At 38.5% G+C, this 144,179-nt stretch overlaps 1 protein-coding gene across 4 annotated transcripts; it reads left to right on the top strand.

The window, feature by feature from the left end:
* Positions 1–36,740: 36,740 nt before the first annotated feature.
* LOC308656632 (tryptophan--tRNA ligase, mitochondrial) lies at positions 36,741–119,248 on the top strand (the record flags this gene model as incomplete). Of its 4 annotated transcripts, none has more annotated exons than XM_081307904.1 (6): positions 36,741–36,839; positions 87,916–88,173; positions 104,447–104,527; positions 106,907–106,992; positions 116,497–116,615; positions 118,161–119,244. In XM_081307904.1, 6 exons carry the CDS (start codon positions 36,750–36,752, stop codon positions 118,607–118,609), a joined length of 1,083 nt encoding a protein of 360 aa, XP_081164030.1. In that variant the 3' UTR covers positions 118,610–119,244. The 4 variants fall into 4 exon arrangements, with proteins under 4 accessions (XP_081164030.1, XP_081164031.1, XP_081164029.1 ...); XM_081307902.1 differs by lacking the exon at positions 36,741–36,839 and adding an exon at positions 82,536–82,640 and having other exon boundaries at positions 118,161–119,246; XM_081307905.1 differs by lacking the exon at positions 106,907–106,992 and having other exon boundaries at positions 36,743–36,839; positions 118,161–118,339.
* Between the last annotated feature and the right edge of the window lie 24,931 nt (positions 119,249–144,179).

Here is a 144,179-nt window from a genome sequence, read left to right as displayed (position 1 = left end):
ACAAGACTAAAAGAAACATACACAAATGGCCGGCTTCCCAGCCCCCACCGGATCATCAAAGTTTTGTGTATGTGCGGATGTGGGGAAACAGGTATTCTCATATATTGGTGATGGGTGTATCTGTTAATACAATCAGTCAGTAGTTATCGCATTATTAATGCACATATCTTTTAACCCAGAAATTTTATCCCAAATGTCTACTTACACTTGTGTAAAAATGTATAAAGTTATTGAGTGAGGCATTGTCAGTAATTTTGTAAAAATGGGTGAGTTCCCTAAATAATCATTGATAGTAACTCTGAAAAGTTGGAAAGATTTTAAATATCTATTAATTGCAGAGTATAAAATTATAGCACATTCATAATTACAGATATTACATAGCCATAAAAAGTACTATGAGAGCTAGTTATGTGTGGATATATATTGGTCTCCAAATCTCCAAAATATATTAAGAGAGAAAACAGAAGGAAAGCAGTGTGTGTGTTTGTGTGTGTGTGTGTGTGTGTGTGTGTGTGTGTGTGTTTTATACCACTAGTATATAAATAGAGGTGGGGAGATACACATGTACACGCAAATATAAATACATATTGGTTGCATATGCATAAGATCTGTCTGGAATGATATATGCAGAGAGATAATAACGTTACTTCTTCAGTGTGGGATGAGCTAAATAACAGGAATAGAAGCAATAGTTTCTGCTCAATGTATATGCTTTTGTGGACACATTATTTTTTCTTATTTTTTGTATGGTATTTTAAAGTAAGTATTTTAAACTCGGACTACGGCAATGAAGTTTTGATTGTATTAGTAACATTGTATATTCCCTATTATTCAATGTTATTGCTTATCTTTATAAAAATTAAATGGGCAATTAGCAACAAACTTCTAATAGTGTTGAGGTCTGGTGCTCAGGGAGTGAAGAATTTTTGTTTTCAATGTTTTTATTAGTGCATCATAGTTATACATAACAGTGAGGCTCATTTTGACTTATTCATAAATGCAGATGATATAATTTGCTTCATTATCAATCCCTACTACTTCCACTTTTCCCTTTCCCTTTCCTCCTCCTTCTCCCTAATCCCTATCCTCTATCTTACTGGTCTTCCTTCTATTTATTGTTTTTGTTTTTAATTAGTGCATTACACTTACACATAAAAGTAGAATTCAATCTGACACATTCATACGCGACCATAATTTGTTCAGTTCCATTATGCAGTTTCTCTCCTTTCCCATCCTCAATACTCTTCTTCAATTCCACTGTTCTTCCTTCTATTTTAATGAGATACTCCCTTTTTAAGTTCCTTATTTCTCTCTAACTTCCACACATGAAAGAGAACATTTGATTCTTGACTTTCTGAGTCTGGCTTATTTCACTTAGTATGATGTTGTCTATCCATTTTTTATCAAGTGACATTTTTTCATTCTTCTTTATAGCTTAATAAAACTCCATCATGTTTATATATCATATTTTTTCCTTATCCATTGTTCTGTTGGTGGACACCTAGGCTAATTCCATAACTTGGATATTGTGAACTGTGCTGCTATAAACATGGGTAGGCATATATCACTAGAGTATGCTGTTTTAGTTCTTTCAGATAAAGGAATGGAATAGCTGGGTTATTTCTAGTCTTTTGAGGGATCTCCATACTGCTTTCCAAAGTGGTTGTACTTGTTTGCAATCCTACCAGCCTTGCATGAGTGTAACTTTATCTCACTTCCTTGCCAGCAGTTATTGTTATTTGTATTCTTGATGGCTGCCATTTTACCTGAAGTGAGATGGAATCTTAGTTTTTTTGCATCTCCCTGGTTGCTAAGAATGTTCAACATTTTTTATATATTTTTTGGCCATTTTTAGTTCTTCTTTTGAGAAATGTCCATTTCGTTCATTTGTCCATTTAATGATTGAGTTATTTTTTTTTAATTATATATTCTGGATATTAGTGCCCTGCCTGAAGAGCAGCTGGCAAAGATTTTTCTCCCATTCTGTAGGTTTATCTCTTTGCACTCTTGTTTCCTTTGTTGTACAGAAAGTTTTTAATTTGAAGCCCATTTATTTATTATTGATCTTATTTCTTTTTAAATTTTTTGATTTGTTTTTTAAATTTTTTTATTTGTTCTTTTTAGTTATACATTATAGTAGATATATTTTAACATATTATACAGACATGGAGTATAACTTTCCATTCATATGGTTGTACATGATGTGAAGTTACATAGTTCATGTATTGATTTTATTTCTTGAGCTTTAGGAGTCTTATTAAGGAAGTCAGTGACTATGCCAATATGTTGGAATGTTCTGGTACTATTTTTAAAACTTATATTTTAACATATTAGAAAATCTAAACAATATTGTGTATGCTTTTATATTTTTTGAATTTTGAACCACATATGGCTATAGCCTATATCAGTCATTAATAAAATTTTTAAACAAACCTCATAATCACTATGGCCTTCATCTCTGGCAGCCAAGTACTTTTCTTTCCTTTCTTCCCACCTTCCCTGGCCTTTACAGTCCACGTTGCTTAGGAAAACTGAGAATAGAGAGTTTAAAACATGGGGATATCTTGCGTCTAAATGCTGGGTCTCTGTACAGGTTTGCAATGGTCTGATTTTAAATCCACAGGGGTAGAGAATTTAGCTTATTTTAAAATGGGGTGGAATTCAGAAAAGAACTGCCAAAATGATTAAATAGACTAGAGAGACTGGTTTATATAGAAAGATGAAAAGCCCTAAATGTGTGTCATTTGGCTAACTGACAGCAGGGCCTGGCTGCGGTTAGCACATACAAGTATTTGACAAGTTCAAAGACTAGGAAAGGAGAGGAGCAGTTGAGGAAAAAAGAAAATATGGAAAAAGAAAAACAAAATTAGAGATGTCCAAACAGAAGTCTTGGTCAGTCTGTCTGTCTGTCTCTAGAACAGCCTCTCTGGGAAAGCAGTGGATGTCTTGTTCCATGGAGCCCATCCTAGATCACCTTTACCTTCTTAGAACTATGAGCCCAGACTAGCTGCTGGGCTAGGGGGTGAGATGTCATCACTCAGGCCTTTTATCTCTCTTTCCCTCTGCCTACCTCCCTGAGTTGATGCTCCCCTGAATCCAAGTAGACATTGATTTGCTTTTTCTCTTGCATGTCCATTGAGGATCAGACAGCCTTTCAGGGGAGTACGTGCAAAGAATATTACTCATTCAGTCATTTTTCAAAATCTGACTGGATGCCTGTGATGAGCTGGGAAACAAGACTGCAGTTCTCTGCTACCATGAAGGAGTTCAAGATAACTCACAATAGTTCTGTCATCAGTCACATAACTAGGTTAAAAAGTCCAGCTTAGCAGTAGCACTGGTCTGTGCACCAAGGTTACTTGCCTAATTAGGCCCCATTGAGTCTATCCTTGGAGAATACAAAAAAATCACATTGTTGCAATACCATTAAAATTAAATACTATGCTTGTTTGTAATCTATGTGCTTAATCTCTTTAGCTGCTGTATGGGTTGCATTTCTTGTATATCCTATTCACTAATCCTAAATTCATATTCCTTTGAGCTTGCATATCAATGTGCCAGACTATATGCTTGAGGATGTGCATATTGATATGTGAGTATATATAAAAATCAGCATGTAGGTGAACTCATGCATGAGTCTATGTGAAATCACATAGGAATCTGTATGGGCATTTCTGGGTTTGGGTTTGTGTGTTGCTGTGTATCTAAGAAGACACATAAGTGGGTAAAATTAGCCAAAAATAAAATTTAAGAAGTGTTCTGGTAGGGATTCCAAAACTAATACCTGAAGTATATTTTAAAATCCTTTGTGGTTTATGTTTATTTTTTAAAAAAAATATTTATTTTTAGTTGTAATTGGATACAATACCTTTATTTTACTTATTTATTTTTATGTGGTACTGAGGACCGAACCCAGGGCCTCACACGTGCTAGGCAAACCATCTATTGCTGAGCCACAACCCCAGCCCATTTTATGTTTATTTTAAAATTCCCCCATTTTTCAAATGAAGGAACTGAAGTGTGGCTGAAACTTGATGCTGATGTGCTTCTTTTTTGGCAGCATCAGGTGAGGCCACACCCTTGTGGGCAAAGGGTAGGTAGGGTCTGAATGAATAATCATGATAACTCTCAATTATCCTGGAGAAGAGGCAGCTTCTGGGTCAAGAGATGAAAAATTGGCAGTTAAGCCTTAGGCTGGGGGTGAGGAAAGAATTACTTCTCTCTGGGCTCTGGTTGTCTTGGGATGAATCTCTATGAAGTCTAGACATGCTACAGGGCTTTTCCACATGGCTGAAGAGAAGCTGGACTCTGCCACATGGAACAAGGTCAGTGCATAGCCAAAGTTACTGTGCCATGATTAGGTTTGCATATAGACTGCAGAGAACCCCAAATAAGGGTTACCTAAACATACAAAGAAGTCCAGAAGCAACTGGTTCAAAGATGCTGTGGTGGTTTCACCAGGTAATCGGGTACTGCGTATCCTGCTTTCTCCTCTACCATCCTTAGAATCTACTCCAGCCTCCAAACCACCTCATGGTTAAAGGTGCCTATTGTAACCCTTGTCATTGCATCCTTATCTTGGCCAGCAGGAAAATTGAAAAGGAGGCACCTTCTAGTTACATCAGCTGCCACAAGGAGGCTTCCCTGAAGTTCATTTCTGCTGCATTGGCCAGAACTTAGTCTTCTGAACATAATGTACTTGGTCCATCACCATCCCAAATAAAATTTCATTTTTGTAATGAAAGGAGAAGAGAATGATTATTGGATGGAAAGGTTTTCTGCAGCAGCTAAACAAAAAACATAGTCTAGAGCACACTGGTTGCCAGATGATTTGGGGTATACTTCCATTTGTTTATACCTGAGGTTGTACCAGCAAAGCAATAGTAACTGTTAAAATCTGTACTTGACTGTGCTGTAGGCTATTAAAGAATTAAATTCACTCTTTTACAAAGGAAGAGCAGCACCTAGAGGCAGTATAATGGTGTCACCAGTGGCCTCTGAGAGTACCATCCTGCAAGAACTACAGAGAACCTTCCAGAGCAGCAGAGCTACTTCATGCTCACAGGCAATGTGTCTACTGACAGAGGGGGCATAAATAAGACGTCTCCTATAGAATCCTTAGGAGACACCAGAAAATAAGAATACCTCCAAAGTAGGGCTGGGGTTTGCTGTCCCACAGGTCATTATTATAACCCTCACAACAAAAGACACAATGCCATTCTACAAAGCAGGCTGCAAAGTATATTAAGCCTATTATTTCAAGTGGACAGACAGGTTGAAGATACAAATTTGGTGCAGAAAAGATTTAGACATTGATGAATGGAATCTCATAATAGGAAATGGAGATAAAATAAAAATATCTTGGGACCCATCCTAACCTTATTAGACCAGTATTTTTAGGGTAATCCTTTCTGTGCATAATCCCATAATTCCACTTTCTGACTCAAATATTGATCTGGGTAGACCATGAGCTAACATGGATTTTTTTGAGTACTAACATAATGCCTGTAGTTGACTTTTCCTCTACAACCAAGTTATCTCAAAGCAGTGGGATATACCAACAATCAAAAGTAGTTTATTGTAAAAAAAAAATGGGGAATTCCTTTACACTGTTGGTGAAAATGGAAATTAGAATAGCTATTATGGAAAATAGTATGAAGCTTCCTCAAAAAAGGTAAAAATAGAACTACCCATATCCCAGCTACTCCACTACTGGGACAATGTCCAGTGAAAATGAAATCAGTACATCAGAGATACCTAAACTCCCAAGTTTACTGCAGCACTACTCACAGTAGCTGAGGTATGCGCTCCACCATGTTGTCCATCAGCAGATGAGTGAATGAAGATAAGGAAATATAAATATGCACAACAAAATATTATTCGGTCATAAAGAATGGAATCCTGTTCTTTATGGCAACGTGGATGGAACTGAGGGACAAAATGTCAAGTGAAATAAGCCAAACACAGAAAAGACATATACCACACGTTCTCTCTCAGATGCGGAAGCTAAAAAGTTCAATCAGAAAGTAGAACAGCAATTACTGGAGGCTAGGAAGAAAGAAGGTAAGGATAGAGGGAGGTTTGGTAGCAGGTAAGAAAATATAGTTTTCAGCAATTGATTATTTATTTTATAAATAACTACGAGAGGTGTTTCTAACACCATGAAATGATAGATGTTTAAGGAGACTGAAATGCTAATTTCCCTAATTTGATCAGTACACATTGTATACATGTATTGAATTATCATACTTTACCACATAAATATATATAATAACATTATTATGTATCAAACTAAAAAACAGAATTTATAAGACATATAATACTGTTCCTGGAAGTATATGAATACTTGCTTGCTTTGCTTGATTGGCGTCATGCTTTGTTTATCATAACATGGATGATAATTCTAACAAAGAAGTATTTGTTACACTATGCTAATAAGAGTACTTTTGGTGATCACAGTTCGTCACTCCTGACTGAAAATGAAGTATCACTCAATGCTGGCTTTGCATTATACTTAATTAAGGTGTTATAATTCTATATTTACAGATTTTTTTATTAAGGCTACATGGATTGCTGATGTTCCAGACAGAAAAAATAATTTTTGTTACTGCTAATCCAAGCCTTTATCTTTTAGCATGTTATTTACTTCCAAAACAATGATATTTGTTGGGGAGAGGGATGGATCACAGGATGTTTCTTCAGAGAATAATTATTGCACTATAATAGAACTGGCTGCAGTTAGGCGCTCTGAGTAGGCAGTGTGTCATAATCAGAGGCAGACGACATGATTCATTACTGGGAACAGCAGGATGTGATCAGGCTACTTCTAGAAAGATGTGAGATATTCCCTTAAGACAGTCTGCTCTAACACCAAGGAGTGTGGCCCTTCTCAGAAAAGGAGACTGCTGCTGAATTGAAAGCTGCAAGTGACCTTCCAAGGTCACTTAGTTCACTCCCTTCAGGCAGAAACCCTCAGAACCTGTGTAATTAGATGATGAGGCAGCCGGTCTTAGCGACTCTGGGACAGAGTGCAGACATTCCAGAATCAGAACCTTGACTGTCAAGAAGTTCTTCTTGAGTTTACATGTAATTCCTCCTGCCCTCGCTAATCTGCTTTTGCTTTTGTTTTTCTATTTTCTTCTCCTGGGAAACAAATAAGCTGCTCAGGAAATACAAAGAACCCAAGGAGCACAACTTGCTCAGGTGAACTCATTCTGTCTCCATTCTTTTCTGCAGCTCTCAAGAAGAGCAATTGCCTTTCTTGGCAGGAAGAGGGCACTGGCAAGAGGCAGTTGGTCTACCTGTTTGTGCATAACTAAAATTTTTTAAATCTCAAGGTAAAGCTCACCAGGGGATATCCACCAGTGCCAACCAAAAAAAAAAAAAAAGTAGGAAATAATGTGAAGGAGAGCAGCAACTCAAAAATGTATAAAAATGCAGAGCTGCACAGGGCTAAGTTGGCGCTTAAGCATAAGGTTGAGCAGGAGGTCTCTTTCACCCAGGTAATGATTGTATGAGCCCCATAAGGAGATGGTTAAATCAAACACTGAGATGACTGCTCTTAAGAGGGGAAAAATATGTCAATCACACTTTGCCTTTGACACAAGGAAATTCCTTGAAACTGAGAATGGAGAGTGGAAGGGAGGGAGAATGTCTCCTGATGTGGGTGGCCAGGAAACCAGGGGCCAGGAAAGCATGAGAGGAGAGAGGGAGAAAGAGACAGAGAAGGGGAAAAAAACACAAGATTGAATTCTAATCAAAATGCTATGAGGCGTTCACACCAGACCTTGAGAGAATATTAACAAGGTTACCCGAGGGGGGGGGCCTTTAGCCCCAGGAATTATTAGTGAATATGGAATTATATTTGCACAAACACTACCAGATGCAGGGAACTAAATGTCCTGCAGATGTGGAAAGAGCCAGCGTATGTTCCAAATAGGCGGCAGCTTTATTTGTTTTACCCGTCCTCCAAGAGCCTGGGCAGCACGTTTCTAAGAGGTTACATTTCTGGAATGACCACCACAGCTTTAGCTGGTTCCCCAACTGCGGCTTCAACCAGCCTCCAAAGTGTCTGCCCAGGATGACGTGGAGTGTCCCTGAGGCAGCTTCGACAAACTTAATCAACTTAACTTCTACAATCTCTATTTTGTGGAGAAGGATCACAGTACTCCTAGAAGGATTTTTTTTTTTTTTTGAAAGATGAAAGAGTTCAGAGCTAGGTAAATCACATCAATTTCAAAGAGGAGTTTTGAACTCAAAAGTCGATGAAGAAATAGCAAAACACAAAAGAAAATAGCATAACACAAAAGGAACAAAAAGTTTCCTTTCCATATGAACCATCAGATCCTCACAACTCCACTTAATTTAGATTCCCCACTGCCAGAGGAGACACACCTCGTCTCTGTGAATGGACATGAGGTTACACTCAAGGAGTCTCCTGAATATAACACTTCAAACTCCCACTATCATCTTGCTTGCTTTAAGCAAGAACTGCCAGTATAGTGAGAAAGGATTGTTCACCGCACCAGCATGACCTGCAGAGATTGACATAAAGTCAATCACATGAGTCCCTTCTGCGCCTCTGGAAGGGGCTCTATCAATATGTGAATGTGGTGTTACGTTTTTGTACAATTTATAAATTTTTGAGGGGTAGGTGCTAAGTATTGAGCCCAAGGGTGCTTTACCATTAAACTACCTCTCCTGTACTTTTTTATTTTTGAGTGGGAGGGGGCAGGGTCTCACTAAGTTGCTGAGGCTGGCCTGATACTTTCAATATCCCTGCCTCAGCCCCCTGAATGGCTGGGATTACAGGTGTGGGCCATTAGACCCAGTCAGTTTATAAAATTGAAAGTATTTAACACCAATTAATTAATAGTGCTCTGAATTCCCCTGTGTCACATTTCCCTTTGTGTAGGGCGACATAAAGTCGTGTTGAAAATATATTTAGCTTAAGCAGAATGCAACGTATTTATGTGGTTCACAACACTTCTCTGTGGAGTTGATTGCTAACTGTGAACTTATGTGAATGTATTCCAGAAACACTCAGCATTTATATATCTACATGTGTGTGTGTGGGGGGGGAGGGTAAAATTAAAGATTTTTCAGGCAGTTAATATAAGGATTGTGCTATTTTCCTGGATTTTTTGAAATTTGTATTATTTTCCAACTTTTTTTTAATTGGTGATTTGTTGTGATTTTTATGCTTAAATATTTACTATCTAATTTTGCAACCTGAATCAGTATTCTATTTTCCTTAAAGAAGACTACCAGCCAGGCGTGGAGGCACAAGCATGTAATCCCAGCTCTTTGGGAGCCTGAGGCAAGAGAATGGAAAGTTCGAGGCCAGTCTCAGCAAGTTAGTGAGACCCTGTCTCAAAGATAAAAATTTTAAAAAAGGACTGGGAATGTACCTCAGCGGTAAAGTGCCCCTGGATTCAACCTCAATACAAAGAAGAAGAGGAGGAAGAGGAAAAGAAGGAGGAAAAGAAAGAAGAAGCAGCTTACACTACCATCTAACCTAGACTGTGCCAGGTACCATCTAAGTACTTCTCAGACTTTCTTTTATTTTGCTCATCAGCTTATGACATAGGCTTTTTTTTTTTTTTTTTTTTGCAGATTTTACAAATAAGGAATCTGAAACTTTTTAGTCACATAGATTCTAAATGGATTTGGTTCCAAGATCTTCCCAGGCCAAGGGAAAAGGAAATCAGTCAGTCCTCAGTCCTCACTCTTGTTGTATTACCTGCCCCCGGCTAAGGGCTTGCAGATTCCTGAGGTGCTCTTTCTGTGCCTTATCCAGTCTGGACGCCAAAGGCTTCCATTGATACCCTCCCCCTGCCACAGCACCCCCTAAACTACTTCATAGTTAATCGATCTTAAAGATCTCACTGTCGGAAAACTTTGCTTCATTTCCTCTCCATTACTCTGTGCCTTTATGGACCCTTCTGGTGGTTCCTTGTAATATTTACTGATTTTTTTTTTGTGGTGTTTGTACTTCATAGAGAGAAACACAAAAAGCATCTGGGCTGAAGGATCTTTGAAAGGATTTTTTATTGATTTTTTTAATAAATGACAGCAGAATGCATTACAATTCTCATTACACATATACAGAACAATTTTTCATATCTCTGTTTTTATATAAAGTATGTTGACACTAATTCGTGTTTTCATTCATGTACTTTGCATAATGATGTCTATTACATTCCATCATCTTTGCTAACCTCCTGCCCACTCTCTTTCCCTCCCACCCCTCTGCCCCATCTAGAGTTTGTCTATTCCTCCCATGCTCCCCCTCCCTATCCCACTATGAGTCAGCCTCCTTATATCAGAGAAAACATTTGGAATTTGGTTTTTTGGGATTGGCTAACTTCTCTTAGCATTGTCTTCTCCAATGCTATCCGTTTACCTGCAAGGGCCATGATTTTATTCTCTTTTATTGCTGAGAAAAATTCCATTGTGTGTATATGCCACATTTTATTTATTTGCATCTAGGTTGGCTCCAGAGTTTAGCTATTGTGAATTGTGCTGCTATAACCATTGATGTGGCTGTGTCCCTGTAGTATGCTGTTTTTAAGTCCTTTGGGTATAGACCCAGGGGAAGGATAGCTGGGTCAAATGGAGGTTCCATTCCCAGATTTCCAAGGAATCTCCACACTGCTTTCCATATTGGCCGTAACAATCTGCAGTCTCACGAGCAGTGTATGAGTGTACCTTTTTCCCTCACATCCTCACCAACAATTATTGTTTGTTTTCATAATAGCTGCCATTGTGACTGAAGTGAGATGAAATCTTAAGAGTAGTTTTGATTTGCATTTCTCTAATTGCTAGAGATGTTGAACATTTTTTCATATATTTATTGATTGATAGTATATCCTCTTCTGAGAAGTGTCTGTTCAGGTCCTTGGTCCATTTATTGATTAGGTAATTTGTTGTGTTTTTTTTGGTGTTTAGCTTTTTGAGTTCTTTATATACTCTAGGGATTAGTGCTCTTTCTGATGTGTGAGGGGTAAAAATTTGATCCAAGGATGTAGGCTCTCTATTCACCTCACAGATTGTTTCTTTTGCTGAGAAGAAACTTTTTAGCTTGAACCCATCCTATTTCATTTTGTCTTTACTTGAAATTCAAAACACTTCCACCCCCTCCTCCAGGAAGCCCACTGAGTTAACTCCAAGCAGCAAAATGTCTGTGTGATCCTGAGTCCCTCTGTACTGTACTATTGGCTACTCATGGCCACCCTGAATATGCTTCCTTATAGAAACATATTTTTTCTTATCAGAAAACAAAATCAACAATGCCTTCCAATTTATCTACTCCAATGAATATTTACGTTTCAGAAACATTGTGGGGACTCAGCAAAATTTTCAGGCTATATAATGTACAAAGATGAGGTCTATGTAATTCTGGAGTGCACTTCAGTATCTATCATGTTGCTTTCAAAATGAAAAATAAGCAAGTTCATTTTGTGTAAAAACAGAAAACCTCATTTCTGTGATGGAATAAAAACTCAAACTCCTGGCCTGGTTCCCTAAATTCAAATGTATGTTCTAGTTCTTTCAGGGTGTAACAGCAGCAAACAACATTGCTGCTGTGTCTTTCACTGTAAAATAAGGATTGTATTATTTCTTTCCCATCGACAAAAGTCTCCTGGGGCACAAGAGTTAAATGATTAATGACTGAAAGCTCTTGCACAAACACAAAATGCTTAATAAAAATAATCCCTCATTGCCACAGTGATAGGCACCAAGGACTTGATGCTAAACCTGGACTGAGATGGAAGGCAATTCAGGTAAACTCTGGGTCTTTCCATGAATCCAGGCTTCTATTCCCCTTGAGAGCCAATCTCAGCTCCTATTCCTGACTTCTTCCATTGATAGGTCCCCTGTTCTTAGCCAGAACCACCCATAGGAACTGTAGAATGGGCCATGGTTATGTCAATAGTTTTAGCTTCTCTTCAGGAAGCATGCCTGCTCAGTCTATATTGCAACATGATTGGTAAAGCTATGTTATGAGATTTTTCTTCTTGTTTAGACCCTTTTTAAGAGAAGCCCTTGCATTGCTCTATAAAGTATCTCTGGATCAAACATGATTTCTGTCATGACTGATAGAACTGGGGTATGCTGGAGGAGTAAATACATATACATACCAGTAGAAACTTGTAAAGATTATTTGTAAAGGAAACAAGTTCTAGCATAGTTTCAGGGTTTTGTGTTTGTTACTCAATACAATCTATTCCTCATCTTCGGGTATGATAAGGCCACAAGAAATAATGATTTAATCTGTATTTGGGGTAAAAATGGGAGTTCATAACCCACTAGATTCTAATGTATGAAATATGATTTGTCAAGAGCTTTGTAATGTTGTGAACATCCAATAAAAAAAAAATTTTTAAAAAAAAGAAATAATGATTTAAATCTGATCCCTGAGCAAATTCAGAAAACTCCACATGCAGTTTACTCAATCAACTTGGACATGTATCAGATTATCTTGCCCTAAAAGGTTTTCATTTTTTCTCTTTTCTAAGAGGATGAAGGGCTAATCGAGCAAGTTCCTGTTAAAGAAGAGAATCACTAAGACTCATTATGTTTCAACACAATACCTTTATTTTTATGTGGTGCCCAGGTCCTGCCCGTGCTAGGTGAGCGCTCTACTGCTGAGCCACAATCCCAGCCCTGAGATTCATTATGTTTCATAGCACAGGACAAAGTAAGACAAGAAATTTGGGTTTTGGAATCAAACAGACCTAGGTCCAGAATCCTAGTTACTAATATAGTTACTAAGTGTGGGATCTCGGCATGTATTTAATTTCCCTGAGTCTATTTCTTTGCTCATTAAGGTAGAAAAAGTGAAGCAATGTTGTTTGCTGCTATTATCCACTGAAAGAGCAAAAACCATACATTAATATTTGGGGAACCAGATCAAGAGTTTGATGAGTTTTGTTCCACCATAGAAGCAATAGCGAAGATTCACTTATACAAATGAATTCTACCTTCAAAGATCTGACCATTTAGTTTCACTTTCTAAAATGTTGGGAGAGGTCTGTCCTTATGTATTCTGCTTTTGTCTAAAGTATATGCCAATCATACTTCTATTTTACGTGTTCTTAGAGCTGGGAGTGTAGGTCAGTGGTAGAGCATATGCTTAGAATGAGCAAGTCCTTGGGTTTAATTCTTAGCACCAAGATAAAATAAAATAAAATATATAGGTTCTTTAATTGTAAGGCTGAAATTGCTATCACAATATATGCAATGCATCTAATAAAAAATGACCAGGCACACAAAAGAATCAGCTGAATAAAATCCATAAGTAAAAACTTAAAAATAAATTAATCAAAAAGCACTCAAAATGATCTATATGATAGTAAATAGGGAGAATAAAACAGTTATGTTAACTGTATTCCATGTTCAAAAAAATCTAGAGAAAAATCTAATGCATTAGGCAAAGATATGAAAGATGTTTTTTAAAAATGAACTTCTACAGATGAAAACTAAAATTTCTGAAATGAAAAATACACTGGATGAGATTAACATCAGATTAGACATCAAAAGGGAAATGTGAATTTGGAGATGTAGTAATACAAACTATCCAAAGTGAAGGACAGAAGATTAAAAGAAAAAAAATTTAAAGACTAAGAAAGAAGATTAACAAAGCATCATTGAACCATGGGACAACTTACAGCAGACAAATAAGTGTATAATTGGAGATGACAAAAAAAAAGAAATCAAGGGAGAAAAATACCAAAAAAAATTGGAGAAAAAATGGTGAAATATTTCCAAATTTAAAGAATATTGTAAACCCACAGATCCAAAAAACTCAACAGACTCTAAGAACAAGAATTATTAAGAACACATGAGAATACCAAGATATGATCAAATTGCTTAAAATAGTGACTAAAGGAAAACTTTTAGAATAAACCCAAGAGTTAGGCACGGTGGCATACACCTGTAATCCCAGCATCTCAGGAGGCTGAAGCAGGAGAATTTCAATTTCAAAGCCAGCTTCAGCAACTTAGCGAGACCCTCTCAAAATAATATATAAAAAGGAGTGGTAATGTGGCTCAGTGTTGTTAAGTACCCCTAATACCAAAACAAAGTAAAATAAAATAAGCATAAGAAAAAGTTCTACAAATAAACAGTAATGGAGATGACTTAGATTCCTTGTCCAAACTTATGCAAGTGAGATGATAATATAGCAATACCTTTAAAGTATTCAAGAAAGGTCACCATTACCCTGATGCCAAAGCCAGACAGGGCACTACAAGAAAAGAAAATCACAGGTCAGTATCCTTGGTGAACAGAGACACAAATACACTCAACAAAATACTAGCAAAACAAATTCAACAGCATATTAAAGGATCATTCATCAAAATCAAATGTGAGGGCTGGGATTGTGGCTCAGCAGTGGAGCGCTCACCTAGCACATGTGAGATGCTGAGTCTGATCCTCAGCATCACATAAAAATATAAAGGTATTGTGTCCAACTACAGCTAAAAAAAATTTTTTTAATGATCAAATGTGATTTACCCCTGAGATGCAAGTGTGTTTCAACATATGGAAATTAATACATGTGATACCCCATATTAACAGCATGAAGTACAGAAGTCATGATTATCCCAATTAATGTAGAAAAGGTATTTGACAAACAAATTCCAACATCCTTTTATCATAAAAACTCTAAACAAATTATGTATAAAGGGAGTTTTCTTTGTACCTCAGCACAATAAAGGCCATGAATGAGAAGTCCACATCACTCAATGGTGAAAAATTGAGAGCTTTTCCTCTAAGATCATAAGACAAGATGCCACTTTTGTTTGACCTAGTACTGGAACTCCTAAGCAATGAAGAGAAAGAAACAAAACGCATCCAAAAGCCAAAGGAGGGAATCGCATTTTCACCATTTGAACATGACTTGTGATCCTATGTATAGTAAACCTCAAAGACTCCTCCAAAACAGACAAAAACTCATTAGAGCTAATAAACAAATTCATCAAAATTGCAGAATAAAAAAATCCATGTACAAAAATCACTGTCACACACTAACAATGAACTGTCTCAAAAAGAAATCAACAATCTCATTTACAATAAATAGGTATAAAAAATTACTCTAAAATACATTTAACCAAGGAAGAACACTAAAAACTACAAGATGTTAATAAAAGGATTTGATAAAAACACAAATTAATATCCAATTTTCATTGATTAAAATAATTAATAATGCTAAAATGTCCATAGTACCGAAGGCAATCTACGGATTCAATGCAATCCCTATCAGAATTCCATGACTTTTATTATAGAAATTTTAAAAACCCTAAAATTCTTTTGGATACATATAAGACCCCAAAATAGTTAAACAAAATGAACAAAGTCTGATTTCAATATATACTAGAAATCTGTGGTATTCAAAACAGCATGGTACTGGCATAAAAACATACATATAGTAAAGGTAATAGACTATAGAGACCAGAAATAAATACACATATTTATATCAATTGTTTTGACAAAGATGCCAGGAATTAACTATAGGAAAAGGAAAAGGACAGTCTCTTCAATAAACAGTGTTGGAAAAACACTGGCTATACTTGATAAAGGGTTAATATGCAAATATTCATAAGGAACCCAAACAACTCTATAAAAAGGAAACAAATAACCTAATTTTAAAATGAGCAAGGACCTGAATAGATATTTCTCAAACGAAATACACAAATGGCCATCAGATAAATGAAAACTGTTCGATATCACAATCAGTACTTAAGTGCAAATTAAAACTACAATGAAATATCACCTCACACCTATTAGAATAGTTATCATCAAAACGGTAAAAGATTAAGTGTCAGTGAAAATGTGGAGAAAGGGAAACACTTGTGCACTGTTGGCAGGAATGTCTGTTAGTGCAGTCAGTATGGAAAACTATACAGATGTTTCTCAAAAGCTATAAATGGAATTACCATATAATGCAACAATCCCACTTCTGGGTATTTACCCAAAATATTTTAAGTCAGTGTTATCAAAGAGATGTCTGCACTCCCATGTTTAAGTTATGAAATCAACCAAAGCATCTATCAACAGATGAATGGATAAAAAAAAGTGGTATATGGACAAATGAAATAATATACAACCTTTCTAAAAAGGAAATTCCATAATTTACAACAACATGGGCAAATCTGGAGGACAGTATGCTAATTAAAATAAGACAGACAAATGAAAACAAATACTGTACCAATTCAGGAATCTAAAAGTCAAAGCCATAAAAAACAAAAGAGTATTATGGTAGCTATCACAATCTGTGGAGAAGGTTATGATGTAGGTCAAAGGATACAAAGTTTTGCTTAGCAGTAGGAATAAACTCAAGAGCTTTATTGTAAATCATAAATGACTAAGTAAACAAAATGTTGCATACTTGAAATTTTCTAAAAGAGTAGATTATACTTGCTCACCACAAGCACAGAAATGAGGTGATCTGTATGTCAATCCATATGTTAACTTCAATATGTTAACTTCATTTAACTATTCATAATGTATACGTATATAAAAAACATCTTACCATCTTGTATACCATATATACATGTATACAATTTTTACTTGTCAACTTAAAAAAAATCACTAAGCGAAAAAAAAACTGTTAAACTGGAATTCTTTGGTCAAAGAAATAAAAATAAAAATCAATCTTTCAAAATGAAAGTAAAATAGTTTTTCAGACTATCAGAAAAGAAAGGCAAAAAAAATCATCTATGGTCATCTCAATAGATTAAGAGGAAAAAATAACAAACAAAATCCAATACCTATCTCTGACCTTTTTTTAAATCATAACAAACTATGAATAGAAAAAAACTTCCTGAAAAACAGTGTCTACGAGAAACCTACAGCTAACATCAAATTTAATAGTGAAATACTAAGTGGTTTCCCTCTGGGATCAGAAACAAGTCAAGGATGTTGCTCCCCCATCTATTTAATATTATTCTTGAGGTAATAGGACAATAAGAAAAGAAAAAGAAATAGACGGCATCCATATCGGGAAGAAAGAAGTAAAGCTGTCTACTCATAAATAACATCATCATCTACACAGAAACTCCTAAACAAACACAAAAGGACAATAGAAGTAAGTGATAAGTTTAGCAACGTTAGAGGATTCAAGATCAATATTTAAAAAGTAATACTTCTGTGCAGTGGCTACAAATAGAAATTGAAATTTTAAAATACCATTTACTATGGCATCAAAACATATGAAATAGAAATTAACCTGACAAATGATGGTTAACATTAGCATACTGCAAACTACAAAATATTGCTGAAAAAAAGTAAAGAAGACCTAAAATAATAAATTCGTGGATACACCAAATACTCAATAGTTTAGGTACCAGTCTTCTGAAAATTATTCTGTGGATTTGATGCATCATCATTTCAAATCCCCATAGTCCTCTTTTTGACAAAATTGACAGTCTGATTCTAAAATGTCTATGAAACTGCAAAGGTCTTGAAATACTCAAACACACTCTGGAAAAGCAGAATGATGTTAGAAAACTCACACTACCTGACTCCAAGACATATTACAAAGTTATAGCAATCAAGATGGTGTTGTATTGGTGTCAGGAAAACAAACAAATCTTTGGAACAAAATAGAGTCCAGAAAAAAAACACACACAAATGGTCAACAGATTTTTGACAAAGGAGCAAAGACAATTAAGCAAAAATAGTCTTTGTATCAATGATCTAAAAACAAAAGAAAAGTCAACTTCAAAAGTCACACCATATACCAAAAATTATCTTAATATGGATTATACATATAAATGTAAAAACCTAAAATTACCAATCTCAGAGAAGTTTCTTTTCGCTGAGCCATTTGACATGAATTACAGATATGATATTTCAACCCTAAGTACTTCAACATGTCAGAAAGATTAAGTAATTATTCTGTATGTTAATGTTACTGTCATCACACCTGCTAAAGTTAAAATTGATACAATAATTTCACTGAATATACAGTCCATATTTAAATTTCCTCACTTGACCTAGAAATATCCTTTTCTTGCTGTTTATTTCAATTTAGGATCAAATTCAAGGTTATGAGCCACATCTAGTTTGCATTTTTTTTATCTCCTACAATGTGGAATAGTCCCCTCCTGTTTTAGTCATCTATTTTACTGCTGTAACTAAAGGATCTGACCAGAACAATTTTAAAGGTGGAAAAGTTTATTGGAGGGCTCACAGTTTCAGAGGTCTTAGTCTATAGAATGCCTCAGGGCTCCAGGTGAGGCAGAACATCATGGCAGAGAAGTGTGGTAAGGAGAAACAGTTCACACGTTGATCAGGAAGCAGAGAGACAGACTCTATTCCCAGATACAAATATATACCCCAAAGCCACCCCCCGAGTGCCCCACCTTCTTCAGCCACACCCCACCTGCCTCCAGTTACCACTCAGTTAATACCATCAGGGATTAATTCTCTAACTAGTGTAAGGCTCTCACAACCATTTCTTCTCTGCACCTTCTTGCATTGTCTCACATGAGAGCTTTTGGGGGATACCTCACATCCAAACCATAACACCTCTCCCACCTGAACTTTTCACTTTTTATGAAACTGGTCTCTTTCAAAAAGTCCATGCCAGTAGTCATGTTGGATGCTCAACAATCTGAGTTTGTCTGGTTTCTCATGCGTGGATGCAGGTTAAACATTTTAGCACCTATACTATGTAAGTGAAGTTAGACACTCCCATTGCATCCCCAAAGATATAACTAATGTCAGTTTGTTCCGTTGGTAATGATAGTTTACTCGCTTAGTGAAGTGGCATCTGGTGAATGTCTCTATTGTGAAGATCTTCTTTCCCTTTATAATTAATAATCCATCTGTGATATAACACTTTGGGATGCATGAGGATTCTGCTCTCTAACACAGTTTATCTTTGTTGTTCTTTAACTTAATCCGTTAGTTACTCCATTTGTGGTTACAAAATGGTAAATTTGTAATTTTATCATTCCTTCTATATATATATATATATTAGTTAGCATTCTTCTATAAAGGAAAGTTTGTCCTTCCTTTCAGTATTTTTGTTGTTGTGATGGTGATTATTTAGTATCACTATAAACACATTTTTTAATTTAGTGTGTTATATCTTAATGTTATTATACAATGTAGTTATGTATAATATAAGTAATGGGCAACTATTTTGGATTTCACACTGTCTCAAATGCAGTCATGAGGTAGGGGTGGGGTGTCAAGCCTGTCCCTGGGTCCTTCAGATGCGTTGTTGTGCATTTCCTTGATGTCTAGGTCCACCTCATTCTTTCCCTCCTCCAAACTTAGAATCAGTCCTCTGCCCAAGAAGTCTTCCTGTTCTTAATAATGATATTTAGAAACCAAGACCTATTTCTAGGTGTGCAGAGCACTCCTGACACAAAGTTCATAGTGATATTTCAGGGTTCTTGCTCACCTTTCCCCACTCAAGAGTTATATCTCTTGTGCTAAACACGGAGGACAGGAGTTTTCAATTCTCTAAACACATTTTCTTTTGCTTTATCCTTCAATGCAAATAATTCCAGTACTCCAATGCCACTCTTCACAACAAACCTACTTAGTTCTAGATTTTATTACAGGTCTCTTAGTTCTTAATGCCGTTCAAATCACTCTGTTCAAGTTACTCTTCTTCTTTTTTACCTCCAGGGTTATGTTATTAACTTGATAAGTGGTTAGGTTTATTATTTCTGATTATATTCAATGTTGAGATTTGTTTCTCTGGGTCTTTTCAATTTATTTTTGAACTCGTAAAACATTTATATAATTTGAAAATTCAAAAGATACAAAAAGATGTACTCAGGGATATCAAACTCCCATCCTTATTGTATCTAGCTCATTCCCATTCCCACCCATTCCCCCTCAGCTTTATAATCACTTTTATTTTTCCTTCCTGCATTTATTTTTTACAAAAACAAGCAAACACATACACATTCTTTTGCTTGTTTTTTTTTCCAAACATAAAATTAGCATACTACATATACTTTGTGGGACTTTGCTTATGTTTGTTCATTTCTCTGTTGCCTTTGTGAGTATATCCTGGGATGACTTCATAACAGGTCACAGAGACCTTCCTCGGGTTTTCATGTCCATATCTAGTCTCCTGTGGATGGATGTACCTTAGTTACCAGGGCCCTGTGAAAAGACAGGAAGTCATTTCCATTTCTTTTTTTCTATAATAAGTATTACAACAGTGAATAATTTTAAATATATGTTGTTTCACTTTTCTGCACGTGTATCTCCAGAGTTTTACATACTAGAGTGTATTAGTTTGCTAAGACTGCCATAACCAAAATACCATAGATTGAATGGCTTGAATGACAGAAATTTATTTTTTCTAAAGTTTTGGAGGCTGGACATCCAAGATGAAGGTGCCATCAGGGTTGGTTTCTTCTGAGGCCTCTCTCCTTGGCTAGCACATACCTGCCTTCTCCCTGCATTTTCACATGACCTCTGAATATTATCTGTATCTTAATCTCCTCTCTGTCTCCTTCTTTTGCTCCTTCTTCTCCTTCTCTCTCTTTTTATCCCTCTCCCTCTCCTTCTTTTTCTTCTTTTTTTTTTTGGTACTGAGGATGCAACCCAGAGGTTCTCTACTTCTCTACTACTGAGCTACATCTCCAGCCCTGGAACTTATGACCCTCTTGCCTCAGCCTCTGGATTTGCACCCAGCAAATCTCCTCCTTTAATAAGGACAGCAGTCTAGTTGGATTAAAGCCCAATTAAATGACCTCATTTCACCTTAATTGCCTCTTTAAAGGTTCTATCTCTAAATATCACCATATTCTGATTTATTGAGTATAATAAATACTTCAACATGTGAATTCGAAGTTGACCCAATTCGTTCCATAACAAAGAGTAAATGCTAGGTACTATCAAATTCTACTTCATGGGTTTTATACAATTTTACACTAAAACCGGCAACCAAGCACTTATTTTTAATTTTCTTAAAATACAGTGCTTCCAGGACTACTACTACTTAGCAGCAGCCACACTGAAAGCTTTTCCTTTCACACACACACACACAAAAAGAGTATAATTTTATTCCTGCTATTCCAGCTTTCCTTGATGAGAAAATCATGTTTGAGTTCCATGAATTCCATGTTAAACTTGCATAATTTTCCTTTTCACCAATTGCATATGAGATATTTAATGTTACAGAAACATTTTTGTAGCAGACCAGACTAGACTTTAAGTCACTGTAACTCAGATATTTTCTCTTGAATCTGGATATTGTTTTACCAAGAATTCTTTCCCTGAATATCTCCTTTATTAGAGTAATGATTCTCAGAGTGGGACATATGGGTTTTCTAAGCTAAAAAAAAGTGTGAATTTACAGATGGATCCTCAGGTAGCCAAGTTTTCAAGTCTATGGGAGAACAGAGGGAATGGAGCAAAAACTCCTTTGTCTAAGAACTTACCATGAGAAGCACAGATTTTATTTGTCTTTAGGGTATAAGAAATTACAACTAAGTACACTATAGAACATACTGATTATTGTCTTTTACATTATAGGTATATCCTGTAAAGATAGTTCTCATTCCAGGGACTATGACTCTCTTGATTCCTGCATTTTGGGGGGGGGGGGACAGGGGATTGAACTCAGGGGCACTTGACCACTAAGCCACATTCCCAGCCCTATTTTGTATTATATTTAGAGACAGGGTCTCCGCACCTTGCTTTTGCTGAGGCTGGCTTTGAACTGGCGATTCTCCAGCCATTGGGATTATAGGCATGCGCCACCCACCCAGCTTGGGCACCCCCATTCTAATAAATCTCCAATTCCTTCAGGTGAGTAGCCTGGAAGGCTTTTTCCTCCCCCACAGCCCCTCAGTTTGTCCTTATTACACAACTTTAAGGGCTCCCTCCCTTGGTCTTTTTATAATGAATGGTTTTATATTCTTGATTTCTATGTTACAATTGCAATTTTATTCCAAAAATTGTTATCAATGTTTTGAATCTCTAATCATTTTTAATCACAAAAGAAAACATTTTTACTGTATCAAGTTTACATGGTATAGATGTTGCTCTAGTTTGGACCTTAAATGGCCCCCAAAGGCCCACAAATTGAAGGCTTGGTCTCAGCTGATGGCATAGTGGGAAGTGACGGAACCTTTAGGATGTGGGGCCTATTGGAAGGAAGTTAGATCGATAGGCATACCACTGAAGAGGATATTGGGAGCCCAGCTCCTCCTTTTCCTCTCTTTACTTTTCTGTTCACCTCCATGAGGTGAACAGGTCTCTTCTACCATGCACTCTGTCGTGATATACTGTGTTATCACAAGCCCAGATCAACAAGGTCAAGGAGCCATGGATTGAAAACTTTGAAACTGTGAGCCAAAAAAATAAGCCTTTCTTCCTTCTAAGTGGATGACCTCAGGTATTTTGCCACATGGATGGAAAGCAAACACAAATGTCTATGAAAGTTAAAAATAAAAGTCCCTTCCTGAACTCCAATGGTAACCTATGTTTATATGATTTTAATAACAAACAAACCAACCAATTTTCAGTGGTGGGAGCCATTGAAAATACACTTTTATGCATTATTGCTGGGTGTATATTGGTTAACATTGTTGGAGATAAACTAGAAGATAATTATTAAGATATAAATGCTTTTAATGTCAGAATTTGTCATTCTACTTTTAGAAATTAACTCTGCTTTTTAGAAATTAACTCTTTTTTTCTTTCATTTTTCATTTTTTAAATTTTATTTTGCTATACTGGAAATTAAACCAAGGGGTACTCTACCACTGAGCTACATGCCCAGACCTTTTTTATATATTATTTTGAGACAGGGTCTCATTAAGATGCTGAGGCTGACCTTAAACTTGTGATCCTCCTGCCTTACTCTTTGGAGTCACTGGGATTACAAGTGTGCTCTACATGCCAGGAAGAATTATTTTCTTATGTGTACAAATATATATATATATATATACTGGCTGGGGATGTGGCTCAAGCGGTAGCGCGCTCGCCTGGCATGCGTGCAGCCAGGGTTCGATCCTCAGCACCACATACAAACAAAGATGTTGTGTCTGCCGAAAACTAAAAAAAAATATTAAAAATTCTCTCTCTCTCTCTCTCTCTCTCTCTCTCTCTCTCTCTCTCTCTCTTTAAAAAAACAAATATATAATATATATATATATATATATATATATATATATATTTACCTGTCACAGTAAGCACCTTAAAACAATCAAAATATCCACCAAAGAGATATTACATAAATACATAAAGATACTTTCACTGAACATAAAAACAAAACAAAAAAAAAAAGACTCTCCCTCTTTTTTTAAGACTGAGATATAACATGTTTAATATACGTAAAGATCCTCAAGTTATGATGAGGAAAAACTATCGTAAAGCTGTTAGGGAACAAAGTATGTGTTATTTGTGACATCTTTGTAAAATACATAGAATACTTCTAGAAGGATACTCCACAAATGGCTAGCACTGTTTTTCTTGGCAATGGGATTCAAGATCTAGGGGAAAGATATTAGAGAGGAGAATTTTTGCTTCTTGTTTTTCATTTTTCTTTATAGGTGAAATATTTGCCCTGAATGTATTGCTTTTAACATAAAAAATATTTTAAATAAGCAAATGTTCTTGAGCTTGACTCCTGATTATTGTGCCCTGGTAGACAGATTGGAATGTATTTGTCTCCCACTGTTCCCTGAATATTATTTTCTACATCCTTACTTTTCAATAGCCATTCTCCATGGGGGAAGAAAATGGCTGAGAAGTGTCTAAGTTATAGTTAGACTGCATGGAGGAAGAGAAGTACGTTGGGGTTTGTTTTACATAATTATTTGTTCTGTCATAATGACAGGTAAACTCCCAGGAGTCACACCAAGATATGCTTAAGTACCAGGAAAAATAGGAGGAAATTTCAAATGTAGACTTTGAAGTGGCAAACATCCAGAGTATCTGATTCCTCATGGTCCTAGATTCCTGATTGTTTGTTATGTGTTTATTTTCTAAATTCTGGAAACCAGGAAATAGTTTTCTTACATCAGAAATCACATTACATTTGTAAAATGCAGATGCTGAATTGCTTTGCTGTCGAGGAAGATCTGACCAGTATTTATTGAGAAATATCAAGAATTACTAGAGCTCTCTTGACTATGTTGGAACTACAATTTATTTATTTATTTATTTATTTTTTACAGCTACACTGAGAAGTATAGGTCAACTCTTATAGCTAACCAAGTTGACAATCAGACAGCATTGTTCTGCTGGGCCATCCGCATCTTTTTCTGAGAATTTACAGCTGGATCTCAGAGTTGCAACACATTATGCTTGGCCATGTCATTCCATAGTACTGACATCTTCTAAAAGTGCTGGATGGCACATGTAAATTAAAATAAAATGAATATTTAATTTTGTTTTTAGAATATTTAGCAGTATTTTGCAATTTCCCCAGAGAACAGGAGGGTCCTTGGACCATTACTAAGCTGAACTAGCTGTCCCTGCCAGAGAAGACAGTTGGCATCAACTGCTTCTGAGAGGTCAGAAATGGTATTAAATGTCACCAAGATTTGTCACTGTCACTTGTTTGATTTGAATTTTTTTTTTAAAATTAAGGATTGCCTCTCCAGGTAGGCATCTGAACAGTTCAAGGATTTCTTGAAAGCTTGCATTGCGGATTAAGTGAAAGCAAGGCATGGGCACCTCTCCCACTGTCCCTGAGCCGTTCCAACCCTGGAACACCATCTGTGTCCTGGCTAAGCACAGAACGACTGAATGCTCAGTGCAACAAGAAACAGTTCCTCCCGTCATTCCTCTGTCCCATCCAAACACAGATATTTGCTTCAGTCTGCAAGGGACCAAATGCATGATTGATTTTTGTGTTAGTTCTGTGCAAACTAACATCTGCCATCCACTTTAGAGCCTCCAAGCATTTTCTCCTCTTACATACCCTGTGCTCCTACCTCACAAGTTACAGGGTGATTACAACAGAATTTTTGATGTTCTCAGTTTACACTCCTTGTCAGGCCTATCAAATCAGGTTGAAAACGTCAGTGGTGAGTCTATGTTTGAGAATTGTTGTAGGCACATCTTAATGTTTTTTAAATAATCAATTACAATTTAAAACCATTTTCCAGCATCCTGAAATCTCATTTAGAAATGAAAGTTGGACTTCAAAGTTTACCCAAACTAGTACCTATGTGGTTTTATGCTACTCAATTCAGCAGCTGTTCACTGAGCATTTGCTGTGCACAGGACTGTTGATGCCACGCAGCCTCAAGCAAGCCGCAGAGGATGTTGGAGGTCTACAGAGAATGCAGACCGTCGGGAGATGGGACCGGATGTGAGAAAGACTGTGAAATCCAGGAGCACAGCACACTGTGGGAGCACCAGGAGGGGCACTAACTCCATCTTGGGAGAAAAACATCTCTCTTACAACTTCACATTTCCACAGGATGTTGAGGAAGAACATACTGTTTGGATTATAGAAAGTGGTGTGAAAGCATCCTGTTTGGGGAAAGCAAATGAAAACATGCATACTTTCCCCCTTGGCTTTGTCCATGTTCGTAATGTTTTCTTCCAAGTTCCTCCTCTTATCTCATCGTGGGCTTGTGACTCCTCATGAGCAGCACAGGATGCTGCCTCTAAATAGATTCCTGGGAAATGGATGGAAATGCCTGTGTCATGCCAGGGCGTGGGAGGCAGTGAGTGAAGGGGCCAGGCGAGAACACCAGGATCGGGAAAAGCACACCCACAGCACAGCTGGCTCTGGTTAGCAAAACAACCGAGGCCAGGAGCAGAGCAAGCCAAAGAGCCAGAACCTTACAACGATCAGACCACTCTATGGGATGTTACTTGGGGGATCCTTAACTTGACCCTCTCCATCTCAGTGCTGTCCTCCAGGCATGATTAGGTGACCCTGTGGGCCTCCACAGAAACCCTATCTCCCTCTCTGGTGACACTTGCTTTTGGTGGGGCAATTCTCTAATTACTCATCACCCCTCTTAAGCTATAAGTTATGTAGTTAAAGATTTCGCTCCCACCTTCAGGTCTACCATAGTATCTGCATCACAATAGTTCTCAGAAAAAAATATATATATATATATATATGTGTGTGTGTGTGTGTGTATCTACATATATATATTTTAATCTCACACACACACACACACACACACACACATATTATATTGCTGATTAAGTAAAAAGCATATTGTGGAAACCTCCAAATTAAAGAAACATAAAGTACTCTTAATCCTACTGCTTTAAAAATCATGTAAAATAAGATGTAAAAGTTCCTTTTTCATAGCCATCTTTTTTTCTTTACTAAAATAAATGTATCGATGTACACCATAAATGTTGGTTGAGTTGATGAATACATGAATGAATAAATAAACCTTATAGAGTTAGAGCCAAGGAAAAGAATATCAGAAGTTAGGCCAATCATCAAAAGGCAAGCAAAGAATCCAGAGATGATGTCCAAGAACTAACCCACAAGCCCAGGCTGAGGTGCCTTTTCAAATCTCTTCCTCTGCTGAGATACATTCTAGAGTCAGTGTTGCTTGGAGGCTTCTGAAAGTGTGTGACTGGCTGGGTAACAGATGCATGGTCAAAAAATACCCTTGTCCATTGGAAACCTCCCTGTGAGGCAGCTCTCAATTTCAGCATCTGGAGGCCAAAGCATCAGCCCCAAGTCAGGCACAAATCCCACCCACTGAATTCAGGGTTCACTGTCCACTCATTATAATCATCACTGCCAGCTTGCAAGCTCTTTGAGTGCAGGGATTATGTTCTTTTTATTATCTTAGTGCATCCAGTATCTGGATCAGTATTGCACCCAAATAGAGGGGAGGGATATTCAAGAGCTATATGCTAAATAATGAATTAGCAAATTATCCCTGCCTTACCTGCCCAGCATTTTCTTTTATAGTGCAATAATTAGAACTTGTGTTAGTTTTCAAATGCTGCTTTCACATTATCACAAACATGGTGGCTTAAAGCAACACAAGTTTATGACTTCGAAGTTCTTGAAGTAAGGAGTCTTAAACTCAAGGTGCAGGCAGCTCCATGTGCCTTGTGGAGGTTCCAGGGCAGAATCCATCTTTATCTTTTCCATCTGCATTTCTTGGCTCATGGCCCCTTTCCATTTTCTGACCTCTGTTTCCATCATCACTTTTCCTTCTCTGACTCTGACCCCCTGTCCCCTCTTAAAAGAATCTCCATGGGTCCACCAAAAATTATGAAAGGATAATCTCACCATCTCAAGATGATTAGCTTAATCACTTCCTTTTACTATAAGTTTCTGGAATGAGGATGTAAACATCTTTGGGGCCAGTTATTTTTGTCTACCACAGAGCCTTTGGAGTGAGGGAGAGAAAGAAAGAGAGAAATTTGTATTTAAAGTAGAAGTTTGGCCTCATTCACTTTCTTTCTTTGATCAGATTCCTTATCTGTAAACTGAAAACATTTATTCAATAAACATGTTATCATCCATGCATATTCTAAGCTTTGGAGATACAGAATAAGGTAAACAAAAGTCCCTGATCTTATGCTTATATTGTAGAGAATAAAAAATAAAATGTTAGGTGGTGACAAATGTTTTTGGAGTAGAACAAGGTAGAGAGAAGGCAATAGGGAATGAGACAGAGGGAGGCTGGGATGAAGAATGAAGATCATTTAGGTTGTGTGGATTGCTATGGTTTGGCTATATTTGAGAGTCTCCCAAGGCTTCATGTGTTGAAGTTTAATCCTCATTGTGAGATATTAAGAGGATGGAAACAATTTGTGGTGCTTAGAGGTGGGGCATATGGGAGGTGGCTAGTAATCAGATAAGGTCATTAGTGTAGAGCCCCCATGATTGAATCCTGCTAGTTTTGTAAGAGGAGAGAGACCAAACACAAACATGTGTGTGCTCCTCATCTCTTGCCATGTGATAGTTGTGCTACCTTGAGACTGCCAACAAGAAGGCAGTCACCAGATGAGGCTCTTAGACCTTGGTGCTTTCAGAACTGTGAGCTGAAATAAATCTCTTTTCTTTATAAAGTAGCCTGCCTCTGGTATTTTCAAATAGTAATGAAAAATGGATTAATACCTAGGTTTCAATAAAGACTTTGGATTTTTTCCAAGTGATATGGAAAGACACTGGAGGATTGAATATAGAGTGGCTGTAACCTGACTTGCATTTCAATGGTTCAAAGCTGATTGGGAGTATACTGGAGGGGACAAGGGTGGAAGCAGGAAGATGTGTTAATTCCTTACTCTCTTTACCATCATCTTTCTTTACACCATGTCCATATCCATGGCTGCTTCTCTTTCCAGTTCCAAATTCTATTTAGTACTTTAAGACCTAGTTCAGTTCTTGTCTTAGAGCTATAGTGTAAGTCGGGGAACTTGTTATTCTTTGCTTTCATTTTCAGATGAGGAAACTGGGGCCCTGAACCCTTAGAGGGCATATACAAGGTCACACACATTGTAACTGGTGAGTCCAGTATTGCACATAGAATTATCTAAGGAAGTTGAAAGATCATCATGACACAAAGACACGTCTCCTGAGATTGTCTGCTGTTTGTTTTCTTTTCCACTAAACTGAGATCTTGAAGAGTAAGGATAGTATTTTATCCAGCTTTGTGTGCATGAGAGACATCTAGTAAGCGTTCGCTAGGTGAGTAAATAATGGAACACCAAGCTCCTGAAGAATCTGTGATTGTTTATTATTAGCATTGCATCTTCCCACTCTCCCCTTTCACCATCTTGCAGTGTTGAATGTTCATATAATTGGAAGGGTCTAAGAATCTATGAGGGTTCTAAGAGAAGAAACCTTATTCTTTTTTAAACAAAAGGAGTGGCAACAACATTGGAGTCGGTTCTTCCTAGCATAGTGAAACAGAGTTTTGAGAAGCCCTTCTTTTCCTTCCTCCATTATCCCCAAGCAGTTCTGGGATAAAAGGGATAAAATACATAGACAGCAAACCACATCCAATCCATAGATTTCAAGTAGTATGTTCTCAAAGAACTACTATCCATCTGCAAAAACTAGAAATGTAACTGTAAAAAACATGAAGAAAATCTAAATCATCTTCGAATTAATTTTCTAATCAGGCATTAAACTGCTGGAAGGCATGACCTTCATCATCTTGGTCTTAGAGAGCATTTGACACATCAAAGTGACCTGTCAGCACATTTGTCAGTGACCTTGTGGGCTCAGACAGAGGTATCTAATGCTAATATTATTATATATGGGTACTCTCAAGTGGCCGCATCCCGACCTCAGAACACACGTGATAAGACTCATTATTTATTTTAAATGTATTATCATTAACACTCTTTTCTAGTCAGTCACAATTTTGTTCAATTCCTTTAACACTAGACTACGCAAGAAGCAGTTTCTGGTTTTTCTTCAGATTCACATTGTGGTAACTAAAGAATCACTCAGGTCCCAGTGGGACCATATATCAAAATGAGAGGGCAGTTTCAGTCTGTCAGTCTGTAGGAGAATATTTCTAAACTACTGGGGGATCATTGGATTCAAAAAGCTACACAATACATAAGCATAAGCTTGTATAGTGAAGGGTCAGAAGGAACTTTGAGAACCATCTGATTCAACCATTTCCATTTTTTTTTTCAGAGAACAAAACAGGCTGAGAAGTAAAGGCCATTCCAAGGTCACCTTGCTGGTTATGGCAAAGTAAGGACTGGGGACCAGGTCCAGTGTTCTTTTTAGTGCAACCACTACCTCCTGGAAAACTGTCTTTTCTCTCTTGCTTCTTACCAAAGGGAAGTTCACCCTTTTCCATGCACAACTGATAAGGACAGAGCCTTATAAAGAGATTCTGGCCACCAAGAACTTGACGGTAAATGAGGAGATGATGCAAGCACAAGGTCTGGATCCAGCAATGAATCATATCTTCAGTGTTTACATAAATTGTGTTTTGAATAATTTCCATAGAAATTATTTTACCCACCACAGGAATGCTATTCCCTCCCACAGGGATTTAACCAAACAGAAAGGGAAACAGAATGGAGGAAGAATAGTAATTTAGATTTATATATAAAACATTAGTGGGAATCTAAGTAATAACCCCCAAGTAATCAGAATATTTTATGCACTCTGATTTTTAGTGGAAAGAGCAAACCACAAGAAAGTAAGCATATATCAGGGAATTTTTTAAATGCTTCCAGGGTTTATCTTAGGCTCAAAAAACCCTTCCCCTCCCCCCCAATTCCCTGTACTATCTTTAATATATCCCTCTGCACATCCCCTTTTCCTCTGCACATGTGTTCATTTGTTCATTTAATCAATCTGCCAGTATTTACTGAGCAGGAGTTCAATAATGGCTTTGATGTGCCAAATACTCTGCTAAGTCCAAGATGATGAAGGTCATGCCTTCCAGCAGTTTAATGCCTGATTAGAAAATTATTTGAAGATGATTTAGATTTTTTTTTCATGTTTTTTACAGTTACATTTCTAGTTGTTGTAGATAGAACTTCTATACTGAGAATTTGCATTAGTCTTTCCAGATCTACTATCTACAATTTTTCATCCTAATTCTGTACTTCTGATGCAGGGGGAGGGACTGAACTTTATGGGCCTGATAAATCATGATCCTTTGCCTTGAGGTTCAATAAATGGGAAGAAATAAAAGAGAAGAGGATCAGACAGTGAGAGGAGGATTTATTCTCCCCTACCCTGACACACACCTTGTCCCCAGGCCTGCCATGCTGTGGGTGGACAGTGGCACTTCTCCTAAAGGCTTATTAAAGGTAGCCTTCTCCAAAGACTCTCATTAGGTTAGCAGCTGTCATACAAGTCCTTGTGATTGCCAATTATCAAATAATAACATCTGAGAATTGTTGAGGAAAAAAATTGCTGGGAGCTCAGGGAACATCTACCTAATGAAGCTACAGAGAATGAAGACAGGTCAAGATATTTTTCCTACTGAACCTTTGAAGAGAGATCTTTGGGTGACCATTCATGCTCACAGTTGGTTGAGAAATTTCATATTTTCTTTCATTAACCTAAACATTGCCAAAGCAGGATGAGAAGCAGGGAAAATTTATTTGATTGACTGTAGCTGCCTGAAATAGTCTTGACAAAAAAATTCAGGTCATTCTCAATATCCATATCTCAGTATCTTCCATAGACATGGAGTCAGCAGATATGTTCTGACACATGAATCCTAATTGTAACAGTATTTCTGCATCTCTAAACACTTTAAATTGGGACATATCAAAAACCCTTGTCAAGAACTGAAAGAGTTACAATGCATGTCATCCAGCCACCCTAGTTTTTCACTCATTCTACATAAAAGGATAAGGGGGCACATGAAGGTTAAATGGTTCACTGAGATCAATAATGGGGCTAGCATGAAAATTTTTTTCCAAGTTTATGTTCAGTTTTACTTCTTTTAAGGAGAAAAGGTGAAGATAAACATAGTTGATCATAATCATCAGTGTGTTTTGGAAAGTCCAGTGAAATCTGACTGGCTGAAAGGGAATTTGACTGCGACCGTGAGGTTACTGCTCTATTTTTAGAGGGATCAGAATATATTTTGCTCGTTTTTTACAAAGATCAAAATCTAAGCATTACGTATGACTTTCCATCGTCACAGCAAGTATCTTAGAATCACACCAGGTAGATAGGGTATGGAATGGGACTTAATGCAGTCTGATCGAACAGACAAGACAGAAAAGAGCCTCTTTAAAAGCCATTCTGGGAAGCTTTTTAAAGACCTTGCTGAAAAGATTTCTATGTATAAGACAAACTCGGTAGTTTGTTCCCTTGTTATGAAGTACCTGGGAGCTAAGGCTGATTAAAAAATACAATGTGAGAAGAGAGCATATAGATTTTTATCTTTAGGGCCATATCATCTAGAAAAGATATACCATGCACAGAGAGCCAATCAACTAAAATACTATTTCAAAGTTTAATTTTGCTCCATTTCCTCCTTGGAATATATGTCCTAATCCTGAAGATGAATGGTGGGGATGGGGAACATTGAAAGTACTCTTGTAATTCTCCAAAACTGTTATATTATAGATACACATTTAAGGGAGCAAGTCACTCACTGTCCCATTGAAAGACCAGTTCTCTAATGTTGAAATGGTTATTTCAAAAAGAGTATGAAGGAGAAAACATGAAGCATTAACAGGAACCCCAGCCCTACAACATTCCTATATAATTTGGTTTCCTCTGGGTGCTGCACACTGAAGAGTCTCCAATTAATAGAGTCCGTTTTCTGAAGATTAATGAATGCCAATTATTCACTTCAGTCTGCCCCATCTTCTACCCACCCTGACCACCTTCTGCTAAACCAAATCAAAATGTCTTCATTGTATTAAGAGTGGGAGTCAGACTTTTTAAGACAAAAAGTTGAATCTGATAACACAAAAACTATTCCCCCTTTATTCTAGGGGAAAAGGACTCTGAGGGGGAAAAAAACATTTTGCTATTCATAGCCTTTTGTCTCTTCTGATTCTGTCAGATGACATCTTCTGGAAAGAAATGAATAGTGATGCCTTTCTTAAAACTGCTAAGTAGTCTCTCCAGATGCAAGATAAGCCTTCTGTTACACTAATTTGCACTCTCTAGTAGGAAAAGAGCATCTTTTAACTATTAGGGATGGGGAGGTAAACATCAGCTTTTTTAAAAAATGAGACATTAACTTGTTCTAACTCTGAAGCCTGACTCAAGAATGTCACTTTCTATGAAACATTTTTCCACTTGGACCATCTCCTGCCACACATCTTCAGTTTTACAGTGCTGTCACTGAGAAGTACAGCACTCATCTGAGGACAGAGGCTTCTCCGATTTCTGCTTGTATTGTTCTTTGGTTTGAGTCAAAGTAATATCTGTGGACCAGGTTCATCAACTATAAAAGATTATTCTTAGCCAGGCATGGTGGCACACTCCTGTAATCCCAGAGGCTCAAGAAGCTGAGGCAGGAGGATCAAAAGTTCAAATCCAGCCTCAGCAACTCCCTGTCTCTAAATAAAATATAAAATGGGCTGGGGATGTGGCTTAGTGGTTATGTGCCCCAGGGTTCAATACCTGGTACCAAAAAAAATTTACTTTTAGTGCAACACTTATATTTCATTTAAGTTATTAATTTACCCAAACAGCAGCCATGGTAAAATAAGATCATTAAAATGACACAGTTTTAAATGACACAGTTGGAGAATGAGGTATTCCATAAGTGAATTTTCCACAGAACCAAAATTTATTATATGAAGTTTTTAAGTGTTAAATTAACCATAAAATGAGCGGTAGAATCAGAGTTAAGCCAAAGCTGAAAAAGAACCACCACCAAATCATTAGTTTCCCACACACTTTAATGACTCTCAGAAGTTATCTCCCCTAAGGGTAGAATCCCACTAACAACTGCCTCACTTTGACTTGGCTCCTTCAAATGGGTCCAGCATAAGATGGCATGACCAGAGCCTTGCGGCTGTACCCCCAGGATTATAAAAAGAAAGATTTCATCCATTCTGGAATCTCCTTCTCTGTTAGAAAAACACATCCAATCTAAATGAAAGGTCAGGGGTGAGTAGACTGTGCTTCAAGTAAGTTTTGAATACAATTGCCATCTAGATTTTGCAGTCTACAAAATTCTTCTTTAATAAATGTGTAGGGCAACTCTCCATTTACCTTGATCAGCATCTAACACCAACCTGACACTTAGAATTAAATTAGAGAAACAAAACTGGATACTTTGAGACTTGAGGGCTGATTATACTACTAGCTAAGAGTGGATTTAAACTCTTCTCTTATCCCACTTAAATCTAACTAGGTATAAACCCTCCATTACTGAGGAATAGAGGTGTGTCTGCAGAAGTGGAGGTTCCCCTTGATGTTCTCGGACAAGGAAACCTAATCCTTTTTTTTCTGACACACATGGTTGCAATAGAAACTGTTCCTCAATTGCTAGTCTGGTTTTAATCTGTTGCTTCTAGTGAGGGAGGATTTGCAGAGAACGTTAAGAAGAGAACAAAATTACCAGAACTTACTGTAAGTGTTGATGAGAAATCAAATTTTAAATAAGTGTTCAAAAGTATAAAGGTATGTAGACACATGTAATGTATGCTATAAGTATAGGACTGTACCATTTTGTAATCTTAGGTATATTTAAAGATTGCTTTTAGTACATTTATATTTCATTTTACTGAAGTTATTCAGTTTACTCAAGTGACAGCTGTGATAAAATATAATCATAAAACACAATAATGCATCATTTATACAACACTATTGGAGTATGAGGTATTCCATAAGTGAATTTTCCATGGAACTGAATTTACCACTCTTATTATATAAACTTTTAAAATGTAAACCATTTTGTATGGAAACATTCCCAAAGTGTATTATAGAATTTTTCTTTAAAGGTAAACTAACACATAACCTTTCTCTGAAGATTTATGGTTACCATTATTTTAATTTTATTTTATTTGAAGTACTGAGGGTCAAATTCAGGGCTTTGTGAGTGCTAGCAAAGTGCTGTACCACTGAGCTAATCTCCAGTCCTTTTTATTTTTTTTAAATTTTGAGACAGGGTCTCACTAGGTTGCCTAAACTGGCCTGCAACTTGTGATCTTCCTGCCTCATCCTCCCAAGTAATGTGCTACCACACCCAGTTCATGGTTATCTTTATTAGAAATGTTTAAGTAGGCTAAATACATGTATATGGCTCTTCTTAATAGATGGTTAACAATGGTGACTTTTGTTCACTCTTTCCCTAAAATGAAAATGCTACTGTGGAAAACTACAAACAGAACTGGTTCACTTTTGATAGGTCCCCTGTTTTTTCCTGCTGTCAACTGTTTCTTCTAGCTATTAAATGTACATCAATCTTACATAATAAGCTGTGTAATTTGTTAAAATCAAATTTAGATTTAAAAGATTTGCCTACTCTATGGAAGGTGCTGGGGAGGGGAAGAAATATAAAATTCTTAAACAATTATAAAAACTGTATGGTCCATCCCTAAGAAACAACCCAGCTGACTTGACATTCAAGACACTAGGTCATCACCTTAGTGTGAAATGCCATTTTTTTTTGTTTCTAATAATGTCTTAAATTTTGCAAAATTACTAATTTTTAAAGATCAGTATATTGAGATAATCAGATTTGTGTTCTGATAAACATTCTTTAGTGGGCCTAAGTCTTGGAAATAAATATCTCCTATGAAAATATTACCATGTTGAGTCTCAGTAGGTAATACTAAGAACTGCTTGAGGATATAAAGTGGATATGCATTTGACAGCTTTTGGTGAACTACAATCTCACTTCAAGTTTTTATCTTGCAATCTGAATGGTTGAGTATGTCAGAAATCTAGTTTTGCTAATTCCTAAGGTCATATAATCTAATAACTATTAAAACCGGGACTGTAATGTTTGCTCTATATATGAATATCAAACATTCAAGGACTAAGCTACATTTGACAAAGCTACATTTTACAATGGATATTCTATATCATTCCTCCTGGCAAGATCTCTATCTTGGCCTTCAGTAATGCCACATTCTTTTAAGTTCTCCAGTATTTCTTGACTACTTAATTTCCATCATCTGACAACTTCTATACCTCAAACTCTATCTGGTGGCTTCAAAGATTCCCTTGGCTTCAAATACCATGTTTTGTAGTTCAAACTTCTCTCTCAAATTCCAGACTCATGGTATCTATTTAAAGGGCATCACGTTTGAAAATAGAAGAATCTCAAATTCAACAAACAAAAAAATTGATCTGTTTTGTTGATTTTATTGTATGGCTTATCAAGTATTGTCTTGCCCTGCTAGATTTCAGCTCCTTAATACTATAGGCATTTCTTATATAATTTATTTCCCACATCTCCCCTTGGGAATCTCCAATATTTTATTGGATCAATTTATGAACAACAAAAAAAGGAATTCTGAAGAATCTCTTCCGATTATATTTTTACTGATTCTTACTGTAGACTTTTAGGTGCACTAACAGAAGCAGGACTGTATAAATGCTTCTTATAATTTAACCCCAATCTTTCACCAGGTATCACCTTCTTCCTGAAGGAACCTCTGGACTAGGATGGAGCACCACAGTCCTAATGACCCGTCCTGCTCAAACCTTGTATTTGCTCCTATAATACATCAGTGTACATCGTTTATTTGTTACCCATTAGGTTGTACATTTCTTTTTTTTTAATATTTATTTTTATTTATTTATTTATTTATTTTTAGCTTTTGGCAGATACAACATCTTTATATGTGGTGCTGAGGATCGAACCCCGGCCGCACTCATGCCAGGCGAGTGCGCTACCGCTTGAGCCACATCCCCAGCCCAGGTTGTACATTTCTTGATGGCAAAACACATGTTTTTTTTTTATACCTTCACTAAGCAAAGCTTGCAGACCCAATGAGTTAATAGGCCACATACGTCTCAAAAAGCCATTAAATTGTTCTATTAAAAAAAGAAAATGAAAAAGAAACACTAGGAGGCTTCATTTCTATGGCAACATTTAGAAAGTTGCCACTGGATGGCCAAGATTAAAAAAGCAATCTACCTTTCTTCCCAGTATACAGTGCTACTACTTATATAATCAGCCTACGATTTATATCCTTTAAGTTTCTCCCTCTAGGAAGTCTACATAAAAATGAGGAATCCGGGAAAAAGCCCAGCCCCGTCGCACCGTGTCCCAATCCCCCAAATAGTCCAACAGGCACCGCTCCTACAAGCGGCTAGAACCAACCCCAGGACATGCGCATGCGCAGCAAGCCAAAGCAAGCTGTAGGCTGAGACTGCTCTCTGAGCCTCCGCCCTTCTCAAGATGGCGCTGCTCTCAATGCGGAAGGCGCGTGGGTGCTGGAGCTTCATCCGGGCATTTCATAAAGGACCTGAACCGCCTCCCGCTCCACAGGTAACCGAAGTCGGTCCTTCTCTCACCAGCTTCCCATCCTGCGAGCTCCCTCTTATCCTCCTTCCTCTCCCTGTACTTATTTCTCTCTTCCCGCTGTCTCGGGTGAGTACTGGGCCGTTTCTCTTCTAAAACCCACTCGCCTATCACTGCCCGCCTACTTGGAGCGTGGAAACGTTGCAAAGATACGTGATGACGCAAGGTTCCCGGTGAAAGGAGCGCGCAGCCGCCTGACCATGTGACCTCATCTGGAATCCCGCGACCCTTGTGCGGCGGCTGTTACTAGGCAACGCGGGAAGCCAGTTCTTAGTGTGACATTGTTAGAGAATACACCTGGTCATTCTAAGACTTCTCTCTTGCTCGTGGTTCCATGCTTTTACCTTTCTTTCCCCATCTGCAAGGCAGGAGCCACGGGAGAACTTCGAGAAGGCGTCTTGTTAGAACTGGGTGGTTTAGATGGGTGCAGCCGCTTGTCCTTCTCTGGCAGTGTGGTATTTTTAAAAAACAGTGATCTTGCATTGTCATTCCTTCTTGGTGATCCTTAGGTCAGGCTTTGTGAAAGAATGTCCGGAAGTTGCCACAATGAGTCGTCTTATCCTTCGCCTGACAGCACTACTATTACTATCATTCTAGTTAAGAGCAGGGCACGACTTTCCGTCAATCCGTATTTGGAATTTTCTCCTGAGAAAAACAGAGTTTGGGGTTACCGTTTCATTCATTCAGACATTATTAAATGTCTTCTAAATGCAGGCTCAGTAGTAAACACTTTGACAATACGCTATCTATGGAGATATATTCTGAAATCTAGAGGGGAACATGGGATTCTGTGATTATTAGGTAATTTCCTGACACCTTGCATATCCATTGTCATTAATGTGTAGGTGTGCGGTGAGGATGTCACAGTGTAACCAGTGTGTTGGAAAGAGCACTAGATCAGAAGTTAGGAAACAACGGCTGAGGTCTCATCTGCCACATGCTAGCTGTGTGCATGACAAGTCACAATCCCCTGGGCTTATTTTCTTTAACAGATCAAGTGGAATAAGAGTTGGACTGATTGACATGTTAACGTACTTTGGAGCTTTGGAAAATCTATGACTACATGAAAAAGTCAAAACAAAGCCAGTGAGAGTAAATGAAAACAAAGATTTAAGTTCAATTTATTTTTCTAATCATCCCATAAATTGCTTAATTTACCAAACTTCTCATTTCTTCATTGATTTTGAACCTTAGAATTCTTGTAAGGATAAAGAACATAATATACTGAAAGCTCTTTGTTAGCAAACAACTCTTCAAATGTTATTTTAAATTTTAGGAAGCAATGTTAGGTAAGAATTGATTCTAATTTACTTCATCAAATACTCTCTTTGAAGTTTGGGAGTTCGATTGTTCAGAACCAGAACTAATTGACAATTTATAGATAATGTCATATTAAAATGACTAAACCTTAGACACCAACTTTCCTTCATTCCAAACTAAGAATTAATTGTGCCTTGAGAGTACAGAATCAAAGAAAGAAGAAAAACAAATTAGAGCCCACTAATGATTGCCCAAGGAAAATTAGGACACTAAATCATTATAAATGCTAATGAAAAAAAATCAGACCTCTACTATTGTTTCAGTAGCATTTATGAATAGGGTTATTCTTAAAGTTAATCTACTGTTAATCTAGATTGTTTCAAGATGTAGAATTTCAAGAACAATATTAGTGTTTCCAAATCTGTAATTTAGCTTTGAGTATAAATGAAATGTATTTTTTCTTTTTTTTTTTTTTGATATTAAGTATTCTTTCCTTTTTTTTTTCTTTTTCTTTTTTTTTTTTTATTGGATGTTCACAACATTACAAAACTCATGACAAATCATATTTCATAGATTAGAATCAATTGGGTTATGAACTCCCATTTTTACCCCAAATACAGATTGCAGAATCACATCGGCTACACATCACATTTTTACATACTGCCATATTAGTGACTGTTGTATTCCGCTACCTTTACTATCCTCTAAAATCCCCCCTCCCCTTCCCTCCCATCTTCTCTCTCTACCCCATCTACTGAAATTCATTTCCCTCCATGTTTGTTATCCCATTCCCCTCGTAAACTCTTATATATAATTTTGTATTACAATGAGGGTCTCCCTCCATTTCCATGTGATTTCCCTTTTTTTTTTTTCTCCCTTTCCCTCCCGCCTCATGTCTCTGTTTAATGCTAGTCTTTTCTTCCTGCTCAGCCTCACTGTTCTGCTCTTAGTTGCTCTCATTATATCAAAGAAGACATTTGGTATTTGTTTTTTAGGGATTGGCTAGCTTCACTAAGCATAATCTGCTCTAGTGCCATCCATTTCCCTGCAAATTCCGTGATTTTGTCATTTTTTAGTGCTGCGTAATATTCCATGGTATATAAATGCCACATTTTTTTATCCATTCATCTATTGAAGGGCATCTGGGTTGATTCCACAGTCTAGCAATTGTGAATTGTGCTGCTATGAACATCGATGTGGCAGTATCCCTGTAGTGTGCTCTTTTAAGGTCTTCAGGAAATAGTCCGAGTAGGGCAATAGCTGGGTCAAATGGTGGTTCCATTCCCAGCTTTCCCAGGAATCTCCATACTGCTTTCCAAATTGGCCGCACCCGTTTGCAGTCCCACCAGCAGTGTACAAGAGTACCCTTTTCCCCACATCCTCGCCAGCACTTGTTGTTGTTTGACTTCATCATGGCTGCCAATCTTACTGGGGTGAGGTGGTATCTTAGGGTGGTTTTGATTTGCATTTCCTTGACTGCTAGAGATGGTGAGCATTTTTTCATGTACTTATTGATTGATTGTATGTCCTCCTCTGAGAAGTGTCTGTTCAGGTCCTTGGCCCATTTGTTGATTGGGTTGTTTGTTATCTTATTGTCTAATTTTTTGAGTTCTTTGTATACTCTGGATATTAGGGCTCTATCTGAAGTGTGAGGAGTAAAAATTTGTTCCCAGGATGTAGGCTCCCTATTTACCTCTCTTATTGTTTCTCTTGCTGAGAAAAAACTTTTCAGTTTAAGAAAGTCCCATTTGTTGATTCTTGTTATTAACTCTTGTGCTATGGGTGTCCTATTAAGGAATTTGGAGCCTGTCCCCACAATCTGTAGATCGGAACCAACTTTTTCTTCTATCAGACGTAGAGTCTCTGATTTGATATCTAGCTCCTTTATCCACTTTGAGTTGACTTTTGTGCGTGGCGAGAGGAGGGGATTTAGTTTCATTTTGTTGCATATGGATTTCCAGTTTTCCCAACACCATTTGTTGAAGATACTATCCTTTCTCCATTGCATGTTTTTAGCTCCTTTATCAAATATAAGATAGTTGTAGCTTTGTGGATTAGTCTCTGTGTCCTCTATTCTGTACCATTGGTCCACCCGCCTGTTCTGGTACCAGTACCATGCTGTTTTTATTACTATTGCTCTGTAGTATAGTTTGAAGTCTGGTATCGCTATACCACCTGATTCACACTTCCTGCTTAGAATTGTTTTTGCTATTCTGGGTCTTTTGTTTTTCCATATGAATTTCATGATTGCTTTATCTATTTCTACAAGAAATGCCATTGGGATTTTGATTGGCATTGCATTGAACCTATAGAGAACTTTTGGTAATATCGCCATTTTGATGATGTTAGTTCTGCCTATCCATGAACAGGGTATATTTTTCCATCTTCTAAGATCCTCTTCTATTTCTTTCTTTAGGGTTCTGTAGTTTTCATTGTATAGATCCTTCACCTCTTTTGTTAGGTTGATTCCCAAGTACTTTATTTTTTTTGAGGATATTGTGAATGGAGTGTTTTTCCTCATTTCCGTTTCAGAAGTTTTGTCGCTGATATACAGAAATGCCTTTGATTTATGTGTGTTGATTTTATATCCTGCCACATTACTGAATTCATTTATTAGTTCTAGTAGTTTTTTTGTAGACCCTTTTGGGTCTTCTAGGTATAGAATCATGTCATCCGCAAATAGTGATAATTTAAGTTCTTCTTTTCCTATTTTTATGCCTTTAATTTCTTTCGTTTGTCTAATTGCTCTGGCCAGTGTTTCGAGAACTATATTGAATAGAAGTGGTGATAGGGGGCATCCCTGTCGTGTTCCAGATTTTAGAGGGAATGCCTTCAATTTTTCTCCATTCAGAATGATGCTAGCCTGAGGCTTGGCATAGATAGCTTTTACAATGTCGAGGTAAGTTCCTGTTATCCCTATTTTTTCTAACGTTTTGAACATAAAGGGATGCTGTACTTTGTCAAATGCTTTTTCTGCGTCTATTGAGATGATCATATGGTTCTTCTCTTTAAGCCTATTGATGTGGTGAATAACATTTATTGATTTCCGTATATTGAACCATCCTTGCATCCCAGGGATGAATCCTACTTGATCATGGTGCACAATTTTTTTGATATGCCTTTGTATCCGATTCGCCAGAATTTTATTGAGGATTTTTGCATCTAGGTTCATTAGGGATATTGGTCTGTAGTTTTCTTTCTTTGAGGCGTCTTTGTCTGGTTTCGGAATCAGGGTGATGTTGGCCTCATAGAATGAATTTGGAAGAGCTCCCTCCTTTTCTATTTCCTGAAATAACTTGAAAAGTACTGGTATTAATTCTTCTTTAAAGGTTTTGTAGAACTCCGCTGTATACCCATCCGGTCCTGGGCTTTTCTTGGTTGGAAGTTTTTTAATTGCTTCTTCTATTTCATCTATTGATATTGGTCTGTTTAGGTTGTGAGTTTCCTCCTGACTCAGTCTGGGCAAATCATATGACTTAAGGAATTTATCGATGTCTTCACTTTCTTCTATTTTATTGGAATATAGGTTTTCAAAGTAATTTCTAATTGTTTTCTGTATTTCTGAAGCGTCTGTTGTAACATTGCCTTTTTCATCCCGTATGTTAGTGATTTGAGTTCTCTCTCTTCTTCTCTTCGTTAGTATGGCTAGGGGTCTGTCGATCTTATTTATTTTTTCAAAGAACCAACTTTTTGTTTTGTTAATTTTTTCAATAGTTTCTTTTGTTTCAATTTCATTGATTTCTGCTCTGATTTTAATTAGTTCTTGCCTTCTGCTACATTTGCTATTGTTTTGCTCTTTCTTTTCTAGGGCTTTGAGATGAAGTGTGAGCTCATTTATTTGTTGGTTTTTCCTTTTTTTGAGGAATGACCTCCAGGCGATGAATTTCCCTCTTAAAACTGCTTTCATTGTGTCCCATAGATTCCGATATGTTGTGTCTGTATTTTCATTTATCTCTAAGAATTTTTTGATTTCCTCCTTTATGTCTTCTATAACCCATTGATCATTTAGTAACGTATTGTTCATTGTCCATGTGATGTAGGATTTTTCCTTCCTTCTCTTATCATTGATTTCCAGTTTCATTCCATTATGATCTGATAAAGTGCATGGTATTATCTCCACCCCTTTATATTTACTGAGGGTTGCCCTATGGCATAATATATGATCTATTTTTGAGAAGGTTCCATGTGCTGCTGAGAAAAAAGTATATCCACTTGATGATGGTTGATATATTCTATATATGTCAGTTAAGTCTAAGTTATTGATTGTGATATTGAGGTCAATAGTTTCTTTATTCAACTTTTGTTTGGAGGATCTGTCCAATGGTGAGAGAGGTGTGTTGAAGTCACCCGTGATTATTGTGTTGTGGTCTATTTGATTCTTGAACTTGAGGAGAGTTTGTTTTATGAACGTCGCAGCACCATTATTTGGTGCATAAATATTGATAATTGTTATGTCTTGTTGGTGAATGGTTCCTTTTAACAGTATATAATGTCCTTCCTTATCCCTTTTGATTAACTTAGTCTTGAAGTCGATTTTATTCGATATGAGAATGGCCACGCCTGCTTGCTTACGAGGACCGTGTGCTTGGTATATTTTTTCCCAACCTTTTACCTTGAGCCTGTGTATGTCTTTTCCAGTCAGATGTGTCTCCTGGAGGCAGCATATCGTTGGATTTGTTTTTTTAATCCATGTTACCAGCCTATGTCGCTTTATTGGAGAGTTTAAGCCATTAACATTTAGAGTTACTATTGATATATGGTTTGTACTTCCTGCCATGTTTGATTATTTATCTCTTTTTTTTTTTCCCTAATTTAGTTTGTTTCTCCATGATTAGCTTTCCTCCCATCCTCTGTCTTTACTGAGGCACTTCCCGCTGATGGTTTTGGTTATTGTTTTCCATTTCTTCCTCGTGTAGAGTTTTGCTCAAGACGCTTTGCAATGCTGGTTTTCTGGCTACAAATTCTTTTAGCTTTTGTTTATCATGGAAGATTTTTATTTCGTTGTCGTATCTGAAGCTTAATTTTGCTGGATACAGGATTCTTGGTTGGCATCCATTGTCTTTCAGTGTTTGAAATACATTGTTCCAGGATCTTCTCGCTTTCAGCGTCTGTGATGAAAAATCCGTTGTCAACCTTATTGGTTTACCCCTAAATGTAATCTGCCTCTTTTCTCTTGTAGCTTTTAATATTTTCTCTTTGTTCTGTATATTGGATAGCTTCATAACAATGTGTCTTGGCGTTGGTCTATTGTGATTTTGTGTGCTCGGTGTCCTGTATGCATCTACAATTTGTATATCTGTATCCTTTTTTATTTCTGGAAAGTTTTCTGTAATTATTTCCTTCAGTAAGTTACCCATTCCCTTGGCATGAATCTCTGTGCCCTCCTCTATCCCGATGACTCGTAAGTTTGGTTTTTTTATGTTATCCCAAATCTCTTGGATGTTTTTCTCGTGGTTTTTTACCAGCCTATCTGAGTTGGCTAGACTCTTTTCAAGGTGATATATTTTGTCTTCATTATCTGATGTTCTGGCTTCTACTTGCTCCACTCTGTTAGTGATACTCTCGATTGAGTTTTTAATTTGGTTTATCGTTTCCTTCATTTCTAGAATTATTGTTTGATTTTTTTTTATAATTTCTATCTCCTGATAAAGATGCTTAACTTCCTCTTTTATCTGTTTTTGTAATTCATTTTCAATGTGATCTTTAAGGTTCCTTTCCATCTGTCTAAGGTGTTCCTTGAGTTCTTTATATGGCCATTTTTCTGATGACTCCAGGTCCTCCTGAATATTTAGGCTGTCTTTCATTGTTTGTATTCCTTTTCTTCCTTGCTTTTTTATGCTCATGATACTTCTTGTTCTGTTTGACTGTTGAGTTACTGTTTACTCTTATAAGTTTATTTGATGCTTGGGAGGAGAGGTATTAGAAGGGAAGGGAAGAAGTCACTAAAGAGAGCAAGTGTAGGCAGGTGGAGTTCAAGAGAGGGGGAATAAGAAAGTTGAAAAGAAATGAAAAGACAAAAGAAAAAAAAAGTGAGAAGAAAGAGAGAAAAAATGAAAAAATAGAAATTTAAAACAAACGAAAAAAAAATTATAATGGTAATAAAAAATGGAACTTGAAGTTTAAAAAATAATAGTAATAATAATAGAATAAGAAAAATTAACAAAAAAATATTGAAACCATTAGTAAGAAAGTTAAAGAACACAACAACGTCAACTACAAAAAGTGAGAATAATAAAAAAAAATACTAATAATAATCTTTAAAAAAATAAAAAAATTACTAATAATAAATGCAGTCATAAAGCTCGATTGAGTTCTCTTCCAGTGGGTGGAGCTATGCCCACTGGGCCAGGCTTCTCCTCTTGATAGGTGGGAGCCAATCACTGTGCCTCAGCTCTTCTTCCCAGACTGTGCGGGTCTCCAGTCCTGAATGCCTGGGTCCTTTTCTTGTGGTTCCTCAATCCGGGCCCCACTCGCCTGTGATGCTTATCGCATTACTGTCTACATGTCGGGACTGCTGCTCCTGGGAGCCCTGTTTTCATGGATGTCTGGGCACACCCTTTCTGTTTGCCTCCCTCAGGCTCTAAGTTTGTAGGGTTTGGGGCTGAGGACCCCCAGCGAATTTGTTTGCCCTCAGGTAGCAACTCCCCTGGTAGGTGGTGCAAGGGACCTCTGTTGTCGGCCCTGGTGGGGGCGATAGCCGGGAATTCTGTGCCGCTAGTCCCACATCACTCCCGATTCCCTGGGTCTGGCTATGGTGCTCTGTTTTTTTTTTTTTTTTTTTTTTTTTTTACCTCTGTGAGATCATGTGGGCCGACTAGTTATTTCAGCTGGGTCGTTAGTGCTGAATCACGAGAAGCAGGCGATCCGGGGCTTAAACGCCGCAGATACGTGCTCAGTGTGCGTTTTCTGAGGGGCCCAAAGTGTACGCCCTAGATCCACGTCAGCTCAGCATTGCCTAGTGATCCTGAGCAAATAGGCTTTAGATAGCAGCGCCGCCGCAGCCTCCGCTGTTCCTCGGCCCGGTGCCTAGCTCCCGGGGCCCAAGCGGCTGCCGCCGCGGCTCTCCAACCGCCTCCTCCGGAGCACGGGTCCTCTCGCAGGGGGATGCCGAATGACCCAGCCTTCGGAGGACAGGGCTCGGCACGCAGCCCCATTTTAGTCTCTAGCTGCTGCAGCTAGACCGAGTAGACAGGGCCCTCAAGGCAGCATGCCGAAAGCAAATGGCGGCTCCCGCGGAGTGGATTTTCGGCCCCGAAACCCCAGCCCAGCCAACAATTTCAGTCCACTAATTCTCCCTGTATAGACAATATTAAAAAAAAAAAAAAAAAAAAGAAAAAAAAAAGGGCGGGGTGTACTGAGCTTTCTTAGCCTCAGGTACTTAGGATCCACTGCTGATTGCCCATTCAGCTTCTCTGCGGGGAGCGAAGTGGAAGAGGAAGCAGGTGGGTGCAAAGCGCCCGTGGCTCTGAGCAGAAAAGCGTCAGGGAGCCAAGCGTCTCTTTTTCAATCTTTTTGTTTTTTTTGCTGCTTGGCCGGGTGGTCCACTAAAGACTAATGGTGAAAGGAGCTCTAACAAGCTGCGCAAAGTCTCGATTAAAGCCTCTGCTCTGAGCTCCAGGCTCAGCACTTCAGCCACCCCCGTATGCAGCCCAGTTCGCTATTTCATAGAGGCTTGGTTAGATTCCCTTCACGTCGCCTCCTGCGCTGGGCGGGCTGGGGGCTGTTTGATGAGCGGGCGGAGACCCTTCTCGCCACGCCAGGTCCTGCAGCCAGGGGCCGTTTGCAGAACCGGGCAGGCAGCGGGGACCCTTCCTGCCGTGCCAGGTCCCGCCTCCGGGGACCGTTTGCAGAACCGGGCGGGCAGCGCCGGCTGCCGTTTGGCGGCGGCTGGCAGTGGGACTAGTCCTCTGCACCGCGTGGCCAAGATTCACTCCTCTGGGACAAACTGTCACCTCTAATCAACTTACTAATTTCCGGCAGGTCTCTTTTCAGTGGAGTTTTGCTCGAAGTTCATCAGTAGGTAGAATCTGGGTGTATTAATGGATCTTTTTGATCCCGTTACTGTAGAGATACTGAATGTGCTGTTTCCTCGCCGGCCGCCATCTTTCCTCCCTCTATTTTTTCTTAAGTGTATAACTCTATATCATTTCAGTTATTTAAAATGATGGTTTGAGAGATTAATGCAGTCTTTTGAAAAACTAATTGAAAAAAGATAACAATAGTATTCATAATATGATTACAATATTATGTTTACATATAAATACTTATTTAAATATATACACTGAAAAAAAAGTTGGAAGGAAACACCATTTTTAACTTTTTTGTTGTGTTTTGATCTTCCTAAATAGTGGATTAAAAGTAATTTCAGTTTTCTTTAAGCATTACTTTTCACATGTTCTATATTGAATATATATCACTTTTATAACCAGAAAAATTGAAATCATAAATCTCCTTGCAAACCTTTAGTCATTAATACTGTTTGTGGTATTTTAAGTTTCTAAGAGAGATACTTGTGCTATGGTGCTGTTATTAAATTGGCCTCAGAAAGGACTACTAAAAATTTATGGCCACTTTTTCTATGTGTATCTTCTTTTTCTCTCAAAAAGCCTTCTTTGAAGTCAAAGGGATTTTGTGAACAGATGCAGAAATATGTGAAGGAAGAATTGGATTCTTAAGCCATATGCATTAGACATTTTTATGATACCTCATAACCTTTGTAAAAAACAAAAAAATATTTTTCAAGTGTACATTACAATAGAAAGAAATGTGTATTTATCATATGGGTGATTTTATCAGTAACGAAGAGATAGATAAGTTACTTGTTATTGGGTTTGGGCTATGTACCTACCCCCTGAGGTAGAAAGCAAAAGTGGATGAATGATAGTGGTGCTCTATTAGAAGCTACCACTGATAGAGTATTGTGATTCTTAAGTTGTTTTAATGTTTTGGAGGATGTTTATTTTTTATTTATTTTGTGGGTATGGGGGACATAACCCAGGGGCACTTTACCACTGAACAACATCTCCCAGCCCTATTTAGTTTTTATTTTGAGAAAAGGTCTCACTAAATTGCTTAGGGCCTTGCTAAGTTGCTGAAGCTGGCCTTGGACTTGTTATTCTCCTATCTCAGCCTCCCAATTGTCTTTTGTATTAAAAAAAAAAAAAAAACAAAAACTTGGCATTGGGGATCTTTATGTTAAATGCAGGATTTTGTTCAGGTTAGGGAGAGAAGGGCTGGGATGTATCTCAGTGGTAGAGCAATACAAAAAGCCCTGAGTTTCATCTCCTGTACTGAAAAAAAAGAAAAGGTGTGTGTATGTGTGGGGGGGACGGGGGGGGGGGTGTCCAGGAATAACAGTGTATCACACCATACTCATTGTGGGATATCTGCAATTTATATGAAAATGGTTTATTTTGCCAGGTGTTGCTTGACAGAAAACTGTTGAAATCTGACAAGATGAGAGTAGTCACAGAGTCAGAGGAATGAAAACCTGACATGTTTTATTTAAATGCTGGTGGCATTAGGTAAATTTAAGCCTGTCATCGTTGGGCAAACACAAGATACATAATTCTTTAAGCATTAATTCATGATTGTATTGTGCAAAAAGTGAAATATTGTTGGTTAGTGAATTTTTGCAAGAATATTTATAATCATTCAGCTGAAGTATAAAATGTCCACATTGTAGTGCAGTTGAACAACATGCTTCAATATTAACCATCATTAGCCTAGGTTTGGTCAATAGTAACATACTATTTCTGCAATTAATGATCTGTAAGTATAGCCATTACATGAAGAAATCATGTCTAAAAATGGCATTATATTAAATATCTGATCTTGTGTTTAATTTCCACTACAATTCTTTTTAAATTTTTTTATTTTAACATAATTTCAGACTTATAAAGTTGCAAAATTAGCTCATAAAATTCCTGCACACCCTTCACCAAGTTTTGTCTTGCATAATCATAATATAATTAGCAAAACCAAAAAAATTAACATTGGTACAGTACTATTAATTCAGCTATAGATCTAATTTATATTTCACTGGTTTTTCCACTAGTTATTTTCCTGGTCCAGGATCAAATCCAGGATCCTATATTGCATTTAGTTGCCATGTCTCCTCCACTCTGTGACACTTCTTCAGTCTTTCATCACTTTTGAAGACTGTTGGCTAATTGTTTCATAGAATGTCTCTCAGTGGATTTTTCCATCGATTCCTCATGATTACATTGAGCTTATGGATTTTGGCAAGAATACACAAAAGAGATGTTGTTCATAAAAAGGCTTTACAGTAGGTATTAAACATGAGGAAACAGCCTTTGGTTAATTAACTCATTCAGTGTAACACAGTTAATGAGTGATGAATTGGGATGGTAAATTTTACTTTGGGGATTTAGTTCTATATTTTGCAATTTCTGTTTATTGTAGGTTTCTGTGATCCTACGGATATTTAATTGTGGTTGTGTTCTCAGTGATATTTCCCTTAGCTCTTTTCTGTCCAGGCAACACACAACATGAGCTAACCAGAAGGGAAACCTTTCAAGAGCTGCCGTAGCCATCCGAGAGTTGTGCTAGTTGAAAACTGCCAGTTTGATCAGGCTTATTTCATCTTTGTGTTTTTCTTAAATTTGTGTCGTATGAATCTACTCTATGACTCCTTTTAATCTCAGTCAGTGAATCCAATTGTTTAAAATGCTCTTTTGATTGGTTGTCCATGTAAACTTAGTTTATATAAGTACTTGTATTTCAGTTTTTTGAAAAATATCTCTGAGCAACAAATTGAAACTGATGGTGACTGCTGAAAATATAGAGGAGCAGTAGATAAATGCTGGGGATTTATGCTAGCATCTCTGATGGCATCCACAGCGAGGAAGTGCTGGAGAGAGTGGTGCTGCTGACCCCAGCTCTTTCTCTGTATGTCTTTTGCATAACTGCAGGTTACAGAAGAATTGTCTGTGGACGCTGAGACAAATACAGGTGTGAATCACACACACACAGACACACACTTACTGTGTGCACCTACCTACTGAGGTGCAAAGCAAAAGTGGAGGAATCACAGTGGTGCTCTGTTACAAACTGCCACTGATTGAGTATTCTTAAGTTGCTTTAATGTTTTGGAGAATTTTAAAAAACAATTCTCTTGCATAAAAATCTTATTTGTCTATATCTTTCAGAAAAGGAACACTTAGCTAGTGCCTTTTATATGCCAAAGCCTCATGACATGTGCTATGCATGATTTATCTTCTTCTTTCAATGATCTTATAAATAGTATTTTACAAAAAAAAAAGGGGGGGGGGAGCTAAAAGAGATTAGGGAACTTTTTCAAGGCACAGAGCTAGTAAAGAGCAGTGCCAGGATCCCAACCCAGTTTGCCTATCTTTTTCCTACTTGATCAGTAGTCATTGCTTTATCAAAGGAAATTTTACACGGACCCCCTGTTAGAATGTAAAAGCAGACCTCTTCAGCATAAGAAGTGAAAGAGTATCTACCATCTGCTTGTTTGATTTCTTTCTCTCCATTTCCCTGACACACAACCCAAGGTCCTCTGAGATTGTACTATACAGTCTTTGCTTGCTTGCTTGCTTGCTTGTTTTTTCTTGGGATTGAACCCAGGAGTGCTTTTTTGCTGACCCACATTCCCAGTTCTTTTTATTTTTTTTATTTTTGAGACAGGGTCTCACTAAGTTGTTAATGCTGGTCTCCAATTTGCCATCCTCCTGCTTCAGCCTCCCAAGTTGCTGGGATTACAGGTGTGCCCAGCCAGTCTTGGATTTCTTAAGATGTAGTTTGAAAAACACTGCAGTTGCCTTAAACATCTGAGTGAGTTTCTCATTCGGGACCACACATAATAGATGAATTATTTTTAAAGAGATGCCCTGTAAATGAATGGTTTTGGGTTATTTACTTTGATGTGCATGTGTTTTATGACTAAAATATAATCATCTTTAGCTACATGAGTACATGAAATAAAAGCAAATCAATTTTTTCTTCCCTCTTTTCTCCTTTCATTCCTTTCTTTTTTTCTTACAGCTTATTTTTACATAGCATGCTGATTTTTGTGCACAAAAGTGTTGGTACAGAAGTCACTCTCAACAGTGTAACTAGTCTGGCCTCCAGCCTCCTCCCAAATGGTACTGCTCTTCATTCTATTCTATCACCACCACTCCGGAGTTTTTCTTCTTCTAAAGACCTAAGGTGTATATCTTCCTCCTAAATTTCCATAGGAAAAATTTACTCATTTAGGATAGAAGCCACTCTGCCATAGTATGAGACACTAGCTGCAGAAAGACAATTTATAGGCACAGAGATGATACACGGACTCCAGCTGGACTTAATTTAATTCTGGCATTTACAGTTTTCTCTCTATATCATTTCTTAGTGATATCCTATCTTTTATTGCCAGTCAGGAGCATAATACTTTTTCTTAAATTCCCTGCTTCCTGAACAAAGCAAGGTCATATCTAGGTCCTTGCACTGTCCCGTCATTTGAGTTATACTGGTCCTCTAATCATTAACCAAAATTCATCTATTGCTCTTTTCTTTGCATACTTTTTTCTTGGCACAGATTTTTTCCTTTTCTTCCTCTTCCTCCTTCTCCTCCTCCTCCTCCTCTTCCTCCTCTTCCACCTTTTCCTTCTTCTCCTTTTCCTTCCTCCTCCTCCTCCTCCTTCTCCTTCCTCCTCCTCCTCCTCGTCCTCCTCTTTTTCTCCTTCTCCTCCTCCTTCTCCTTCTTCTTTTGAGCTACACTTCCATTTCCAATTGAACTTCCTTGGCTAACAATCTGCCTTTTTTACTGCCCCTTTTCTTCCCTGGAAGCTGAATTCAGCCAACCTGATTACTAACCCTGAAGATTCACAACTTGGTCTTTTAACATCCCTTGCTGTCTATGCCAGGACACTAATTTGCATTCAGGGATGTTGTCCTCTCCTTTTGATTGTAACTCATTACAGTGTCAGACAACTCCACTAAGGATAGAGCTCTGAATGACTTTGGTTATGTTATTTCTTACCCCCATTTCTTGGGATGATATTTGTAGATTTTTCTGCAGGATAGTTGGAATTACAAATAAAATAACAGACCTCACCTTGGTAAAGCATTTTTCCAGTGGAATTCTTGCTCTTCATTAATAATATCTTATTCTAATACAGTATGTCATACTTTCTTAAATGTTCTACATATTCTCATTTAATTCTGAGGCTAACATATGAAGTTTCACTATTTGGCCATCTAAAATTTTTACTTACTGATTAAATTTTCGTTGTGCCTTCTCCCTCTTTTTCTTTCTCTTGCCACCAGTTCTGTAATGTAATGATGACAAATCTGAATATGTAAACACCAGTGGTTTTTTTTAAGTTTTAATCCAGTGGGCATTATTCTGTTTGCATTTAAATTAGTTTAATTGTTAATTCAGTTTTGGACCCTCATCTGATAGAAATGTGATCATTTCAGTTGTTACTAAACATAATGATAATTGTAGAAAGGAACCAGTGTAATAATAGCAAATATTCATTGAATGCTTGCCTTGTGCCAAGCATAGTTTTAAGCACCTGATGTACATTCGCTCTTTCAATCCTCACAATTCAACCAGGTAGATGCTATTATTAACTGTTTTACAGATGAGGATGCTGGGAGGGTACGGAACCCACTCAAGGTCATGTAGCTAGCAAGTGTCAGAACCAAGATATAAACCTAGTTAGTCCAATTTCAAATCCTGTGCACTAACTATAATAAAATGATTGCAAATCCTGAAACAAATTACACATGTTAATTCGCTGATAATTGCCTTGCAACTTTCAAATCTGTTCTATGAAAACCACTCATATATCTTGCTATTGTGACATGCAGAGTTGAAATTATAAATCATCCTTTGTTGTTGCTGTTCTTATGGTCTTGTTTGGCTGGATGAATTATGAGAAAGGAGCAAAGCTGTCTTGTAAATTTATCTCTATGTCTCTATTTGGCTACTGCCACTAAGATTACCTTGGATAATATAAGGGCTTTTAACACATGAGTCCCTAGGTGCATGTAGGAAGTTCTACTTATACACAGTCCATAGCTGGAAGGTCAATCTGGGCAGAGCCCTGCAGGCACAAGGGAGGTGGTGAGTGCTAAGGCTGATGGATGATCAGGGGACCACTATCTAGGGTCTAGTTTCGATTTATGGCTAGAGTACTTTCTTCAAGAAGTAGCAGAAGTATGAAGTGGAAAGGTGGGAGATGCAAGTAATTAGTGCCGTGGTCCATTGCTGCACAGACTAAGGAATACTTTTATTTTAAAGTATTCTCATTTAAAAAAGTTATTAAAGAGGTCTCTAATTCACTAATTACCACTGAGTACATTAATTAGGATGCTGATGAACCTTTAAAGTTAGCACTATTGAACAGAGTTGATCTCATACACCAAAAAAAGGGCTCCTTGTGAGCTTTGACTTGTATTCCCCATGAACACAGACCATACCGGTGGACCATTCTACTTGTCATTCATTGAGCCCCACTGTTTACTCCTTGTGTTACTTTGGATGCCTTTTCAGAAGCAGAAAAATGTAATAGTGAAGGGAAATGGAGCTGTTTACCAAATCACTGATTTGGATTCTGTCACCCCCTGGAGAGAATGATCTAAGCAACCAGTTCTAAAAATTGCTACAAAAGAGAAGAGGACTCCTGGGCTGGGGGTGAGCTTCCAGTAGAAGGTAGAGCCACAAGGGAGATATTAAGGACCAGGTTATGTGATGTCCTTGCCAGTCTGGGAGAGAACACCAGGTTGTCCCCCCATGGATGCTAGTTCCCTTGCCACTTGTTATGAAGAAGAATTCCTCTTTACAGGTGACAGGCAACTTTAGCTTTTCCAGTGGCTGGCAGCTGTTCAGCCACCCCGTTGTCACCAAAATATAAAACATTCAGACTCAGCAACTTTGAGAAGCTAGTTTTGTTGAGGATAAATATGCACATCTTAAATTTGGCTATTAAAAGGAAGTGTGGCAAAGCAGAAGGTACTTGACTATTTGGATCAATCAAGCCTGGGTCTACCACATATTGTCTCTAGGCAAGTTATTTGACCTCACCAAACCTCAGTTTTCTTATCTGAGAGGTATTAATAATACTCACATTGTAGGAATTTTAAATGGATTTGATAGCCTGCTATATATATATCCCCCCCCCTTGGCCAGTTCATAGTGCCCAGTGATCTTCCCTTCTTGATGATGACTGTTTCTTCAAAAATATATAAGAAACTCAGCAGAATTTCTCTCTGTTCTTATCAATCTTAATAGTTTCTTAATAGAATCTATATAGAATTTCCTCTCCTCTAACACCCTGACCAGATTAATCTCCCCAAAACAGAATTGTAATTTTGTTGTTCCTTTGCTCAGAAACCTCTGGGAACTTCTCATAAAGACTACACTCCTGATAACCTAACATTTAAGACTTTCTGCAGTCCGGATCCCAAAATACTCCTCTAGGCCACTGCTATCATACATGGATCCTTTGCTTTGTGTTTTAAAAACAATTCCAAGTTTGCTCAGATTGTTCCCTTTTACTTCTCAGATTGTTCCCCTTTGCCTTCTTTCCTTCCTTATCTTTCTGTATTTTTACTGCACTTTGAAAACAAAAATAGCTTTGAATATGAATGACACCTCAATAAAGTGATTTAAAACAAACTGCAACAACAAAACTCATAGAAATGCTGCAGAAAATTTTGTTTTGAAATTACACAGGACTTTGTACCTTTCTTATAGAAAGTGTGATTCCCCAGGCAGTGTGTGCTTTGAGGCCACCACCACCAGTTGTGAAAAAAGGAAGTGTCTTCCTGTTGAGCTTTATCTATGATAGCTAATTGTGTAGGAAATGAGTTATTACTTAGGTCTTTGGTATGATGATTCCTGTCATTACTGAAGTATTTAATGAAAATCAAAATCAGTGAGGTAATACATGAGAAAATGCTTATTAGCATTGATATCAAGCATATTGTTGAGTATATAACTACACATTTTATGTATTTATTTACAAGAGATGTTTAGTGTTTGTTGCAGTTAATAAGTAGTTTTATTATTTCTCAAAGTATCTAGATATTTATAAGTTATTGAAAGATAATACCAATTTTATTTTGATGACTTTCCAGATTGACTAAGGATTTCTATCTTGTTGCCATAACTGACTTTTATTTCTATTCTAGTCCTAATTTTATTTTTCACAAGTCATGCTGATTATACTGGGGCTTTTATTATACTGACATTTGTTACCTTTGTATATAGAAAAATATAGGGATAATTTAGGGTTAAGATTTAAAGATTTTATTTTGATCATAGGTTTCCTTAAAAAGCTATCTAGTTCAACACATATGCTATGTTGTGATAATTGGTATCTTGTTTTTTGCTATTATAATCAAGGACCTACTTTCTTCACCTCAGGAAAGAGATTTTAAAAATTCATTAATTATATTGACATTGCCTTTTCTTGCACTGTTACCCATTTTAAGTCTCTTTAAAACAACTTATGAAGCCATTCCTAGCACCTTTGCTCTATAGATATTGGTATGCTCAGCACAGACATGGAAAAAAGCCCTAAGTCTCATTGCATTGTTATCTGGTATATAGTCAGTACAGCTTTTGTAAGCTTCCAGTTTGATGCATCTTAACTTTTTCTTGCACTATAATGAGTGGAGTAATGCAAGCAGATTTTATAGCTAAAGGATCTAGATATTGCAAAGAATTTACATTTTTTTCTTTTACAGTGGCTACTGGCATTTGGTAGTTGATCAGGAAAACTTTTTTGCTATACTTACTAACTTGTCATATGTGTTTAACCAAAACCTTCAACCAACCTAGCATAATCAGAACTGTCATGGAATATCATGTCTGATAGAGACAAGATGATTAATTTATCTTCCTGATAAATCTTCATCTTAGCATATTTGGGTTGCTACAACAAATACCATAGACTGTGATTTAAACAGTGGTTTATTTTTCACAATTATGGAGGCCGGGAAGTCCCAGATCAAGGTGCTTGCAAATTCCATATCTGGTAAGGGCCTATTTCCTAATTCATAGATAGCTATAACCTCACATGGTAGAAGGAGCAAGTTAATTTTCTAGGTCTCTTTTATAAGGGCATGAATTTCATTTATAAGGGTTCCCCTGTCATGACCTAATCACCTCCTGAAGAACCTACCTCCAAATACCATCAAAGTGGGAGTTAGAGTTCAACATATAAATTTTGGGGAGACACAAACATTGTCTATTTCAGCCTGTGACTTTAATGTCCAGACATGTTGTAAAATCCAGGATTTTTGTTCCATAAATCTTTAAAGTGTCTTGGAGATTCCAATGTTTCAGCATCTATATGACATCTAATATACTGTTTTTTACATTCTAAAATGGAACAGAAATTCTTTAGGTGACCATATGTCCTTAATTTTGATTGGGAATATATTAACATATTTATGACTCAAGTAGAGACACAGTTTTCCTTAAGTTGTATATATATATATTTTCTATCTAGCTGGTAGACTTTTTGGTTAAGTTTCAGTGATACCTGTCTTTTTTAAAGTCACATACCCACTTTTAGATCAACTATGTTGATATGGGGTCAGTCAGCTTCCATTGGACCACATGTTAGAAGAAACAGGGAGAGAGAAGTGTGGTTCTTCAAAAGGGAATAATAAAGCCAGACCTACTGATGTGGTTACTGTCAGTTAAATAGTACTTAAATTTGTGTCTTCTACTGGGAGACCATTAAGAAAGGGATGTGAAGAGGAAAATAATATTTTTTTAAAAAAAATCAGAATCTTTAATGCTCTCTAGGTTCAACCTTGGAGAAGAGGCCAGAGTTGAAGAATTCAGAAGGGAAACAGGTGAGGAAAGAATCATTATTGATACTGAAAGTTGATTACAATGAGACAAATGATAAGAAAGGATTACTCTTGAAAAGCCCAATGGAGCAGGAAGTATCAGAGAAGGTAAAGGGAGCTATACAGAATGGCCTTATCAAGTAAAGTTTGTGGAGGTGGGATACTGAGGGATGGAAGAAAGTTGGCCATGATTGTAAGAGTCTGCAAAGATGGAAAGTTTGAAGAAAAAGGAAAGAAATGGAAGAAGGGCAGCAGATGATGGAACATTAGGAGACACAGATCAACTCTGAGACTGGGAGAAAGGTAAAGATAGATGTGGGTCTAATGAGTTTTCTGGGAGTGGTATGAGAAATGAATAATGATAGAAAGAGAAGATGGGAGGGGAGGGGGGATAGTAGAGGATAGGAAAGGTAGCAGAATACAACAGTTACTAGTATCGCATTATGTAAAAATGTGGATGTGTAACCGATGTGATTCTGCAATCTGTATTTGGGGTAAAAATGGGAGTTCATAACCCACTTGAATCTAATGTATGAAATATGATATGTCAAGATCTTTGTAATGTTTTGAACAACCAATAAAAAAAAAATAAGATCAACCTCAGGCTAAAAACAAAAAGTGAAACAAAAAAAAAATGAATAATGGTGGGCATTATTTTTTTAGAGGACTTAGGCCTAAAGACATGGTATAGGTTGGTAGGTTAGATTCTGAAGTCAGATTCTCTATATTCAAATCCACATTCTTCAATTTAATAATTGGGTAATGGAAGTTGGTTTCCTTGGGTGAGTTACTGAACCTCATTAGACTTCATTGTTTCATTTCATCTGTAAGATGAGGAAGAGCCTAGAGTTAAAAAGCTTGAATTCTATAGCCAGATTACCAGGGTTTGTAGCTAGTAAGTTCACTTAATAGCAGTATGATCTTGTGAAGACACTTAGCTTTTTGCTTCTGCAAAATGGAGACAATAATAGTATCTCTCTTAGAAGGCCACTGTGAGGTTTAAGTGAGTTAATATCTATAGGAATTTAGAATAGTATCAGGCACATTGTATAAGTTTATTTAAAGGATTTGATAAACAGCATTATAACTAAATTATGCATTGTTTTGAAATTTTTCAAACTGCTCAGCTCATAAGGCATTCAAATATAAAATGAGCTCCTAGCTGTTGATCTCTAGGGTTGGAATTTTGCTTGCCAATTAGGAGATAAGGATAGCTGTGTTGCTCATGGGCATATAGTCTGAGTGACAACCTTGGAACAGGCTGGAAAGAGAAGAAGAGAGGACATATAGGGACTGCTGCACCAGGAAAAAATGGAACAATCAGAGGCAATGGTTTCTAAGTGAGTTTGAAGAGCAACTATAATGTGAATGAAAGCATGATATAGTTGAAAGGTGGAAGGTTGCACACCGAATAGAATATTGACATTTAAAATGTTAACAGTGAAGAACTTTTATGATGTAAAGGTTCTAGGGTAGGACATAGGAATAAATTATTGAAGTTGAAGAGATCGAACAAATGTATCTATGGAACCCTAATGTATTAGATGGATAATATACCTGATAATTGAACTCTTTTGGATAATGGAAATTGGGGGAGAAAGAGAACAATTTCCTAATCCTGTGATCAATTTAAGAGAATATTCAAGTGGTGGGAAGATAACAAGGGCTGAACAAGTGTAAACATCTGCTCTTGTTTATGTACCCAATTTCTATAATTTGTACCCAGTGTCTCCTGGAATATTAAATAATTCTGTTTGGGGAAATATTATTTGGATATTTCACCTGGTGAATTCTTTCCTCATCTCTTCATAGAAGTAATAAAGTCATGATTATTTTTATGTATTGTTTTATTTATAAACTATTCATCAAGCAGTATGTACTATGTTTTAAAGATATATCAGTGAAGAACACAGACAAAAACTTACATTCTACTAGTAGAAAAAGACAATAAGCAAGTAATTAAAATATATAGTATGTTGGGGGATAGGAAATGACACAGAGAAATATATTAGGTAAGGACAAGAGATCTGGATTGCTAAGGGATATTGCATCTGTTCAGTTAGGTGGTCAGCAAAAGCCTTCAAGAAGATTACTTTTGATGAAAAAACTGAAGGTGATGATATGTACATGGTTTATATCTAGGGGAGAAGCAATCCAGGAGAAAGAAAGAATGAAAAGACCATGAGGTAGGGCCTACACTGGCATGTCTGAAGACCAGCAAGGAGGCCCAATATGACTGAAGGAAAGTGAGCATTTTCTTTATTTAACAAATATTATACAGTTGTCCTTTGATATAACTAATATTTAACAAATAGTTGTCCTTTGATATAATCAAAAGGTTGGTTCCAGGACCCCCTGCAAATACCAAAATTCTAACAGGGGAATAATAGAGAGTGGAAGTGGGGAGGTTGATTGTATAGAGCCTTAGAAGCAATTTATTGGGATTGAATTGGGAAATTACCAGAAGGTACTGTGTGGGGGTAATAACATCATCTGACATAGGTTTTAAAGGCTTACTCTATTAGGATTAAAAAAAAAAAAAAAGACTATAGAGGAACAGGCGTAGAAACAGGAAGACCAGTTAGGAAGCTAATGTGAAATCCAAAGATGATGGGTGGCTTGTACTAGCATGGATGGTGAAGATGGAGGGATTACACTATGGATTTGTTTGTAGGTTTTGATTTTTAATTTTTATTGGTGTATTATATATAACAGTGGGATTCATTAGGCCATATTTGAATGTGTACATAACATAATTTGATCAATCTTATTCCCCAGTACCTTCCCTTTCCCTCCCTTCATTCCTCCCTCTGATCCACATGCTCTAGTATACTGATCTCCCTTCTATTATTATTGAAATAATAATCATGTTAATTATAATTGTATATAAGCATCATAATTATATGAGCAGGATTCTTGGTGGTGTATTCATTATAATTACTTATATAAGCAGGATTCATTATGGTATGTTCATACATGGATATAACATAATTTGGTAAATTTCACTCCCCAAGATTTCCCCATGCCCTTCTTTCCAATCTCCCTCTCAATTTCTTTCCTCTACTCTGTTGGTTTCTCTCCTGTTTTCATGGGATACCCCCTCTTTTTTGACAATTATTTTAAAGGAGGTAGAATCAGCAAGATTTTCTGATTAATTAAATGAAAGAAAAGTGTTGACTGTGATTCCAAGGTTTCTGAGCAGAACAACTGGAATGAACTGAATGAATTTACACTTACTGAAATGGTAAGGAGTAAAATTTGGGGAGGAAGATAAGGAGTTGACATTAAGACATGTGGAGTTTAGATTCCTAGTGAATGTCTAAGTGGATATCAGATAGGCATTAGATATATGAGACCAGAGCTCAGGAGAGAGGTGTAGATGGAGATATACATTTGGGAGTCCTCAGAATAGACTTTTGCTTAAAGCCCTAAGATTGGGTATCACCATCTAGACAGTATGTTTAGAAAGAAAAGAGGTCCAAATACTAAATCTGGGCTTAACATTAAGATGTTGGGATAATGATAAGAACCATGCAAGATAATAATAGTCAGATAGATAGAAGAAAAAAATAGAAGGTGGCATCTTAGAAGCTAAATTAGGAAAATTTTTTACAGATTGACGTGTGTATACACACACACACACACACACACACACACACACTACATGTTCATGGACATGCACACACAAACTATATTATCATTTATGAAGATGGAGTGATCAGGAGTACCATCTCTATTTCTCCACTGAACACTATAGTCTCTATTTGCTGGCAGATTTAATTGGGAAGCCAAATTATTATAGTTTGAGTATGGAATCAGACAAAGGGAATTCACTGAATCACCTCATTGGCTAAGGTAATGTATGGTAACTGGAAGATCCATCTCGAGTGTGGGACTCCTGTGCAGCGCATTGCTGACCCGTGTCACAGCCCATTTCCCTTTCTTTATATCACCAGGCTTTCCAGTAGAACACCTTTGTCTAAGCTTATCCCCCTCAAGGGAAGGTACTCTTTCTTTAGATTTATTAATGTGCCTAATCATGATTCTAAATCTCATCCTCAGAGTTCTTAGATTTTGGAGGTGTACTCTTTCCTTTGATTAAAATGTGGATCTTCTTCCTTGAAAAATGTATGTGCATTCTCAAGATTTTGTGTACAATTTCACAAGTCCATAAACCTAGATTAAGAACTCCAACTTCAAATTGATCTCTCTCTCTCTCTCTTTTATGGAATAACTCACAGAAGGTAAACATATTCCTATTTCAAGTATTGGGCCCACCTCCTCCCCCATGTACAAAACTGTTTTTATGATCCACATCATAGGACTTTTATGGGAATACTGGAGGTATTTCTGATGTCATTAAGAAAACAATGGAGGTATTTCTGATGTCATTAAGAAAATCCTATGACATATCAGAAATATATGGAGAGTGAGACAGGCCTTCAAACCCCTTTCCTATTTGTACAAATGACTTTATAGTGAAGTTCTCATGTCTGTTTATATGATGTCACAGATCTCTAAGGCTTATGCTAGTCAATTTAACCTTTGGTGGGCATGTGAGAATATCTTATTATAATTTGATGTTGCCTAAACATTTAGGAATATACTCCCCCATCACACACATGTACCTACATACTACCCACGCATATTTGGTTAAAGTTTTGAAGGAAATAGAGGAAGAGTGAAAATATTTGGCTGAAGGGAATGAAGAAAGCATTCCAGAATACTAAGACTAACACCCATTTGAACTTCACAGAAAGTATCATGAGAATGTCAGTGATTAGAACTGATCAGATATTTGGCTGTCTTTTTCAATCAGCGATGGATTTGAACCAGATCACCACATCTATGGTTTAGTTTTGAAGAGACAGAAAGGGAGAAAAAAAAAATTATTTGTCTCTTTGTTCAAAGGCCTTTTTTTGTATTGTAGATCCCTAAAAAGCTAGTAGAAGAGCCAGCCTTTCACATCCATTAAGGTTAGCCCTGAAACTGTTGAATTTGATCTCTTCCATTTGCCATCTGGATACAGTAGAGAAAAAGCTATTCTGCATTGGGCTGCTGGACACCATCCAGAAAATAATATGTCCGGGCATCAAAGGCTTGAGGCACTTGGTCCAGTCTGTCTAATGATCACAGGCAGGGTCTGCTCTCCAGTTTTGTAGTATGTTTTATTTTTGCAGTGACAATATATATCCCACTAAAATAGATCACAAGGATTACTGCCAACTTGTCAAAGCTGGGAATCTTCTATCATAGACTTCAAAAAAGGACCAGATTTTAATTGGGCAAAGCTTGATTTCCAAAATCCATCTCCCTTCATCTCAATCTATCCTTACTGCAAGGATTCTGATTCATAGTTTGTTTGACTCCATGCCTAAGTCTCAAATTTAAAATGTCCTAAAGATTGACTTCATTTAAAATGGTATGCATCATCCTGTATAGAAGAGGGCCCAGTATCGGGCCGCTAATAACCACACTGGCGGCTTTCCAAGAATCTGACAACCATGTCTTATTATTCACACCAACTGGAGCCAATTGTGGCTGGATTTTCTTTTATTATTTTTATTATTCTGTTATTTTAAAATGTGGATAGGAAACAACAGCAGTGGCATGTCCTCTGGTCTCCTCTGGGATTGGGGAGGAGACTTGCATAATAGGACCTGTAACATAAGGGAGCATATGGCTGTGTTTTAAGGTAGCTGGAGGCCTACTAAGTCTTAGCTAGGATACAGCAGACTTTTTCTGGATCTTTGCAGGATGTGCTTAGGAATGAATTTACAGCGTCTAAAGCAGATAAAATTGTAGGGAATTGTCATTTTGTCTGTTACACTGAAAAGGGATAGCAGGAAAAGTTGCCAAATGCTAACCATGAAAATCACTTCCCTTTGGACGGAATGGTTCTCAAGCTGCACCCTACATAGTAGGGCAACTCCCAGATCTCCAAACCTGATCTCAGAAGCGGGGCAAGCTCTTGCTGAATTTTGGCTGGGTTACTGAAAGGTGTGTTGTATACAATAGCACTTGGTCTTGTACCTTGTTCCTGTTCTCCAGTAAGGACCAATGTTACTGTTTATTCTGCCCTAGACAGACTCTGTCAGAGGGACTTGACTCTCAGAATCTTCCTTCCATCTTCCTGTTCTTCTTCTCTTCCTTTGGATACCCTGATATTGAGAACAAATAGTTCTCCTAGATTAAGAAAAATAAACAAAATCTCCTGCAGACCATAAACCAAGCAAAGCAATGTTGCCAGGGTTGAGCAATATTGTCCCTGCTAGGCTTTGTGCACATACAGCTTCTATTTGGCCACTCTCAGATTAGCCTATTCCTTTCTATAGGTTGGTGTCTTTTTTCCTTGAGTGTTTACCTGTGCTGAGATCCCTTCTCTGGCCTTGAAAAAGGGAGGAAAAGAGGAGATATCAAGTTAGCAGTAGTTCGTCCCTCCCTTTCCACTGCCCTGAGAAGTCTGTTCATCCCTCCCTTTCCCCACCCCGTGACAAAGCTCTTTATTGTCTCCATAGTTTTCCCTTTTCCATGATGTCATATAGTTGTGATCATACAGTATGTAGCCCATTCAGAATGTTTTCTTTCACTAAATAATAAGCATATATATTTCCTGTCTTTTTGTGGCTTGATATCTTTTTTTTTTTTTTTTTTTGGCAGGGGGCAGGGGGGCGGTAACTGGGGATTAAACTCAGGGGCACTCACCACTAAAACACATCCCTAGCCTTATTTTGTATTTTATTTAGAGACAGGATCTCACTGAGTTGCTTTTGCTGAGCCTGGTTTGAACTACGATCCTCCTGCTTCAGCTTTGGGAGCCACTGTGATTACAGGCATGTGTTCCTATGCCCGGCACATTTCTTTTTGGTGCTAAATAATATTCCATTTTCTAGAAGTACCACCATTTATCCATTCACTCTTCAGGGATATCTTGCCTGCTTCCTAGTTTTGGCAGTTATGAATAAATTGTGTGTGCTTTGTGTGGACATAAATTTTCATCTTATTTGGGTCGATACTAAGGAGTGTAATTTGCTGGATCCTAAGGTAAGGGTATGTTTTATTTTATAAGGATATGTCTTCCAAAGTGGCTCTACTTTTCACAGTCACAATAGATTTGACACTTTGAAAGTAAAAGCAAGTTCAACATGTCTTCCAATTTTGTTTAAAAATTTATCTTAACATATGTAAATTTTTCTATTTTTTTTTTAATAAAGATGTGGATGGATACACTCCTGACTCTTAATATAATGGCCTTAGCTAGGTTTGATATAAAGAAGGAAAGGACTTTTTTATCCTTTTATTTATATAGCTTTATATTATTACTTTGTGTAGCTTTTTGTTACAAGAAACAAATGTTATAGTTCTTTCTTCAATCTAATAAAGAAGAGGGGAACAAGGTGACAATATGCTCCAAAGGCCCAGAAGTGTAAAAATTCTTCATTCCCCAGGAGGTTCCAGAGGGGAGATAGATATATATGGGGACAGTAGCATATGAAGATTAAAATGCTCTCATTAGCAACTTGGCAGAGGCCTGATATTCCAGTGTAAAGCTCTGGTAAACTTGATCAGGCCCAGGCTTTCCACCCTCTGCCTAAACCCAAATGTTGGGTCCTGAATTACTAGTTACCTGAGAGAGGGTGCGAGAGACCAAACTGAGCTCCTGAATTCGAGAGTCAGGGAGCCAGGCCTGGCTCTAGGGTTGGCTAACAGGGTGACAGAAAGGGCAAGACTCCTCTGTAAAGAACATGGCCCAGTCACTGTCCTTGTAGTGGATCAATTTAATGAGCAAGAAAAAGTGAAGAAAGGAGGCTCTCTTCAGTGAGCATTATTGGTCGTAACAGAAAAATTTGAAAACTGCTTTGGAGTAGGTCCCATTAAACAAGTGAGAAGAAAGCAATGAGGAATTAACAAAGACAAAATTGAAGAAATCTGAGAGCCTAAAACATGAACAATTCATTGTAGCTTCATGAAAATGAAAGAAGAGTGTTTTAAAGGATGGTAATAAACTGTGTCACTTGATAGTGTCAAAGAGATCTTTGGAAAGCAACAAGATATCAGAGGGCAGTGGATTATGGGATGAGGATCATTTTTGGGTTTTGAAAAGCTTTAGTAATTCTGTGACTAAGAAACCAGATTGTGGAGGAAGTTATATGGGTAGCAGATGTAGGGGTTCTCACAGGCATATTTGGGAGGAGTAGGAGGAGAAATAACCCACAACAGGGGTAGACCTTTTCATGTTTCCACACAGTAGGGAAGACTTGAAGTACCTGGTAAAGAGAGAATGATTAAAGATAGGTGAAAGAAAAGAAAATTTGATGGAGAAATATTCTGACAAACACAGAAGAGAGAATCAATAGCTCTGTGGAAAGGCGAATCTTAGAGGGTTATCTTTCTCTGAAGCAAAAGAGGAAAGAGGGTACTTGTCAGCATGAAAGCATTTGGAAGTGCAAAGTAGAAAAGATGGTGCTACATACTGATCTCTGTAAAGCAAGAACTGAGGTGACCCGATAGGTGCAGGGCAGTCCCTGGGCTTAAGTAGACTGGAGATTTAAAAATGGCTCTAAGTAAAATGGGCCAGTGGATTTGCTGTGTATGGCACAGTGCTCATTGGACCATAGACTTCTCAAGGGCAGTGACTGTGTTTTATTTGTAATTTATCTCTGGATTAATGTTCTATTTTGTGTTTACTGTTATATCCTCACTAGCACTCAATGAATATCTGAATGGATGGATGCATTCAAGAGTGAATGATCTGGTGTCTGGTATATGCTCATTGAAAGGTTATTTTAATTGAATTAAACTACTATTGTCCCTAATGAAAGTCTCTATGAAATTAAATATAATCATTAAATTAAACCCACAACACTGTAGTTTGGAAACAGGACTTAATAAAGTTGGTGGTACTGTTTTTATGAGCAACAAATCATGAGTGTTGGCTTCCCTTAGGATATGGGATGGTAGCAGTGTTTTGTTTGGGCAGTGCTAGGTGAAAGGGTGTATTGTTAGATCTAGCACACATTGTTCTGCTGCTTGTAGCTCTGGAATCTGGCCCAGGTTTAGAAGTATCATATCGAGGCCCAAATTTGTGGTTTCAATGGCCCCAAAAGAACCTGCACCTCCTTGCTCTTACCTCCTCGTCAGAATGTTCCAGAACATTGAGACAGTTCACATCTCCCTATTTAAAAGTGAACAAATGACTAGCACGTGCTTTAGATAGACTTGGGGGCCTGTGTTCATAAATCTTATATTAGATGTGATAAGTGAAGAGCAAGATTTAATGGCATGTGCTTTTACTTCAGTAAATGACTTTGAAAAGGAAGACAGGGACAGATACTACTTAAATAAAGAAAGGAAATAGCTTCTGGTCTTTTTTCTAAGCGTGAAAAGGAAAGTGATGATAAGCTCTATCATTTAGTTAATAATTAAATGTCGAGGGGCTAGGGTGTAGCACAGTGGTATAGCATGTACTTAGCATGCATAAGGTCCTGTGTTCAATCTGCAGCACCAAAAAATAATAATAACTCATAAATAAAATTAAAATAAATAAGAACAGATATAAAGAGATTAGTTCTACAATAAAAGTAATTGTATACAAAACACTCTAAAGTATAAAAAGGAAGCTTTACTATAAGGCTAGTAAAATGTGACTTGTTCACTGGTAAAATCTTTTGGTTCTCTTCTTTAAAAAAAAAAAAAAAAGCATGGATCTTATTTTGATACTAAATCAATGAACTTATATTCCTGATTGGTTATTTCTTAGAAAAGGAAAGTTGAAGTGATTCTAATATGAAAGCATGCATTTCTCCTCTGCTTATCAGCTTAACATGAGGAGTTTGCAGTTTCTTCCTTACTGAAGATGGTAACAGGACCAAAACATTTTACTCTGTGTCACTTTTGGTTGTTAGGAACTATCACAGTAGAGTCCTGACCCCTTGAACCATAGCAGCAGCAGAAGAGCAAAGAAGGAACTAGATTTCCAAATATTTTGTTTTCAGATGTTATTTGTTCTGTTGAAGTCATTTTACAACATCTGATACTGATTTTGAGATTATTTGTTCTTTTTTAAGATTCAGATTTTTTAAAAATAAACACATTTCCACCCAGTTTTCCCATAGATCCCATATCTGAACTCAAGACATCATGATCCTCTGGCATTCTGCTGTGTTTCTGCCCTTGCCAGATTAGGGGTGCTCCTGGATGCCTGGCAGCGGCCACACAGCACTAGTCTTCCAGAAGAAAGGAAATGTCACTATATTATGGATTAGACACACACTCTACCTAAGGGCACAGTGGTATACTTAGCATGCACAAGGCCCTGTGTTCAATCCCCAGCACCAAAAAATAATAATAACCCATAAATAAAATTAAAATAAATAAGAACAGATATAAAGAGGTTAACTTTTTTTTTACAGTAAAAGTAATAATATACCAAACACCCTAAAGTATAAAAGGCAGAACTAGTCAAAAGTCACACTGAAGTTGTACGTAAACTCCTTGTATATTTGTGGCTGCCTCTTAAACAGCACCGATAAAGTGTCGGGAAAATATCATATAAAATTCTCTCTGAACCTTCAGGTAGGATTTCTTGCACAATAAGGCAAGTTGAATAAATATACCCTGTTCATGGATAGGCAGAACTAACATTATCAAAATGGCGATATTACCAAAAGTTCTCTATAGGTTTAATGCAATGCCAATCAAAATCCCAGCGGCATTTCTTGTAGAAATAGATAAAGCAATCATGAAATTCATATGGAAAAATAAAAGACCCAGAATAGCAAAGCAATTCTAAGCAGGAAGTGTGAATCAGGCGGTATAGCGATACCAGATTTCAAACTATATTACAGAGCAATAGTAATAAAAACAGCATGGTACTGGTACCAAAACAGGCGGGTGGACCAATGGTACAGAATAGAGGACACAGAGACTAATACACAAAGTTACAACTATCTTATATTTGATAAAGGGGCTAAAAGCATGCAATGGAGGAAGGATAGCATCTTCAACAAATGGTGTTGGGAAAACTGGAAATCCATATGCAACAAAATGAAACTGAATCCCTTTCTCTCGCCATGCACAAAAGTTAACTCAAAATGGATCAAGGAGCTTGATATCAAATCAGAGACTCTGCGTCTGATAGAAGAAAAAGTTGGCTCCGATCTACATATTGTGGGGTCGGGCTCCAAATTCCTTAATAGGACACCCATAGCACAAGAGTTAATAACTAGAATCAACAAATGGGACTTACTTAAACTAAAAAGTTTTTTCTCAGCAAGAGAAACAATAAGAGAGGTAAATAGGGAGCCTACATCCTGGGAACAAATTTTTACTCCTCACACTTCAGATAGAGCCCTAATATCCAGAGTATACAAAGAACTCAAAAAATTAGACAATAAGATAACAAATCACCCAATCAACAAATGGGCCAAGGACCTGAACAGAAACTTCTCAGAGGAGGATATACAATCAATCAACAAGTACATGAAAAAATGCTCACCATCTCTAGCAGTCAGAGAAATTCAAATCAAAACCACCCTAAGATACCATCTCACTCCAGTAAGATTGGCAGCCACTATGAAGTCAAACAACAACAAGTGCTGGCAAGGATGTGGAGAAAAGGGTACACTTGTACATTGCTGGTGGGACTGCAAATTGGTGCGGCCAATTTGGAAAGCAGTATGGAGATTCCTGGGAAAGCTGGGAATGGAACCACCATTTGACCCAGCTATTGCCCTTCTCGGACTATTCCCTGAAGACCTTAAAAGAGTGTACTACAGGGATACTGCCACATCGATGTTCATAGCAGCACAATTCACAATAGCTAGACTGTGGAACCAACCCAGATGGCCTTCAATAGATGAATGGATAAAAAAATGTGGCATTTATACACCATGGAGTATTACGCAGCACTAAAAAATGACAAAATCATGGAATTTGCAGGGAAATGGATGGCACTATAGCAGATTATGCTTAGTGAAGCTAGCCAATCCCTAAAAAACAAATACCAAATGTCTTCTTTGATAAAATGAGAGCAACTATGAACAGAGCAGGGAGGAAGAGCAGGAAGAAAAGATTAACATTAAACAGAGACATGCGATGGGAGGGAAAGGGAGAGTAAAGGGAAATTGCATGGAAATGAAGGGAGACCCTCATTGCTATACAAAATTACATATAAGAGGTTGTGGGGGTATGGGAAAATAAACAAGGAGAGAAATGAATTACAGTAGATGGGGTAGAGAGTGAAGATGGGAGGGAAGGGGAGGGGGGATAGTAGAGGATAGGAAAGGTAGCAGAATACAACAGTTACTAATAGGGCATTATGTAAAATTGTGGATGTGTAACCGACGTGATTCTGCAATCTGCATTTGGGGTAAAAATTGGGAGTTCATAACCCACTTGAATCTAATGTATGAAATATGACATGTCAAGAGCTTTGTAATGTTGTGAACAACCAATAAAAAAAAACTTTATAAGGGGGTTATAAAGGTAGTTGTTAAACACATACTAGTCTAAGAGCATTTTATTATAAATTCAATTAAAATTATAACACACCAGGAATTTAGAAAGTGGTCCGTAGTTGTAATTATTGTTAACTAAAAGGTGGCTAGGATTTGGATGGGCAGTTGGGAAGGGCTCATTTGAAAATTCCCACTACTCATCTTGGTGATTGTAGTCTTGCATTCCCTAAGCATCATGGAGTGTTTATTTCTGCTTCATTCAAATACATATATTGAGCCTCCACCTGTCAGTGTTAGGAATAAACACATGGCTCTTGTTTTTGAGGATTTCACTGGCTGGTAAGGGTAGCAGACATACAGGACAAGTAAATTACAGTCCAACCTTGTGCTGTAACAGAGTCAGAACAGAGTATTGTTCGTGCTTATACAGGCAAGTAACTCATTTTACCTCAAAGATTTGGAAAACACCACAAGTTTGGTGATGTTTGGAGGGTCTTAAAGGTAAACTGAAATTTGTCAGATAGCGAAGGATGTGTCAGGCAGAGGGCAGTGCATGTATAGAGGCTTAGAATTTAGAAAGAGTGTGGCTTTTTCAGGGAACTAAGAGTACAATCTGCAGATTTGAGCTGGAGGAGGAAAAGGCTATAAATTTGAGCCTTATTCATTCAGCCAATGCCAGTGGAGTAGTAGGTCAGCAAAGAAGTAAAAATTGCTAGAAATACGAAGGAACTTGAAAAGTTCTTTGTTTCTTTCATAAATCATCTGATATGTCATTGGATGTTTTTTTCTGCTGCAGCATTTTTAAAAATCATAAGTTTGTTACGTTAGAAAATAAGCAAAGAAAAACTCTTTCTTAAAACTGAACTGGTGACATTTCAGCAGCAGCCTCTCTGCCCAGCTAGGGTTCTGCCTGTCCACACAAAACAGTTCGTTCCATTTGGTCCTCACATTTCCAATTCTTCCTCATTGCTTAATGTTTCAGACATGAGCTTTTGCTGTTGCTTTCTTGTATCTGTGACTTTGTCATAAGAATATCAAAATGAAAGACTGTTATTTTTCACAAAACATCCAAGAGTTTACTGACTAAGGCAAGTAATGGTGTTATTTGTGGTACCAAGTATTTTATCATTAATACCTGCTCAGCTCGCAGTAATTTGTTGGCTAAATGAAAAATAATGTACCCTCACAGTACACTTTCAAAAGTGTATTTGGAATTGTTAAAAACTACGAGCAACATTGTATTATTGATGCTAATTACTTTATTAAAATTTAGCTCTAAAGAGTTATGAACAACATTTTAAAATTTTCTATTTGGGAAAGAGGGGAGTCCCCCCAAATCATAAGTAAATTGCATTTAAGTTTTTTACAGTTTGAGTATTTATTTTGTTGTGAAGCTGCTGAAAAATTATCTACTTACAAAAATAGAATATATCCATTTAAAAACAAAATGTATTAAAATGGATAAGATGTATAAAAATAAAATCAGAGTGGAGAATATACGGACTAGAAGTGTTTTCTTAAAAGAAACATGATAAATATTTCATTGGTAAATAAAGGCCGCTTTCTGGAGCTGTTGGAAAATGAAAATAAAATATAAATGAGAATAATTATTTTGATTTACACATTCACAGCTTGGTTACTACAAATGCCAAATGAGATTATTGGGATTAGGGAAACAAAACTCTGATGCCACATTATTTTACAAATGAAATAAATGTTTCTTCAATTTATTTACCAGTACATGACAAACCAAGTTCATAACCGAAAGAAAAATTGGCTTACGCAAACAATCAGAGAAGGAAAAGCTTTCTTAATTAAAGAATATTCTTGAATGTTATTAGGTCAGTGAGACAGTTGACTAAGGAATGTACGTTGTTTTATACATGCACAGAGTGAGTGTAAATCAGCATCAGGATTTACTTGTGCCACTGAGCACCACAGTGTGGGGCAGAGTTTTAGAGGAAGAGCGAAGTGCTCGCCTGTGCACAATTCTAAGATTTAATAGGAAGTTGGAGGAATTGAAAACTCTGTAATGCCTCCAATACTGACACTTCTTTGATACCATCCTCCCTGCATCTGTATCTGGGTTGCCAGTTTTTTCAAAACTTTTATAAGAGGCCCAAAGATGTGACATACAGGAAGCGATGTGGCATGTCAAAAATATATTGGATTATTTGTTCTCTAACTTTATGGGCTGTCAGTGAGAGCTTCCAGAGATTATAAACATACTCTTTTAAACATAAAGAGGGATGGTGAATTAATGATCGGCTGACACTGGTTTGAAAATTCAATTTTTTCTCTTTTTTTCTCCCAAGTTTATCAATTACATACACAGTGTTTTTAGAGATTCTTTCCGAAGAGCTTCAAAGAAAATTTATAGACATGTGTTTTCAAAAGTAAAAGAAATAGCTCATTGTTTATTTTCTAAGAAAAGCTATCTCTCTGGAGTGATTATGCAAAAAACAATCTATTAAAATTTCAAAGGAAAACCATTTCCTTTAGAAAGAGAACAACAGTGGCTCATGGCAGTTCGGCTGCATTTCATACTACCTCATCAGAAGAAAATAGTATATGCTCAGTATTTTGCAACAAAGGAAATAGTATTTGTTAAGTTGACATTTACATTTTTCTGAGTGATTATAACTATTTGAAGGTCTTAACATATAACATAGTGGGAATTTTTCAGAGATACTGTTTAAATAGAAGAAATAAATGGATTAAAGCCCACCATGGGCAATAATTTTAAGGAACCAATGCAAATATGACCCTAGGAGTTTGAACTGGTCCCAGAACAAAATAACAGCAACTTCATCTATGATTACACCCACTTAGTTGATCTGGACTGGTTGTTTATTTGATGTGGTCTGCTCAGTAATGGTTCCCGTGTCTCAGCACCTGTACAGTCATGGTTTGGCCAATCCCAGTAGTCAATGCAGAATGCTTTTATTCCATTCTGCAACGCCCCAGCATGGGCTTGTGCAGCTCAACAAGAGGAGCTCAGAGGCCTGGGTAATGACACTCTTACAGCAATGGCAGCCAGATTACAGATCCCAGGAAACACACTGTGTCAGTTTTCTGCATTAGTCAAGTACACTAGTTTCCTAAGGCTGCAGTAACAGAGTACCTCAAACTGAACAACTTAATACAACAGAAGTTTATTCTCTCATAGTTCTAGATCCTGGGAGCCTGGAAGCCTGGGAGTCTGAAATCAGAGTGTTGGGTAGAGTACGACCCTCTGAAGCCTAGAGGAGAATCCCTCCTTGCCTCTTCCCAGCTTCTGGTGGCTCTCAGATGTCCTCGATGTTCCTTGGCTTGTAACCTCATCACTACAATCTGCCTCCATCATGCGTCTTCTTCCCTCTGTGTCTCTATGTGTCTTCTGAGAAAATGGGTTGTTGAATTTAGGGCCCACCGTAATCCAGGATGACCTCATTTTAACAGATTACAACTGCAAAGACCCTCTTTCCAAATAAAGTCACATTCTGAAGTTCCAGGTGGACATAAATTTAGGGGGACATATTTGAGCCACTATTCCAAGCAATGGAAATACTATAAATTTAATCTTATGTAGAAGAATGTCAGTTGTTATATAAATCTTTCTTCCATTTGGGACTTCATAGATCCTAAAGATGAATGAGTATTCTTAGTGTTTTAGTTGTACATGGTATTAACTCTAGTGCTAAGATTTATGAAAAATAGCATGGCATAAAAATGTTAAATGTAAAACATTAATCTAAAATTTCCCAGAAGTCTTTTTACTTGGTTAATTAAGGCTAATTCATAGAGATACTTACCTCTACCATGTTTTATTAATCTTTATGTGTGTGAAATCATATTATAAAGAATTCATACACTAAATTAAGGGGTTTGGACTTAACCCTGTAGGAAAGGAAGAATCTAGTAGAGAATTCATTATTTTAAAAATATAGATCAGCTGATGGCATAGAGGATGTAGAAGTCAGAAGCTATTGAAACAGCACAGGTGAGATGATGATTGGAAGTGAAACTGTGTTAACGTCCTGTTGACTTAGTAATTTATTAGACGATGATGACAATAGCTGACATTTATTGAACACTTTCTACGTGCCAGTCACTTTTAGTGCACCAATGTGTTTAATTATTATAATAATCCAATGATGTAGAACTATTTAAATTCTTATTTCAGATTAAGAAACTCAGTGACAGATTTTTGCCAAAAATCACATAGCTTTTAATTATAGAAACCAGGGTTTGAACCTAAAAATGTAGTGAGCGAAAAGAAGGAATCTGGGGACGACGTAAGGAGAATGGTTCTGTCATTAGGCTGGACTGAGAAGACTGAAGCCAAGCAGGTTTGAGAGGAGCTGACCAGGTTGTGAGCCAATAGATTTTGTTTTAGATATAGTAGTAAATTCAAAATCTGCTGGTGGGAAATCCAAATGGATATGTCCAGTAGCGCTCTGAAAGTACTGAAAATGATATATGATGTTAACATTCATTTTCTCTGAATAAAGATAATACTGTCTTCTAATATATACTTTTTGTAGCTTAAGTAAAATATTAAAAACTATTGATGCTATCTTATAGATCTGAATTTAGGGTAAGGAAGGGTGGGTGCTTTTAACAGGGTGAGTATCTTTGTGATGAAATATTGTTATGTCCTTTTTACATTAAGTTAGGTAAGTAAATAACTACCTTATTTAGAACTTTGTAGAATTTTTTGGCCGATCAGATAAAGGGAGAAATTAGTGACAAACATGTAACCAGCTGGTCACAAATGAATTTTCTGCATCACAAATCCCCCTTACTCACCTTTCCCTCCAAGCTTTCCGCCAGACATACCCCTGCATTGCTCTAACCACAGGGTATTCTGCGTCAAACCTGGCTGTTTATGGGATCTGCTTTTGTTGAAATCATTAAAGAAAGAAATGCCTGTGAGTTCTCCTTCTGAAGCACTGCCTGTTTTCTGTGTCATTTTGGTCTCATTAATCAGCGCTCCAGTAAGGCAGACACTGTGCTGTGTATTTTACTGTCCCCAGCACAGCGGCTTCTACATCTCTGCCTGGAGGCCGATGCATTGGGGAAAAGGAGAGAGGGAAACCATCAATCTTCCCAGTTGCTCTGTCAGCAGCGATTCTTTTCCCCTTCCTGTTGGCTGTCTCTCTCACCACCTGTGTTTAGAATTAGCACTGAAGCTGCTGCCCAGATGAATAAGAACTACTGTCCTTGTCACCTGCCCCAGTACGGGCCACCACTTCTTAATGACAACGAGTATATCAAGCAGTGAAGTAAGCAGTGTAGGAGACGCACACATCCCCTTAAAAGTTTATTATAACATAAAAATAAAGGAGAGTTTAAGTCATACATTCTAGAGGGTAGCATCACTTATGGATCAAAGGGGTAAAAGCAAATATCTTGAGTGCCCTTGATATCTTCTCATGGTCTGGCTCTGAATCATGTATGGCTGAAGTTGATCCACCTGGGTCTACATCCTAGCTCCACCATTCACAATCCATGTACTACTCATTTAACCCCTCTGTGCCTCAGTTTTCTTATCAGTAAAATGGGGATGATAGTACTACCTACCTCACACTTTTTGCAAGGATTGAGATAATGCATTCATCATTCTTGCTGTAGGACTTCCCAGTAAATACTCAATAAATGCTAGCTATCATTAACTTCCTTGTTACAATAAAACTGAGGCTCAGAGAGGTTAAATAATATGTGAAAAGTACTAGAAGGAATAGAAGAAATTGAATCTAGCACTCTCTGATACTTGAAACTTACGTACTCTATATCATACTATATTATTTCCATCAGTTTACAAATAACTTCATATGTGACCTTTACACATCATTAACATTACATCTTTATTTCCCACTATGTAAAATGGAAATTGTAATTACTGATATGCTTGTTAATATAAGACTTTTTTTTTTGGTGGGAGGGGGAGTAGTAGTGGGGCTTTAAGCCAGGGGCAGTTTACCACTGGGCTACGTCTCCAGCTCTTTTATTATTTTTGTTTTTGACACAGGGTCTTACTGAATTGCTTAGGTCCTCACTAATTTTCTGAGGCTGGCCTTGAACTTGCAGTCCTCCTGTCTCAGCCTTCCTAGCTGCTGGGATTACAGGCATATACCACTGCACTCAGCTAATACAAGACTCTAAAAGTTATATGCAATTAGCTTAATCAAGCTCTATGCAGAAAAACTTGATAACAGAAAATGTTCACATTCTTAAAAAGCAATTAAACAATACAAAAGTGTCAAAAAGGACATATTATTCCCTTGCCCCCTGGGTAACCACAAATAAGCTAGATGTGTATCCTTGCTTCCTTTTCAGCATTTATCTATTTAACAAATGTTTTATGTAGAACAGCTTTGGGCTGAGTGATGTCCTTGGTCCTGTTACTGTTCTTCTTCCCATTTTACAGATGAGGAGGTTCTGTGACTTGCACAAGGAAACAGCTAAGATAGTATTGTATGTCAAAGTTCTGGCTCCAGAATCAGGCTTCTCCCCTCCATTAATTTTTGGAAGGCCTACATCATTCTTATCTGTTTCATAATATTCCATTGTTGAAAAAGAAAACTAACTTATTTACTACCCTATTGATGGATATTCATTGTAGTTCTTTTATTATTAAACAATCACATAGGAAATATCAGGTGTCCTTACATTCTTGTGTATTTCTATAGGACAGATTTCCATATGCTGAATGGTTCAATCAAAATTAAACACTTAACATTTGACCTCAATAAATGGTTAGATAACTTATGAAGTTATGAAGTACCTGCCAGGCCCTGAGCATTTTATACTTACAGTCCTCTTTCCCCTCTATGAGGTAGCTACTATTATTATTATCCCATCTTTTAGATGCTCAAGACTACATAAGTAATGGAGCAAGGACTTGAATTCAGGCAACCTGGCACTAGATGCTGCTTTCTAACCATAACCAGACTAGTTATTATCATATTTTACTCTTTGTCATTCTTCTAACTTACTCCAAAGTTGGGTTAACAATCTCAGCTGACACGAGGGTCTGGACTGAATGTGGCTGGAACAATCCTACAGAATTCTATTAGCCTCCACGTTGGGTGATAAGGGAGGGAGCCGTGACTCCCTGGGAAGTGAGATTTGTTTCACCTGGTAGAAGTTGGGATGGCCAAAGAGATACCATTTTTTTGTGAATTATCTTTATGCCATGAAAATAATTTTAGAACTGTTTGCTCTACACTATGGGTTCTTTTGCCTCTCTCCCACAGATTCAGAACACTTGAAAGAACATGGAATTATTATTTCATATGTTGTGTGGAAGAATTTTGGCACCTCAGCTTCACCTGCTAAGCCTACCTATTCTTTTTTATGTAATTTTTAAAATTTATGTATGACAGCAGAATGCATTACAATTCTTATTACATATATAGAGCACACTTTTTTATATCTCTGGTTGTATTCATAGTGTATTTACACCATTTCGTGTCTTCATACATGTACTTTGGATAGTAATGATCATCACATTCGGCCATCGTTAATTACCCCATGCCCCATCCCCTTCCCCTCCCACCCCTCTGCCCCATCTAGAGTTGTCTATTCCTCCCATGCTCCCGCTCCCTATCCCACAATGAATCAGCTTCCATATTGTATCAAATAAAACATTCGGCATTTGGTTTTTTGGGATTGGCTAACTTCACTTAGCATTCTCTTCTCTAACTCCATCCATTTACCTGCAAATGCCATGATTTTATTCTCTTTTATTGCTGAGTAATAGTCCATTGTGTATACATGCCACATTTTTTTAATCCATTCACCTATTGAAGGGCATGTAGGTTGGCTCCACAGTTTAGCTATTGTGAATTGTGCTGCTATAAACATTGATGTGGCTGTGTCCCTGTAGTATGCTGTTTTTAAATCCTTTGGGTATAGACCGAGGATAGGGACAGCTAGGTCAAATGGTGGTTCAATTCCCAATTTTCCAAGAAATTTCCATACTGCTTTCCATATTGGCTGCACCAATTTGCAATAAGCCTACCTGTTCTTAGACCAGGTTTTGGTCAACTAACTGAGCTAACCATGAGACCCCCTACAGTGTGCTTGAGTGTTGAATCCAGACTCAGGTAAGAGAGGTTATCAAAAGGAGTGTTTGTCAGAAAGGGTAATGGGCAGAGAAGAGCTCCAGGCAGAGATAATTTTGTCTTCTGTTGCAATTGTGTTGTTAAAATATCCTAGTGAGATCGTTTTGTTGGTGAAGTCCAAGCTATATATGCTTTCTGAATCCCTGAGCCATAAGGCTTTATGGAACTGGACATTGCCAAGTAACTCTACCTGACCATCTGAGAGGGTGTGCTTACTGCCTGTCAGGTGTCTTCTTTCACCATGGTAAGGCTGGAACCACACCTTCATACTCTGCTGACCTCCATGGCTGCCACATGTGATAGTTGAACTGCCTGAAACCCAAGGGACCTCTGACCATACATTAATAGGTGATCATCTCAGAGATTTTATTGCCTTGAAATGTAGCTTATAAACAAGTGAACATACTCTTCAGATTTTTTTTTACAGTCTTTTCATTTGTGTGTTTCCATATTTCCTAGCAGGTTGGCAGCTTTTGAGAATAATTATGTAGTAATTGGCTTAGAACTCTGGATTCCCAATCTTGACCTCACATTAGAATCACCTGGGGAGCTCTTAAAACTCCTGATGTTCATGCCAAATCCCAGACTGATTAAATCGGCATCTCTTGCAGGGGGGTGGTGGTGATAGCAAGGGGACTTAGGCATTGATTATTTTAGAAAGCTCCCAGATGATTAGAATGCAGCCAAGATTGAGAGCTATGAGGTTGGAAGATATCTTCTCCTTTTCATTCATAGTGTTTTCATTGGTACCTCATGTTATGCTGCTGAAGTTAATTTTAAGAATAGATTATTGAAGCCCAAAAGCCTCTCTCAAATTTAGCGTGATTCAGAATCACCTGGAAGAGTTGTTAAAGCACAGATTGAATAACTTCTCCCATTTCTTCTTCTGGGTTAAGCCCACTGTTAGAATTCCTGATTTTGTAGGTCAAGGAGGAGATCCAAGAATTTGCATTTCTAACCAGCTCCCAAGTTTGTGAGCAGATGGAAGATGAAAGGATTGAGCACAGATTCTCAAAGTGTGTTCCCTGGGCCACCTTCCTTCTGCTCTTTGCCACCAATGGTGGCCAGAGCAGCCACCTCAGATAGTTCAAACTCAAAATAACAGTGTTGGAAAACACTGTGAATGCTGGTGGAGGCCTCATATTGCCCTACCTTCAAGTAATCATCCAACCTAATTAAAAGCAATATATATGCAAAAGCAACCTCCTCTTCATGCAAAACCGCTCCCCCTAAGTCCCTTCACCTTCAGAATTGGAGCCAACCCTGGATAAGTGTCTAGTGTCCCAATGTGGCACTTGGATTTCATTTTCCCACAGAAACAATTTTATGAATGTTTAGGTACAGCCAAAATCATTGCTGTTATAACCATTCTTCAGGAGTATTGTAGCTCAAAGAGGCTTTGATGGGCTGCCTCCCGGGAGCTTAACCTCCATCTAAAGAACTGAGTTTCTGAGTTGCATAAAACCAATTTTAAAACAGACTCTTAGAACAAAACTTGTTTAGCAACTGCCTGTAATGGGAACATTCGGTTCATTTTGTTTGCAGTTCATTTTTCTCTTTATGTTGGGAGCCAAAGTTGGAGGAAACGGTTTGTCAGGCATTCAGCTAACATTTATTAGGTGCCTACCATATACCTGGCACTGTGCTATTTACTGGAGATATAAAGATGAAAAAGACAGCCCCTGCCCTAGAGGAGCTCATATTCTAGGTGGGAAAATATTTACTAAGCAAATAAGAAAATATTTACCAGGTTACCAATGTGATATATGCAGTCATGAAAAACGGATGAAGGAGGAATCTGTTCTGCCTGGAGGGAGGGGGAGGGAGGAAAGGAAGAGTAGGAAAAGGAGTGGGTCCTGGTAGGAGAGACTGATGGGGAAAGCAGAGTGTTTGAGAGGATTACAGTTATTTAGATTGTTGGGTTTGAAGACCAAGGAGAGTTCTTCAAGCAGAAAAGCGGGTGGACGTTCTAGGGTGATGGGACAGTGTGACTGCAGAGAGGAATGAGCTGCACAAGAAAGTCAAGGAATCAGGTGAGCTCCCCATTTAGTGAGATTGAAGGACATCAACTACACCCTCCCATTTAAGCCTTCTCCGAGGGGTAGAAATGAAAGAAAAAGTTACTCTAAGTCGGTATGGTATATGTGGTGTTTACACTTTTATCCCAGGCTCTTTTTTTAAAATTTTTACTAGTGTGTTGTATTTATATAATGGAGTACATTGTGACGTATTCATATGTGCACATTACATAATTTGCCCTTCCTTCTTCCCCCCACCCCCTTAACCCATTCTTCTCTTCTGACCGTCTCTTCTTCCTATTTACATGTTTTTCATTGGGATACTATAAATATAAATAGAAGTGGGATTCATTGTAATAAAGAACTTTCTTTTCCTGTCTATTTCTCACCACCCTGAGGAAGACAATTTTAATTTTCAACAGAATATTAAAGCTTCTGAGATATCTTGAATCAAGTAGTTTCAGACTATACTCTGACAAGGCCACTCTCGGGTTGGCTGGATGAACACAGAGCAGGGAAGGCCTCTTGAGTCCCCCTCACTGGGTCCACCATTATCTAATCACTTACCAAGCTCTTCTTTGGGAACATCTGTTAAGAATATTAAATTCAAAAAGAGGTACACAACTTTTTAAAGATTTTTAAAATAATATTCTAATTCTCACACATTTCAGTAATAGTCTGAGGACTTTGGTGTGGGTATCCAGATCTCTCAGCTCCTGGCAAGTTGGTAAGTATTCTCACATAATGAGCTGAAGAGGGACTTTGGGCAGATATTGATGTGGATGTGTGAATGTGGTTATGATTGGCAGGATGTGTCTTCAGACGGCCACAAAATAGGTAATGATAAAATTGCATCCCAGTCTGAACACTTTAAGAACCTAGGTTAGAATTTTCTTATGAGGAAAAACTAATCTTAAGCATTTCAGCACTTTTTTTTATACTTAAGTTTTAGTATTTCTTGATCTCTTATCTGTATTTACTGTGCATTTAATAGAAAAATAAATTATGCCATGATCATTAGAATGTACCTGGCAAGAACATGATCCTTGCTGATTTGATTTAGCAAGCAGTATTATTAGGAGTTAAAAATATTTCACATTATATGTCACGTAGTGTTAATGCCTTGTTTAGATGATATATGTTAACTTAGTTTTTACTCACCTTTCTAATGAAAACTAAAGGGACTTATAGTTTATTCTCCTCTTACATATAACCTTAACATTTAAATGTGGCTTAGCTGCCCTGAGATGATGATGGGAGTCAAACTATCAGGACTTTGAATTTTATCATTTCTGTCAGATAAGGAGATGCTCACTAAGGGGCTGTTTGTCAAACGGAGGGGGGGAAAAGAGAGTGAGAGATCTGAAGAAAATAACCCAAAGAAATGTTTAAGCCCCAAAGAAATAGCTACAGAAGAAAAGAACATTGTAAATGTACAAGCCTGCTGTCTTAGTCCATGTGTGCTACTGTAACAAACCACAGACCATTTATAAAGGTAGTTTATAAGGTTTTTTGTTTGTTTGTTTTTGTGGTACTGGGGTCAAACCTGGGGCCTTGTGCGTGCTAGGCAACTGCTCTACCACTGAGCCAGGTCCCCAGCCCTGGATGGCTTATAAAGACCAGAAATTTATTTCTTACAGTTATGGAGGCTGGAAGTCCCAGGTCAAGGCACCAGCACTAGTGTCTAGTGAGAGCTGCTGTTTCCAACATGTTCTTTTATTGCTGCATCCTCTAGAGGGGAGGAACACTATTATCACATGGCAGAAGGAGTGAAAGGGCAAAAGAGAGTGCACTTTCTCAGAAGCCTCTTTTGTAAGGGAATTACTCCTAATCACTTCCACACAGGCCCACCTCTTCTTACTACTACACAGGGGATCCGTTTGCAACTTGAAATTTGGAGGGCTTGCATATTCAAAGGATTGAGCCTGGGAAGAACATGGTCCCCAGGTTGGCAGTGCTGAGTTGTGGATTCTGGTGCCCCTGCTGTGTCACCAGTGGTGTGCTCTTGGCCTTGTGATTAACACCTCTTCAGAGCACCTTCTTCTGAGAAGTGTGTTGGGGTCAGGGACTGGTGAGAGTTGGGGTGTCTAAAAAACCAGGCCAGTCATTTCTTGATGCTTTTATTAGTGCCTTATAGTTATATATAATAGTGGTGTTCATTTTGACATATTGCAAATGCATACAATTTTAATCCCCAGTGCTTCCCCTTTCTCCCCTTTCTGCCCTCCCCCTGATCTCCTTCCTCTACTCTGTTGGTCTTAAGTTTAGTTTTTTATTGGTTCATTATAATTATACATAAAAGTGGAACACTTTGTGCTATTTTCATACATGCACATGACATAATCTGATCAATCTCATTCTTCAATTTCCCCTTCTCATCCCTCCTCCTTCCACCTAGCTCTCCTTCCAGTACTGCTCTTCTATTTTCCTGAGATCCTCATTTTTATTCCTTATTTCTCTCTAGCTTCTACATATGAGAGAAGACATTCGACCCTTGACTTTCTGACTTATTTCACTTAGCATGATGTTCTGTAGTTTCATCCTTTTACCAGTAAATGACATAATTTCACCCTTCTTTATGACTGAGTAGAACTCTATCATGTATATATGCCACATTGTCTTTACCCATTGTCTGTTGATGGGCAAAAGCCGATTCCACAAATGTGGCTCTTGTGAATTGCACTGCTATAAACATCTGTATGCATATTATCACTATTGTAAGCTGATTCTAGTTCTTTGAGGAGTGGGATAGCTGGGTCGTGTGGTCATATGGAGTCTTTCGAGGACTCTCCATACTGTTTTCCAAAGTCCTTTCCTAATTTGCAGTCCTGCCAATAAGGTGTCAATGTACCTTTTCATTGCATCTCTGCCAGCTCTTATTGTATTCTCGATAGCTGCCGTCCTAACTGGTGTGAGGTGGATATCAGTGTAGTTCTGATTTGCAGTTCCCTGATTGCTAAGGATGTTGAACATTTTTTAATATATTTGTGGGCCATTGTATTTCTCTTTTTGAGAAGTGTCTATTTAGTTCATCTGCCCATTATTGTGTTTTTTGTTTTATTAAATTTTTCAAGTTTTTTAATATATTCTGAATATTAATCCCCGTATGAAGAGCAGGTGGCAAAGATTTTCTCCCATTCAGTAGGATCTCTCTTCACAGTCTTGTTTCCTTTGCTGTACAGAAAGCTTTTTAATTTGAGGGCATCCCACTTGTTGATTCCTGGTTTTATTTCTTCAGCTTTAGAAGTTGTTAAGACAGTCAGTGCCTGGGCTGTTATGCTGGGGCATTAACTCTGTCTTCTTCTAGCAGTTGCAGTGTTTCTCATCTACTTCCTAGGTCTTTGATCCATTTCAAGTTGATTTTTTGTGTAGGGCAAGAGATGAAGGATCTAATTTTATTCTTCTAAGTGTAGCTATCCAGTTTTCTTGGGAATATTTGTTAAAAATATCATTTCTCCAATGGCTGTTTTTAAGTCAGGCCAATCTTAAAGTCAAGAAGTTTTAAAGTGGATGCAACTCAGTGTGACAGAAGCAGCACAGAACCCAATGGCGACAGTTTCAATCCAGATCTGACCCACCTACCTGTGACCCTAGGTAGTTAAGTTAGCCTTGTGGTGTCCTTCCACGGACAGTGATATGCCAATGATTCCTACCTGCCTTAAACAAAATGAGGTCTATGAAAGGGCCAGGGACTACTTCTGATAGCTAAATTCATCACAAGAAGAAAAACACATCTGTAAAAGTATTTTATCAGCTGATCAAAGGATAGCCCAGTACATGTTGGGAAAACCCTCAAAATTTGGAAGTGACTGAAGCCTGTAGAAAACTTTTAAAAATGTGAAGGTTTTTGCTTTTAAATTCATTTACTAGACCAACAATATATATTAAGTGCTTATCATAGATGTCCTTAATAAACTCACAGTTAATAAATTAGTCATTCCTTTGTTTTGTTTTTGGGTACTACAGGATTGAAAGTAAAAAAAGAAAAAAAAAAGAAAGGAAAAGGGACCTCATGAAAAATAGAAGCAACACTAGTAGAGTAAAGAAAGGAAATCTGGAAGGAGGAAGGGGAAAGAAAAGGTACTGGGGAATGAAATTTAGCAAACGATGTTATGTGCATATATGAATATGTCACAACGAGTCCCACTACTATGTGTAATAATAATGCAACAATTAAAAAAAATAAATAGAATGATTGAACAATTGATGTTACAGCTGTGTATAGTAGGACTTTTTTTTTTGGGGGGGGGGTACCAGGAATTGAATTCATGGGCACCTGCCTACTGAACCACATCCCCAGCCATATTTTGTATTTTATTTAGAGACAGGATCTCACAAGCTGTTTAGCACCTCACTTTTGCTAAGGCTGGCTTTGAACTCAAGATCCTTCTCTCTCAGCCTCCCAAGCTGCTGGGATTACAGGCATGGGCCACCTTGCCTGGCATAGCAGGACTTTTTAAGGAGTCTTGAAACCTTTGGTTGAAATTTTTGTTTTCCACAACCATACTGAAGTTGAGTGTTTTACAGCCTACTTTTAATGTTTTCTATTTGGGATTAAAGGCAGAAACTCTCAAGTGAATCACAAACATTGTCCTTTGCCATACTTAATAGCTTAGAACTTTTCAATTAATTTTGAGTAGTCACTGAAATTAAGAAAATTATAGGGCTGGGGATGTGGCTCAAGCAGTAGCGCACTTGCCTGGCATGCGTGGGGTGCTGGGTTTGATCCTCAGCACCACATAAAAATAAAATAAAGATGTTGTTTCCACCAAAAACTAAAAAATAAATATTAAAAATTCTCTCTCTCTCTCTCAAAAAGAAAATTATAAATTTTTTTGTGTTTGTGAAATTGGTAAATCTGTTCTACCTCTGATTTGAAAATCCATTCTCTGTTCTGGAATATATCAAGTGCCAATGGTAGTGCTGAAAAACAAGCCAATGGATGCATTGGTTGCAAATGGCATTTGTTAAAGAACTGTGCCTTGAATAAAACTGAAGACCTGATTTGTAAAAATGCTCACTTTTGCTCCTCTGTCCAGCCTGGTGGAATTGTAGGCTAGTGTTCCTGCCTGCCCCATGGGTGAGTGAGCTCCTGTAGGCTAGTCTTGAAGCTGTTTTCTTTGCGGTTTGCCCCGGTCCATGGGGAAGCTGTGCATTCATTTTCATTCTTCTCCAGCTCCAGTGCTTTTGAACACAGAACCCCCATCTTCCCACCTCCCAAACTCTACATTCCAACGCTGTGATCTCATGGTACCAGGCGTATCTCCCCTGCCATGCCGGCAGGCTGCCCGCTGACTCTTGCAGGGGAACAGATGGGAACATAAACTCACGGTGGAAGAGCAGGATGCTCTCTGTATATTTTTAAGACCAGGAATCCAGTTCCCATTTAGAGGCTGTATTTTTTTAATAGCTCCTTGAAAATTGAACAAAACATTTCTTGTTGTTCTTATTTCTTGATAATATCATTCCCTCTGCCCCGATGTATAGAATCTCAGAAACTAGAGAATGGAAAAGATGTATTAGATCATGTCTAGCCCATTCCCACTGGTCAAAATTCTTTTTTCCCACAGTCTCTCCTCTAGTGCTTTTCTTTTCTAGTTTTCTCAAGAATTTGTTTTCTCCATTTCTCCTGGGGAATAATTTCTTAGTTTGACCATGGAGGAATTTATGGGGAAATATTCAGATTCTTTTTTTTTTTCAGCTTAATATTCCTGGTCTTCATAACCCTTTACATTACCATAAACAGTTCCTCTTTTTCCTAGGTCAAGTATTTCTGGATGGTATTTTTTTCCCTTCCATTTATTAAGTTCAGAGTTTATTTTTCTGCTTTGCTTTCTCTCTTCATCAATCAGCCTTAAAGCTCATTAATCATTTTTTACTGCACTGAAAACTCTTTTGCTTATTCCCATATCGGGAACCCAGAGCTGGTTAAGGTCCCTAGGTACTGGAGGAGGCTTCACTAAGATGTACTATGAGTACATGTGTTTCTCTCTCCTTCCCTCCCTCCCTCCCTCTCTCCCTCAATTCTCAACTAGAAACTGTTTGTAAATTGTGCTTTAAAGAGTTAGTTATCTGAAGGCCTAGTGTGAGTGTGTTTGTTTGTGATTTTGAGTGGTTAGATGACATTTGTTCTCAGTTATGTCAGTGATATTTTTCGTATCCTCAGAGCTGCAAATCTTTTGATCTCCTCCTGAGGGCTTGGATCAAGTACAATTCTGGACCTAATGTAACTGTAATGTGGCATTCTGTTTTAGAGCTGCCATCCTAGGAGCAGAAAGGGAAATAAACTGATATTTGTAGGAGTTGAAATTCTGGGGGAAAGGGTTGGGGAGATTTTGAGTAGTCTTTTAACATCCACATATTTAAAGCAGATTAGCTCTCAGTGTTGGGTATAAAGATAAATCTTCATCTGCTATACAGTTTCCTGGATTGGGTTAGGAGGTGGTTCTACCCAAAGCCATGTTATAAGACTCAATGTAACCCCAGTCAAAAATTTCAACAGATTGTTTTTTCTCTCTCTCAGGACTTGACAAGATGATTCTAAAATGTATTAAGTATAAAGGAGCAAGATCAAGTGAAATATTCTTGAAAAATAGAAAGACTTGATCTACCAGATCCCAAGACTTATTTAAAAAGCAGTGTCATACTGGCACATATACAAATAGACTAAGGGGACAGAAATGAAAGACCAGATCCTTAACAGATTCTCCATGTGGTGAATCCTTTATGACAGCTGTGGTATTCCAGAGTAATGTGAAGAAGCAGTCTTTTCAATTCAAGGTGCTAGAACCATCAGATATCCATGTACAGGGACCATCCCCCCACCCCCTACACACACACACAGTAAAAGAAAGAAAGTAGAAATGACGGGAGCGGGGTTGTGGCTCAGTGGTAGAGCGCTTGCCTAGCATGCTCAAGGCACTGGGTTCCATTCCCAGGCATCACATAAAAAATAAATAAATAAACAAATAAAATAAAGGTTAAAAAAAAAAAGAAAGAAATTGGATGCCTATCACAGGCTATATGCAAAAACTCCAGATGGATACCAGCATAAATGTGAAAGATAGAACTTTAAAGTGCACACACACACACACACACACACACACACACACAAACACACATGCTTTATATATATATGTATGTATACATGCACACATCTCCATGACTTTAGGGTATTGAATGTTTTCTTCTATGATAAAAAAGAAATCTGTAGTCAAAATTTATGTATTTGGCTGATAAAGTTAGAAACCTCTCATAGTCAAAAGATATGTAAAAAGACAAATAGGCACACAGTAAAAGAATATATTTTATGTATAATTGAGAAAGTATTCGTTATATAGAATATATACCAATTTTGGGGGGGCGGTGCTAGGGATTGAACCCAGGGCCTTGTGCATGCAAGGTAAGCACTCTACCAATTGAGCTATATCCCCAGCCCCTATATACCAATATTTAAATAAATAAAAGATAATCCATTCTGAGAAAAATAGACAAAGCAATTTAAATAGACTCTTGACTAAAGAAGTAAAAATAGCCAATAATCATAAAAGTCTCAACTTCTTTAACAAACAAAGAGGTGAAATTAAATCATAATTAGATTCTACTTCGTGTCGTAGAATCTACATGTTAGTAAAACACCAAAGGCTGGCAACACCAGGTTATGAGGGGAGGTGGAACAACAAGAGCTGGTGGTAGAAATGCAAAGGAGTAGTTCACCACATGGTAGGTAGTTGCAGGTGTGAGTGTACACCTTTTTGATTCAGCAGCTGGGTCTCTACACGTGAACACTAGAGAAACTTGCACTGTACACAAAGAGAAATGGACTTTTTTGTTCCTATAACTTTATTTTGCAAATTGTCAAGCCTATGGAAAAGTGGCAAATAAGCATACCATATATGATAAAGCCTTCATAGATGCTGGCTAAGCAAAATATGGTAGTTAGTGGAGAGAGCATGCCTAGGCTTTGAAGTCAGTGAGTGATACTTGCACTGAAATCCCAATTCCACCACTTATAGCTCTGTCATCAAGGGAGACCTATTAAAATCTGTAAGCCTCGGTTTTCTCATCTGCCCTGGATACAATAATGTGCCTACCATATCAATAGCGTAAGGATTAACTATATCAATGTTTATAAGGCACTGAGATAAAGTGTCAGCAACATAGTAGTTGCCCTGTAAATTATGGTCACTATTATTAATTTTTTATTGTAATGGTGGTTAAAATGATAATGATGTATTTTTATATTTCCAGAGCCTTTTAATTACAGCACATTTGTTGATACATACTCATTGTGAATTTTTTCACCATAGAATATTAAGTAATTCTGGGGGGAAACAGCATTTTATTTAACCCTGTATTGCATTTTTTCATTTTCCTATTAAAATTTTGTTATTAGAAAGTACAATCCAAAGAGAAAACATGATCATGACAAAAAAAAATGTTTTTATAATTTAGGAAATTATGCAGAATTAAAAACTTCTTTTGAAAAATAAAAATGTAATTTTATCAAAATTAAAAGAAACTGAGGGCTGGGGTTGTGGCTCAATGGCAGAGCTCTTGCCTTGCACATGTAAGGCATTGGGTTCAATCCTCAGCACCACATTAAAATAAACAAACAAAATAAAGATATTGTGTCCATGTATAACTAAAAAAAAATTTCAAAAAAAAGAAACTGAAGCACAAAAAAAGTTTTTAAAAAGTTCTTTAAAAAATAATATTAGAAATAAAAAGTGTTTCCTAATTTCTAATCCAAGACTCTACACAGTAAATTATACTATCAGTAATTATTTTAAAAAAAACACACACTTTAATAAATAGCAGTAGCCTTTAGCACTAAAGCTGTGGCCTTCATTTCCTTAACTACAAAATAAGTGAAATCACATGAAAAACCTTTGAGCTTCTTACTCTCTAATGAAATATGATTCTATGTCTGAGGACTTTCTCACTGACCACCAGAACCACAGTCGTCTTTTCTTCTTGGGAACTGCTGCCTGTACCCCACTCTTCTATTTTCCTACCTAGTCATGATTATGTTGCTCCATTGTACCTTTACTTATCTTTTCATAAACATCCTGTATCTCCAGTTAGATCATATTTTCTTGGGGTTGCAGACCTCTTTTTATGTATCATTAGGTTTAAAAGGTTTTAAGTGTAAAGAAAAATTAAATGTGATGGTCTTTAATAGCACCTAGTGTGGTGATTTTGTACAGTGTAAGCACAGGATAAATGCTTGATGCAAATGACTGTCAGATTACAGTTGGCAAAAATAGGACTAGCCATCATAGTCATTGTAACATGAGCGTAGGATTTGGGATCCTGCCTCAAAAGCAAATATGTCTATTTTCCTTTGTTTTAGAAAGACAGTATGGAGCGGATATTTTCTGGTATTCAGCCTACAGGAATCCTCCACTTGGGAAATTACCTAGGAGCCATTGAGAGCTGGGTGAGGTTACAGGATGAATATGACACAGTGCTATACAGCATCGTTGACCTCCACTCCATCACCATCCCTCAAGACCCCACCATTCTTCGGCAGAGCATCCTGGACATGACTGCAGCTCTTCTTGCTTGTGGTATAAATCCAGAGAAAAGCATCCTTTTTCAACAATCTCAGGTCAGCATCTCGGATTAGAATCGAGAACAATATTTACTTTCAGATTATTTAAGGAAAAATTTGAATGATTCATACAAAATTTGAATGATTCTTTTTTTTTAATTGTTCAAGGGCAGCTTCATCAAATGCAATTGTTTTTGTTTAATGTTTTGTCTATATACCTATCATTATGTATCCATATATTTCTTTTTTTTAATTTAATTTTTAGTTGTAATTGGACACAATACCTTTATTTTATTTATGTTTACGTGGGGCTGAGGATTGAATTCAGGGCCTTGCATGGGGTAGGTGAGCACTCTACTGCTGAGACACAATCCCAACCCAAGTATCCTTATATTTCAATAGTGTTTTTTAACTTATCTTCCACTGGGCTTGGCAAATTTATAGTTCTTCATCTAGCAAAAAAGTTGTATCTCTAATAGTTTTAATCCTGGAATGGTTTTTTTCTTTGCTCTATTGCAAGAATCATTGAACCAACGATTTTGTGCTATTGACTAATCTCTTTATGATCAAGGACAGAATTTAGTGACCAGTGGTTTTATGTAATTCCAATGTTGCTTTCTTGGGTATTGCATTTGGAAGGCCTATTGGATAATCCCCATTGTTCATTCTTTGTCTAATAGCTTTTGAGAAGATTTGATAGAACAAGCTGGGAAATTGGAAGACAAAGTCCCAGTGTCTTGTGTCCAAGCCAAGAAAGGCTTCAGAGCAAAGCCAAAATATTTGACTCATATCTTTACTATGGATGAATCAGTTTATTCTTGGACATGCAGAGAGCCTGGCCCAGAGAGAGGACAATTATGAAATGCTTTAACAAAGAAGATAAAAATTCTAACTGATCCATGCCCTCATTACATATCTGCTTTAACCTGCAGCAAAACCTCAGCCAAGAAATGACCTCCCTTGATCATAATCTTCTATCATTATTTTAATATTTTTTATTGTCCACAGAACTTAATGTAATGATTCACATAGATCAACCCATTACATATGGAGTAAGGCTGGGGGTATAGTTCAATGGTAGAGCACTTGCCTAGCAATCCTCAACACCTCAAAACACAAACACACACATACACACACACACACACACACGCACACGTGCATGCATGTACACACACACACTGAAAAGTGTCTTCAAAAAATAAACAAGGATCAAACCCAGTGCCTCTCCCATTAAAAAGATAAATAAATAAAGGAATTGTGTTTATCTACAACTAAAAAAATATTTTAAAAAATAAAATAAATGAGTTTATCAACTTAAGCTTGTTGCCAATATGTAGATATTTGATAAAATAATAGAGTGGAATTGCTAAATGGCAATTTACTCCAACTTCCTTATAATTCATCACTAAGCTTTTACTTACACATGATTTTCAAATTCAATGTTGGACAGCTCTAATTGCTATAAGGTTCCAGCTCACATTGAGCAAACATCTGCCTCTCTATAATTTGCATCATTCATTTAATTTCTGCTGTGTAAGTATAGACAATAAATAACTCTCTCTTCACACACCTGTTCTTCAAATACTTGGAAACCTGGATTATGTGCCATCCCTAGTCTACAGGTTTTACCTTATTCCAACCAGTTGTCCCCGCTTCTCTCACTCTTGGTCATTGTATCTCAGAAGCACTCTCACCTTCTCTCTGAAAATATGAAATTCTCATATTTCATGAAATAACGTTTCTTCAAATTCTTTGCATCTATTTCTGACATTGGAAAGCTGGTCATCATCAGAGCCACTTCTTGAGTCACCTAATGCATTTTGCAAAGCACATTCATCTTCACTCCATCTAAGCTGTTTTTGATATAAGCGCTCTTTTGATCCTTATTTGATGTTATTTCTAAAAATTTTAGTCCCGGCAACAAGTACCTACACCTATATTTCTTAGGTGAATATGTCTACTCTCCACAAATAACCACTTACCGGATTGCTTTTGTAAGTAATCTTTAAAATTAAAGGCTTATTTATAGCCATATCCAAAGACTGCACTTTGAACTTATTCCTCCAGGAATAATTACCATATGGTAATCTTTCCCTATTAACAGATTATAAATGTTGTCTCCTTTGTAAAGGATTTTTGGCAGTGACCTTCATAAGCACTTAAAATTTTCAATAATTCCATGGTACTTTGTCATTTAAAATAGCAATTATGATAGAGTAAAACCTCAATATGAGAGACTTTGTAAGGGCTCTCTCATAAATGAAGGATAAAAAATTTCTCCATCTCTTGAAAGGTGACTAACGAGATCATTGGTTCCAAGAAGGCTGTGGGGGTAGGTCAAATAGTGGAGGTGACCTGTGTTGACAGGCATGTACCTGCCTCCTTGTAGCCTCAGTGCAGCCCTGAGCCATCACAGTTCCCTCTCTGCCATCTCTGACTTCAGCTCTGTTGGGGTGGATTTTGATAGTTTGCCAGTAAAACTTAAAGGAGGTATTTGTTTTGCCTACATTTCACAACTTTTCTATCAAAGCAAATGTGAAAGATTTCCTCAGGTGTCTTTCTGACCACAAAACATGCGGACTTAGCCGTTCTCTTCTTTTTTGGATAAGGCAACCAACCTTATTGTGTAGATACACCAGATATTTTATCAGACTCGCATTCCTCTTTTTAAATATTAATTGAAGAAAACTTTTTAAGAATAGCGTACTGTAATTCTCATCACTTAACACGATGTGGCTTATCTCATCAAGTTATTTTCTTGTTGCTGTTGAAGCATTTTAATGCAGATACTACACATTATAGCATTTTTCTTCCTTAATAATTCAGTATGCCTCTCTATAAGTTAATTAATTTTTTGTGTGTGGGGGGGGTGGTACCAGGGACTGAACTAAGGGGCACTTGACCACTGAGTCACATCCCCAGCTCTATTTTTTATATTTTATTTAGAGACAAGGTCTCACTGAGTTGTTTAGCACCTCACTTTTTACTGAGGCTGGCTTTGAACTCGTGATCCTCCTGTCTCAGCCTCCCAGGCTGCTGGGATTACAGGCGTGCACCACCTTGCCCAGCAAGTTAAGTAAGTTTTTGTATATAACCATAATGCTATCATCACACCTAGCAAAGTTATTAATTCTGTATTATTACCTAATACCCAGATTACTCTGATTCTCCCCAAAATGTTTTTGGAGTTAGCTTCTTTGATTGATGATCTACCAAAATCCACACATCATATTTTATTATAGATTGAAATCTTTATGTGTATATGTGCTCTTTGATTTGTTGATCATGTTTTATTTTATTTCCTATAAAGTAAGTCCTTCTGCATTTAAAAACTTTTAAACTTCAATTTTTATGGTTTTACTTTTTTTATACCTTTGATAGATTGATCAAGTTTTCTTTTACTTGCTAAAAAGTTAATTCTTATAAACTTAAAAATAAACCTTAATGTTGTGTTGCTGTCCCTTTGCACTAATCTGTGTAATCAGATGTTTGGTGACTATAAACTGCTGTCCCATGGAGTTGCTTGTCCTTCTGTTCCTTAGTTTAAATAGAATGTGTGCTTGCCTAGTGCCCACAGAGCTCCTCGAGAGAAGTATTATGTATTGGTTCCTTGAGAAAGACCATAAAGCTTCAGTCGTTCATAGATAGTGATGGAAACATCCTCCTCATGTTTTATCTTCAGACTGTGAAGGCGTGTATTAGCTTTTGCTTCTTAGAACCATTTCTAGAAGAAGTATAATTGAATAAGCTAGTCTCCAGAGCAATTATTTCTAAACACAGGGCCCCCTATGTGCAGTGCTATAGCATGTGAAAGAATCATCATAGGCTGTGATTTATGGTTGTGATCCAAAAATCAATAATTAACTATGTCTTTGTTTTCCCATTTATTTTAATTGACAAAGATTGTATATATTTATGTATACAATGTGTGATGTTTTGGTATATGTATAGGTTGCAGAATGGCTAAATCAAACCAATTAGCATATTATTGCCTCACATACTTTCATGTGGTGAGGCAATATTTTTGCAATATTCAAGCATACTCTACATTGTTATATAGCCACCATATTATACAATAGGTCTATTAAACTGTATTCCTCCTGTGATTTTATATCCTGTGTCCTTTAATGAACATTCCCATTTTGCCTCACTCTCCCCTGATAATCACCATTCTAGTCTCTGCTTCTATGAGTTTAACTCTTTTAGATTCTACATGTGGTCTCTATGGTATTTATCTTTCTGTGCTTGGCTTATTTCATTGAACATAATATCCTCCAGGTACATCTATGTTGTTACGAATGAAAGGATTTTCTTTCCTTCTTTTTTAGTTCTGAATAGTGTTTTATGATATGTATATGCCACATTTTCATTATCCTTCGTCTGTTGGTTGACACTTAGGCTGATTTCCATATCTTGGGTATTGCAAATAATGCTATGTTAACCATGGGAATGCAGGTAGCTCTTTCACATACTGGTTTCCTATCCTTTGGATATATATCACTGGTGGGTTTATATGCAATTCTATTTTTAAGTTATTGAGGAACCTCCATACCACTTTCCATAATGGCTATTCTAATTTCCAGTACCACTAACATCATGCAAGAGTCCCCTTTCACTAGTAACCATTCAGGCAGGTGTGAGATAATCAACCCATGAAGTGTTCAATGGATGGGGACAGAAAAAATAATAATAATCGGCATCAGCATTTTAAGATTCATTAAAAAGGGAAGTCATGTTTATTAGAAAACTAATATTTTTAAGAGTAAGGTTTACCCAGCCCTTTCATATGCATGACTTTTCTTTTCTTTTTTTTTTTTTTTTTTTTTTTGAGAGAGAGAGAGAGAGAGAAATTTTTTAATATTTATTTTTTAGTTTTTGGTGGACACAACATCTTTGTTTGTATGTGGTGTTGAGGATCGAACCCGGGCTGCACGCATGCCAGGCAAATGCGCTACTGCTTGAGCCACATCCCCAGCCCATTACTTTTCTCTTAATGATCAGAATATCCACAAAAGTTACTGTTATCTTTCCTTTACAAATGATTAAATTGGAGTCTGAGGAAATTAAAAGGATTTTAAAATGTACTTAAAACCATCTTAGAGACATCTCCTATTTTGTAAATGTTCAAGGTATGTAACTTCTTGACAGCTTTAGATGGCAAAGCCAGGACTCTGTTTTCTCACGAAGGGACCGCTTTTAGAGGGTGTGCTGCTGGGGCAGGAATCTTATTCTGCCCCCTGCTGGTCACCCCTTTCCAGGCCTTTGCCTCGGGTCTGCTGGCTGAGGGACAATGGGGAGCCGAAGCAGAACTCAAGGGGGCCCTCCTTCCCTATTGTCTGGACAACGGAATTCCCCTTTCACCCCTGCCCTGCTCTCACAGAATGGCAGTCCATTCTCCGTGTGGCAGCCACGTTCATATTTTTACTAAAAATATATCAATGCTTCTCTCCTGCCCTAAGTAAAAATCTAATCTCAATTTAGTTAGAAAGGCCTTCTACAGTGAGCCCCAGGGAACAACAGGCCAGCATTTCTTTCACTACACCCACCAAGTTATGGAGACTTTATTTTATTTTTTTATATTTTCTTAGTTGTCAGTGGGACTATATTTATCTATTTGTTTGTTGAGAATCGAACCCAGGGTCTCACACATGCTGGGCGAGTGCTGTACCCCGGAGCCACAACCCCAACCCTATGTGGACTTTATATTGTCAAATCCCTATGTGGACTTTATATTGTCAGTATATTTTGTGTTCAGATGATTCAGTTCAGTTTCACAAGTTATCTCTTTAAAGCAGACGTTGAAGAACTTTTTTCTGTTTTCATTTTGAGAAAGTTTGTTGGATCAATCAATTTTTAATTTATAAGCAGATAATTAAATGATCATTTGTCTACATTTAGAAAATGGTTTTGGGGGGCTGGGGATATAGCTCAGTTGGTAGAGTGCTTGCCTTGCAAGCATAAGGCCCTGAGTTTGATCCCCAGCACCCACCCCCCAAAAAAAGAAGAAAGAAAATGGTTTTTGTTAGTTCCTTTATATTGAGAGTTTTCTACTACATTTAAGCATTTCGTTGATCCTTAAATATGTGATAGAGAGGATAAGAATTTAGAAAGCATTTATACTTAAAATAGTGGGCACCAATGCCAGTTACAATTAATTCCACCTGCACCTACACAGGCACAATTATTGGTAAGTAAAAGTAAGAATTTTTGCAATTATGAATCAGAGAAAAAATATTCTTTTATGTTATGTGATGTGCTTTTCTCAAATGTATCCACTGTGTTCAGTATATTTTTACATTTATTACATTTTTGTATTTTTACGTTTACATATATTTTTATAAATATTTACTACTAAAGCATAAAAACTGTTTTCTCATGTGCTATTGTTGTACATCAGAAAGAGTCCTAGTAATGATGTGAAATAGGGAAAGAATTTAGCTATGCTATAATGCTGATTTTACCAATAATTTTCATCTCCAATCCTTTGCATTCTTTCTCAGCAGCCTGACTGGAACAATTTAGACTTATTGAAGATTCTTCTCATTATTTTCTTTTTCTTTCTCTCCCACTGGCCTGTAGTCATGGTTCTTTCCCTACAATATGTTTGCCATATGTGAAGAATTTTACAGACCCTCTCTTTTAAAAGGTGTGTGTGTGTGTACGCATGCACATGTGCGAGTGCAAACACACATGTGTATACACACACAGTGGGGAGAGACAGAGAATGCCTGGCAGAGATTTCCATCTCAATGCCAGAGTCAGGGGTCTTTATTTCCCGCAGGCAGAACCGGCCTCAGTGCAGATCCAGTCTGAGCCCCCCAGATGTCTCTGAGGCACAGGTATCCACACGCTCCCTGCAATCTCATCACTCTGCAGATGGAAGGCAGGAAGTGGAAAAAGACATAGCTTTAGGCCCTGGCTTCCTGCCGAGGCAAGGAAAAAGGGCCAGCTGAGGCCATCAGACATCATGTTACAAAAGGTCCAAAGCCATCCCCAGAAAAGTCAAGGGAGGAAAATGGAATCTGCAGCTTTGGAATGTGGCCTTGTTCTCTGATTAGTTGTGTTTTGTTTCCCAGGAAACTCAAATCAATAATAATAATAAATAAATAAAAGGGAACTGTAGGGATAGCAGTTTCTGAATGAAGGCCAAAGGAACTGACTACAGGCATCTTGCCTCGGTGTATACAAACGAAAGTTACACCCGACCCCACTGTCCCTTCTTTTAGAGGTGTAGAAACAAGGCCCCAAAGTGGACGGTCTGTGTTGTCTTCCGTCTATCCTGGTGGTTTTGGAAGCACATTTGAGTACATAGTTAGGTTTGTTGAATCCTGAGTTGATAAAAACCATCAGTAGGTGTATGTTCGGCTCCTGGTAGAAAGGGGACAAACAGCCAGCAGCATGGAGGGACAGGCTTGGGGGGTCTGTTTGTAAAGGTGGCATTACCTCCTCAGTTCCTCCTGGAGGCAAGGATCCAAGTGGCCTGTGGTATAAATAAGGGGAAGTTAGGAAAATGATCAGCAAACTCTTAACACGTTTCCCTCTCTTCAGAGTCTCCACCAGTACCCCTCCCTGGCCCAGATCTGCACCCCTGTGTGCCTTGATGAGCAAGGTGCAGTGTGCATGTTGCGTCCATCCCACACACAGAAACAGGTTCGAGTTGATGATACCTTCCAGAAGAGTTCCTTTCTTGCCATCAGATCCGTGGTGGAAAGAGTACAGGCTTTGGAACTGGACCCATTTAGCTAGGATGTCACTGTCACCTGTTCTCAGTTACACTGGGCCAGTTCCTCAGCTTTCCTGAATCCCCCTTAGAACGTCTCTAATAGGGATTTAAGTAAAATGGTGCATCATGCTTGGCCGTCCATATACTGCTCCCCAGGGGCTCCCTGATTTTGCAAAGGATTTGTACAAAGGTAAATTGGGATTAGAAGGTGGAGGTCAAAATAATGGCAATGCTCCTTTTATCCTTAATAATAAAAGAGTTTCAGGAGAGTTTCTTGTTAAAGGATTTTCTTCTGGGGTAAGCTTTTAAGAACTATTTCAGCCATTCAGAAAAGTGTAAAGATGGTTGAAATTCTAGCCTTTTAGCATACTTGCTTCAGGTAGTTTTGTTTCTTAGAAATAAAACTTTGCAAATATAATAGAAACTTTTTGTTTAGCTCACTCTAATCCCATTTCACTCTCTGCCTCCCCCAGAGGTAACCACTCTATTGATTTCGATATTTATCATTCCCACATGTGTTTATATTTTTATTTAATATGATATGGCCCTAATTTATATGATTTCTTTTGCATTTTTAAAACTTTATGTAAATGATATTATGCTACATATCTTCTTGCATGCATAATTATTTTGTTCAATGTTACATGTCTGAGATTAGTCTATTTTGACTGTTGTATAGTATTCCATTAGTCGGGCTCTGTCACAATTTATTTACCCAGTTTCCTGGCCAAGGATATATAGATTTTTTTTTCAGCTTTTTATTACTATAAACAATACTACAGGGCATACTTGGAAACAACTTGTGTGTACATCTGAAAGACTTGGGCATACTTGGAAACAACTTGTGTGTACATCTGAAAGACTTTCTCTAAGTATAGATGCCTAAGAGTGGAATCATGAGGATATCTGATGTATATGTGGTCAACTTCACTGGCTTTGCCAGACTGCTCTCCAAATTGGATTCTAATTGACATTCCCACTAACAGGAGAGTTCTTGTTGGTCTAATTCCTCAGCAGTGTTTGTATTATTAGACATTTTACTTTTGCCATTATTATCGATGGAGTATACTATCTTATTGTTTCAATATGAATTTCCCTGAAAACTAGTAAGGTTAGGCACGTTTATCAACCCTTTTAATTTCTTCTGTAAATTTTTCATATCTTTTAGTCATTTTGTAATTGTGTGTGTGTGTGTGTGTGTGTGTGTATGTATGTATGTGTCTGTGATTCTGAGGATTGAGCCCAGGGTGTCATGCATGCTTGGCAAGCACTCTACCACGGAGCTACATCCCCAGCCTGTTTATATTTTCTTACTGTTTTGTAGGAGTTCTTTACATATCCTGAATATTAATCCTTTGTTATATATTGTCTTTTTTTTAGACCATGGTTTGTCTTTTTAAATGCTGTCTATTGTACAGAAGTTTTCATGTTAATGTACATAATTCAGTCTTTTCCTTTGTGATTCTGTGCTTCTGAAGTGTTTTTTAAAGTAATTCTTTCTTGGTTTAATGGCATGAAGCTATTCTTTATTATCTCCAAAATGTATTTTAAGACTGACTTATATAAAACAAAACACATTTTGTTTATAAGATAAAAAAAAAAAACACAAACATGTAGTTAATATCACCAGCTATCTCATCAGGGAAGTCTGCAAGTGTTGGGAAACTGTGTAGCACATAGTGATGGATACTTGTTTTCAAAAATTCTCATTTGCATTGGAAAGCTAAAATTTTACCACTTTTTTACCCACAGCTTCTGGGTTGTTTTTCTTGAAATATCCATTGTTCTTTGTTTCTGATGAGTTTAGCTAGAGGCTACTCTGAATCTTTTTAGAGAACAAATGATTTTGTGAGGCTGGCTACTGTATCTTTGTTGCCTATTTCATTACTCTATCTATTGTCTTTGAAATTACTTCCTCATTCTTTACTAACTTTCTAGTGGACCTTATTAATTTGCAACCATTCTTCTTTTTCTAATATAAACATTTTCTAATAATAATAATTTTCTAATAATAACGTTTTCTAATATAAGCACTCTGTTTTATTTATTGACATAGCCTAGCAAAAGCTGATAAATACAATTCTACAGGTAAAGAAAAAATGCATACACACATACGTGAATACATATTAAGCAACAGAATTTAGATGGAAATGACTTTAAGTCAGGAACTGGCTGATAGAAGCAACTTGTTTAGCTTTGGAAGTGTTAGAAAGAAATAGGCAACGCCAAGTGTGTAGAGACCAATATTCATTGGCAAATACAAGTACTGACAGGAGGCAGAGCAGTTGGAAAGAGAGTTTATCATTGATACAGATTTATTTTAATTAAAATCAGATTCCCAAACAAGGTTCTTGTTAAGGGGATTTGTCATGGGGATGATAAGAGTCTAATAAAAATAACTCAGCATGAAATTGCTAGTTTCCAAGAGGAAGAAATAAATGGGAATTTGTGAGTCTGAACAGTCTTCCAAGTGTCCTATCTAAAACTTACAGGACCTGATTCCTGGAAAGATAACATTTATATGGGAAATAGTAAAACCCTAAGGGACAGAGAGTATCTTAGAGATTTGATTCAGGAATTACTGAACCAAGTAATTGCTTAGCTAGGTGTGATTGATACCTACAGCTATATCTTTTGGAATCATGCTTCCTTGTACTCTTCTTGTTAATTAAATATTTTTGATTTTTTTAAATATAATGAAATACAGATAATGATATGCCAAGCATTTGGGAATGCTGAATGAAGATTCTTAATATCTGGATTTACTTTGACTTCTTATATTGAAAATATATATATATATATATATATATATATACAGATGAAGTTAAAAGTCTCTTTAATCCTTCTCCTGGCCCAGCCTCTTTACCTCCATCCCCTGCATCACTTTTCTCTAACTCCAGGCAATCAAAACCTTAGATTCATGGTATATCAATCTAGTTCATATTTCACACTTCTTTTCCACATGCTCATATTTTATTCTTATAATTCCATCAAAATATATATAACTTGTTTTGTGGTTTAAATTTTTTACATGAGGGGTGTAATGCTGTAGGACCTTTTTGCAGTTTTCTTTTTTTCATGAAACTGGGTTTTTATATTCTATGTTTATTCAAGTAAATCTAGCTTATTTCTTATATTCGTGAACAGTGTGCCATTATGCCACATTTATTATACCACATTTTAACAGGCATTTCTTATTATTAAATTTTTAACTTTATTCATGCATTCATTTCATGAATATTTAATAAGCACTTACTATATCCTAGGTACTCAGTACTCATGTTGTATCAGTGACTAAATCAGACCAAAATCTCTGCCATCATAGTACTTACATTCTGTTGGGAAAACGTAAAATAAATAGTAACCATATTAAATAAGCCAAACACAAAGTGTATTAAACAGTGACAAATGATATGGGAAAAGATGAAGGAGAATTGGGAACAGGGTGGAGGGGATAAGCCCTCTTAATAAAATAATATTTGAGCAGACTTCAGGTGAGTATCAGGAGGTTGAGAATTATTGCAGAGGAAAGAGCCATGGCAAAGCCCCTAGGGTGAGGGTGTATCAGTGTATTCCAGGAACCTGAGACCAGCTTGCTGGAGGAGCCTGCAGAGTGACATAAGTAAAAGTGTTGAGCAGGGGAAATGACCTTGCCTGGTCTCACAGTTCATTACGGGACTTTGCCTTTTACTCTGAGGAAATGAGAATCTAAGGGTTTTGTGCCAAGAAGTGATCTGATCTATGTTTTGGAAGGCTCCCTTTGGCTGCTCTGTTACTAATAGGCTCTAGGGGACCTGGGGTAGAAGCAGAGACCACTGAGGAAGTTATTACAGTGAGCCAGAGGAGAGAGATGGTGCCCCGGGCCACAGGGGCAGAAGTGGTGAAGTCCTGAATGTATTTTGAAGATAGAGGCAACAAGATTTGTAGGTGGGTTAGCTACAGGGTGTGAGAAAACAGGAGTGAAGGATGGCACAAGGTTTCTACCTAAGCAACTGCCAGGGTACAGTTTCCATCCAGGAACAGGACAGGTCTGGGATGGGGGATCAGGAGGTCAGTTTCAGTGAAGTTGAGCTTGGGATGTCCATTAGATGTCCACACGGCGATGCTGAACAGGTGGTCAGGTTCCTGAATCTGGAGCTCATCAGAGAAGTGTGGCTGGGGTGTAAGTTTGAAATCATCAGTCACATGAACCACACTTTTTTTTTTAATTTATTTTTTTTATTGATTATTTAAAGCATTACATAGTTCATGATATATCATCTTTCATACATTTGACTCAAATTGTGTTTTGAACTACACTTAAAGCAATGGAAAGGAGATGAAATTGCAAAGGGAGTGAGTGTAATGAGGAATAGAAGTAAAGAAACAGGACTGAAACCTCGGTGTGCACAGTATGATGGCAGCTCTGGCCTCCTCCTTTTTCTTCAATGCTGGGAACCCATTTTCTCCTCTAACCACATTGAAAGGATGTAGAGTCGGCTTTGATTTGGGAGCCATCTGTTTCTCCATGGAGTGATTGGGGTTTTTTTGTTTGTTTGTTTATTTGTTTGTTTGTTTCTTCTAATTCTCTCTTCAGTTGTATGCAATCTAGTATTTATCACATCTTTTGAGTTTTTTACTACCTGACTCAAGTTTTTTTCAGTTTTTTTATATAAACTTTATATTAGCTACAACAAACATGCCTACTAGCACAAAATCATAAATCTGTTTTCACAAACTGAATGCACACATGTAAGTGCTAGCATGTTCTTCATTTCTCTTTCAAATTACTTACTACCTTGGCTCCCAAAGTAACCTATTTGTGAATGTTGTATAAATTTTCTTTTTCAATATGCACTCATTTTGTTGGTATTACCTGGCTTCTTTCTTCCACTCATTCATGTTGTTCCATTTAATTGTTCATTAATCCTCCTTGCTATTGCCTATTCTTTGTATGCTGCGATCTATGTGTCTACTCAACTACACATGGAAAATTTAGATTGTTTCAAATTTGGGATTGTTACAGTGTGCCTGCACATTTATTTTGGGGAAATATATGAAGACATTTATGCTGAATATATACCTAGAAATAAATTTGGGGGTCAGAGGACAAGTGAATGTTGAGCTCTAGGGTATATCCGTTTTCTGAAGTCAGTAGACCAGTTTACATCCCACAACAGTGTGTGGGATTTACTCAACATCCTCACCACTCCCGATACTGTTGGATTTTTCACTTCAATCATTCTGTGAATGTGTAGTGGTATATCATACATAGCTTTAGTTTGCCTTTAAGGCATGCAATAAAGAGAAGTTCCTGATTTTAATGCAGTTTACGTTACCAAGGGTTATTCTTCATGTTTAGCACTTTGTGGATTCTGTTTTTGAAAAGTCCTTACTAAGTTAAAAGTGCAGTGAACTGATTTGAATTCTTCTGCAAATTTCAAAAATACCTATAATGATTAAGGAGAGTATTTCAGTGTGCTGTAAAGAATTTCAGAGGCTTCCCAAGAGTACAGTTTATACACCATGGGCCCCTTTCACCCATAAGAATATCTTCAAAACATTGGCTTCTCTCATTCCATTTTGGAAGATCTTTTGTTCCTTCCTATCGAACCCAGAAATTCTGTAAAGTATATTTCTTACCCCATTTGTTTTTAATTGCCCTGTCTTCTATTTTCAGAGATAACAGAGCTCATTAGAAGTGAATTCCTCTGAATTCTCCATTCTCCACTCCTAGCTCACAAGCTATACCTCGGCCACATTCACCTCTTACTACAGCGGAAGACATTTTAGTCCTCTGTTTCTCTGCCTTTGTTCGGCACCTTTCCCTTTCCTCCTTCAAAAACATTGTTTTTTGATTTACCCTCTTCCTGTGTCTTCCTGGCTCTCCTCCTACTTAGTACATAAGACCGTAGGACTTTCCTCCCTTAAAAAACAAAATGTTTGCTCTCTAACTGCTTTTTGTTACCCATCTCTTATCTTTCCCTAAAAAAAAAAATGTATTACACATGTAAATAAAATTTCATAGAATTAAATAGACCCTTTTTAGATTTCACTATGTAAGACTGGTGAAATCTAACTAGGGTAGGATGGATTGTTTGAAGTTCAGTTTCTTCGTTGTGATATTTAACTATAGTTATGCGAGTTGTTGCCATAGGGGGAGATTAGGTGAAGGTTATATGGGAATTTTCTGTAGTATTTCTAAAAATTATCTATAATAATAATAATAATAATAATAATATTGATTAATATGTGCTAGGTATTATTCTAAGTACCTTCTTGTGGGTACTATTATTTTATTTTTCATTTTATAAGTAACAAAACATCGACATAGGGAGATTAAGTTACTTACCCAGGGTCACCCAGCTACTAAGTAGCAGAACTAGCATTCAGATCCAGGTAGCTTTACTGCAAAGGTGGTCCTCCTACCCCCTCTGCTATGCTCCTCAGACCTCTGTCTTCATATCCTGCATCCTAGCCCCACTCTTAATGCCCTTGTAATCCATCTCAATCACTCCCTTGAAATGGCTTCTGTCTGGATCAGCATCAAGTTGACAAATCTAATGGCCCTATTATTCCCGAGCCTTTCATAGACTTTGTACATTGAGAAGTATTTACTGAGCACATATAATGTCAGGCTGTGTTTCATAGGAGTGAACGAGACAGGCAAAACTGCTGTGGCTGATGAATACATGACTTGACTTGTTACAATTAGAGGGTCAGAAATCTTCAGTTTTTTTTTTTTTTTTCAACTTAATCACAGTTGACTTGTTTGTGGCCAGTCTTTTGTCCCATACCTTTGTTTTTTTTATGGCTAGAACAGATCTTATTATTTTGTGGCTTCACAGTGCAAGAAAATATTGTAATTAGTTACCTACTCCAGAATGGCTCCCCACAACCTACCATATTTTCTTTTTCCTCAAGTAAAATTGTCATGAATAGGAAGAGAACTAAATTCTGAAGTACTTCTTTTCTTGTGCAATTATTGAAGCTGGATTATGAAAAATCAATCACCTTTGACCTACTTTTTCTGCATGAGAATAATTTGAATTAACTTGATGCCCTCTATTTTGGAAACACTAGGAAGATCTCTGAAAAACATTAAGTAAGTTTCATTCCATATGTCCAAATAAAAAGCTTATCCAAGGAAAATACTTGAAATACTTGAGTTCATGGAGACATTGATAGTTTTTTTTTTTTTTTTCCATATCACCGAAGCTAAGCATGTGAACCAGAGATGAAGGGAAGGAGTCATCTTGTCTCTTTCCACATGCCCATGGTTATTTTCTGTGTTTTCATTCCTTTCCCCAACTCAGTAAAGAAGGGAAAAAAAATCATCTTACATTTTTTCATGCCTAAAAACAGCCTTGTATTAGTTCTACCAGGAGTGCCTTTGGCTTGATGGACTAGAGGCTACTCTAATCCCCTTGCTTACATCCCCAGTTGCTGTTTTGTCTGATAGCTGTTTGTTTATAGCAGCAGACAGCAATTTGCTTGGGGAGTCCTGTCAAAGTCACTGGCCTCAATGAAACCCAAATGCCTCTTGGAAGAAATACAACAGGTTCAGCCTAGCAACTTGCAAAACTTTAAAAGTGATTCCTTGTCAAACACGTGGGAAACAACTCTTCCCTCCCTATAACTTGAGGGAAAAAAATGAGAAACTCTCTTACAACAGATGGTGATTCCTCGCTAGTAAAATCGGCCTGGACTGGTTCAGCCCCATTCCTTTATGTTCCTTTTGCAAAACCCACAAAGAACACATTTGGGGCCACTTTGCAGAGTTGGCAACAGTCTCTGCTTTTTAAGGAAATCTTATGGACACACACACACAAAAAAAAAGCCACAGTCGATGAACGGCTGGGAATCTCCAGGGCCCAAAACGGGATGCATAGGACTTAAATTCTGGGTGATCAGGTAGAATGTGGCCAGGGCCCAAGAATCATCCCAGTTTTTGCTAGCGTTGGTTACTTCATTAAATTTGATTCAAACAAAAACAAGTTGGGAAAATTGATATTTTCCTGTTGATTAGAAAAAGAGAAGGAAGTAGAGGAAGAACTAGAAATGATAAAAATACCCTTCCAGATGATGGGATGATAAAGCAATCCCTAAAATTCAAATCACTCTAGATCTCAAGAATTCAATCTTTAACTTTGGTGCCTTTTTCTGCCATGTACATATGATGTATTATAGCTCTTTTTCATATACTTTAAACTTATTTAGAGAGGACTTGGAACCTGTGTGTGTGTGTGTGTGTGTGTGTGTGTGTGTGTGTGTGTGTGTGTTGTTTTAGTAAGTTTAGCTTTTAAAGGGTAAAATAGGTGGCTTAGGACGTAATGAATCCCTCTCACTGAAGATATTGAAACAGACTGGTCACCTCCTTGCTAGGGATGCTGTGGAGAACTTAAACACTTGAGTAGTGTGTGCATGAGTTGGCCTTTATAATTTCTTCCTCGCCGAAGATTCTATGCAGCATGAATCACAACTAAGCCCTCTCCGCTTGTCCTTCTTTCAATAACCTTGATCTGGGGTGTCTTCAGTGGCCTATGATGATACCTGCTGTCTGTTGAGTTTGTTTCCATGCAAGGAAACACTGGCCACCTTTGTTGATGTTCTGTTTTATTTCTTTAGGTGTCTGAACACACACAATTAAATTGGATCCTTACCTGCATGGTCAGGCTGCCTCGATTACAGCATTTACACCAGTGGAAGGTAAATATCAGTGATCTGCTTAAAAATCAGAAAGGACACCATTTTCCCTTCTGGTTAAGCGTGTGTTGGGCCCCGGGAGCCCTGAGTTTGCTTTCCTCTGTGGAATGCAACCCCGGAAGGCTGGGACAGCCTCTTCCACTTCTCTACTTCAGGGCATTAAACAAAATGTGACTTGAGTTCACCAAAATTTCTTCTCATTTAAAAATCTTTTTTTTTTTTTTTTGTCTGTGTTTGGATAGACTTGGTAATGATTTGAAAAGTACCACGTTATAATTAACAAATAATCACAGTTTCTGGATTACTGCTGTTGCCCCCCATCCCCACGGGAATTAACTGGCAGTAAGGAAGAAATGTTTTCACTGTGGGGAGAAGAGACAACATATTTTATTTAACTTTTAAACAAGTTGAGTCCAGGCAACTGTTCAAACCCACAGAAAAAAATTAAGGATATACTTTCACTACGAAGTTTGATTGAGAAAAATAAATTGTATAATTCAAAGTACTTTACATCCACTTATTTTTTTTGCAGTTGGATAACTTGAGGTAGGTAGCCCCAGTTATGTCAACACGACTTTCAGTTTCAAGCTGGCTTTGAGCATACTTTCAGGGCCATTGGCCTCAGGTGGGTCTTCAGAAGCCTTTGCATACCGGATAGAAACAGCTTTGTAGTGACAGTGCCTGAAAGCTGTGGTCTGACGTTTGTGTCTCCCCATAGCTCTTGGTGAGTCGGACCCCCACAGGAGAAGCCTTTGAGAGGTGATCAGGTCTCAGGAGAGAGCCTCATGAATGGGATTTAGTGCTCTTAGAGAAAAGGCCCCTGGGAGACCTTTATTCCTTTCCCTCAGGCAAGGACAAGAGAAGGCACCATCACAGAGCCAGGCAGTGGGTCCTGTCTAGACACTGACTTCGCCTTAGCCTTAGCTTCTCTAATGTTCTATATTTTGATTTTAGGTTTAGATTATCATAATACTCTACCACTAAGTTGAATGGTGAAATCCTTTTTGTAGGAACCTAATACTAATTAGGAACTGCTCTCCTTAGGAAATAGCTTCTAAGGGCTTGTGAGCACATTGGTTTTCCCGAGAAGCCTCTCCACTGGTCCATGATTTCTATTTATAGGAAACATGTCGATTTCAAACCCTCATCCTGGGGGTGATACTGCCTTCTATGGGCCTTCATTCTCTAGTGAATTACAGCAATGTCTTCTGCAAGTCTTCTGTCATGCTAGATACTGAAGATAGTACAGTCAACAAGACAGAGTAGCCCTGCAGGAGGCTTGTAGTCTATTTAGAGAAAGACATTATACAAGTCACAACATGTGAAAAGTGCTCTGAGGGAAGGATATCGGGGCCCTGGAAAGATCTGATAAGAGCACCCAGCTTGATTTTGATGGGAGAGTGGGCATGAGGTTAAGGTTATTTGGAGGATTAATGAGTAACAAATGGCAAAGCAGATGTAACAGGTGCTCGATAAGCAATGTTCTTCATGTCTCCTTGCTTACTTTGTAATTCTAGGTCCAGTATGCGAATATTAAAAAGACTATAAATCTAATGCTTTGCTAACTTTTAAAAATTGAATTATTTTCCCATTTGCTCATTTCCAAATTAAATGTTCATGATTTTATCCAGTGATAATTGTTAACCAACCCTTATCAGATAAATTGTAATAAGGGAATGTTAACTCATGTTAATTTGTGGAAATTTAATTTCATGATCATTTCTTTTCTTATCTGTGAAATCTGGAATTTATCTGATTTGGAAACCTAGAAAATGCCTTAGTATGTACTTTAGTGAAATGAGTAAAAAGTAGTAGCAGTGTGGGATCCTTCCATGGGGCAAGGGGCTGTGGGATAGCTCAGTGTTACAATACGTTCTTAGCATGAGGGTACCTGGTTTCAATCCCAGGACCAGAAACACATGAATAAATCAAATAAAGGGACAGTAGTAAAACTGATTCACCTTGAGCCAGGCATGGTGGTGCATACCTGTAATCCCAGCGGCTTGGAGAGTGAGACAGGAGGATCATGAGTTCAAAGTTTAGCAACCTAGTGAGACCCTGAGCAACTCAGCAAGACCTTGTCTGTAAATAAAATATAAGAAAGGGCTAGGGACGTGGCTCAGTGGTTAAGCACCCCTGGGTTCAATCCCCGGTACCAGGAAAAAAAAAAATGAAGAAAAATTGATTCACCTTATTCCTGCCCAGGCCAAGAGCATGAAGACAAACCAGCTAAAGACGGCTAGAGTTGCTAAAAGGAATTGACATATAATGTTATTACAGGTGGCTTCAGATCACACTTTGCTTACTTTAAAAATTTCTTACTTGAGCAATATAATTAGATTCAAATCAGATTTCTTTCCCTCCTCTTTTCATCCCCCACAGGCAAAGACTGCCAAGCAGAAGCATGACGGGACTGTGGGCCTGCTCACATACCCAGTACTCCAAGCAGCTGACGTTCTCTCCTACAAGTAAGGAGAGAGGCCACCCCTGTTCTCACACATCGCCATGATAAAAAAGTGTTTTAACCCATCTGACAAAGGCTTGGTTTGTGGAGAAGGGGCATGCAGAAAGAGTTAGACACGTGAATAAGTTTATATCTATTCTCTAATAACAGATACTAAAATATGGAAATGTGCTTCAATGAGAAACTAACAATACTAAGTGCAAACACTTAGTTAGCACTTACTGTATATTGGGAGCTTTTATAAATGCTTTATGTATACTCATCCTGACAACAACCTTGTAAAATTTGCACTATTATTTTCCATGTCTCACTGATGAGGCAACTGAGTGGTTGGTAGCATGCTGAGACAGGATTTGAGTGCCAAAAGTTTGGGTCTGTGCCTCTTAACCTCGGTGCCATATATATTTCCTCACGAACAAACTTCAAGCTTTAAATGTTGATATATTTTTAAGTAATCAACACTCTAACGTGATGCTGACCAATAGAACTTGTTGTGACCGTGGAAATGTTCTACACCTGCACTTTCTGAATCCAGAAACACCAGCCACATGTAGCTATTGAGCCTTTGAAATGTTGCTAGTGTGACATAGAAACTGAATTTAAAATTTTTCTTTAATTAACTTAAATAGCCACCTGTGGGTAGTGGCTACATATTTAACCTGAAGGTTGAGAGCAAAATATTTTGAACATGATGTATGATACACCCTCACTTTTCTTGAACCTGTAATCCATCCAGTTGACTACTGCTGCCATTTATAGGCCTCAAAAATACACAACAAAGAATGCTCCTCTCTGTGCTCTCTGTTACTGGCCAGGACTTGGGATCTCGTTTCTCCCCCAGCTCTTCCCTGATTTCTCTCCATTAGCCTCTCTTGGCCGGCCCCCACCCCTGTGACTTTCTAGAAGCAAAGCCTCCCAGGCAAGTGCACTCCTGGCCTTTGCCTTGTTGCTGGGAAGGCATCAGGGACTGTTGTCTCATCCCTCTCCCCCTAAAGCCATGATTGTCCCCTAGGAGAACTAGAATTCTTTTGCCTGTGAACCTGATGATAGCATACAGATGACAGTATCCTCCTCACTGAAGGGCTTCAAAGCCCTTGGACAATTATGATGGAAACAGCCCAAAGAATAGTTGCCTAACTCCACAAACAAGCAACGTCCATGAGAGCAAGCAACCTGTCTTTAATTATGATCAAAACTTGCACATGGGATTATGTGTCTGCTTGTTGTATCAACTTAAATGCTAGACTCTTAATATCTTGGGAAGCCAATGATATTTTAAAGGAAGCAGAATGAAGTCTAATTATACGGTCATAAAATATACTGGAGGGCTGGGGCTGTAGCTCAGTGACAGAGCACTTACCTAGCATGCATCAAAATAAATACATAAATGATTTTTTAATTAATATAAAATATACTGGAATACACATTATGTGAATGTGGACTCTTCCAAAAATATCTTGCTATATTTCATTCACCCTTCCTGTGACAAAAAATATCTTGCTATATTTCATTCACCCTTCCTGTGACAATGTGGGATGACACAGTGCCTACATGATGAGATGGAAGTAAACAGTAAGCACTAAGCACTTGCACACCATGGCTGTCGGTTTTGCAACTTGAGATTTGACAGCAAAATTAACACATATTTTTTTTCCTTCTACATGATTTCTCAGAGGATTCACTGGTCCTATAAATCTTAGGAACCTTGCATATGATTTCTTTTCCTTTCTTTTAGCTGAAAACTGTCCCACATTTTCATTTAGAGGGAGCACTTTGCAGCTTCCCTTAGACATGTGTGAATTGCCAGCATCACTGACTTTGTGTCAGGGGCCATTATTAAGTAAGATATGAGTTACTTGGGCACAAGCCCCCAACACTGCAGCTGGTGACCATGGTAGCTACCAGGTGATTCATGGGCTGGTTGCATATACAACATGGATATGCTGGACCAAAGGATGATTCACATCCCAAGCAGGATGAATGGGGGCAGGAAATGGTGAGAGATTTTTATCATACTGCTTAGAATGTCATGCCCATTAAAACTTATGAATCGATTATTTCTGGAATTTTTGGAATATTTTTGGACCACAGTTAACCCCAACAAACTACAACTGCAGAAATTAAAAGTTTGGATAAGGGGGAAATAATGTATGTTTTTCTCAATTTCCCAAAATACAATTGGAAGAATTGTAAAATACTCCAGTTCTCTTATCCCATAAGTGGACTCATGGATATACCTGTGGGGGTTATTGAGCAAATTATGTACGAATTGATATCACCTGGTATTTTAAGATATAAGAGGAACTTCTAAAAAAGAATGACATTGGCAAAAATAGCCTCTTAAGATCTCAAAACTTGTTTTATGTGCTGTCCTTTTTAAAGCCAGGCTTGAGGCTGTGAATGCCCTTTTATCTCATACAAAACTATAAGTATTTCAGATATGGACGGTAAACCTTGAAAGTCTCTGATGACTTCTTGTCTGTCTTACTTTCTTCAACATCAGCAGGATTCTCACATAAAAATACTTGACCCCAAGGATAGGCATTTATTTTTCAGCCTATTATCCCCGAGCCTGTTCTCTGTAGCAAAGAAATTCCCATGCAATACATATTCCTCCTTTAATGTTTGCTGGTCTATTTGGTGGTTAGAACTTGTCTTAAGGAAAGCATGAGGTGCCTCTCTCTTGACTACCTTCTAAAAGGAGGATAATAGTGGAGGGATTCTTATCTATCCTCATCAGCATTCTGGCATTTTAGATACAGATTGTTCAAATAGATAGAGATGTTTTTCTGTACAACTAGATAATTATCTGTGTTCAAGATGAGTGACTACTATCTTAGCCTTCCAGCTATCTGCCAGATCTGGTGCCATAATTAAATAATAGACATGGGCAGACATCTGCCTGTTCCTATTCTTACGAAGAACAGTCCAACATTTGCCTCCCGTCTGGTTTCAGGTTAGACAACCTGCACTCATGGGGGTATTGTTTATTTGTTTTTGTTTTATTTCAGATATTTCTGGATTTTGGAAAAGGTCATAGCCAGAATGTCTATGAATATTTACATTATAAATATAGACAGGTAGTTTGGTAGGTTGAAGGATGGATAAAACATTTGTTTTTTTCTGCCAGTAAATCTATGTGGCCTCTTCATAAAATGTTGATATAAGTTAAATATAGATTTAATGTTTGTTCTTGTCAAAATCAGCATTAGAACATAAATGGTGCTGTGGGCTGGAGGACAAACACAAGAGAAAGAATTAGAAAAAAAATCTTCCAGATAGGTTAATAAAAGATTTACATAATGTTTTGGTGGAACTTGGTAAGGAACCCAAGAATGGAGAACTGAGACTGTCTTTAATTTGAAAGCATAATATCAGCAGCCCTTTGAAGGAAGATAAAATACTCAAAAATAGCAAGTATTCATAATTTTTTTTTTGTACCCTGCATTATTTATCTGAATGCCTAATTTCAATAGACTGGCTATATATTAAGTATATATTTCTTTCTCTCTTTCTCTTCATATGTGTGTCTTTCCCTCTCAGATACACACATGTAATTTTTATTCAAATTCAGCAACTATTTGGTAAGTCACTAATTCGGAAAAAGAAACTGTACATGGCCTTGAGAGAGAGAGAGAAGGAAGGATTGACATGTGTCCATCATTGTTTGCCAGATATTATAATAGCTGTGACACACATTATCTATTCAGATTCTCACAGCAGCTCTGTAGGATAGATGGGTGATGGTATTCCCATTTTACAGATAAAGAAATTAACTTTCAGGGGAGAGTTGTTATGTCTACTCACATTGGAGAACAGTTGACTGTCTAATAGGTTATCTTTCTCAACAATTTGAACTGAAGCTGGACACAGTGGTGCACACCTGTAATTTCAGAGCCTTGGGAGGCTGAAAAGGATCACAAGTTCAAGGCTGGCCTCAGCCACTTAGCAAGGCCCTAGGCAATTTAGCAAGACACTGTCTCTAAATAAGTAAATAAATAAATAGGATGGGGAATATAGTTCAGTGGTAAAGTGCCCCTGAGTTCAATCCCAATACAAAAAAAGAATAAACTGAGAAACATGAGAGGAGGATAAGAAGATAGTGAAAGCAAGAGCTGATATGAGGGAACAGGAACCTTAAGGAATGGAGTGGGCTGGGTTGTAGCTGAGTGGTAGAGCATTAGCCTAGCATTCATGAAGCCCTGGGTTCAATCCCCAGCACAGGAAAAAGAACTGAGTAAGAAGAAACCAAGCCATTAGTCATCTTTCTATCATGTGACAAAAGACCTGAGATAAGTCGACTTAAAGGAGGAAACGTATATTATAGTTTCAGAGGTTTCAGTACATGCTCCCTTGACTGTCACTTTGAACCTGTGATGAAGCACAACATTATGGTGGGAAGCATGTGGTGAGGCCAAGCTGCTTACCCTATGGCAGCTAGAAAGCAAAACAGACTCAGGAAGGAGCCAGTGCCCCACTATTCCTTTCAAGGGTATCCTCCAGTGAGTTCACTTCCTTCCACTAAGTTTCACCTCCTAAAGGTTCCACCACCTCCCAGTGGGGAAGTGGACATATGAAATCAACACAAACCAAACCAAAACCAAAGAGTAGGGAGAGTAAAATGGACAATACCTCAGTAAGTCGAGTCAGAGAAAAGTTTTCATAATGTATGAGGATCAGACTACTGCCCTTGATAACCTTTTTGAGAGCTCGTCTTAAAAGTTTAGAGTTCCTAAAACTGCTTTGAAGACTTCCAGTTCTTAAACTACTTCCTTTCTCTGTGAGACCAGGCTATCCTGGATTTTTATAAGATCCTGCAAGCAGCTGCCTGAGCCTCATTTCTGCAGACTGCTAATACCCACATATTCATCCACAACTCTCTGAACAATCATTTCTTCTCTTTCTCTTTCTTCTTTCTAGCCATCAGGCAAGTGCTACACTAAACCAAAACCCTAGGAAGGCAATCTGAAATAGGTTCTAGGCTGCTGGCCCTTAAAAATAGGGAGACAGCATAGAAGGAAGAGAGCTGAGCTAAGATGTCAGCAGACAAAACATAGTGGGAAGCTTTTTGTACATTTTAAGGACAGAATAAATTTCATATAATTTATACTTAAATAACTGATTAAAATACAGAAAATGAGTTACCGATGCACAGCTAGGATGAACTTTTCAGAGGCTATTTCACTGGTCTAATTTGGACCATGATGAAGAGGAAGGAGAAGCAGCCAAATGTAAGATTTTTTTGATTTGGGGGTGTGGCACTAGGATTGAACTCCGAAGCACTTTACCACTGAGCTGCATCTCCAGCCATTTTTACTTTTTTTTTTTTTTTTTTTTTTCCGAAACAGGGTCTCACTAAGTTGCTGGGGCTAGCCTTGAACTTGTCATCCTCCTGCATTAGCCTCCCAATTTTCTGGGATTACAGGTGTGCACCACAGTGCCCCACCAAATGTAGGAGAGTTTTAGGAGGTCAGAGTGAAAGGATGTGCAGGATGTGTACTGGACTGGATGTGCAGGAGTGTGGGCTGTCAGGGATGACCACACATTTCTTAAGTAACTAGATTGATGGTGTTGCAATGAGAATACTGAAAGAGGACTAACCGGAAAAATGTATAGCTTTATTCAATATCTATCCTCCTGGAGATGGTAACCACTTTATTATATCTCTCACAGTACCCAGCACTGGACCTGTCACGTTGTGGGTCTTCTGAATAATTGATGAATTAGAGTTATTATAGCACATCCAACAATTGCCCAGTGATGGGAGATCAATCCTTCATGATAGGAGAGACAACACCAAACCCCTGTCCCGTCAGGCTGGGTAAAGGCAGCAGCATTGAAAATTCACAAACACTAGCCAAGGAAGTAGGAGGGTCGGGGGGGATGACAAGAGAACAAATCTCTGCTAGCAGATATATGTAAGCAATGATTATTCATCTGGACTCTAATTCTGCCAGAGGGGTGGGGTGGGTCCCAAGTAAATGAAGATGCAATAAGGAACTAAGCAAAAGAAAAATGGTTTAGTCACCAAAGAAGAAGATCAGACGCATTATTATGTGACAGAAGTTATAACAATCAGAATTATGAAAGACTTTTGTTTTATGTTGTGTCTAAGAAAGCACAGTCAGGGTAAGGGAAAAAAAAAGAAAATGGAGAAAAAGAAAAAGAGTAGGCACATTAATATGGATATCATTAAGCTGGGTATAAATTTTAAAAGAACAGCACTAAATTATTTGAAGTGAAAGGAAGAGTATGAGGAGAGAGGTTAAAAACGTGAAAAGAATAAGCCCCATAAGTGAGTAGAATCAAAGACAGGCTGAATTAATGTGAAGTGTAAACTCAATGGATAAGAAGTAAAAGCCAAGATAAATTATAGGAGGTGAAAGGAAAAGCAGGAGCAGGAGGAGGAGAGACCAGAAACAAACAAACGAAAGTCAGATGCAAAAGCCACGTGGCGCAATGGGACCAGGTGAAAAAAATTAAAATTTTTTTATTCCTTTAAAAAAAAAAAATCAAAACCTCACCAAATTGTAAGAAAAGAGGCAGGGATCCGACATAAGGCAAGACGCACACAGCGTCATTATGAAAACTAAATGTGTTTTCTGTTTAGTTTGGTTGCTTGGTGAATCTGGAACCATTTTGGCATGTGGAAATATTCATTCTGATGTGCTTAAAGTGTATTGATTATGGTAATTGTTTTTTCTGTGTTAGTTGCAGTCCATTCTGATTTCCTATGGGCTACTGTAATTGCTTTTTTTTTTTTTTTTTAAAGAGAGAGTGAGAGAGGAGAGAGAGAGAATTTTTTAATATTTATTTTTTAGTTCTCGGCGGACACAACATCTTTGTTGGTATGTGGTGCTGAGGATCGAACCCGTGCCGCACGCATGCCAGGCGAGCGCGCTACCGCTTGAGCCACATCCCCAGCCCCTGTAATTGCTTTTTAACCTGCTCTGCTGGCTAATTTGGTTTGGGGGAGTCAAAGTGACCTCTGCACGACAGCCTCACTCTAATTACCAGACAGGAGCAACAAGGTCCAAAGAAGGGAAATTCTCAAAGGTGAGGCATGAATGGGTTACACCCAGGGCCTACATCTTTTTTTTTAACCACTGAGCCAGTGGCTTTCTGCTCCTTGCTGTGTGGAAGAGAACAATGGACATGATCCTCACAGTCCTTTAGTAGAATTTCCTACATTTATTTACTGACTTAAGAACAGAAAGCACTTCCTGATTCATCTTCTTTGTCCCTGAAGTTTACCTTTCCATTCATTGCTCTGTCCCTGCTGTTTTCTTTAAATTAAAAGAGTTCTCAGAATTCTGTTAGCATACTGTTTGTATTTGGGGACCACCTGATAGGCGAAATGTCCGTTTCAGGTATGTTTTCTACCATTATCAGGATTGCCACTCAGGTCTCTGAGCATCTCTGGAACTATGTGTTTGTGGTATGAGTCAGCTACCAAAAAAGGAAATGATCTCTTTGAAAAATGTCACAGTGCACCTCACATCAAGGACCCTTCTATGTATCTTTCTTGTGCCATTTTGTCCTTCATTATGTCAGCTCTTAATACGGCATATCGCCAGCAAGGGTTACTGAGCCCTTAGCATCAAGCACTATGTTTGTTATCCTTGAAACCACCCAATGAGATAAGCAGCATTATGATCCTCACTTACAGAGACATTGAAAGCTTGGAAAGGGTAAGAAACTTGCCCAAGATAACTGACTGCTTCTCCCAGGGGGTAATATTAAACTTCCTTGAAAAGAACTAGCTGTGTAGCTGGGCGTAGTGGTACATGCTGTAATCCCAGCAGCTCAGGAGGCTGAGACAGAAGGATCACAAGTTCAAAGCCAGCCTAAGTAATTTAGCAAGGCCCTGAGCAACTTAGCAAGACCTTGTCTCAAAATAAAAATATAAATAAACTGTCTGGGGATGTAGCTCAGTGGTTAAGCACTGCTGGGGCTCAATTTCTAGTACCCAAAAAGAAAAGAAAAGAAACTATGGCACTTTATTTATTATATTTGTATTATCAAATATCAAATATAAACTTGCCAATCAAGATATGAAATACTAACATCACTATCTCCATCCACAGTAACACTTCAGTACAATTTTCCCCACCAGATCTTCTCTGTGAAATGGTTAATTCTTCTTGATGAACCTCAGCATGATCTGACCCTACAAATTTTGTATGTGTAATTAAAATCATTATAAATAGATTCTCCACATTCTGATATTTTTGGTTTCACATCTTTGTTTTTTAATAAAATATCATAGATAAAATTCAGGCCTCCTTTGTTCCTTTCCTCAGACCCATCTCCTTCTCTCTTTCTCTAGAAGCAGCTATGGTCATGAATTTGGGGAGACCCCTCCAGTATGTTTTCGTACTTATCACTCCAGATCTATGCCTCTTTAAGCAATGTGTAGTATTTTCCTATGTAATTTTATTATTTACATAAATGCCAATGTGTACTCTATGTGTTTTCTGAAATTTGCTTCCTTCATTCAGCATTGTTTTTGAGATTTGTTATGGTTTGGATATGAGTTATCTCCCCAAAGCTGCTGTGTTGATGCAAGAATGCTCAGAGGTGGGAAGATTAGACAATGAGAGCTGTAACTTAATCCCACCATGCTAGTATAAAAGGACTAACTTGGTGGTAACTGTAGGCAGGTTGGTTGTGGCTGGAGGCCAGAGGTCGGGGGGGGGGGGGGGGGCATGCCCTGGAAGGGTTCATCTACTCTGTGGTTCCTTACCCTTTCTCTGCCTCCTGCCACCATGAATGGAGCAGCTCCTCCACCATGCCCTTCCACCACGATGTTGTGAAACCTCTGAAACCCTGAGCCATAAGACACTTTTTCTCCTCTAAGTTGTTCAAGTCAGGTATTTTCAGCAACAAGAAGCTGAAAAACGCAAGATCTATCTATTATTGTACCTGGAGATGTTGTTTATTTACATTCCTTCCAGCATCTTAATTCTCCTGTGATTGCAATTTACTTGAAAATGAAGTAGTGTGTTCCAAAAAGATCTTGAATCACTCCCTGTGTGACAGGGAGGGAAAACACTTGCCTGAGAGAGAGCTTTCTGCCATATCTGATTTGAAGATGGGGAGGAGTGTCTTTCGAGTGCAAGCCACAGCTCTGAGTAAAAAGCATCTGGTCAGGCTCCTCGGGTTATCTGTGCTGACTGAGTGAGGGAATGAGGAGTGGTTTTAGAATACAATTATGTGTAACGCATATGCTATTGGGGATCCCATGCCTCCCTCCCAGCGAGATCCTGTCACACTGGTGTTGATGGCTGCATTCCTCTGCTATGGAAGAAACTGAACCAGAGTAGACAAACATCTCTCCAGCATTTGTCTGATACATGGATAAAGACTTGGGTCTCAACGTTCCCTCTGTAGTTTGTGAACATTTGTTGAACACCAACAATGAAATAGACACAGGAAATGCAGCTGCTTGCAATATCATTTCCATCTAAGAAGAAGCCTTGCTGAGTTTTTCTGTCTTTTATTAAAGGTCCACACACGTTCCTGTCGGGGAGGACCAAATCCAGCACATGGAACTAGTTCAGGACCTAGCACAAGGTTTCAACAAGAAGTATGGGGAGTTCTTTCCAGTGCCCAAATCCATCCTCAGTAAGTAACAAACACATGATTGTTAAATCCGGGCATATTTTGAAGTGAAAACTGGATAATAGATGGAGGCTGGGAACTGTCTTAGGACAAAACTTGGCTTTCTCATAGACAAACTTCAGGATTTGGAACTCGAATCTTCATTGTTTCTGTCATGTAGGACTGGCACGTCACACTAGATTATTGAAAAAGATAACTAAAATGTTTGAGAAGTATGGAAGAAACTGCAAACTAAAAATAATGATTTTAATTTGTAAAGTACTATATAATTTACCTAATAGATATATTTAAAATAACAAACTTTATTGGGTAGGACAGATATCTTCACCTCTTTTATGGGTAAAGAAACAAAGGTTTGGCAAGGCTCACTTTGTGTCCAAGTCACATGTCTAGTTGTGGCAGAGTTGGGTCCTATGCTGAGCATTTGTAAGCACAAAGCCTGCTGACCTTGACTTCCTGAGTACTCACTCAATCTACGTCAACTAAGAGGGAATCTATAATCCTCATATTCTGTCTTCTTAAGTGAACCTCAGAGATGGAATGTATAATCCACCTGCTGGGTCTCAGAGATCAGCCTCAGCCTCCATTGTTATGTCAGTCTGGAACCTTCTTGATGCTGTAAGTCTACCAGCCTTCTGATAGACTTGCAAATTTTGTGGCAGGGGCAGAGATCATGGAACCTAAGCACTGTTCATGTTTATTAAGCTGACAGTATTTAAAGGAGTATAATATGATCCTAGATTCAACTCAGAGACAGAAGTCAGGTATAAATTTCTAGGTAATTTCAAAAATTCACACAAATAAATTCAAGAAATCCCATGCATTGAAGTCAGACTTCTTTTAACAATCAGATTTTAATGTATAATGGTGTATTAAGAATTATAATGCAAATAAATAAGTAAATAAGATTTTAATATATGACCTATTATTATTTTACCTCTTTCAATTTTATATGCTTCTGTAATAGCCATAAAATAGGCAACTATTAATAACACTGGTTTATGAAGCACAGCTTAACATCTTGATTCTATCAGAGCAATAAACAAGCCATTTCTCGTGTGTATGTGTGTGTGTGTGTGTATAATCCTGGGTAAAGAAATGGAAGTATTACTGCAGATTGTTAAAACTGGTTGGGGAGTAGAAACGGCAATGGTTGCAGGGGAAAAATAAATGATTACTAATAGGGAAGAGCAGAGAGGAGAAGAAACAATACTTTTTTAAAAGTTATACACAGCAAAAGCAGTATGATTGGCATAATTCCATCTGGGTAAGAGTATACATTTTAGGTGGACAAATGCATTAAAAGATGCCTGAAAGTATGGAGAAAATGTTAACAGTTTTACATAATTCAGATAATCTTTACTTTCATACTTACATAAATTGCTTGACTTTTTCACAATGAATATTTGCTATTTTTATAACCAGACAGGTAAAAAAGTCATTGGTATTCTTGATATCTTCCAGATCCCGGCAGTGAGTCTTGTTGATTTATTTGTGTTTTTGTTTTTGTTTTTGTTTTTTGGCATGTGTGTTGGTGTTTTGACCTAGCATCCATGAAGAAGGTAAAATCCCTCCGTGACCCTTCTTCCAAAATGTCAAAATCTGATCCTGACAAATTGGCCACCATCCGAATAACAGACAGCCCAGAGGAGATAGTGCAGAAATTCCGCAAGGCTGTGACGGACTTCACCTCAGAGGTCACCTACGACCCTGCCAGCCGAGAGGGCGTCTCCAACATGGTCTCGATTCACGCTGCGGTGACAGGGCTCACCACAGAGGAGGTGGTCCGCCGCAGCACAGGCATCGATACTGCCCACTACAAACTGGTGGTGGCAGATGCTGTGATTGAGAAATTTGCTCCAATTAAAAATGAAATTGAAAAACTAAAGATGGACAAGGAATATTTAGAGAAGGTTTTACAAGCTGGGTCAGCAAAAGCCAAAGAATTAGCCTATCCTGTCCTCCAGGAGGTAAAGAAATTGGTGGGAATTCTATAGGAAGTTTGAACCAACCACAAAAGGCTTTTGTATCTTACAGTCTGTGCACTTTGACAAAGGCAGCTTTCTTTCAAACAAAAATAATGAATATAAATTATAGTTTGGGACATTTAATTTGATCTAGCTGATTATTGTCTTCATTTGATGACGATCCTTTGTAGCCCTCAAATACAGCAATGTTCCAAATCCCAACAACAAAATGCTGTGATCAGAAAAACAAAAACAACAAATCGTGAAAGAAGGTATAGCAGTCTGAATCCCCAGCTATTTGAAGCACACTCCTTGGACTGAAATATCTGAACAAATGTGATTGAGGTGAGCAATAACTTGGGAAATGAGATGATTTGTGCTCTTGATATTTACTGTAAGAAGTGTTCATTCCAGCCCTTTTAAAAAGCAGCCCACGAAGGCCTTAGATTTATAATCCTTCAGATGACATTTGATACAGTTTGTATACGGGTCTCATAAAAGTAGGTTGATTATTATTGTTCATCTTTTTAATTTTTTTTTCTTTTTCACTACAGTACTGGGCATCAAACCCCAGGCCTCCCACATGCCTCTGAGCTACACCCCCAGCTCCTGAATTAAGTTATTAATAAGTCCCCTCTTTTTTTTTTTTTTGCATTCCTTGGAATTAGACTCATCAACCCCCTATGAAATATATAGGAAAGGAGGGCTGGGGATGTGGCTCAAGCGGTAGCACGCTCGCCTGGCATGTGTGCGGCCCTGGGTTCGATCCTCAGCACCACATACCAACAAAGATGTTGTGTCTGCGGAAAACTGAGAAATAAATATTAAAAATTCATATTCTCTCTCTCTCTGTCTCTCTAAAAAAATATTTAAAAAAAAAAAGGAAAGGAATTGCCATTTTACACATGAGGAAAATGAGGCCCAGAGAATACAATAAACTCATACAATATTACTCAGAAAGAAGCAAATCCAAGAGTAAAACCTTTTATAAATTTTAAAATAAAAGAGTAAAACCTTTACTCTTTCTAAGATTAGTTTTTTTTCATCTGTACTATGATCACTATTTATACCTATATGCCTAGAATATTGGGCAAATATTTTTTTTTTAATTTTACTTATAGGGGCTGGGGTGGTGGCTCAGTGGTAGAGTGCTCGCCTAGCATGCATGAGGCACTGGGTTCGATCCTCAGCACCACATAAAAACAAACTAATGTATACACCTAAAACTAAAAAGATACATAAATAAATAAGTATTTTTAAAAAATTTTACTTATAGTAGAGCTGTCCTTTCAGCAGAACAGATATAAATCCACAAAATGGTATCCTAGAGCCTAAATTAAAAGAAGCTTATGGGCTGGAGTTGTAGCTCAGTAGCAGAGCACTTGCCTAGCATGTGGGAGGCCTGAGTTTGATTCTCAGCACCACATAAAAATAAGTAAGTAAAGGCTGGGGATATAGTTCAGCTTGTAGAGTGCTTGCCTCGCATGCACAAGACCCTGGCATCATACACACACACAAAAAATGCATATAAAAAAGTATGCATTCAAAATAAATAAGTAAAATAAAGGTATTGTGTTCAACCACAACTGGAAAATAAATATTAAAAAACAACAACAACAACAACAAAAAAACACTTTTGAGGATTCTTAGGGCTAGCCTGGCTCATGGGAAAAGAAAACATGTTACCTTTGGATCTTTTCTTTGGAATGGAATATCTACAGTCCTAGATTATCCTTGGGTATATATATCTTCCAAATCATACTTATTCTCTTTTTTCCCCCTTTCAAAGGAAACCTATTATAAATACTGGAAAATGTCAAAATAAAGATGAATCTATCAAACTAGTTGTTTATCTTGTCTGTGTGGTTTCTGCCTTCTTACAATATTTTTCTCCAAAGAAATGAAGGCCCTGTGGAAAATAATCTTAGGGAAGGAAAACTAGATAACATGTGATAACTTCCAAGGAGCAAAGTCTGCAGAGGTGTGGTTGAACTTATGTGTATCCCATTGTTATTCTTTGAAAATAACCCTAGTGCTTAAGTCGAGAATTAGCCCACAATGATTAAAAACCTTGATTAATGTGTTAGGGTTCTGCAGAGAAACATAATCAGTAAGTTATATGTACATGTCCATGAGGGGATTAACTGCAGGAATTGGCTCACATGATTATGGAGGCTGAGAAGTCCCATAATATGATATCTATAAGCTGGGGACTCGGGAAAACTAGTGGTGTCATTTAGTCCATATCCACAGGCCAGAGAATCAGGGGAGGTGATGGTGTAACTTCCAGTCTGAGGTCCAACACCTGAGAATCTCATGTAAATCCCAGAGTCTGAAGTCTCAAGAACCAAAAACTCTTATGTCCCAGGACAGGAGAAGATAGATATCTCTGCTTAAGAAAAGGGCAAATTGACTCTTCCTCCATCTCTCTGTTCTATTTGGATGGTCCCTCAATGGATTAGATGTTGTCGACCTACATTGATGAGGGCAGATCTTTACATAATCTACTGATTTGAATCCAAGTCTTTTCTGCATAGTCTTTAATACAGATGAAGAATCACAGGGAAATATATTATCATGATTCATTACAAAAGGGGATTTTCATTATTATTTTCTATGTTTTATAAACAGCCGAAATGGTGCAAAATATGTCAGATGGTAGTATAATGGTCAGTAGCTTATGCACTGTAGCTCCACCTACTGACAAACCTTACCACAAACCCACTGGCTCCAACTAGGTACTCAGAACATTGTGGTATTACCTTGCTCTTTGTAGGTTCTTCATAAACATTTATCAAAATAATGAAGATGGGTTGGAAATTTCTAATAAAATGTGATATTTCTTGCTCCCAGAAACCCTCCTGACACACATCATAAAGATGGTTATCATAAAACATCTAATGCTGTTGGGTTCTGGTGATGTATTAGACACAGTATTAAATGTCATATAACAGTGTATAGTAGTCAGTTTTCCACCACTATAACAAATACCTGTGATAGTAAACTTATACAGAGAAAAGCCTTATTTTGGCTTACAGTTTTAGAGGTTTAGTCCATAATTAGTTGGCTCCATTGCTTTTGTTCCTGTCTCAGGATAACTCATCATATTGGGGAATACATGGTGGAGTAAAGTTGCTCACTTCATGGTGAGCTAAAGAGAAAAAAAAACAGGAGCTGAGACCCACTGTTCTTTCCAAGATACAACCTTGATGACCAGAAGACCTCACAGTAGCCTCACTTCTTAAAGTTTCCTCCACCTCCAAGTAGCACCCATGTTGGAAACCATGCCTTTACCACGAGGGTCTTTAAAGGACACTTAGGATCCAAACTATAGCATAGTGTTTTTCTAAGAGAGGTCCCAGACCAGCGACATGAGAATCATTCTGAGATCTCATCAAGAATGTAAATACTCTGGCTCCACTACAGACCTACCTGGGGGTATGAATTCAGAAATTTTTTACATTAACAGCCTTCCAGGTGATCCTGATACCTGCTAAACTTTGAGAACCACCACTTCATATGAATTCTCTCATTTAATCCTCAGAGCTAATAATAATTACCAGCCATCCAATCATCCATGACTAAGGTCGAACCTGAAGAGCAGAAGGTTGAGAAACTTGCCCAACATAGTTCAGCTTCTAAGAAGTAAAATCAGGCTCAAACTCAGCTTCTAAGGGGTGGACTCAGGATCTGGAGCTCACTAGCCACAGTGGCCTCCACACAATGTCTTCTGGTATGTATGGAAGTAATGTACATGGTAATGGCTGTATTTCTGGCAAAGTCCCAAGGAATTGCAGGACATCACATAGCAAAAGGCAGGGGGTGTGAGGGTCTCTTCTGGGTCTCTTTTTATAAAGCCACCAATATCTCAAGGGGGGTTCCACCCTGATGACCTTATCTAATCCTAATTACCTCCCAAAGGCCTATAAATACTATCGTCCAATTAGGTTTCCACCTTCTTGATACCTCACAATTGAGACTAGACTTCAAGAGGTGTTTCTAAAGGGGCAAACCATATTCAAACCACAGCAAAATGTCACATTCAGTAGTCCTCAAATAAATAAAACAGTTAATATTTGATGTCATTGTGTTGGCTCTATTGAAAGCAAACTTTATTTTTTTTAACATAAGCTTCCCATTCTTGTCCACATATGCACATAATAAGTCAGGACTCTGCTTGTCACTTTCTAAAAGTGTTTCTGAAAAGTAGATGATGTGATTCTACTTAGAATAGTGTTCTAGTTTTTTAAAGATTTCCTTTTTTTGAGTAATATTTAAACATACAGACTCTTCCTGGGAGTACAGCTGTGTCCCGTTTCCTATGTGTGAATGCAGAGATGAAGAAGTGCTGTGTACATGGCCCTTACCACCAGGTCTCCCCTACCAACATGTCCCACGGGGAAGCCCACTGGGAGCAACTCAGTTCAAATAAATGGGTTATCTAAGAGTTCCCTGAGTTTGCAAAAGCCTCCACCCAAAAGAGTGGGTTCTGTGATGATTTACACAATAACAACAACAACAACATGGCATGGCCTATCCAGATTGACCCAGGAGACAACCCTTGGAAAGAAAAATTCCCTCCATGAACTAGGCAACCAGGGAGCAAGAAATGTCTAGTTCCTCAGCAGGTATCACCGAAAAAAAAATTCTTGCCCTAGAAGAGGAGGTGAGTACTCAGGAAAATGCAGGGTGATGGAGTGGTTTTGTGATGATTTTCTCTCCCGGGCCACTCACATAAAAATTTAACAAATAGAATTTCTGAGGTTGCCAACTCTTCAGTGAATGATTATTATTCTCTCACTGTTTTCTTACCCTCCTTTTCTCCTTGCTAATTTCTATTTCTTGCCTGCATCCTGCACAGGCGGTGGAAATGGAGTTCCCCTCAGTGGAATGGGCTGGCTGAGAAATAAAAGCTAAGAAAAATAGAAGGACAAAAAAACCCCACAGGACACAGAAAGTAGTTTCCAGCGCGGGGCAGGACAGGCAAGCCCATCAGATGGATCAAGCTTCTATAGTCTGGCAAAATGGAGCCTGCACTTGCTTTATTTATATGGCGGGGTTGGGGGTGGGACATCAAAGGCAGGGATAAGGTTTCAAGGGTGGAGTCTTTGCAGTCAGCAGGTTGATTGACATCTTGGCCCATCACACTCATCTCAGGTGCTGTGTGGAATCTCTGGCTGAGCTTGAAGGGCAAGTTCACCTGCATCAGGCAATCAATCCTTGTAGGGGTGCCATGGGAGGTTCCCAATGCCAGACTTATCTTCTTATTAAGCTACTATGCACAACATAGTCCACGCACAGCCCACAGAGGGCTCATGACATCTAATCATTTTCAAAGCTCCCACAAGCTCAATCCAAAGAAGCAGAATTCCCTGCTGATGAGTCTGCATCCACATTTATGCAGAATGGTTCACGTGCTTCAGCCTCTGGGGCATCCTGAACTCATTTTTCTTCCCCCTTCCATTTCTAAGTGATGCCCAATCCAGCCACTGCTTCTGCTTCCTCCACCTATGACTTCTCTATTATCTATTAGCTTCTAGAGAAAAAAACAATGCTCCTCCCGAGACCTTCTCAGCTTCAATCCTCTTCTAGCTCAATGCTTTGAAACTCTAAGCTTATTGCTGTTAGTCACTGTATAAAATGCTCTTGCCACATTCTTCCATGACATCTTTTGGGTTTTATTACAGCCCTCCACAGTCTGCCCCACCATCGCAGCCAAGACTCGCCTCTCCATGTGGCCACATGTGTAGGATCCTCCCTGTGCCTGTTCCATCCTCCCACCATTCTGCAGGAACTACCACTGTGTGCCTCACTCAATGGTGACAATGGTGTCAGCCCATTGTCCCTCTGCCCCAGCCACTGTTATCATGACTTCCATGTTCTTTCTTGCATCTTCTACAACTGCACCAAGCCATCTCTGCCTCCACTTCTGTCTACTGAGGGAAGCACATTCTGATGCCCATTTGATATACTGGAATATGGACATGTTGAGGTGAACAGAAAGGTTTTTTGATCCATAGTACGAGCCAACTAACAACCTCAGTATTAAAACATAATTGCCTCTTCCTCTCACTCCATCTCCCCCCAAAACAATATGTACAAATGCACAGAAAACCCCTCTGTACCTAATGCTCAGATTTTCATCACTTTATTCATAGGTGGGTCATAAAAGTTTGTCGCAGAGATTTCTATCTAGTTCCCAGTATCCAGTCTCTCCTTCTTCCTTTTTAGTAACAGAACCCTCATTCTGAATTTTAGCAGGGTAGAAACTACATTTCCCAGCTGGCAGCAAGGGAAATAAATAGTTCTAGCCAATGGGAAAAGAGCAAAAGTGATGTGTGCAAGCTAGGGGAGGTTATGCATGCCTGTATTCTAGTGGCTCAGGAGACTAAGGCAGGAGGATTGCAAATTCAAGGCCAGCCTCAGCAATTTAGCAAGGTCCTGAGAAATTTAGTGAGACCCTGTCTCAAATAAACATAAAAAGGGCTAGGGGTGTGGCTAAGCTCCCCTGGGTTCAAAAAACAAGTGATGTGTGCAATTTCTAAGTTGTATCTATTTTAAAGAAAACTTCTCCCCCTTTCCCCCATATCCTGGAGAATGTTCAACCCATTGATGGAAAACACCAGGGAAAGACGGGCAGAGCTGACTTCCCAGCCTGGGTTCCTGGACTCAGCAAAAGGTGCTGCCTTGCTGCCCTGGACTGCCTGCCTACCTCTGAACTGTTGTGTGGTAAATAACTTTTAGCATATATAAGCCTCCTTCTCTTGGACTTTCTGGGTTCCAGCACCTTAGCTACTACCCCAGCCAATATACTAACCTTACCAGCCTCTTTGTCTAATGTTGCCCCCTGCAACTGGGTTGCTTTAATCCAGTGCAACCAGCCTTTGTGACAGCCTTCTATGTGCTGAGGCTGTAACTATGATCCCCAGAGCAGTAGCACTGGGGTCACCTGGGAACTTGTTAGATACGCATATCCAGACTCCACCCCATGTGACTGAATGAGGAACTCTGGGAGTGGGGCTTGGTAATAGACTTGAGCCTTCAGGTAGACAGATTGTACAGACATTGAGAAGTGCTGCATGGGAAATAAGGAATAGAACAAATGAACCACAACCAGTCTCTGTCCTCAAGGAGTTTATTTGGACAGAGAGGTATAAATACATAATCAGGCACAAAAACATAATTATTATCTTGACTTTCTGCTATTTCCTGTCTGCTGTCCGGACCTTCCCTTTTTTCCATCAGATTAACCAAAAATAATTTAGTTCAGATTGTTTTGGTTTATGTATATGATTATTTATAAAGACCTTGAAATGTAGGTCATTTGGGTCTATGTAAATCACAAAAGGAGAAATAATTTCATTTCTAAAGTGAACAGAGATTAGATCACCAATATTAGAATTAATAAGGATTTCCTGAAGCCAAGAGAGACAAACAAGAAGGGGGAGCTGTTTTTACACAGTGGGTAGTAAAATTATAGTACTTATTACCCTGTAAAGGGTTATATGGCCTAGAAATAAAAACAGTTGAGCATGGATTAAATTTATGAGTGAGTAAGTCATAAAAATGCATTAAACACACGTTAGGAATGTTCAAATCATTTCTGAAAGTGTCTGACACCAATATCATAGAAGGAACCTGCCATCTTTGCTGTTGGCACCCTTACTATCATAACCTTCAGTGTTCAGAACACTAGAAGAGACCAGGCTAGACTAACGTGGTATTGGTGATGGGCTGGCAAGTACATTTATGAGAAGGAAGACTCTTGTTCTTAATGTATTTTGTATGAGATCAGTCGGTGCACACTGATCTTATTTAATGGATCATAAAGATAGAGGAAATAGGGAGATGATGGATGGAATTCATTTAAAAAATATAATTTGAGGTTAAAATTAAAGTGCATTATTCTTATTAACAGGAGATAACTGAGATAATTGAAATCTGCATGTAATCCTACTATAGTTTGGAAAAGTGCCTCCTAACAAGACTTAAGATCTTTGTCCCCAGCCATGAAGCTATTGGGAGATGGTGGACCCTTTAAGATGGGGAGCCTCATGGGAGATCTTCTGATCACGAGGAGCATGCTCTTGAAGTGGATATTGGTACCTTAGTCCTTTCTCCTTTCTCTCTTTCATGTCTCAGCCATGAGGTGAACAGTTCTGCTGCATGTCTCCTCCATGATGTGCTGCACTACCATATGCCCAAAAGCAACAGAGTCAATCAGCCATAGACTGAAACCTCAAAGACTGTGAGCCAAAATAAGCCTCTCTTCTTTATGAGTTGATTATCTCAGGTATTTTGTTACAGTTATGGAAAGCTCAGTAACACAAATCCAAAACCTAATAAAATATTATTATTACCACACACACAGCAAACTGATCTTATATCTTTGACATAGGAGCTGAATGTTTTGGATAGTACAAACATAGAATTGTTTAGCACATCCAAAAACTAGTCAAACTTGGGACTTTAGTGAATGTAGACTTCTGTGATAATTAAGAGGTTGCAGTTAGCATCACACAACTTCCCCCAAAGTTTTGTGAATTTTCAGAATAAAAGGTTTAATTCTGCCATCCACTGTTAGGAACACCAGAATGACAAGAGTCATTCTGCATATCTGCCATTTGATGCTAAAAATTGTTTTTGTCCTGGCCCACATGTTTTTAAAATCTTGCAATGTCTTTAAACTATAATCCATTTTGGTAAAATATAGCTACTTTGTCTTCTTCCCATCCCCTTTCTTTTTCTTTTTAAAGATACTTCATCCAACTTCTTCCAAAAAATTGTCAGTCAGGATTTCTATTTCCTATAATTTGGAATAAAAGTATTTAACATTCTGGAAGCAAGTGAGATTTTTATTGCATTTTTATAGAGAGTAAATTGAACTGTGTGGGCAGGCTAGAGAGGGGCTCCTCTGTAAGACTCTAGCACAACCCCTGTTGCACCCCAGCAAGGACTCATATTACAAAAATCACATCTCTGATCTGCTTCTATTGGCTGCCCAGGTTCACCAAGCCCCTGGGCACTACCAGGCATGTTAACTCCTTCTTGATCCTCAGGAACCTTCCACCAGAGGGTTTATAAGTCTCTCAGAGGTCTGTGTCTTTCTTCTTATAATTTTCAAATATTTTCCTAATAGGAAGAAGTGTTTGGCAAACTAAAACTGTATTTCATCTTCACATATTTGTTTAATATATCAGTATCATTATCCCTATTTTACAGGTAAGTTTTCCTTGAGTACTTTGTTATCAACTAAATTACTTAATAACCTTCTTCCCCCTGATATGTGTGAGTACACACACACACACACACACACACACACACACACTCACACTTGTTTGAGTTGTTTGTAAGTATTTAGAGCATAAATTATTGCAAAAATGGATTTTTGAATTTTTAATTATTATTTTTATTTTTTAAATTATTCTCATATGAAGCACAATACTGTGCACAGAGTAGATGCAAACGTAATGTTTTTTTTATTAAAAACCACACTGAGAGATTAGAGGTTACAAATTCAAATGGATTCAGGAAAGAAATAGTATGTAAATCCATTAAATCCTTTTATAAATATTTATTCAAGACTTTCAAGGTTCTGGGCACAAGCTGTGAACAAAAGAGAAAAAGATCTTCGCCCTCTTCTAATTGACATTGTAAAGAAGCGATTAAAGACATGAAATAAATAGAAAATAAGATGGTAGGTCACCAGATGTAGAAATACCAAGAAGATGGGATGGAATGTTGTGAACTGAATTGTGTTCTGCCAAAATTTACATATTGAAAACCGAACCCCCAAGATCTCAAGACTAGGATTCTTTAGGGGAGACAGGCCCTTTAAAGAGGTAACTAAATTCAAATGAGGCTGTAAGGATGCCCCCCAACCCAATTTGTTTGAGGTCTTTATAAGAAGAGCTTGGCATGCACAGAGAAAGACCATGTGCGGATGCAGTGAGAAGGTCCCCACACAGAGAGGCCTCAGACCAACTGAAACCACCGTCTCAGACCTGCCAGCTTCCACATGCTGAGAAAATAAATGTCTGTTGTTTAAGCCACCGTTGTGGTATTTTGTTATGGCAACCCCAGCAAACTAATGCAAGCACTTTGTTAATAGAGTTGTAAAGGTTGGTTTCATTGTGGTTGAATTTAAGAAAAAAACGAATGAAGTGAGGAAGGTAACAGGGTGCTATCTGGGGACGGTTAATACAAAGGCCTTGACACAGAGCACGCTTGACTCATTTAAAGAGTGGGAAGGAGACAGGACAGATGGAGCTAAGTGGGAGGGATGGTGGCAGAAGACAAAGAACAGTAGTGAGGTCAAGGCTTCACAGGCCATTGTAGGGACTGGTTTTTACTTCATGACATTGGGATGGGGAGACATTGCAGGCTTAAGTTATGAAAGGTTCATACTGACTATTTATTTTGTGGTGCAAATAGACAACAGTGGTTAGAGATGGAAGTGGGGAGACCAGGTAGGAGGTAAGAGGGAAGGCTTAGAGTAAGGTAACAGTGATGGAAGTGTTCAGGCAGGATTGGGTATGAAAAAACATTTGTGAAGGTAAAGCTGAGAGGATTTACGATTAGATTCGTATCTGAGAAAGATAGGGGGGGAAGAAATCAGGTTAATTAAAATGTCTGTGACTAGAAGAATTAGAAAGATAAAGTTGCTGTCTAATGAGATGGGAACTAATTTTAGAGGTAACCCATCTGGAAAGAAGAGGAGTTTGGCTTAGGATGTTGGAGATGTTAAGTGGACAATTGGATATTCGAAACTAGAAACCAGGGAGTGGTCCAGGCTAGAGATACTAATTTGGGAATCATCAATTTATAGTTAGCATTTCATAAGCCAGAAGTCTTAATGAAATCTCCAGATGAATGAGTGAGTATGGACAGAAAAAGGAGGTCCAAAAACTAATCCTATTCAGAAGTTCAGGGAAATGAGAAAATACGCAGGCAGCAAAGACATTGAGAAAAAAAGCCAATGTGACAGAGGAAGAACCAAGGAGAAAACCCTACAAGCCAAGCAGAAACGCTGTTTTCAGGGGAAAAAAAAAAAAAAAAAAGACTGGTCTCTGTCAAGGAAGTAAAAAAAGTACCATTGAGTTTAGCAATATGTGGGTCATTGATGACCCTGATGGAAGCACATTGGTGGATGGTAAGGTCTAAACCCTAATTAAATATATTTAAAAGGGAGTGGAAAGAAACTGGAGACAGTGTCCCTGATAACTCTTTCAAGGAGTATTGCTGTAAAGGGAAACAGAGAAATAGAAAAAATATTACAGTGATAATGGAGTCCAAAGAGGGTTTTGTCACTTTTTTAGGATGGGGAAAATAATTGCATTTTTAATTGCAAAATAATTATAATTCCCCAGAGGGAAAAATTGATGGGGCTGGAAGAAGAGAGGCTGCTTACTAAAGGGATACCCTTGAATAAGCTGAAGGGAATGGGATCCAGAACATATGTGAACAGATTGAATTTAGATGGGAGACCAGAGAAGAGAAAAGGAACAATATAGGGATACAGAGGCAGATGGTTTCCTACACATCTTAGAAAAAGCAAGTAGAAGTTCTCTTTCTTGCTTCAGTTTTCTTAGAGAAACAGGAATCAAGATCCTCAGTGGAGATTGAAGAAGAGGGAGCATCTGTCAGAGATTCCAGGGAAAAGTAGGAGGAGAAGGTGTGAAATCGTCAACTAGGGAAAGGGAGTGGAATGGACCAGGGAAATGCAGAAGTGCCAGGCAGCATTTAAGGGCTCTCCTGAGGGTAGGGAACATCAATTTACAATGTGAGCAGTCGGCAAAGTTGACGGTGTTGCTCCAGCCACATTCTGCTGCGTGGGTGTAGGAAGAGTCTAGGCAAAGTTGGACTTCATCTAGAGCTGGACTTTGCCAGATGACTGCAATAAAGGACCAAGAGTGAAGAAGCTGAGTAGTATGCCAGGGTGTAATGAGCCATGGCAACCAAACTGAGCAAGTGGGGAAGTTAGGCTGTGAGGAGTGCGGAATGGGTGGAAAGATGGTTAAATCGATGGATCGGCAGACCTGATGGTGTCCAAAAATAATAATAATAATAATAATAATAATAATAATAATTGAGAGAGTAAACTGGAAAACAAGTTTATATGGGTCATAACTTGAAACCAAGATTATGGGGGGTGCAATTCTTAGCAAGGACAAAGTTTGGAGTATGGCCCAAAGAATGATTGTTGATATAGGTTGGAAAATATTATCTGTGGAGAAGAGAAGGTCAGAGATGACCTTGTCGAGATGATTCATTTCAATGTGAAACTATAAAAACTATACCAAGCGTAGCTCTGGAGGCAGGAGAGTGAGCCAGGAGTAAAATCTCTAAGGAGTAAGGAGACATGGTCTTCAGGCTGATAGGCGTTACAAAACCTGGATAAGAAGGTGAGGAGAATAATGATCTGGAAGTGTCAATGATGTGCAAAGAAACATTTCCCCTACCTCCAACTTCCAATTGCATCATCTAGGCAGCAGGCCTGGGTGGGGTCACAAGCATGGTGTTTTCTCTTGGTCCTCACTTTGTCTTGAGGTCATCCAGGAACCTGTGGTTGACCACTGGACAACTGTTTCTTAAACTATAGGTAGTTTGTCCTCATTTAAATCATCACCAGACTTTTATGATTCTACTGTTTGGACCTGCTAGCATGATTTCTGGTCTGATACATTTGTTTTTTGTTGATTTATTTATCTTTGTTTGGAAGGAAGAGTTGGGAAAGGAAGGGACTTAGACCTAATTTGTTTCAATTCTTCTGAGACCTTTTTAAATTCTCAGAAACAGGGATGCTGTCCTAGAACAAGCAATCTTTGAAATAAGGTGACCCACCATATCTGGGGTTCTCTGGGCAGATGCATACCTCCTAGGAATTTGCTCTGAATTCCTGGGGCTGCTTTGTTCCCAAGATCTGGATCCCTAGATATGGTTGGGACCAGCCCACAATTACTTTAGGCCACTACATTGCTTGCTGTGCATTCTGTCACAGGGACACTACTGAAATGACACCTTTTCTTTAGGTGAAGATGCTACTCTGCAGTTGATACTCCTGATGATTGTTGATATAGGTTGAAAACTATTATCTCTGGAGAAGAGAAGGTCAAAGATGACCTTGTCAAGATGATTTATTTCAATGTGAAATTATAAAAACTATACCAAGCATACCAAGCATAGCTCTGGAGGCAGGAGAGTGAATTTTAGAATTTATTCCTCAGCATGGGCAGCGCACCCTTATTGGCAGGCAGAAGGAAAAAAATATTGGAGTAAGTGATGATTCAGAGATTTTTGTGTGGCCAGTAAACAACCCGTGAAGTCATCTCTAAAAGTGGCATTCCAAAAATGTTTTGAGTGGGTTGGGATACAGCTTAGTGGTAGAGTGCTGTCTAGCATGCACAAGGCCCTGGGTTTAATGCCATGCACAAAACAAAACAAAAAATGTTTCACAAAATCATTTGGATAAGACACAGAATCCCAGGGTAACTGTTTATTTGAATAAATAAATTCTTGTATGTAAAAAAAAAAACCTGTAGATTAGTCCCATTACTTTCTACTCAGTTTTTGATCCTCTAATTCTTTAAAAGTTTTTTTCTTTTTAAGTCAAGTGAAAGGAAGTCTAGTAGAGAAAGGAGAAGGGGGTCGTGAAGGAGGGCAGGCGGGGAAAAAGGTGGATCACGAACTGAAATCAAATTTCATGCATGTATAAGTTTGTCGGGATAAACCTAACTACTATGTATAACTATAAAGTTCTTATAAAAATACAAAATTAAATTTCTTTTTTCAGTAGCTATTATTTGTTTGTATTAACTTTGACAATGAACTCAAACCTATATCAGAGCCGTAAGTTTTCTCTCACTAATTTTTTCTTTATCAAACATTTATTTTTAAAGCATTTATTACTTTATTATAATTATACATTATAGACGGTTCATTCTGACATTTTTCTTTCTTTTGGGGGGTGTGTGGGGGTGCTGGGGATTGAACGTAGAGCCTTGCACATACCAGGCAAATACTCTACCACTAAGCTACATCCCAGCCCGTTGTAATATATTCATATATGCATTTAACATAAATTGTTCCATTTCAGTCCCAGCACTTCCCCTTTGCCTCTTCTCAGCCCTGCCCAATCTCCTTTCTCTATTCTACTGGTCTTCCTTCTACTTATTTATTTTCTGAATGGCGCATTGTACTTTTTTTATTTTTTAGTTATAGGTGGACATAATGTATTTATTTTACTTTATGTGGTGCTGAGGATCGAACCCAGTGCCTCACTCATGCTAAGCGAGCGCTCTACCTCTGCAGCCACAACCCCAGCCCTGCATTATACTTTTACATACAATTGGGATTCACTGTGATATGATCTTACATTTACTTGGTATTATTTGATTGGTTTTATTTTGTAATTCTTCCCCATTCCATCCCCCTCAACGCCCTTCCTCTATTCTATTTGGGGGGAGATCCCCTTTTTAAAATTCCTTATTTCTCTCTAGCTTCCACATACGAAAGAAAACATTCAAACCTTGACTATCTGATTGCAGCCTATTTTACTTAATAAGATCTTCTCCAGTTCCATCCGTTTACTAGCAAATGATGTAATTTCATTTTTCCCAATGACTGAGTAGTACTCCATTGCATATATATATGCCACATTTTCTTTATGCATTAACCTGTTGATGGACACATAGGCTGGTTCCCTAACTTGACTATTGTGAGTTGTGCTGCTATAAACATTTGTGGTATTGCTATAGTATGTTGACTTCAATTCTTCTGGTTAAATACCAAGGTGTGAAATAGCTGGGTTATATGGTGGTTCTATTCCTAGTCTTTTGAGGATTCTTCATACTGATTTCCAAAGAGGTTATACTAATTTGCAGTCACACCAACAATGTATGTGTGTTCTTTTCTCCACACAACCTTACCAACATTTATTATTAGTTATATTTTTGATAATTGTCACTCTAACTGGAACAAGATGAAATATCAGTATAGTTTTGATTTGCATTTCCCTGAAGGTGTTCAGGGATTCTAAAGATTTTGAATATTTCTCCATATGTATGTAGGTTATTTATATTTCATCTTTTGGTATTTCTTCTTTAGTTCATTTGCCCATTTATCAATTGGGTTATATGTGTGGGATTTTGGTGCTGTTGTTTTTGGGAGTTCTTTGTATATTCTGCATATTAATCCTCTGTCAGAAGAGTAGCTGGCAAAGAGTTTCTCCTATTCTGTAGGCTCTCTCTCTTCATGCTCTTAATTGTTTACTTTGCTGGACAGAAGATTTTTAATTTGATGCCATTCCTTAAAGCTCAAGAAATAAAATTTCTTAACTGATCAAAGGAAAGAGCCTTCCCTTACTGGCAATTGCTAATCACCATTCTGAGAGAATGGACAGGATGTGTGTCTGAGAGAGAAGATATTTGTGATTTGTTAGATTTAGGATCAAACCCAGCACCGTCTGTCTTCTAATTTAGCCAACATTAAATTTGGCTATTTGAGACTTTTTTATGTGTTAAATCACACAAGTAATGAGGAATCAAATAATTAACCATTCATTGTTTAAAAGTCCAACACTTTAAACGTTGGCATATTGCGTGCTTCATATCTATGTGTAGGGTGATAATGAGATGGCGATTCAAGAAAGCAGAAATTTTTCTGATGGGAAAGCTTAATTTCTAGTGCCTATGTTTACCATGGGGGAATTTGTCAATAAAAAAAAATTAAAAAGATGGGGCGGAGATAAAAAGTTCCCTGAAGTTATGTCCTATGTCATGTTTATTTCAGTCTGACACAAGTACATAAGCTCACAGTATGACATGGCTCCTGTGGGAAAATACATTGATTGGCATAGCATTTTTTAAAAACATCTGTCTTTGAGCATACATTAAGGATGGCTCTCTTCCAGGTCTCTTTGGCCAAATATTTATGGGAGAGGCTATCATGGATGTACTTGGAATAAGGCATACAAACAAGCTCCCATGTGGACAGAACATTTTTGATGATCTCATTAGCATTAACCCAGACCACTAAGCTAACCAATCATCACAGCTTACAAAAAAGCAACTAGAAGAGTTGTGCAGATGATAACATGGAAGAGTCATCCTCAGTTCATCCTATTCTCTATGGCTTTATACCCTAACCAGTAAAGTGGAGAGAAAACCTTTTAGTTCTGAAAGGGTTTGAACAGGAGGAGATATGATCTAATTGAGGAAGTCCCTATATCTGAACCACAATTGCCCATCTACAGGAACACCTGGCATTATCAAAGGAAAACCCTGCATGCTAAATTTCACTTAACCTATTCCATCTTAGGCTGGTGACTTCTTCTCCTTCACTGTTTTCTAAGATGATTGATGAATGTGTAGAGCAATGCACAAAACATTGTTTACAATGTGTACAAAGTATTCCATTGAGTCTCTGATGGAAGTATGTTAATAGTTTAGTTGGAGAGACAAAACTTAAAGTCACTGAATGTAGTCTGTCTCTTATGGTCTAGCAGAAATAGTCTTTCTTTGTAGGATATGTTAGCTTAAGAAATGTATCACAGAGGAATTTTTAACTGAATGGAATTAAATATTCAATCATTTTTGTGCTCCTTTGCGTTACATTTCTCAAGCATTCAGTCAACAAATATTTATTGTGCGTTGCCAGTTAAGAGCCGAACACTGTTCCTGGTGCTGAGGAAACCATAGTTAACATGATTACATAGCAAAGACATTAAGACTGATAAATAAACATCCTCCCAAAAAAGTCATGATTCAGTGTGGAGCATTCTGAACAAAGGATTTTTAAATTGTGGTTATTATCTTTCCTTTGCCCTCCTGGTGTGCCTTTTCAATCTTACTATAAAAACACTGAATGTATTTTGGTGGAGTGAGGTACAAAAAACCCAAGTTTGTGGTGTAAAAGAATAAGTGGAATTGGCACTCTCTTCTGTCCCTAGAAACATGAGGACTCTGTGTGCTCTGGGGGTTCCTGTTCCTTTGGAAGTCTTCAGCTGGTCTTTAGCAGCAATGATGACATAAAGGAAAATTGCATTCTGATGCAGAATTCTGTCCCTTCATCTTTCTTCTTTCTCTCCAGCATGAAGCTAGGGGCCCATAGAGGATCTAATATCAAAAGGAAGAGGGCAATACCACTACATGGAGAGAAAAAAAATAATTACCAAATTTCCTGAATAGTAAACAGCTTAAAAAAAAAAAAAGAAAAAGAAAAAGCTGAACCCTTTGATAGCTTGGCCCCTGGTCTGCCCGTGAATGCCTTAAGGATTATATCATCAGACTGACTCCAGCAGCCCGTGCTATTGTTTCAGAAAGAAAAAAAAAAACTAGGAAGAAGGGGAGGGAAAAAAGAAGAAAAGAGGATGGTTAGAAAGAAGCATGTCTGCCTGTTGGGGAGTGGAAATTTCGATTCTGAAAGTGCAGTTATCAAATGTTAACAGTAGTAGGGCTAGAAAGACAAATTGAACGAATTCTCCAAGTCTGTGGGCAGGGGTTTTCTCGGAGCCATTTCTCCTTTTCTTGGGGGATTAACCTAAACGTTTGGATTCAATAACTTTTCTGCCAGAAATGACATTAGCTCAAAAAAAAGATAATGCAACCTAAAATTGCCCAGAAATGTTATTGCCGAAAACCATCACCTGGGGGCAGTCTTGTGACTGTTAAATTTTCTCTGCCTTCCTAGATCATACTATCAAGGATCAGTTTCTTTATCTGAGGTAGAGGGGTGAGAAAACCCAGGAAGTGGGAAGTCGGATTAGGAACTCAGCCTCCACGCTATTCAATCAGCCAGCCAGGAGCGCGGCGATATCACGCAAATGCGTAGGAGATTGTTGAACCTTCACAAAAATTTTCCTTTGGGTCTTGGCAATGGAACGCCTCCGAAGCTAAGAGGCAGTGGGTTAGGAGGCCACAGACGCCTAACTGGTCCCGGGATGCTCCAAACCCCGGCGCGGATGTATAGATGCAGGTTCCATAGTTATTTGGCACCACTGCACGCACACACCTGGGTCTCCCTTACCCGCAAGCGCCTGTCCAACTCCTGCGATTCTCAACCCCCTGGCTCCGGCCCACCACCCTGCAGATCCTGTTAGCCAGAGAAGCAGCGAGGCGTGGACCCTACGAGGACATTCACAAACCAGAGCCTGGGAAACGTGGGCTTCGTCCCCAGGCCTGCTGCTGCTAAAGTTTAGCTGCAGCCACAGAGTAAGTTAGAAGCTCTCTCGTTCACAAGCAAGCGCGTTCCTTTGGTTCGCTCGGGGCAGTTTCCTAGCCCGAATCTGGGCATCCTAGCTTCCTGGGTATTGCCGACCGGTCCTCGGGACGCAGAGCCGGCCCAGGCAATCCGCCTCGGGCCCAGGCCCAACCGAAGAGGTCAGGCGCGAGCGGCGAAGCAGGGTGTAGCTGGCTTACAGACCGCAGCCAGCGCTGTCAGAGCCACGGAGACCATCTGAACTATTCGTGTTTCCTATTCAAAGGGGTTAATGTCTTAGCATTAAGAGCCCCTAAAACCTTCATGTGCCAGAGGATAAAATCCACAAAAGTGAAGCAGACAGTGTGGCCTCTGACTTGCACAGCGAGGGAGTGCGGGCCGGGTTTGCCTCTACAATTGTGTGCTTGTGAGTTTCGGCATCCGGAGAACCCGCCGCGAGCCAGTGCAGTCGGGTCTGCGAGCTGGGACCTGTAAAACAAAACCCGAGAGCAGTAAGATCAAACCGCCAGATCCTCGCTCCCCCCAACAACGAAGGAGATCTGGTTCCTGCTCTGGGGTTTTGAGGGGAAATTTCCTTGAGTCTGTCTCCTTTTTCTTCCAAAGGTCTACCATGAAAAAGAACGGAGCACCTTCAAGTCAGGAAACGGGGAAGTTTCTTGAGGGAAACTCATAACTTTCCGAGGGGCTTGGCCTCAATCTCAACTCTGAACCGGTCCTTGAGGCTTCCTCTGGCCACCTTCCCCACACGATGTCCGCCAGAACCCCAAGGTTCAGTCGCAGGCTCCATCCAGCACCCACCCAGTTCTCTAGAACCTGTGCTCTGCGAGGTAGGCCCTTTTTAGGAAAAAGGGGAAGGATTGTCTCCTCTCGAAATCTGAAGGAAAAAACAATGTTTAAGTTCAAATTGGCATTCTTCCCCTTCCCGTCTCGTAGACAGAGAAGAGTGCAACACCCGGGTAGGGTGGACGAGGCACCGTGCTTTCCCGCTTACATGGAGAAGTTGTGCGGCTGGGTTAGGAAGAGGAGAAGCTCATAAACGGAAATCTAGAAACGGGGCTCTGGGTCGCAGGGCATCAAAGTCCTTGAGCGTCTCCCAAAGAGCTTGGGAGATCAGCGGATGCCTCAGGTCCACGGACCCAGCGATGTGTTGCGCGCAGGGCAAGCATCTAGAAAGGCCTAGCAGGAGCTCCGCCGGCTACTCCCCCACCCCACCCCACTTTACTGCTCTTCCCCGCAGCCCACCAGAGCTCCCAACTTCGCGTCCTGGACCAAGGCAGCTGGGCCAGCGACGGAATATCAAGGACGCGGGGGGGGGGGGGCGGCGGGGGGTCATGGAGTTTGGCGTCTTCGGCTTCTCTGGGTGCGAACTGAGCCAGACGCAGAAGCTCTGGTTCTCCTCAGACGAGAGAAAAAGCGCAGAGTTGCTGTGCAGCAGCTGCAGACTGAGGGACTTCCTGGCCCGCCTAGCTGCAGCGCGCTGACAGCCTCCCTGCCTCCCCCAAAGGCACGCACCACCGCGGCCCCTGCTGCTGAACTCTGGCCAGAGGAGGAAGCGCGCGACCAGGGTTCTCCTTGTGTCTTAGCGTCCCGGATCCGTAATTCGGCTCTCCGACGGTTACAAGTGTATGAACCCGTCTCACCTGTACAGGTGTCGTGGGAATAATCGAATGCATTTAAATCTGAGGCTACGTTCCCAAAGGAGAGTAGGGAAAATAAGTAGTATGCTATGAAAAGTCGTTTTGCTTCAGTAGTAAAATAAAATTGAGAATGTTTTCAGCTTGATAAAACTGGACGATTTTCTCTTTTTTTTATTATTATCTCATTAGACATAGCTAGGAGGAATGGACCGTCTTGTCGAGTGCAGTTTACAAGGCCTTCTTAATCCGTAAAAGGAAAGTCTTCCGGTTGCAATACCCTCTCCTTGATGCTTTCCGCATTAGAATTCTGTCTATCGCGATGCTAGCTGGGACGGGCTTTAACTCAGCTGCTTCAGGACGAGTTCGGGTGGCACTCAACCTCCATCCTCACTTTCCCCTCAATCCCACCAGTGGCATTATTTTCCACTGAAGTTTTATGTGGCTGGCTGCATCTCTTTGTTCGACCTGGATCGCACAATGCAAATTCACTACCCGGGAATACGCCAGTACCCGCAGATGCCTAAAACCAAAGCTTTTAAGATTCCCCTTCTAGCTCTGCTAGGCAGAGTCTGAGCATTCTATACCAAGGAGTGTGGATTGGATTTTACACACTATTCCTTGGAGCCACAGGCAACGAGGTCCTATAACTCAAGTACGAGTGTCTGCTGGCTGGTTATGCAATGATAAAACAGATAAGTTGGTAAGAGCACATAAAAATTACTGTTTAAAAATTAAACGACTAGTCAAACAAAACTTCAGTTAGGAGGTGTAAGTCAAGAGATCTATAGCACAACATGGTGATTATAATTAACCATAAGTTTTATTCTTGATAATTGCGAAGAGGTCAGTGCAAGACACTGTTTCAAAATTTAAAAATTAAAAGGACTAGGGATATAGCTCAGTGGTAGAGCACCACAGAATTCAATCCCCAGTGCTTCCCACATGCAGAGAAAGAAGAGATGCTAAGAGGATATATTTTAAGTATTCTCCCCACAAAAAAAAAAAAATGTATGTGAAGTATGCTATGTTAATTGGTTCAGTTTAGCTGTTTCATAATGTATATGTATTTCAAAACAACATATATGTACATTATTTTGTCAATTAAATAAATTACTTTTTTAAAGAACTGAGTGGTATTTTGAACCTATTTTGGGAGTTTCTGTATTCAGAAAATAGAAAAAGCTGGATATAACTTCCTCCCATTCTGCTTTTTTCCTAGTCTGATTACATTTTATAAAGTGAATTTGTATAGTCATATGTGTACTTGTGTGTACATGTGCCATTGTGTGTACCTGTTACTGAAGTGTACAATTGTGGAAATCTGTTTTTCCTCTTTCCATAATATGCATTAAAAATATTGAATGCAGGGTCTATGGTTACCAAGTTCCTTAGAAAGCTCCTGGAAGAACAGGCTTTAGGAATGGAAAACATTATTTTAAAAGGATTTAGCATACTGCTTCTCAGCATTACCCCTAAAGGTAATAGGACTGGAACTCAAGTTGTCCCATCCCCACTTCCACAATTGCACAAGAGGAAAAGCGTGAACTCCTAGGGTGTCAGCAAACTCGTTACCATCTCTGGCAATTGTGTATATATCCATCGGCAAGTCTGAGCCCCATCACTCTGACGGTTTCCAGCTGAAATCCCACAAACCTACAATGAAACCAGATTGGAGTTTACTGGTTGAATTTGTATCCGCACACTCTTGTGTACACATATTTATAAAGGAGAGTCTATGAAAATCGTGTTATAGCCAGGCACGGTGGCACACACCTACAATTCCAGCCTCTGGGAGCCTTCGATAGGCGGATGGCAAGTTCAAAGCTAGTTCTACAATTTAGCGAGGCCCTAAGCATCTTAGTGGGACCCTGTTTCAAAATAAAAAATAAAAGATTTGGGGATGTGGTTCAGGGGTTCAATCCCTGGTACCAAAAACAAACAAAAAACTATGTTGGTGGTAGACATTTAATGATTATTTTTGAGTGAATGAATGAGCTTATGTGCATATCTATTCTGTCCAAAGCCCTGTTTATAAAACTAAGCCTATACATGTGTATAAATGTGACAAAATTATGGGCACAGAATATAGATTTGTTTTATATCTATCCCTGTGGCTTCCCTCCTCCACATTTCAGCCATGTCTCTGCAACCAGTTGGTAAACAGATCAGAACACACTCCCCAAAGCCTGTCACACAGTCAGTAAAAGCAAATTCATTACTTTGTCATGTCCTTCTTCGTAGATCACCCTCATGTTTCTATAAAAGTCCTTCAGCTGACTTCACCCTGCAAACCCCCACATTCCTGTACATACTTTCTAGGAGGTATATTGCTTGGGTTTCACAGGTCTGCAGGCAGGCAGGTGGCACCATTAGCTTACTCAGCCTCAGGCATTTTCACAAAGTGGCTGAAGTTCTCAGGAAACCTCAGGGTCTTAATTTGGGAGATGATCTCCAGATCTAGAAAGAAGAGAAGCCACTGCCTCTACTGCTAGCTGAGACTGGTTCTATATTCCAGGTTTATTTTAGGAAAGTATGTATTTAGTGGCAATAGAGTGTGACTTCAGAAATGAGAGACCAGATCTTAGAGCTCAGTTGGTCTTACTCTTGCCATTCAGTGGACTCCATCCAGAGATTCTTATCTCTCTGAGAAAGCTGGAGTATCCTCCTTTACCCCAGCCAGGCCTACTGCCACCTAGAGGATGCTGATACCTTCTTCTTCCTGCTTCCCCAGACTATTTCTGAAGGATAGCAGGCTGGAAGGAGCAGCCAGCCAATGCACAGGGGAGGAACAAGCTAATTCCTGTCCCTTAGAGCAAAATAGGTCTATGGAAGCCTGCAAGACTCAGGAAAACAGGATAAAGACTTTTCCCATTCTCTTTCCTCTCTACTCTTCCTTTCCTTATGTCCCACCTCTCCTTTCATATTCCCCTTAACATTTGATAGTCCCAAAGTCCTGTGAAGATAGTAGTCTCCAAAGATTTTGCCCCCAGATTAGCTACCTGTTTAATCAGGAGGGTGATGGGAAACAGGAAATGGAGCAGAGTCAGGACTCAGAGTAGGTATTGTAGGTAGGACAGGGGTGTCTCACTTGTTTCTAATCAAACCTGGTACAAAAATGCCAAACTGTAATATCCTCTAGAGCAGCCCTGAAGTGGGCACCTTCTCGCCTCCACAGAGCTCACACCATTAGTCCCCAGAACAGCATATTGAAGGATCCTCACATAAAATAAGGTTAGACCTAGATAGAGCATGGTTCTAGTGAGGCCTCTGATTAGGGGAAGGAAACCTGGGAGCATCTGTTTCTTCACCCACCAGCTTCACCCACATCAGAGGGTAAAGTCCAGAAGGGCTTTGTTATTTGCTCGTGCTTTTCTGTTTATAAAGAATAAGAGTGGTGACAACCCAAAGGCGTCTAGTGCAGGGACCTCCACAGACTGCAGACTGCTGCCTTCTTGAAGTTCTCTGGGGGCTACTTTCTGAGTCGCTTTAAAAAAGGAAACCAAACTCCAACTCAACAGTGTTGAATCAGCTGCTCACTCTACCTGGCCCGCCCCGATGTGATCTACAGCCGTGATCGCTAATGGCCACCTAGGGACAAATTAAGGAATTGAAAATGCTGAGCTTGAGAAGTAGAATTCCTTGCACTATCTGGGGTCGTTAATCACCCAGTAGAAACAGCATGCAAGAAAGTAGCTGAGGGACGGAAAGATAGCTTAAGTCTGTGCGCTGGTGTTAGCGGTGCTCAGGTGGTGGGATCCATATGTTAGATGTAGACACGTGTCATATGTGCTCAGAAAGTGTGCTCAAATGCACAGCTGACGGGTCTCAGGAACCAACAGCTTGCCCCAATCGCCCCAATTTTATAAATGAGGAACGTGAATCTGGAGTCTTGGGCAAAGTTAGCTTGCGACTCAAAAGCCCAACGAGTCAGATCTACACCCACATCAGGTCTACACCCGCTGTTTCCCCGGGGAAGGTGGCTAGTTTCTCGCCCCCCCCCCACAACCCCAGGTGGTGACAAGAATAAAGGATTGGCATTTACAGAATCTCTGGTTCTCTCCCGAGGCTCCTCCAAGTGGTGTGTGCTGCAAGAAGTCGCGAACCAGGGAAAGTGAACCAGAGAAAGAGATTTGTAGAAATCGAAGGCAAACATTCGCGCGCGCGTGCGTGTGTATTTGTGTGTATGTATTCTGTGCAGACCAGGAAGTGGGAAGATTTACCATGGTCCGCCCTCTAGGGTGGGGGTCATGGCAAATGCACTCTCCTTGAAACACTGGGAATCCTGGCGCTGGGATGGGTAGCCTGGCAAGGATTTTCTAAGGTAGATGTACTCTACAGGCACCCGCTGCTGAGGACTTCAGGGCCCTTTGCCGTTTGGAACCAAGTACCCAAGGACAGATCCTCTTCCTCCCGGGTCCACGACGCCACGTGCCCACCTTCCTCACCACGGCTTGCGTAGGCACTAAGACGCTGCGCTCTTCCCTCCTCTCTGTGCCTTAATGGTGGAGGGCGTCCGGGCACACTTCTCGCCAGACAGGCTCCCGGAAAATGGCTCCATCAGAGCTTGCCAGGCCCGCTCTTCGCAGCCCTATAGTTGTAACGACAATTTGTTTAGTGAAGCTCCTCAGACAATGGAAAGTTCCGAGATTTCCTGGACGTTGTGTTCGGGAGGCGGGGCCCGGACCCGCTGACGGCGGTTTCCCCAGCCCAGTTCCCCCCCTCCCCTGCCCCCTCAGCCGCCGGGCAGCAGAAGGAGGCGGCGAGCCTACTCCTGCCCCTCGGCCGGCCGGACGACTCGAGGCTGCCGCACCCCGCCACTTCTGCACCTGCCTGGCTGAGGTGAGATGCCTGGCGCGCACAGTGAGGTTGGTGCGCACAAGCCAGAGCCGAATTACTCGGGCGGCCAGGGTCGACTACCTCTAGCGAAGGTCGGGAGAAGGGAGTGCAAAGCGGGTGGAATCACTCAGGAGGAATGGGAAGAGCACGAATTTTTAGGTGACACTGGGTATGGGGTCCTTAGAAGTTTGCCGTTTAGGAACCTATAGGACCAATCAACGAAGCTGTAGTGACTTTGGTTTCCTTATCCAGAAATGACAATAATAACATCATGCTGCCTCCTGCCTCCCAAGGGGGTTGACAGCTCTGGTGGGTGGCTGGGGAGATGTGGAACCCAGGGCAGGAGAGATCAGGAGCTCGATTATTTGAATCCATCCTACTTTAGTATAAAGCTCTTAAATTTTAAAACATCAGAAATGGTCACGCAGGGACAATTTAGATCAAGTGCAACGGAGCTGACATTGAGCACTTGGTCTTTCCAGGAAAGACCCACCGCGCTTTGGGAGAAGCCGAGTGATCCGGCTGTCCTCTGGCCCGTCCCAAAGGTCGCAAGGAGCTCGGTGGGGACGTGGGGGTCCCCCTGGGTGTCTTGCTTGAGAGGCAGGTTCCGCTGAACGCGAGAGAAAGAGCCCTCGTCCGTTCAACTTGGCTCCAAGATAATCTCCCAGCGAAAGCGCAGAAACGGCCAGCCCCTCCCGGGGCCTCAGCTCAGTCTGCTTTCAGCTTCTTCCGCCGCAAAAACTCCCAAGCCGTGCGAACTCCGTGCGCTGCTCTGGTGGCTTCCAGCGTGCGCGCTCTGGTCGCACTTCCGAGCCCCCCGCGTGGCCCGCGTATACCGGCTCTTGGATTAAGGAAACGGCATGGGGCCCGAGGGAACTCTGGCCTTGCCTACCTGGCCTGCCTAGTCTCCC

Source organism: Spermophilus citellus (assembly GCF_964194105.1).
Source record: "Spermophilus citellus genome assembly, chromosome: 9".
Taxonomy (NCBI): domain Eukaryota; kingdom Metazoa; phylum Chordata; class Mammalia; order Rodentia; family Sciuridae; genus Spermophilus; species Spermophilus citellus.
The sequence above is the reverse complement of the archived record's forward strand: the minus strand, read 5'-3'. Positions and strand labels throughout refer to the sequence as shown.